The 115,405-nt window shown below is 48.4% G+C and overlaps 4 protein-coding genes across 13 annotated transcripts; 1 reads left to right on the top strand and 3 right to left on the bottom strand.

Moving 5' to 3' along the window:
- Positions 1-7,348: 7,348 nt before the first annotated feature.
- LOC113011624 (ovarian cancer G-protein coupled receptor 1-like) lies at positions 7,349-27,885 on the bottom strand. 3 transcript variants are annotated; one of them, XM_026151184.1, is made up of 8 exons: positions 26,021-26,041; positions 24,827-24,905; positions 12,730-12,954; positions 12,474-12,623; positions 11,222-11,355; positions 10,901-11,123; positions 9,385-9,565; positions 7,349-9,303 (listed from the first exon to the last, which is right to left on the bottom strand). In XM_026151184.1, the coding sequence occupies exons 3-8, from the start codon at positions 12,829-12,831 to the stop codon at positions 8,876-8,878; spliced, it is 1,218 nt and encodes a 405-aa protein (XP_026006969.1). In that variant the 5' UTR covers positions 12,832-12,954; positions 24,827-24,905; positions 26,021-26,041; the 3' UTR covers positions 7,349-8,875. The 3 variants fall into 3 exon arrangements, with proteins under 3 accessions (XP_026006969.1, XP_026006971.1, XP_026006970.1); XM_026151186.1 differs by lacking the exons at positions 24,827-24,905; positions 26,021-26,041 and adding an exon at positions 27,831-27,885; XM_026151185.1 differs by lacking the exons at positions 24,827-24,905; positions 26,021-26,041 and adding an exon at positions 14,951-15,261.
- Positions 27,886-38,361: 10,476 nt separating this feature from the next.
- Positions 38,362-56,190, bottom strand: gpr68 (G protein-coupled receptor 68). Of its 5 annotated transcripts, XM_026151179.1 has the most exons (8): positions 55,941-56,190; positions 54,817-54,895; positions 42,845-43,069; positions 42,589-42,738; positions 41,362-41,495; positions 41,041-41,263; positions 40,407-40,587; positions 38,362-40,325 (listed from the first exon to the last, which is right to left on the bottom strand). In XM_026151179.1, exons 3-8 carry the CDS (start codon positions 42,944-42,946, stop codon positions 39,898-39,900), a joined length of 1,218 nt encoding a protein of 405 aa, XP_026006964.1. In that variant the 5' UTR covers positions 42,947-43,069; positions 54,817-54,895; positions 55,941-56,190; the 3' UTR covers positions 38,362-39,897. The 5 variants fall into 5 exon arrangements, with proteins under 5 accessions (XP_026006964.1, XP_026006965.1, XP_026006963.1 ...); XM_026151180.1 differs by lacking the exon at positions 54,817-54,895; XM_026151178.1 differs by lacking the exons at positions 54,817-54,895; positions 55,941-56,190 and adding an exon at positions 45,066-47,507.
- Positions 56,191-58,414: 2,224 nt separating this feature from the next.
- ccdc88c (coiled-coil domain containing 88C) lies at positions 58,415-111,021 on the bottom strand. Of its 4 annotated transcripts, none has more exons than XM_026151172.1 (31): positions 110,405-111,021; positions 108,140-108,252; positions 106,099-106,207; positions 96,059-96,128; positions 89,533-89,591; positions 88,262-88,345; positions 87,514-87,657; positions 86,903-87,129; positions 86,313-86,394; positions 85,229-85,387; positions 84,042-84,188; positions 83,399-83,543; positions 83,134-83,315; positions 82,426-82,563; positions 82,063-82,347; positions 81,193-81,990; positions 79,107-79,234; positions 78,888-79,026; positions 78,671-78,808; positions 78,328-78,489; positions 77,971-78,248; positions 70,718-70,861; positions 70,276-70,462; positions 70,054-70,199; positions 68,648-68,737; positions 68,046-68,293; positions 63,374-63,463; positions 62,968-63,081; positions 62,767-62,886; positions 62,066-62,304; positions 58,415-61,109 (listed from the first exon to the last, which is right to left on the bottom strand). In XM_026151172.1, exons 1-31 carry the CDS (start codon positions 110,462-110,464, stop codon positions 60,360-60,362), a joined length of 5,775 nt encoding a protein of 1,924 aa, XP_026006957.1. In that variant the 5' UTR covers positions 110,465-111,021; the 3' UTR covers positions 58,415-60,359. The 4 variants fall into 4 exon arrangements, with proteins under 4 accessions (XP_026006957.1, XP_026006956.1, XP_026006959.1 ...); XM_026151171.1 differs by having other exon boundaries at positions 78,888-79,029; positions 110,405-111,020; XM_026151174.1 differs by lacking the exons at positions 106,099-106,207; positions 108,140-108,252; positions 110,405-111,021 and adding an exon at positions 98,883-98,966 and having other exon boundaries at positions 78,888-79,029.
- On the top strand, positions 71,478-75,921 carry LOC113011627 (endonuclease domain-containing 1 protein-like). The gene is made up of 5 exons (XM_026151194.1): positions 71,478-72,337; positions 74,431-74,541; positions 74,625-74,710; positions 74,849-74,957; positions 75,226-75,921. Exons 2-5 carry the CDS (start codon positions 74,467-74,469, stop codon positions 75,595-75,597), a joined length of 642 nt encoding a protein of 213 aa, XP_026006979.1. The 5' UTR covers positions 71,478-72,337; positions 74,431-74,466; the 3' UTR covers positions 75,598-75,921.
- Positions 111,022-115,405: the final 4,384 nt, after the last annotated feature.

Here is a 115,405-nt window from a genome sequence, read left to right as displayed (position 1 = left end):
AAAAGAAAAGCATTTTTGTTTGATGTTCTGCTTATCCAACGGAGGGACATGTATGACGCCCCAGAGAGCAGACATGCTGACATCTACATACCTGCTGTTTGTGAGGGGCAGCCAATCAGAAGGTTTTCTCAAAGGGGGTGGAGATGGGCGGAGCAGCCTGTTGTCTGTGTCAGCACTGTCGTGTAATGATCCAAACACCGTCACACCTCTATCCTACAGCTTCACGACTGAGCCGTGCTGCAGGTACACTCAGGACTAAACGTGACAGAATAGCACAGACCTTTATCAAACAGTTACTGCCTGTTTACCTCAGCGCACTGTAAGCAAAGCACTAATAAATGTGCATGAAAACAGTTTATTCAAAATAAAATCATTTGTTTTTCGCTATTTGTTTTACTTTTCCAAATATAAAAACTACATATCAGAATTTTATTGTGTCAGATTTGCTACATCTGCAGTTTTTTCCTTAAAATGTAATTTTTCTGTTTCTTTAGGTTTTCGAGGGAAACAGAATCACTCTGATGATGTAGACAGAAACTGTCTGTTTCTAATATGATGCACGAGGCGTTCAGCGGTTAACACCTGGCGATTCACCTCTGCTTTTATTGTGTTTTTATTTTCAGGCCTGTAGAAAGTACATTTCATGTGACGCATCAGAGCAAAGCTCAGATATGATCGTTTCCACTGATGTCCTGATTGAATGTTGGATTCTGTAAATGTGCAGAAAGCTGCAGGCGAGGCGCGCTGACGTGATTGAGTTGGAGGGGAAATGGTATCGAGGAAGGTGGAGGAGGATGGAGCGCTGCGCTGCGTGATTACAGAAGTCACCTTTAAACACGCTCAGAGGAAAATGTGCTGCCCGGGTCACACAAGTCCGACACATCCTGGTGCCTGCATCAGAACGCCGGCAGCGCTGCGTCCTTTGGGTCCACGTGTTATTAATACTCACGTGTCCACGCCGCGGCCTGTTCGTGCTGCTGGCTCTGAAATGAAAACAACAACTGCTTCACAGGGAAAAAACAGGTCATTTTATTCCGTTGCTAGGCAACATGATGACATCACTATATCTGATGTAGGTAAAAACCTTTTGGGGCCTGTGACGTACCTGTGTGGCAGCTGTGTTTCACCTGTTGGGTAAGAACAGTTGTAATCACCACTGCGGAGGCCTCTGCAGCCGGGACGAGCACACGGGGATATGTCCGGGCCTGCAGTGATGGTGATGGCTGAGCGGCCTCGTGGTTGTGTTTAGTGTTCGAGCAGCTGCATTTCTGCAGCCACTTGCTGAATGTACAACTCACCACAACACAGGAGGAGAGGCGGCCCTCAAAGCCAGATAATGACGAGTGTGGTGAGGCGTTTTCAGTGGCTGCACCTGAGTCGATGCGGGCTGATGAGAAGATAAGGTAAAGAAGGAATCAGCAGAAATCAGACCTGTAAGCAAGCTGACTGACACATCTTAATGAGGTCAACAAGTGCTTTAATCAGCTTACAGAGATAAGCTTGGATCATTAATGCTCCCCAGGGAGCGCAGGAGCTGCAGACGCCTGTGAAAAGCAGGGATCCTCTTACTGTCCATGCACCGAGCAGACAAGATTTTCCATGAGAGGTCACGCCACACATCACAGAGCTGATTAGTCAGACTGCAGGCTGAAGAAAGGCTTCTTACCTGCATTCTCTCTAATGTCCAGCAGGGGGCGACTCCTCTGACGTCTGATTAGATAGAAGTCTGAGAGAAATGAGCCCAGTGGGCCGATTCCTGATGAGTTTATGGGCTCAGTCGCTGCTCTCAGGTCTGACTGAATAAAATAGGAAGTTCCCTTTGGACATGATGGTCCTGTTGGAGTCAGAATGGGGGGATTAGGGCAGGGCTAGTTTGTGATTGACAAGTCTGTCAATCACTGAGATTAACTACGGAGTTCCACAGGGTTCAGTGTTAGGACCAGTTCTATAATAACAACAACAATAATAATAATACATGTTATTTATAGGCGCCATTAAGACCCTCAAGGTCACCTTACGATAGCACAAGAACAATAGCAGCAATAAAATATAATAAACATTGCAAAATAAGATTTAGACATAAGGTAAAACAAAACAAAACACAAGCATCAAAGCATCAAAGCTGAGCAAGGTAAAAATGGACTAAGACAGTCTAAGACAGTATGCAATCCTAAATAAATGGTTTTGAGACAGGATTTAAAAGTAGAGAGTTTGTGGTCCGGAGATCTGGTGGAAGTGCATCCAAAGTCTCGGGCAGAACAACTAAAGGCTCTGAGTCCCAGGATAGTCAGGCGAGCAGGTGGAACAGACAGAACGAGGGGGCGAGTACGTATGGAGGCGATCAGATAAATATGGAGGAGCGAGGTTATGAAGCGCTTTGATAGTAAGAAGCAGGTTGGGTATCAGACGGCACCTCCCTGGGGACATCTCAGGCCCTCCAAGGTTTGGAGGTCTATCTCCCCCCACCACCACTTCCCCTGCCAGTGGCGGACTCCCTCAGGTGTCGGTGGGTTGGTGGTTCTTTGTGTCTGGGGATGGGCGTCCAGGTACACACCGGCTCACTCCTTGGCGGCCGCTTATCGGGGCCTGGAGCCTGGGGCTCGCTCGGGCCACTCCGGAGGTGGGGTGCCCCCGGCCTCTCGGCCTGGGGCTCGGTCACTCAGGCACAGCTGGCTGCCGGCGGAGCTCACGGGCGCGTCACTGCAACTCCCCCTGGCTTCTGCTCCGCAGCTGCTGGGTGAGCCCTCATCTGGGACTCTCCTCAGCTCTTTCTGGGACAGTGGCGCGGCTGCCCCTCTGTTGGTCTTCCTTGGTCTCTTGTGTTCTGAGGGCCTCCGGATGTCTGGAGTCTTGATCTCCTCCATACCTGCTTCATGCCCTGGAGGACGGAGCTGTGGCCCCCCCACACCCTCTAGCAGATTATTACATGAAGGAACCTTTTAAAAAAAACAAGCGCGTCCATGCTCACAGGTGTACACACGGGTGATCACACCCACAAACTACACCCTTTTTGGCTCCTACCTCAAAGCACACTGTGTTCTGTTGATCTTACGTGCTGCACAATAATGTTTAATATTTAGTATTTACTGTCATATTCCCATATATCATTGTGATGTTGTTTATTCTATTACTCTTGTTCTCTTCTGCTTGTTTTCTTTTTTCTTTCTCAGCAGGTGATCCAGGTGATCGATATATGCATTTTTTTTTCTTTTTTTTCCCTGCCCGTTCTGTTGGTTTTGTGAGCAGCTGATCAGCGTGCTCGACAGCCAGTTTAGATAAACCTGTAAACAAAGATGGGTTTGAGGCCGACTTCAGCTGGATCTGTCTGAACGAAGGAGGAGCTGCATCTCACAAACAAGCCCTTTATCCTTCAAAGAGTCCATCTGCAGCTTCATCACAGCAGAACACCACCCACCTTCACATGATGAAGCAGGCCAGCACCGGGCTCTTCCTCACCTTGGACAGTGAGGCCAAAGAAACCACAGAGAGGCAGGAAGGAGCTGTTATCATCACCACAGTGGGTCAGTCTCCTCATATTTAAACGTTTCTAACTGAATGTTTACTTTCAGTCAGAGACACAAAACCAACACTGTGCCAAGTCAGACCTGCTGTGGCGCCCCCTTGTGGCAGTGAAGAGCCTGAAAGCAGCTTTTTCTTTGGATGATCCTCAGCATTAATTATTTCAATTTACTTATACAGCACCAAACTACAACAACAGTCACCTAAGGCACTTTATATTGTCAGATAAAGACCTACTGCCCCCTATGAGCAAGCACTGCAGTGACAGTGGGAAGGAAAAGCTCCCCTTCAACAGGAAGAAACTCCAAACAGAATCAGGCTCAGGAAGGGGCGGGGCCATCTGCCGAGACCGGCTGGGATATGAGGACAGGGACATGCTAATTAGCAGGTATGTGACCTTCTCTGTGTAATGGTCTCTGTGTTTTGTCGTTTTCAATCCTTAGTTTATAATCTTAATGTGTGAGGTAGAGTCTGAGGTTAGCACCAAGTCAGTTCAGTTCTTGATGTTTTGAAATCCTAGTTTCTCTGCAGAGTCGCAGCTTCATAGTTTGATGTTTTAGCTAGTGATGTGACGTTCTGTATCGAGGCTTCGAAGCTTGTGTCGAGTAATGGAGGGGGCGTTTCCGCGATGCGCGTATCGAGGCTTGCTTCATTTATGGGAGGAGCTGAAAATGATGACGTCCGAAGCCTCGCTGCCCGGCTGTACCACGTGACTGGTTCATGAAGCGGTTCGAACTTTGCCGCGAGCTATGACAGCGATACAAACCCCTCAGACTTCAGTCAAAATGTAGGTGTTTGATGGAGAGTTGCGGTTAGTGAGAGTTTGGAGGTTTATGAGAGTGAGGAGAGAAAGTCAGGAGAGAATGGAGCCAGCTAAGAAGAGGAGGATGTCCTCCCCTGTGTGGGAACATTTTGATTTTATTCCTCCCAACAAGGTATGTAAATTTCTACAGAAGATGTATTTTCATAATACTGATGGTGCAATACAATTTATGTTAAGCGGCTTTACTTTTGTACAAGGTGAAGTGTTTGCTATGTGCCAGGGAGCTGGGATATAACAACAACACCTCATCCATGCTTAGGCACTACAGAGCTTTGCATGAGAATAGGGGGAACAGCGATTGTGGAGCAAGACCAGGTGAGCCATCAAATGCCATGATAATATAGCATGCAGTAATGTTACTAAATGATATAACAATATTATACAGCTGTAATAAGTTACGTTTGTGATATTTATATCTGTGCTTTGTCTTTATTGTCTTTCCTCAGGAGAACAATCTCCAATAGATGAAGACCTGGTTAGCATGGTGATTGAGGACTCACAGCCATTTAGCATTGTGGAGGACAAAGGATTCAAAAGATTTGTTAAATCATTAAATCCTAGCTATGTTCTCCCCACTAAAAAGGCCATAAAAGCAGTGAAAATTTAGTTTTTACTGAATAAAATATTGGCAGGACTGACGCCTCAGTGTGTAGCTGTCCATACCTCAACGTTACAAAAGCACAACCATTGTCCACACCCCAACCACACCTCACCTCACAGTAAATGATCATTTTCCATACTGCCAGTATAAATATACAAAGTATGCTGCCATCACTACAATATACATGTTTTACACACTCCTTTTGTTGTTGACATTTACAGGCTGTGTGCAAAAGGCCACACTTCAAATTCATGCCAACTAATATTTTTACGTCCAGTAGGTGTCCTACTAGAGCAAATGAAGCTTCAAGACGCTTTGTGCTGGGGTGAACCAATTGGATGAAAAGCTTCAGTGCTTCATGAAGCTTCATCTGCCCATCACTAGTTTTAGCTGAACTCTCCGTGTCTTTTAGTTTTGCTCCCCATGTCTTGTTTTTCATGCTTCGTTTCACCTGTCTATGGTTACCCAGGTGTTTCCCCTCGGGTCTACTTTTTGTCTTCACCTCGTTACCTGTGAGTCCTGCTCGTGTTTCCTGCCTCAGAGCTCCGAGCTGATCACAGATTTCAGATGGGATTAGGATTAACGGAGTTTTCTGAGGTTTTCCATTAAAGTGTGATAAAGTGAATCACTTGGTTTTCATTCTGGCCTCCGTTTCTCTGTCATGCCGGAAAATGCTGGGAGCGTTTGCAGACTGCTCCTGGGTGAAGTTTCTGTTTATTGTGGAACAAAGTGAACCTTCACGTCAGGATCTCTCCAACATTACAGTCTTACCAGGCGGCTCCTTGATGTCCGGCTGGCCACAAAGAGCTGCAGCAATGAAGAAGCAGAGACTGTAGATCCTGACTCTGTATTTACTATCACACAAACACATCTCCAGCATCTTTACGGGCATCTCATATCACTGCTGCAGATGATGTCCTGTGGTACTGATGCCAAAAACATCTGGATGGCTGCTAATCATCTCTCACTTGTCAGAAATGTAGGTGTTGCATTTACAACGACGTCCAAGCTGGAAAGAGAAGTGCTTTTTGATGCCTTTGTTTCGTGCTGTGGCCTCGGTAAGTCGTCTTCAGATGGCCTGTGAACGCTCCAAAATGCTGCTGCGAGGCTGCTGATGATGTCCTGTCACTGGCCTCGTGACCTGTTTCTCCGTCTGTGCATGAGCTCTCAGGCTCGAGTTGTGCAGGTCACCGACGGCTTCTGACACAGACCCGTTGGCGGTTCCTCGTTCTAGACTGAAAACTAAACAGAGGCTGCAGTTTCTAAACTATGGAAGGACCTTTGAGTGCGTCTGTGGACTCGTTTGGCCTGAGCCGTGCTGTATATGTCAGTGCTGTGTTTTAATATTTGAGGTTTATTACTTGCTCATCGCTGTTGAGCAACAAACTGTTCCAACTTCTGCAATCAGGTAGAAGGTTCCTCATCATCCAGGCAAGGACGGGGAGACTCAGGGGGAGCTGCTATCCCCCCCCCCACACACACACACACCATCCATCGTGGCTCAAGAGTTAGGAGTTCGCCTTGTAATCGGAAGGTTGCCGGTTCGAGCCCCGGCTTGGACAGTCTCGGTCGTTGTGTCCTTGGGCAAGACACTTCACCTGTTGCCTACTGGTGGTGGTCAGAGGGCCCGGTGGCGCCAGTGTCCGGCAGCCTCGCCTCTGTCAGTGCGCCCCAGGGTGGCTGTGGCTACAATGTAGCTTGCCATCACCAGTGTGTGAATGGGTGGATGACTGGATATGTAAAGCGCTTTGGGGTCCTTAGGGACTAGTAAAGCGCTATATAAATACAGACCATTTACCATCCATAAGTGACTGAGACAGGACTCTCTTCCAGACTGTGTGTCTAACATGAGTACATTTCAAATTCCTTTAATGTTAAATATGTTCAGATTGTTTATTCTTATTTATTCACTTGATGTACAGAATTCACCTGCTCGCTGCATAAATGCTACTACTGCACATTCACCTAATGTATATATTATATATAATGTTCTATCCCCCCCCCCCTTTTTTTTTTTTGCAAACATAACTGACATATCTACATGTGTGTGTGGGGGGGTGGGGTTTGGTTTTAGGAGGGTGATTGGCGTCATGATAACTGATGTGAAAGGCAAAAGACTCAAACTGAGAAAACGGGGGATTCTGTTTGTGATTGGTTATTTATTGTGAGGTGAAACATTTCACTGAGATGTGTTCATATATTAAACAGTGTAACAAGTTAATGTTTACATCGTTTCCATATCTGCTCAGAGTCAGGAAGGTGCATCACTCACCACAGGCCTGAAAACACACACACAGACACACACACACACGCACACACACAGACACACACACACGCACACACACAGACACACGCACACACACAGACACACACACACGCACACACACAGACACAGACACACACAGACACACACAGACACACACAGACACACGCAGACACACACCGTTTCTGTTTAGTGGTCAGTTTAAAGCTTTATAAAAATATTCTGTCACTTTCATGTTACGTGCAGGTTACAGCACACAGATCTATAGACACACAGAGTCAACACACAGATTCTTACTATGTACGTATTCAGACTTGGAGGCATTTCCATGCATGCAGAGAGCAACATCCAGACCCCAGAGTGAGTCTCTTTCCTCAGCGTTAAAGTGCTGAAATGGGCTCAAAGGGAGGCTATGAAGACATGCTGTGACCGGTGTGTGTGCGTCTGTGTGTGTGTAAACTAACAGTTTTCTTTTTAAAAGTAAAATGAAGAGAACACTGTGAGTCGTGTTTTTCACAGATGGGAGGCGGTCTGACTGCCGCACGTCGGCCAAACGCTTCCAGAATAAAAGTTACCTGACTGAAATTTGGCTAATCGCCCGCTCACGGTCACCTTCTCGTGGACCTCGTCCCAAATCCCGCCCCCTGACCTTTCATTGTCAATAAGGTGGGTGCAGCCATGTTGGTCCTACATGTTTCTAATACTGACCCGTGATCAGTGCAATGCGATGTCATAGTTTGGTCGGCAGACTGTGTCAGGTCGTGCAGCACGTGGATCGACATGCAAACAGCTGTTGTTTCAGAGAAGCACCGCGGACAGGCGCTGCATCGTCTGAAGCTCCTCATGCTAACATAAACCCTGCTGCCTTTAAACATGAAGGAATCTGTGAGGTTCACATTATCAATAACTGAAGTCTACTGATGCCAACGATGAGGTTTGTTATCAGCTCTGCTTCAAGTAGAGACAGATTTGTCCTGAATCTGAATCCTCTGCACTTTATCTGACAGCGAGGAAGATCGGTGTGACTCAGCGTCATAATAAACTACGTTTTATTAGGATAACAAGAACTCTGGAAACACTTTCTAACAGGTCACCAAAGGTTAGGGGTCACAAAGTCTCAACTTGTTTTAAAGAATTTGCTTCGATAAGTCAAAATCGTCCTGGAGCCAATCGATGGGTCAAATCTGATCACTGATCAATAACCGTTTCTAATGTTCTGTCGGGTCTTCCTGCGTCCCTTCATGTTACGTGTGGTTCTTTAAATCAAAGTGCAGGAAGTCCTGTTGTTTGTTCCGGCGCTGCGGTGAAAGCGTTCGGTTTATTTCTTCCACAGCTGCTTCCTGTTTGACAGGAACCTCATCGCTGCCACACGGAGCCTTTCAGGCGAGTTATTAGACGCGAATGTGTGTCTAACATGATGAAGTCTTATTAGACGTGATGCCGTGACACTCTGCAGTATTTCAGAACTCCTCGTGTGCGTTTTGTCAGCCATGTTGCGCCGTGTCAGACGCCACAGAGGGGTAACGGGGGCTTTCAGTCTGCAGACCTCAGATCCACCCTGACCTCCCTCAGGCTGGGCTGTTGCATCAGCACAGACACGCCCCCACGGAGTACAGCCCGCCCTCATCGTGCAGGCGGGTCATTGGTACCCAGAGGCGTGCTGATCATTTCATTTCTGCCCACGTCCCTCCGTCCTGTCGGGGTTTTGTTTCTGCTTCTCTGTCACACACATTTCCAAGGTGTTATTCTCTGTGACTCGTGGTTTGATGCTTTCTTCGTGCATCCGTGTGATTAAACTCGTGTTTCTGCAGGCGGCGTCCATTTGGCCGTTGTTCAGCGTATTGCTGTGCGTGAGCAGCGTCACGTTCGGCTGGCCATTGTTCTCGTCCGTGGCAACCTCGTGGGAGTCGTTAGCCGGACTGGCGGGACTGGCATTGCCACGGCGACGGCAGCAGCAGAGTATCCTGGCGACAGGTCTGAAGACAACTCTGTAGAGGCCGCGGCGGGCGCTTTCGCTGACGAAACAGTAGAGGACTGGGTCGGCCACGCAGTTCAGGGTGGTCAGCAGCAGGGACAGGTGGTAGTAGTTAAATATGGCTGAAAAACAAGAACCGTGTCACCACAGTATTACGGCACCATCTTTATTTATCGGACTGCTTCCTGCGAGTGAAACGGTACCTTCGATGAAGCTGCATTCCTCCTCCAGCAGCGTGCGCACCAGCAGGAAGACGTGGTAGGGCGAGAAGCAGACGAGGAAGATGAGGATGGTGCTGCTGACTAACTGCCTGATCCTCATCTTCTGATCCGGCTGCGTTCCCGCGCTCCGGCCCACTGCTCGCAGGACCCACAGGTAGCTAATCTAACCGAGACAAAACAAGGCGCCGGGGTTACAGGAGAATCAGGTACTCGTCTACATTTACTGTGTTTGACTCCAGTTTTCAGGGATTTATACTTTAAACCAGCGCCGTGGATAGATTCATCAGAAAAACATGAACAACATTTATTCTCAACAGTGAAGCGAAGAGTTAAAAAACCGTGACATCGAGAAAAGGAAGCGTTTGAATAACCAAATAAGGTCATCGTATATGGTGAGCAGCTGAAAATGTTGAACAACAAATTAACTACAAATATGAAATAACTGAGAACATCGTGAAGATGTGGGATTAACCCAGAGCGGCGGACTCATGGCTGTGGCACCGAGCCAGGAGACGCGTGGCTTCCTGATGTGGGGATGAACAGAAAAGTATTTGACCAGCATAATATAATCTGCAGTATGATCATTGTTTTAACAATGTAACAGATAGCTTTAAGATGGCCTTAAGATGTTTATGATGATGTTAACTTTGTATTTCAGGTGCAGTTATAACTATTTTATACATATTGCATATCTGTGCTTATTTGAGTTGATGTTCAGGTTCTTTAAAGGTCGTAAGCCTCACTGACGTGACTGTTCAGGTGATACATGCTGAGGGAAAACTAGAACATAGAAGGAATTGCAATACATGCTTACAAAAACACTTATATCAGGTCATTTTATATTAAGGTTTTAGTAGAGGTTCTTGGTTAAAACATTTATTTAGTAGAAGACATACACATAGTCTCAGTGAGCTTCTGGTCTAGTGAGAGGTCAGAGGTGCAACAGGTGAATTGAGAAAGAGCATTTGAGGACGAGACACAGACAGTAGGAGGTGAAGAGGTGACACAAAGAGCACGTGAGGTCAACACGTACACACACATTAGTTAAGATTTATTTAGAGGAGAGATTAGTTAGGTCTAGACAAGAAAGAGGAACAATTCATTTTAAGATAAGAACGGAAAGTACAAGCCATGAAAATAGAAGATGATTTTCTGGGTGAAAAGTCATGATGATGTTGATCTGATCTATGTATAAAATGTACCGGTGACGCATGAAGGGGCGTCAGTAAACAAACCCTGATGTTATAAAATAATTGTTTGTGCCTTAGTAAGTCGAAGATCAATTGCTGTTTTCAGTGATCTTCCCACGTGTGAATTAAAATCTTCGTTTGACTTCACCCGGCCGGACCAGTGTGGTTATTTTTCGATCACCTCTTGTACCCTTTCTCAATTCTTGAATCTTAACACTGACCATAACCAGCTCTCGTTCTCTACACTTCTTTAAGACCAACGCAGAAATCCTGAAACATACAAAGAACGTGTAAAGCCGTTACCGTACCAACAGAATGGCCAGCGGGAACATGAAGCCGATGCTGATGCGGTAGTAGTTGATTGGACGTTCCCACGACTTCATGGGGTAGTGCTCGAAGCACAGCGAGTGGTTACTGGGATCTTTGCTGAGCTCCTTATGGTGAAAGAAAAACACGCCCACCGCGATCTCCTTCAGCCAGATGATGGCGCTGATGACGGACGCTGCTTTCATGGAGCGCAGAGCCGTGAACCTGCGGGCAGAACGCGTCGTGGTGATTTTACTTCTTCATAAACCCAAAGACGTCCTGATCTCAGCCACGAAGGACGAAACGACGGGAGACCGTCTTACCTCAAAGGATGGACCACAGCCAGATAGCGATCCAGACTGATGCAGCACAGAAAGCCGATACTGATGTAGATGTTCTCGTAGAGCAGGAAACCACACATCTGACACAGCCATTCTCGGTGACGCCAATCATCGTCCTGAAACAGCAACAGCAGACTGAAGGTGGATCAAATAGGACAGGCAGGTGGAGGAACTCCACCCGCGCACGCTGTCAGGGCAGGAGACTGCTAATAATGGCCCAGTTCACCTCCACCTAACACCAACTTAATCCAAGCAGAGCTTTAACACGGCCACAGGTCACATGACTCTGTTAGCGGGACGACGTTAGAGAGATCTGTTAGCACAGTGACATCACAGCAGCCATGTTTTTGGTCACATGATGTCATGGCTGTAGCTCAGGTGGCAGAGCAGGTCAGCCACTAATCAGAAGGTCGGTGGTTTGATCCCAGGCTGCATCCTGGCTGCATGCCAAATGTCCTTGGGCAAGATACTAACCCCGTGTTTGCCTACTGGTGGTGGTCAGAGGGCCCGGTGGCGCCTGTGTCTGGCAGCCTCGCCTCTGTCAGTGCGCCCCAGGGCAGCTGTGGCTACAATGTAGCTTGCCATCGCCAGTGTGTGAATGTGTGTGTGAATGGGTGAATGACTGAATGTAGTGTAAAGCGCTTTGGGGTCCTATGGACTAGAAAAGCGCTATACAAATGCAGGCCATTTACCATTTTACCATTTACCATTAAAAGGGACCAAAAGGCTCCAACAGCACAAACACGGTCCGGTTCAGGTGAAGCTAGCAGGCAGCTAGCAGCTACAGCCACCTGTGTCAGCATCCACCTGTCACTCAGAGAGGCCACGCCCCTAAAATGCAAACTTTAAGCCTTAATGTGAGTGACAAACACATCCTCCCTCGTACAGCTGTTATAAAGGAGGAAATGATCTACAGAGACCAAACAGTTTGTGCATCAGGATGTAAACATGTTTATTTCTGCAGGAACGTTTAACTGTGGGAGTCTGTGGGACTGACTCACTGCTGGAGCCCCCGGTGGATCCTAGAGGAACTGCAGCTTGTGGCACTTTTAATGGCACTGAACCTGAAGTCGAGCTCCAACCACAGCCTTCCACTGTGGTGGGCGGACGACACCACGGTGCTGTGCTAACTGTCTGTGATGACACCGACACTTTGACTGAAACCAGAGCGCCTCAGACGCACCGTGAAGAACCGCCGAGGGAAGAGCGAGCGGAGAGGACGTCTCTATGTTACCTGAAAGAAGTACTGGAGCCAGAAAGGCAGAGACGCCAGGTATAGTAGGTCAGACACAGTGAGGTTCATCAGGTAAACGCCCAGCTCGTTCCTCTGCTTCAGCTGAAGGGCAGCGTGGTATAGCGAGTACACGTTGGCAGGAACACCAACCTACAAACACAAGATCATTCACCATCCAGCACATGGAGATCCTGGAGCACCGTTTATCAGCACTCGGGAAATACTTCCGAAAAGCTAAGATACTTCCATCACTCACCATGAGCACCAGGATATAGACGCAGGAGAACACGTGCTGGTGGATCCCATGGTTGATGCTGCAGTTGCTCATGTCTTCTTCAGACTTGTTGATCACCATCATACTGCCGCTCACACTGTTTCACCCTGACTCGTTCATCTGTCCAGAGCACGCGTGCTGCTCGGCGCTCTGTGCGGTGGATTAACCCGCTCTTGTCTCATCGGGTCTCTGATTGGACGGTTTGCTCTGTGGAAGAGGAGACAGTGTAGCTTAGTCCAGATTAGACACACCCCCCTGCAGGTGAGCAGAGAGAGGTTAAAGAAGTAAATATGATCTCGTTTCTGTCTTTAAATTGAATGTGTGATGTTAATCCCACAGACATTTTCTCAGGTCATCCACACGCACACTAACCCTCTGAGGTGCAGCCCTCAGGCTGAAATAGATTGTGATGTGCGGTTGGAACGCGCAGACTTCCTGTCCAAACCTGACAGCTAGCTTGGTTACAGGCTGAGCTCAGGTTTGAAATCCAGCAGGTGGAGACACTGAGCAGCTCTACAGTCCTCAGTTTGCACCCAGAGCGCCGCGCTGATGCGCTCCTGTAGGGTACCTGGAAATGTGCAACATGTAGCCAATAATTTAAAACGCCAGCCCGTGCTGACCCACGAGACTTTCTGAAGCATTTCTGTGAGCGCACTCAGTGCTGCTCCTCTGACAAGAGTCATGAGAGCATCGGACGACGAGCACGTTGCTCTGGGAACTTCCTGTTTGTATCTTTTGCTGTTTTCCCTTATCTAATGCTGAAATGATGAGTAATCTGTGCACAGATATGAAGACATGGTTCTGCGTCACATCATCTCAAACCAACATTTTCTCATTTTTAAAGTTGCATCCTCTGTTTTTCTGCAGCTGTTTGAAATGAATATGTGAGAAACTTGAAGCCCAGCGTCTGAAACGTTCCCTTCCTCGGCCTGAATCAGCATCTGTAATTTGGGACAGAGACGTTAAAACTGTCCTCCAGCAGCGACTTCCTGTTGTGGTGTGGCACGTCGCACAGTAAAAACAGCCTGTTTCTCTGCGGTTAGCGCTGACATCTCACAGTGACGTGGTTCCTAGTTTGAATCCCCCGGCCTCTCTCTCTGTGTCTGCGTGGGTTCTCAGACTTAATCCCACTCATGACATGAGGTTGGCGGGGGACTGCCTGCAGGTGTGGGCTGGTGTTAAATCTAAAAACACACTGATGCTGTTTCACATGTATTATTATTATTTAAAGCTTGTGTGGTGCTGGAAAAACGTTTCTCAGCATGTTGTCTCTGTCCTGGGTTCGTACACAGAAGCTAACGTGAACACAGGCCTCAGCTTCATTGGAACGACCGCAGTCAGAAAATCGTAACAAGGATTTTTGACTGTCTTAAAGAAAGAGACGAGTTCACTGAGACAAACACCTGAACTGCTCGGTCGTCCTCTCAGATCACTGCACGTCCTCACACCACAGATTTAAAATCCTTTTACAAAGCAGCGATGAGATGAAATCTGTGCCCCCACAGCTCAGACAACACACAGCGACCCAGCTTTCAGTTTTTAGGCTCCTCACCTGTGGAGCAAACGTCCTGAATACCTGAGATCAGCCCAAACTGCCCAAAATCCTTTGTGCTTCACATCGTGACACCTGTGAGATGTGTCGCTGTGTCTGCTGTGCTGCTGGCTGGAGTCTGAAACATCAGCAGAGACATCAGCCCCGAGTCACCGCTGACAAACGACCGCCAACAGAGCCGCGCAGCATCACAACAACCATGATATGCTTTATTCTTACAGACGACGAACTCTCTCTCTCTCTCCCTCACACACACACACACTCCTCTTGCCTATGGTACGACAACTTTTCTCTGTGCATCTGGTACACTGCGCAGGAGCACTTTGCCCCACACACACACACACACACACACACACACACACACACACACACACACACACACACACACACAGACACACACACGGAGCAGGAGCCACTCGTTGTGACACGCGGCAGAAAAATGACTGCATTGAGAAACTACTTCCTCTGGTCAGTTTCTTTGGCTGCTGTCTGCAATGATAACACGGGTACTCTTACACTGACTCTACTATAACAAAGCTTTTACAAACGCTGATCACAGCCTCACAGTAACCTGCAGACATTCACACACCCACGGCTGGTGTCTTTCGTCACACTAAAAGCGCACCACCACCCCTCTGTCGTCGGTCTCACCCTCGGCAGCCGTGCTACATCCTCTCCATCCTGCAGTCTCAGTAATAACCGCGGCACCGGGTGCTCAGATATTTGTGAGCGTGCGTATCAGCCGGCAGGAGGAAGTGGACTCGAAGGGAGACTCCTCCCATCCTCAGACATAAACAGAGGGGGTGAGAAGAGGCTGCAGTCAAAGACAGGTCCCCTTTATTAACACGCAGTAAAGCCAGTCAAACACAAATATGATCGCTGACTCCAGAGGCCCAGGATGTGATGGCGATGGCTGCAGCGTTTCAGGCCATCCGGGTGCTGAGGCCCCTTAAAGTCTCCTCTCTCACCTCGTCAGGCACGTCCTGAAACCTCCGCCCGACCCCCACCTCTCAAATCTGAATTTCTCCATATCGGGAAACATGAGCAACACCGGGTTTCCCCTGCACGCCGCAGGGCTTTGTGCCAAACGTCAACTTTTCTTCTGTAACTGTGATGGGACAGCGTTTCCATGTTTCATATCCACCCACGACGCAGATGTGTCAAAATACTAAGAAACCAACGGCCCACGTGTTAATGCAGCTGTGGGACTTTTCTGTCCAAACGAGTTCAATAAAAAGCTCAGCGACACTGACTCAAGAGCTCCTCATTAAAGGCTCATCGTCTACTGAAACACCTGTTTAAACACTGATAGATCTACTGACTGAGCACGCCGCGGTCACGGCGAGGTCACGCCGCAGTCACGCCGAGCATATTTTTATTCCAGAACCCGTTAAACTGAGTGTCCAGTGAGGTTACTGCCAGACTCTGAGAAAAGAAGAAAGAAACGAGCTTCATTGGTCACGTACACAATCATACAGAGCACAACATGCAGTGAAATGTGTCGTGTCCGAGCTGCAGACAGGCCGCAGATGTAGCCGCGCCATGTCAGGGCTTGGTGGGCCTAGCCAGGACCCTTACTGGATACTGGGAGGGAATCAAACTTGCGACTTCCACTCCAAAGCTGTGTGGTCTTACCACTACGCTAAGAAGGGCGACGTGTTTCGATACGTTTCTGCGAATGTTTGATGAAATCTGATTGGTGAGCTAATCCAGGTGCTCCGTGTGGCCGCTCATACTTCCTCAGTTCTCAGGCTCTGTCACTGTGTGAAATCTCTAATGGTTGAGAAACGCACGTCAGTCCTGCTTCATGCTATGATGACATGAACGGCACACAGATGAAAGTAAACCTGTGAAGTTCTCCCTGGTTAACGTGTTGCAGTTCGAGTGACGTACTCTTTGGAAAACAGAGCTCAGGTTGATTTGAACCCAGAACAGAAGCTGGTTCAGAAAAAGAGGAAAAAGGTGTTTGTGCGAGCAGAGGCGAGACAGCGTTTCCAGGGTGGTAGAAATGCTCCACTGCCTTCAGGACTGAGAACAGATGCAGCTTCCTGTCGTGAAGCCCGGATTCAGATGGAATCAACACAAACTTCCTGTTCAACAAACGTCTTGTCTGCACTGGACTCGCTGTGGTTCTGCCTCGGCCCGTCCTTTGCGAGCCGCTCTTTAAACTACAGAAACCAGCAAAGAGTCCTGACTTCTTCGTCTCTGATGTTCTAGATGGAAAGTTGCTTCATTGTCCTGGTGGATTCGACTGCTGTTCTTCAGCCAGCATAATCCTGCTCTCAGCAGCGCTCCACTTTATGCCAGTTTGTTTGTCAGAGTCGTGACAGAGTTGGTCACCTCAGTCAGCGACCGTCACTCAAGTCGGTCTGCCTTCAGCTTTTGTTGCTCGTCGAGTTCCTCTGCTTATTGTTGTTTTTAGGAGTACAGATATTCCAGTCCTCCAGTGTGGGTGACTTTGACACAGCTCACTGTGTTGTGTCTAGCGGAGGTTTTACGTACAGACCCTCCAAACCTGCAGAGATGGGCTGCTGTGCCCCAATGCACCGCAGTGACAGCAAACCTCAGTCAAGCACAGCATCAGTGAAAACAAAGGGTCAGTGTGACTCAGTCCTTTCAAATAATGCCATGAAACACGTGTGCACATCCGCCTATGTGTGCAGGAGCTGTAGGCGTGCAGCTTGTTGTCAGCCTCCATGTCTCAGGTTTATCCCTCCATATGAAGTGGTGTTTTTATGTCTCGTGTGCAGCAGAGGCCGGGTTTCCTCGCCGAGCTGAAGGTCACATCGTGTGAAGGAAGACTTGTTTTTGTGCTGGTCGGAGCGAGCGTCTAAATGGAGCGATGGTGACAGTCAGCGTAACCTCTAACTATATCTGTTAGCTTTGGCATGGCGGCGTCTTTGCAGCGACTCCTTAATAACACGCTGCAAAGCGTTTAGAGCCGCAGCAGGCCGCACTCTGAAACCACGGCTATCATCTCGCTACATCCGTCCTCTCCGGTTTAAATCAGTCAGATTAAGGAACAGCCGGATGTGCACAACATTCCCGGAGAGTCGAGCCGAGCCGAGCTTTGAGACACACGCAGCTATCCTGCATGCTCCATCCGAACACTGAGAAGGCCGTCTGATACGCGAGCGGCACCTGCACGGGTCACCTTTTTCCTCTCAGCTCACAGACAGCTGACGGTTTCCCGCCACACACACTGCTCTGATTGGTCACCAACTCAAATTCAAACCCTCGCCAGCAGGCTCAGCGTGTCAGAGACGAACCATTTGACCAGAGAGCTTCACCGAGCACCGACTCGGGGTTAAAACTGCAGGAACACATGCACGCCGAGATCACCATGGTAACAGATGACTCTGTGATCAGTCACCTGATGGTGGTAACCATGGCGGCAGCAGGAAGTGGTAAATTAGACCCCGCGAGCGTCCTGTCAGTGTTTGCTTCATCCTCAGAGTGCTGTGCCACAGAGCTCATCCTCGTCATCGTCGGCTCTGATTGGCTGAGACGGGTTTGTAAAATAAGCACGTTAACGATGCATAATAAACAGGACGGCTAATAACTGTGACATAAACACATTTCCTCCAAATCACAGGATGTTTGTGTTTGCTTTAGCCCATCGTGAGAAGTTCTGTCAGCGCACAGCGGCGTGTGAGCTCACATCGATGCGCCTGCAGTGCTGCTCGCTTCACGGGGCAGATTCATGTGAAGCTGCTGTGACACGACTGCTCGCCACGAAGCACAGCTGTTCCCATGCCGGACGTCGGTCTGCACATGAACTATTAAAAATGAGGTTAAATGGTTAAAGTGGACTCTGAGCTAGTTTAAAGAGTTAATCTCGAGTTAAACACATTAAAGTCTCACAGAAATCCAGAAGATGGTGAAGTCAGACTCATCAGGCGTAAAATCATCCTGGTTATGTGATGGTTTCAATTACTTCTATCGTTGTAAGTATTCTTCCCTTATGACTTGGATGTAAATTAAAATACTATTTCAGTATTTAAGGCAGATAACCTAAGTATGAAGAATGCTTACATGATGTACATACTGTGAATGCCTGCTTTTGAAACCTTAATAAAAATATGAATTAAAAAAAAAAAAAAAAAAAATCATCCCGGTTAATCTTACTCAGAAACCACAGACTGTATACAGAAGAGGGAGGATGTGGAGCTTCAGTATCAGAGATGTTTAAAGCTTTTTACTCACACTCTGAGCTCATTGTTATAAACATGTTTGATATTATTAAGCTGTGATGTAACATCAGCAGGGGGCAGGAAGTATCCAGTCAAAACCTTCTCATTGTGTTTCCTGTGGATGAACGTATGAGCTGTACCTGTACGTGCAGAGTTTCACAATAAAAGACCGTTTGCACTGACACTTAAAACCTCTGTCCCAGTGTCAGCCACGCCCAGTCACTGGAACCAGGTAGAACCACAGGGAGCATGTGCAGCTGATCAGGAGATTTGAACCACGAACCTTGATGTGAGGTGACAGTGCTGAGTTAGCGTGTCAGGACGATGCTCCTCCCTCTCTGATGCATTCACCTGGCGGTCACGACTGCTTGCGTTTTCCTCCAAATTCAGAATGTCGTACAGTCTGAAAACGTTGCGTGCAGTCAAACCGTGACTGCTGTCGCAGCACAGTCTGTGTTCATCATTAAAAGTTAACGATTTCAAGCGCGTGCGGCGTCACTGTGGTCCCGTCTCTCTGCCGTATCTCACGGCGAGCTCAGGACTTTGGGTCAGAGAGACAAAAAAAAGTCCAGAGACTGCAAAATGTGGCCAGATGCAGTCGGACGTCGTGATATTTTTGGCTGTTTCTGACATACTATTTGGGACATACTAAATCTTTTTCTGGGTTAGTGGAATGCAGCCTTCGCGAGGAAACACAAACTCAGCTGGTTGCGGCTCAAAAACCCTGCTGTGCTTCAGTGCGTCGACAGATACAACAGCCTCAGGTACAGTAACCCCACTGGCTTCTCACTGGGAACAAATCTCATTTTTCTCCACGAGTCACCAGGGTTGTGTAAGCCACCAAAGCTGAAACACTTCAAAATAAAAGGTTTGAAATTTCAAAATAAAAGTTTTTTTGTTCAGCTGCGGTGGAAATGAGTTTCCTCCGGAGGGTGGCTGGCCTCTCTCTTAGAGATAGGGTGAGTAGTTCAGCCATCTGGGAGGGGCTCAGAGTAGAGCTGCTGCTCCTCCACATCGAAAGGAGCCAGCTGAGGTGGTTTGGGCAGCTGACAAGGATGCCTCCTTGGCGTGTTCCTGGGTGAGGTGTTCCGCCTTGGTGTTCCCCCGGATAAGCTGGAGGAGGTGGCTGGGGAGAGGGAGGTCTGGGCTTCTCTGCTTAGGCTGCTGCCCCCGCGACCCGGCCTCGGATAAAGCAGAAGAAGATGGATGGATATTGGTTTTTTTGTTCCAAGTTTTCATGAAGCTCAGAGGAGGAGCAGCCCCACATGAGCTGAAGGCTCAGCCACACATCCTGTTAGAAACACTCAGAACTCATTCTAGTAAAACTGCTTCAGTCCACCCACAGCTGCAAGCTGCTTTGCAACCCACCTGCTCCTCTCCTGCTGTTTCTGAATCAGACGGTTCAGACTCGAATCACAAAACTCACAGAACCAAACCTAATAAGGATGACCGCCGTGATCCTGCCTGAGTTTGAATATAACAGCAGCATCATTAATCATAAACTGATCACTGATTAAACCATTACCTGTTTCATTAACGATCAAAAGGAATTCATTCTGTGATGTTATTTCCTGTTTTATTTTGGTGATTGGACTTCCTCGCACTTCTTGTCTTTATCAGCTTTCCTCCTCTGTTATTGGCTGCCCCTCGCTGATATTTTTCCTCCTCTCCTCCTCAGTCCACTATGAAGCGGGGGCTGGGCTGCCACCCTCTGACCAATCACAAACATGGATAAATGTCCCGACAGCAGAGTTTATAAAGGACAGAGTGCGACTGTGCAGATGTTAAACCCAGACTGGACGTGCGACAGCAGAGGGAGTGTGTGTGTTAGCCGCGCTGAGTGAAAATCACATGAAGTTCCTGTTACGGCAGCAGGAAGGAGAATCTGATGGAGCAGGTGAGGGCGACACCATCAGTTACCATGGTGATACACCTTCGTGGTACAGGAAACTCAGAGTTAACCCTCACGTTACCCAGCTCGTAGTGCAGACTCTGAGACGGTTACCGTGATAACAGACTGTGTGACTCCCACCCATTCTGACCCTCAGCTTCACTTCCTCACTCACACCGGAAACCTTCTGATAAACACGGCGGCTGTGAACGAATCAGCGCGAGGATGGAGACAGCGATCGATGTGGACTCTGCGGTCTCCATGGAGACGCTTTAAGTATTAATGCTGATCAGGACCAGCAATCAATTTGTCCCACTGATGGATAAATGTCTGCCATAGCTGCAGCTGCTGGGTCTGAGTGACATCACAGGTCAGAGCAGCTGTGATCTGATTGGTCCAGATTTGTATCTTCAGCTGCTTCGACCCGTCAGGTTAAAGCTGAACATTTAAACATCACAAATGACGAGTGTTCATTTCCCCACGCTCATGCTCGAGTCCCCGATGCGCTCGGAGCTTCTCAGAGCTCGCTCTGCTGCCCGGAGCAGGCCTCGGGCTCGTTCATTCTCCTCTCTCTGCAAACACAACAGCAGTTACGTAAAAGCAGCCTCTGAGGCCGCCGTCCAAGGAAGCACTGCGAGCAGCGTGAACGAGCACCATGAGAAGTTCGAACACAGCCGCACCAGCTGACTCTGCTCATTCCTTAAAAAACGTTTCCAGGACTAAAAATTCCACACGGTATTAGTGGAAAACAAACACACATCATGATTCATAACCAAACAAAAGCACTTAATAAGCTGCAGCAGATATGAAATCTATGGCCTCCTCCCTCCGGGGAAATCAGCTCCATCCAGCGGGAAATAAATCAGCTGTTTTGATTTGCTGTCCTCTCGGCAGATCGGCGTGCACGTACGAGCATCCCTACGTGCGCTCTGGTCTCCATCGGTAGGCTTGTTTCAGAATCAGCTGATTCATCACTCGTTCATCACAGAGCTGTCGGCAAAGTAATCAGATTCCTTCATCCTTCACGTGAACTCAAAGCTAAGTCAGGCGCCTGAAGCGTTCGCCCTGCAGAGCATCTGAGGGGAAGGATTTGACGCGTGCTGTGATGTCACTGCTGTCGATGAGTGCTTCCACTCGAGTGTCCGTGGGGCGCAGACGCCATCGGTCTGAATCTCATCAGCGCTGCTCGCAGCCGACAGCTCGGCACGCCGCAATGCTGTCTGGTACTTGGTGTGGAAGGAGCCAGCAGACCAATGTGATGCCACAGTGACACATCGACCCACAGGACCACTTAAGTCCTCCGTGGAACATCTTTATCCCAGATCCTAGATCAAATTGGGATGTGAGGAATGTGGAGGTCAGGTGAAACACGGCGTTCAGTCTGAGTTATGAGTTTAAACTTTGATCTAGATAAAAGCTTTTCCTTTGTGTCAACTGAAGCTCACCATTTAGTTCACTTTGAGCCAAGATGATCGACAGACGGTCTTTGGTTGACATGCTGAACCTGGAAGCAGCAGAAGCAGATGTCATGGAAACCAGTGGAGCGATCATTAACCCCTTGGAGGTGGCAGCTGGCCGTTGCCAGTGCGCGGCGTCCTGAGACGCTGCTGCTGTGATTTGTTCCACCTAGGCTCCTCCCCCAGTCTCCAGCAGACTGAGCCATTTTTAGACCTGTTTCCTGTCTTTGTGCCACGACGCAGGTGTGCAGGTGTGTCCTGCCTCCCCCCCACCATGACCTGGGATAAGCAGTTAGAGAGCTGATGGCGCTCGCTGTGTGGCACCGGCCATGAACAGCGCAGTTCGCTAACGCTTTAACCCTGAGGTCTGATCCGGTGATGCCGGACAGGAAGGGTGGCGTGGCAGAGGCGGCGCTGCCGGACTTTTTCTTAGCATTCTCGAGCATTCTTAGAGATAAACAGGAGAGGGTGGGGGCGTCTGTATTTATCAGCAGCTGATTGGCTGCTGCAGCTCGTCATGACAACGTGTCTCTGAGCAGTTTGCACCTCGCAGAGTTCAACCCCGGTTCCTGTTCACGCTGTACACGAATGGGACGTGTTTGAGGAACAGGCGGCAACAGGAATACAGGAATCTGATTGGAGGTGAAGAACTTCACAGTGAAGATGAGGAGGTGATTTCCTCAGGTCAGAGGTCATTCTTCAGACTGTCAGCATTCATGTGGAGGTCGCTGAGGAGCAGCAGGCCTCAGACAGCCTGGACTCCCTCTACAGGAAGAGGCGGAGCTCTTCTTTAAGTCAGACTGAGCTCAGGGTCAAATGTTTCTGCAGGTGTAGGCGAGCGGTGGTCAGCATTTCTGCCTCACAGGGAGAAGGTCCTGGGTTTGAATCTAGCAGCTGGCCGTGTTAGCTGCTGATGGGTGGAGCAGATTTTTCCAGGAGACGGAGATCATCTGTGTTCACGAAAGGACTGCAGGTGGAGCTTCTCAGATTACAGGACGTGTTAGTTTGCAGCAGCTGCAGCTGAAGTCTGCAGGGCCGTCCCCACCTCCACCTCCGTCGGGCAGCTCTTAGTGTCGGTGGATGCCCGTGTTATGAATAACGCACACGCGAGCGGTGTGAATGTGCTAATGTGCAGTTTATGTAATGTCAACAAAAGCACCGACATCAGCACCACGATAAAACACAGGCCACGCCCCCAAGAACACAATGCAGATACATAATGTAGGCAGAGGTTATCTGTGCGCCCAGCGCAGTGTCAGCCTCTCACATGTTTGTGCTGTCCCTGCTGGACACCAGAGGAACTGCAGCTCCTGACTGCCCTCGCGTGTAATTTGGCGTGTGACGCATGGCTGCTTCAGCCTGCCAGAAAGTTCCAGTGGGATTCTTCCCAGAGACACGACCAGCACGTGGGCGGCTCGCTGCCTCAGGGCACGGACACAGTCGGAGCCAGAAAGAAACCCAAATAAATCCAGTGTGGACGAAGCTGGACAGCAGTGTTAGTCCCAGCGTCCGTCTCCGTCCTCACCGCCGAGCACCTCCCTGAGACTCCCCTGCTCTGAACCGCTCCCCGCTATTCGTATGATGGTATCTCAGCTGTGTCCGTCAGCCACAGGTGTGGCATCAGCCGTGGGCTATCAGGGTCAGTCGATCTGTCCCACCTGTGTGACTCCCACAGAGACTGACTGAGGGGCTTTCAATGCTTTGACTCATTGATGTACGATTAGTTTAAGGAGCTCTGAAAGTTTCCATGAAGACGTTTCAGTTCTAACAGACCGGAGTGTCCCCAAGAGGGCTGTGGACCCACTATTGATCCTCTACCTATCACACGAGCCAAGGTGTGAAGATGGGTGTGGGTCACAATCAGGTGAACCCACTGTGAGATGTTGCTCCACCGTATCATGTGACTTACTGAGATGTGAGTGGGTGTAATCCAGCTCTGAGATCCTTCCCAGACGCCTTAACGGGCTCTCACAACTCTCCACGATGACCTGGATGGCCGAGAACCTTCACAGACCTTCGGTTAGCTAAACTGATCAGAGTGGGGTGGGCCCACTCAGAGCCAAGTGTCATGTCCACACCGCCTGCCTGTAATTGAATCCACAGCGAGCAGGTTCCCACTGTGAGCTCGAAGCTTTCAGGCCCCGGGGGTCTGCAACAAATACATTATTAATGTGCATCATGGCCTCACGTCCTGCACGCTGCTTTAATAACGCTCCACACCTGAGCTCAGCCTCTGCAGCTGAACGCTCTTCAGGCCTGCTGCTGCCCCCGCGGGACCCCGACGCCCCCCGAATACTAACTCAGCCTCTGATCGAGCAGCTGAAAGGACACAGGCTCTGAGTGGGAGAGAGAAGCCGCCCTGCGTGCCAGATTTCCTGCGAGCCTACCCGAAACCACCACAGACTGAACCCATGCATCATTTACCGCACATCCTGACTACAGCCGGGAAGCTCCCAGGATAACCCGGCACCACCAACATCGGGACTCCTGATTCAGACCCCAGCAGGACTATATGTGAACTGTAAACTAATCCTGCTGTGGGCACCTGCCTGCTGCGTCACTCACACCTGAGAGTCAGCTGTGCTGAGCGGTGGAGGTGGCGATCCTCCAACACCTCACTGCTCATTAGGAACGACAGCGGTGCCTTCAGGTGTTGTGGGACATCACAGTGACGTGACTGAGACCCAGGTATTCCCTCCACAGGTGATGTGACGTAGTCTGTGCCTTTATGGCGCTCCAGCTGGAAACGACCCACGTGCTCACCGCTGTTAATCATCCTGCACGCACGTGCTCTCTGAATATTACATGAACGAGCTCCACGCTCCATCCAGCAGGAAGAATAACACACGCCAAAACCAATTAATAACTGATCAATAATTAATAACTCACAGCTTCAGACCAGCCAGAGAAATGATCTGCATCCAACAGCACGAGCCCGCTCACACACAAACACACTTTCAGGGTTTCAGTAAGGACACGGTCTTACCGGCTCTGCAGCTCCGCTCTGAATGTCTCTGCAAGCGCTGCTGCTCTGCCTCCTGCCTGCCCACACACACAATCTCACTCTGACACACACACACACACACACACACACACACACACACACACACACACACACACACACACACACACACGGTCTTTATGATATCCGAGTGGGAACATATGAAAGTGTCCACACAGTCCACAGCTCTGCTGCACACAGTCGGCATCAGCAGACCTCAGGGGAGTCGGCCCCTCCTGGCGGAGATTCATGAAATGAAATTAATTAATAAATAAATAAAGTGCTGGGAAGTGGGGCTTGGGGGGGGGGGGGGGGGACGGACTATAGAATAACACATTTTCAGAGGGAAGAAAGAAAAGGAACAATTCTTAAGAAAAAAAACAATAGAATAAAATAGAAATGTTTACATTTTATCGTGTTAGCTGAGTTTATTCTGTTTTGGAGTTCAGACCAAGGAAACATGAACAAAGGCAAATCCAATGAAGACAAAGTGAGCGCCATCCTGAGCACGACTTCTGATATCATCTGATATCATTGGAGCTCCTCCCCTGCAGAAGGACAGATATTTTTCTTCTGGAAGTTTTCATCGTGGCTTCGATGAGGACCTCCACCGGTCAGATCTCCACACACACACTATGCTCGAGGAAAAAGGAAACAGGAAGTGATTCAGGCGTCTGATGGTGGCCTCAAACCTGAGGCGGTTAGTTTCAGCCACAAACACGTTTGCGTTCTCAAACGTTTCAGCGTTCTGGTCCCAGTCCACCTTGTTGAGTTCCAGTTCACCATTTTAGTTTGATCTCAGCTGAAGTTTAAAGACACAGCTGAAGTTTAAAGACAGGCCGTGCGTTCAGCTCCCTGCCCTCCAGCAGGCTCACGCTGCTGAAGGCGGAGCTTCCAGAGTGAGCCGTGAAGGCTGGTGTTGGTGGGTTTGCGGCGTCCTCAGGACGTCTGCCGGCATGGTGTCAGCTCCTCCTGATCGATCATTACGGCGAAAAGCTGAGGAGATGTCCACAGGGGCTTCCGTGTGGGGACAGTCTTCACATGATTCCTCTGTGATGCTGAAGACTCAAGCTGCAGCAGGGTCAAAGGTCAAGATACCAGGCAGGCTCACAGTGACAGTGATCCTTGTAGGGAGTATTTACTGAGCGGAAGCAAGAGCTTACGAGGACATGAACCTACCTGAGCCGTATGATGGTGCAGGTGGTGAAGCAGCTCATTCAGCAGGTGGATGAGCAGCGGTTACACTGAAGGTCCAGGTGAGAGCGCCACCCTGAGGCGCAGTCTGACAGCTTGTGCCGCACGCTCCCATGCTTTTCACCCTGAACACCACATTTAGCATCCCAGTCTTTCTCCAAGGAACGCCTCAGTGTCGTTTAGGGAGCTCAGACAAATGAGGAGGACCACAGCTACAAATGTTCTGGCACAGGCGAAGGTCAGAGGTCACTGTTTCCATTACAGTCCACTGTCCTCTGAATAATCACCAATCACCTGCTGCTGCAGTCTGAGGCTGTTCCAGCTGTTAGAAATAAGTTTAACACGGGAGACTCACTGCTGCCTCCGCTGGACGGTCAAGGAACTGCAGCGCTCTGTTTTTATCACACCTGAAGCACAAACACCTGAATAACAGTGACACAAACGCTGGGCTCATGGTGCGTTCAGGTGCTGCAGGGCAGAAGCAAAAACAACTGTTTCCTCTGCAGGGTTTCACACACTCACACAGCGGCGGACTCACACACACTGTGACCCCCAACAACCCCCAACATCATTGTGAAGTTGCGGGACGGACCACGTACCAGTGGTGGGTCTATCACCAACGGTGATGAGACGGCCTTAACAGGGAGGAGGTCAACGCCCTGACCCACTGGTGTCAAGACAACCATCCACCCTCACGTCGCAAAGACAAAGGAGTTGATAGTGGACTTCCGGAGGTGCAGAGAAGTACACACCCCCATCACCATCAACGGCGCTGCTGTGGAGAGAGTGAGCAGCTTCCGGTTCCTTGTGTACATCTGGCTGAGGATCTTACGTGGTCAGTACACACAAACAAAACAGTGAAGAAGGCGCAGCAGCGCCTCTTCTTTCTCAGGAGACTGAAAAGATTCGGCATGAGCCCCCGCATCCTCAGGACCTTCTATCACTGTGCCATTGAGAGCATCCTCACTGGATGCATCACCACCTGGTATGGCAACAGCACCGCCTACAACTGCAAAGCTCTCCAGCGAGTAGTGCGGTGCTCTGAACGGATAATTGGAGGTGAGCTTCCCTCCTCCAAGACATCTACAGGAAGCGCTGCCTGAGGAAAGCGGGGAGGATCATCAAGGACTCCAGTCACCCCAGCCATAAACTGTTCAGACTGCTTCCATCAGGAAGGAGGTTCTGCAGCATCCGGTCCCGTACCAGCAGACTGAGAGACAGCTTTTTCCATCAGGCCATCAGACTGCTGAACACGTCATAGACACCTCAGCTTCACTACTGGAACTTCAACATTATGCACTCAACACTGTATATAAATGCCACTTGTTTTGCACATATTCAACTCTGTATATTTTATATATTTTATTATTATTATTATTATTATTATTTTATTTATTTATTTATATATTTTTTTTTACTATTTAATTTGTAAAAATGTGTATACACACACACACACACACACACGTAGGAAAATATTTAGTATACACATCCAGAAATGCATACACTATTATATATTGTACATATATTTATTAGTTTCAGGTTGGCCATTCTTGTATTTTGCTCGTTTGTGTTGTTGTGTTTGCACATCTCTGTTGCTTGTGGGGCTCGCACACAAGAATTTCACTCGCATGTGCTGTGCCAGTGTGCCTGCACATGTGATGTGACAATAAAAGTGATTTGATTTGATGTCACAGCCTCATTTTTATTTTTTAACTTCTGAATCTTTGAACAAACGCTCACAGACGTCTGAAACACAAGCAGCACGCAGAGTCGAAGTAGATCTGCACACGCTCACCTGTTTGCGTGTCCGGAGACGACCATGGAGTCTCTCACACCAATTGCATTTCAGCGTTCTGAAGGCGACTCTGACGCTGTGATGCAGGTTTGGTGGTGTGGTCACTGATGGGTCAGGTCAAAGGTCACAGTTTGAATTTAACCTGGCGATGCCTGGTGTAGGAAAGCAGCTGTCTGAACACATCTGGCGAGTCATCTGAAACGTTCCCACGACATGAAAAGAGCCCGTCACGGTTACCCGTCTGCAGCCGTGACTCATCTCGCCGTCAGAGAAAGAGGAAATGTGTTAAAATGAAAGTGTCTTGATTCGAGGAACTCAGAGGTCATCAGCCACAGGCGCACTCTACAGGGGGGAGGAGCCTCCTCTGCACACCTGTCCACTCAGACGATCTCACAGCTTTAATTAGCGTTGAGCAGCAAGAGCTCAGGTGGAAGAACGGGTGGTGTTCCCATCAGGTGGTGAGTGGATCGATCCCAGCTCGTCCAACAGCGTCTACGAGTGCGTGGCTGATGAGACGACTACCTGTTACCTCACGCTCCTGACGCAACCTCAACCGTCAGGCTCTACCTTTAAGAGGGAAAACGTCAGGAAGCAAACTTTCCTGAGCGCTGTGTTGCCAATGATGCTGTGTGTGTCTGTTCAGGTGTGACGCGAGAAGAAGATCGATTCACCTCTGCTTTTATTGTGTTTTTATTTTCAGGCCTGTAGAAAGTACATTTCATGTGACGCATCAGAGCAAAGCTCAGATATGATCGTTTCCACTGGAGGGGGAATGATGTCCTGATTGAATGTTGGATTCTGTAAATGTGCAGAAAGCTGCAGGCGAGGCGCGCTGACGTGATTGAGTTGGAGGGGAAATGGTATCGAGGAAGGTGGAGGAGGATGGAGCGCTGCGCTGCGTGATTACAGAAGTCACCTTTAAACACGCTCAGAGGAAAATGTGCTGCCCGGGTCACACAAGTCCGACACATCCTGGTGCCTGCATCAGAACGCCGGCAGCGCTGCGTCCTTTGGGTCCACGTGTTATTAATACTCACGTGTCCACGCCGCGGCCTGTTCGTGCTGCTGGCTCTGAAATGAAAACAACAACTGCTTCACAGGGAAAAAACAGGTCATTTTATTCCGTTGCTAGGCAACATGATGACATCACTATATCTGATGTAGGTAAAAACCTTTTGGGGCCTGTGACGTACCTGTGTGGCAGCTGTGTTTCACCTGTTGGGTAAGAACAGTTGTAATCACCACTGCGGAGGCCTCTGCAGCCGGGACGAGCACACGGGGATATGTCCGGGCCTGCAGTGATGGTGACGGCTGAGCGGCCTCGTGGTTGTGTTTAGTGTTCGAGCAGCTGCATTTCTGCAGCCACTTGCTGAATGTACAACTCACCACAACACAGGAGGAGAGGCGGCCCTCAAAGCCAGATAATGACGAGTGTGGTGAGGCGTTTTCAGTGGCTGCACCTGAGTCGATGCGGGCTGATGAGAAGATAAGGTAAAGAAGGAATCAGCAGAAATCAGACCTGTAAGCAAGCTGACTGACACATCTTAATGAGGTCAACAAGTGCTTTAATCAGCTTACAGAGATAAGCTTGGATCATTAATGCTCCCCAGGGAGCGCAGGAGCTGCAGACGCCTGTGAAAAGCAGGGATCCTCTTACTGTCCATGCACCGAGCAGACAAGATTTTCCATGAGAGGTCACGCCACACATCACAGAGCTGATTAGTCAGACTGCAGGCTGAAGAAAGGCTTCTTACCTGCATTCTCTCTAATGTCCAGCAGGGGGCGACTCCTCTGACGTCTGATTAGATAGAAGTCTGAGAGAAATGAGCCCAGTGGGCCGATTCCTGATGAGTTTATGGGCTCATTCGCTGCTCTCAGGTCTGACTGAATAAAACAGGAAGTTCCCTTTGGACATGATGGTACTGTTGGAGTCAGAATGGGGGGATTAGGGCGGGGCTAGCTTGTGATTGACAAGTCTGTCAATCACTGAGATTAACTACGGAGTTCCACAGGGTTCAGTGTTAGGACCAGTTCTATAATAACAACAACAATAATAATAATACATGTTATTTATAGGCGCCATTAAGACCCTCAAGGTCACCTTACGATAGCACAAGAACAATAGCAGCAATAAAATATAATAAACATTGCAAAATAAGATTTAGACATAAGGTAAAACAAAACAAAACACAAGCATGAAAGCATCAAAGCTGAGCAAGGTAAAAATGGACTAAGACAGTCTAAGACAGTATGCAATCCTAAATAAATGGTTTTGAGACAGGATTTAAAAATAGAGAGTTTGTGGTCCGGAGATCTGGTGGAAGTGCATCCAAAGTCTCGGGCAGAACAACTAAAGGCTCTGAGTCCCAGGATAGTCAGGCGAGCAGGTGGAACAGACAGAATGAGGGGGCGAGTACGTATGGAGGCGATCAGATAAATATGGAGGAGCGAGGTTATGAAGCGCTTTGATAGTAAGAAGCAGGTTGGGTATCAGACGCCACCTCCCTGGGGACATCTCAGACCCTCCAAGGTTTGGAGGTCTATCTCCCCCCACCACCACTTCCCCTGCCAGTGGCGGACTCCCTCAGGTGTCGGTGGGTTGGTGGTTCTTTGTGTCTGGGGATGGGCATCCAGGTACACACCGGCTCACTCCTTGGCGGCCGCTTATCGGGGCCTGGAGCCTGGGGCTCGCTCGGGCCACTTCGGAGGTGGGGTGCCCCTCTGTTGGTCTTCCTTGGTCTCTTGTGTTCTGAGGGCCTCCGGATGTCTGGAGTTTTGATCTCCTCCATACCTGCTTCATGCCCTAGAGGACGGAGCTGTGGCCCCCCCACACCCTCTAGCAGATTATTACATGAAGGAACCTTTTAAAAAAAACAAGCGCGTCCATGCTCACAGGTGTACACACGGGTGATCACACCCACAAACTACACCCTTTTTGGCTCCTACCTCAAAGCACACTGTGTTCTGTTGATCTTATGTGCTGCACAATAATGTTTAATATTTAGTATTTACTGTCATATTCCCATATATCATTGTGATGTTGTTTATTCTATTACTCTTGTTCTCTTCTGCTTGTTTTCTTTTTTCTTTCTCAGCAGGTGATCCAGGTGATCGATATATGCATTTTTTTTCTTTTTTTTCTTTTTTTTCCCTGCCCGTTCTGTTGGTTTTGTGAGCAGCTGATCAGCGTGCTCGACAGCCAGTTTAGATAAACCTGTAAACAAAGATGGGTTTGAGGCCGACTTCAGCTGGATCTGTCTGAACGAAGGAGGAGCTGCATCTCACAAACAAGCCCTTTATCCTTCAAAGAGTCCATCTGCAGCTTCATCACAGCAGAACACCACCCACCTTCACATGATGAAGCAGGCCAGCACCGGGCTCTTCCTCACCTTGGACAGTGAGGCCAAAGAAACCACAGAGAGGCAGGAAGGAGCTGTTATCATCACCACAGTGGGTCAGTCTCCTCATATTTAAACGTTTCTAACTGAATGTTTACTTTCAGTCAGAGACACAAAACCAACACTGTGCCAAGTCAGACCTGCTGTGGCGCCCCCTTGTGGCAGTGAAGAGCCTGAAAGCAGCTTTTTCTTTGGATGATCCTCAGCATTAATTATTTCTGTTGCCCTATCATATATGTATGTGCTCTTAACCTGAAAGGTATAAATACGGAAGTGTGTGTGCAATAAATGATGGCGCAGAGGAAGGTGTGTCCCTCTGATGTAAAACTCTAAACAACGTGTGTATGGTTTATTCCTCCGTGAGATATGCGAGTAACCCCGGTATTTCTGCCCTAAAAAATGGAACCTCCAACAGGTTATGGGCCCAGAAGGGATGTGGGAAGCCGGTGGAACCGTCTATGCTTCGACGGAGACGAGAGAAACTATGAACTGTGGGAAACAAAGTTCCTGGGATACCTGCGGCTACTTGGGCTAAAGGCTGCCATTCTGAACGAGCCCGGCGAGTCGGAGGAAGAAGACAAGGACTTGGATGAAAAGAATGAAGTAGCTTATGCAGAGCTAATCCAAGTATTGGATGATAGAAGTCTTTCACTCGTGATGAGAGATGCCAAGGATGACGGATGAAAAGCGTTGGAGATTCTGAGAGAGCACTACGCCGGTAAGGGGACACCACGTGTGATTAGCCTGTACACGGAGCTAACGTCGCTACAGAAAACTCCCAGTGAGAGCGTCACAGACTATATGATAAGGGCTGAGACTGCCATTACAGCTCTGAGGAATGCAGAAGAGACATTAAGTGATGGACTGCTTATTGCAATGGTGCTAAAAGGGTTGCCTGAATCTTTCAAGCCGTTTGCCATACATGTAACCCACAGTGACAAAGCAATGACATCAGCGCCGTATTCACCTCATCAGAATGGGACTGCCGAGAGACAATGGCGAACACTTTTTGAAATGGCACGGTGTATGTTGATCGAAAGTAACCTGCCAAAAAGATTATGGACTTATGCTGTTATGACTGCCGCAGTAATTCGTAATAGGTGTTACAACAGACGCACAAAGCAAACCCCTTATTACATGCTGACAGGAAAGAAGCCAGACATATCGAGGATGGGGATTTTTGGATCAGTTTGCTATGGTTACGGGCACAACAAAAAAAAGTTAGACGCAAGATGTGACGAAGGAGTTTTTGTGGGTTACGATAAAAACAGTCCGTCGTATCTAATCTACTACCCTAAAACAGGACGAGTTCTTAGACATAGGTTGGTCAAGTTCCTCACTAAAAGTGTAGTTGAGCACCAAACCCAGACCACTCAGGTTGATGACAATGGAGATGATGATTTGACTCCAGGGGACATCTTGAAGTACCCCGCTAGAAAGGACAAAACAGGGAATGACCAGAGATCAGATGAAAGTATGATCCTGGAACCTGAAAGTGACATTCAGGACAATGGCATAAATGATGCACAAAACTCAGACAAACAGAGTGATAGAACAGAGTCTGAACGATATCCCAAACGAAACAGGAGAAGGCCAGATTACCTGAAAGACTATGTCCAAACTGCAGAAGACGACCAAACATCACTGACTGTAGATTACTGTTACAGGGTGATGTACGACATACCAAAGACTTTTGAAGAAGCTATGCAGTCATCGAACTCTAAGTGTTGGTCAGATGCTATGGAAGATGAAATAAGATCCTTGAAAGACAATAATACGTTTACTTTAACCACGCTGCCAGAAGGTAAAAATGCAGTGGGGGGGAGATGGGTGTATGTGATAAAAGAGAACCCAAATCAGACTAAAACATTTAAAGCAAGATATGTTGCTAAAGGCTATAGCCAAGTTCAAGGCATTGATTACAAAGAAACCTTTTCGCCGACTGCAGATATGACGTCAGTGCGTACGCTGATGCAATTAGCAGTACAGCACAACTTTAAACTCCATCAAATGGACGTGAAGACTGCTTATTTGCACGCCCCAATCGATTGTGAGGTGTATATGCAGCAACCAGAAGGTTTTGAAGTAAAGTCAGACACAGGTGAAAAACTGGTCTGTAAACTAAACAAATCACTATATGGTTTGAAACAATCTGGCAGGAACTGGAATAAGATGTTACATGACCATTTATGTGAAAAAGGTTACAAACAAAATCCTGTAGACCATTGTGTATATTCCAGACAGACAGCGAGTGAGACAGTGATTTTTATCATCTGGGTTGATGATGTAATCATAGCTGCCAACGGTGAGGACGCTATCAGAAACGTGAAACAAATGTTGGATGAGAAATTTAAAATGAAGGATCTTGGTGAGCTCAAACATTTCTTGGGTATTGACTGTATACAAGAGAACCATGAGATAAGACTAAATCAGACACGGTACATCACAAAAATCCTGGAAAAGTTCAAAATGTCTGACTGTAAGCCACGTTCTACTCCTTGTGAACTCAAAAATGATTTTGGTGCACATGGTGAATCAGTTGATTCAGGAAAATATAGAGAATTAGTGGGCAGTTTGATTTACTTAATGACATGTACAAGACCAGATTTGAGTTGGATAGTGAGCAAACTGTCACAATACCTGTCTGAGCCAAAAGAGCATCATTGGACAGCAGCAAAACATGTATTACGTTACCTTAAGGGGACACTAAACAAAGAGCTGTGCTATAAAAGGATAGAAGGAAACCTAAATCTTATAGCATACAGCGATGCAGATTGGGCCACAGACTTGAGTGACAGGAGAAGTACAACGGGTTATTGTTTTGTACTATCCAAAAATGGGCCAGTGATCTGCTGGAAAACCAGGAAGCAAGCTACAGTAGCTTTGTCAACGTGCGAGGCAGAGTACATGGCGATGGCCGCCACAGTACAAGAAAGCTTATACCTCTCACAGCTACTTAATGGCATGGACATTAAAAGGCAATATTCACCAGTTACCATTCTTGCAGACAATCAAGGTGCAATTGCATTGTCCAAAAATCCTATAAACCGTCAAAGATGTAAACACATCGATATCAAGTATCACTTTATTAGGTCTGCTATAACTGAGAAGGAAGTACAAGTTAAGTATTGTGCAACAGAAGACATGGTAGCAGACATCATGACTAAGTCTGTAAGTAAAGTGAAAATAGATAAATTTACGCATATTTTGTTTGGAACATAAAACGTTGATATGTGAATATCATGTAAATATGTATATCATGTAAATGTGTAATGTATAGTGTTAAGAGCAAGTGGGGGTGTTGCCCTATCATATATGTATGTGCTCTTAACCTGAAAGGTATAAATACGGAAGTGTGTGTGCAATAAATGATGGCGCAGAGGAAGGTGTGTCCCTCTGATGTAAAACTCTAAACAACGTGTGTATGGTTTATTCCTCCGTGAGATATGCGAGTAACCCCGGTATTTCTGCCCTAAAAAATGGAACCTCCAACAATTTCAATTTACTTATACAGCACCAAACTACAACAACAGTCACCTAAGGCACTTTATATTGTCAGATAAAGACCTACTGCCCTCTATGAGCAAGCACTGCAGTGACAGTGGGAAGGAAAAGCTCCCCTTCAACAGGAAGAAACTCCAAACAGAATCAGGCTCAGGAAGGGGCGGGGCCATCTGCCGAGACCGGCTGGGATATGAGGACAGGGACATGCTAATTAGCAGGTATGTGACCTTCTCTGTGTAATGGTCTCTGTGTTTTGTCGTTTTCAATCCTTAGTTTATAATCTTAATGTGTGAGGTAGAGTCTGAGGTTAGCACCAAGTCAGTTCAGTTCTTGATGTTTTGAAATCCTAGTTTCTCTGCAGAGTCGCAGCTTCATAGTTTGATGTTTTAGCTAGTGATGTGACGTTCTTCTGTATCGAGGCTTCGAAGCTTGTGTCAAGTAATGGAGGGGGCGTTTCCGCGATGCGCGTATCGAGGCTTGCTTCATTTATGGGAGGAGCTGAAAATGATGACGTCCGAAGCCTCGCTGCCCGGCTGTACCACGTGACTGGTTCATGAAGCGGTTCGAACTTTGCCGCGAGATATGACAGATATAAACCCCTCAGACTTCAGTCAAAATGTGGGTGTTTGATGGAGAGTTGCGGTTAGTGAGAGTTTGGAGGTTTATGAGAGTGAGGAGAGAAAGTCAGGAGAGAATGGAGCCAGCTAAGAAGAGGAGGATGTCCTCCCCTGTGTGGGAACATTGTGATCTTATTACTCCCAACAAGGTATGTAAATTTCTACAGAAGATGTATTTTCATAATACTGATGGTGCAATACAATTTATGTTAAGCGGCTTTACTTTTGTACAAGGTGAAGTGTTTGCTATGTGCCAGGGAGCTGGGATATAACAGCAACACCTCATCCATGCTTAGGCACTACAGAGCTTTGCATGAGAATAAGGGGAACAGCGATTGTGGAGCAAGACCAGGTGAGCCATCAAATGCCATGATAATATAGCATGCAGTAATGTTACTAAATGATATAACAATATTATACAGCTGTAATAAGTTACGTTTGTGATATTTATATCTGTGCTTTGTCTTTATTGTCTTTCCTCAGGAGAACAATCTCAAATAGATGAAGACCTGGTTAGCATGGTGATTGAGGACTCCCAGCCATTTAGCATTGTGGAGGACAAAGGATGTAAAAGATTTGTTAAATTATTAAATCCTAGCTATGTTCTCCCCACTAAAAAGGCCATAAAAGCAGTGAAAATTTAGTTTTTACTGAATAAAATATGGGCAGGACTGACGCCTCAGTGTGTAGCTGTCCATACCTCAACGTTACAAAAGCACAACCATTGTCCACACCCCAACCACACCTCACCTCACAGTAAATGATCATTTTCCATACTGCCAGTATAAATATACAAAGTATGCTGCCATCACTACAATATAGATGTTTTACACACTCCTTTTGTTGTTGACATTTACAGGCTGTGTGCAAAAGGCCACACTTCAAATTCATGCCAACTAATATTTTTACGTCCAGTAGGTGTCCTACTAGAGCAAATGAAGCTTCAAGAAGCTTTGTGCTGGGATGAACCAATTGGATGAAAAGCTTCAGTGCTTCATGAAGCTTCATCTGCCCATCACTAGTTTTAGCTGAACTCTCCGTGTCTTTTAGTTTTGCTCCCCATGTCTTGTTTTTCATGCTTCGTTTCACCTGTCTATGGTTACCCAGGTGTTTCCCCTCGGGTCTACTTTTTGTCTTCACCTCGTTACCTGTGAGTCCTGCTCGTGTTTCCTGCCTCAGAGCTCCGAGCTGATCACAGATTTCAGATGGGATTAGGATTAACGGAGTTTTCTGAGGTTTTCCATTAAAGTGTGATAAAGTGAATCACTTGGTTTTCATTCTGGCCTCCGTTTCTCTGTCATGCCGGAAAATGCTGGGAGCGTTTGCAGACTGCTCCTGGGTGAAGTTTCTGTTTATTGTGGAACAAAGTGAACCTTCACGTCAGGATCTCTCCAACATTACAGTCTTACCAGGCGGCTCCTCGATGTCCGGCTGGCCACAAAGAGCTGCAGCAATGAAGAAGCAGAGACTGTAGATCCTGACTCTGTATTTACTATCACACAAACACATCTCCAGCATCTTTACGGGCATCTCATATCACTGCTGCAGATGATGTCCTGTGGTACTGATGCCAAAAACATCTGGATGGCTGCTAATCATCTCTCACTTGTCAGAAATGTAGGTGTTGCATTTACAACGACGTCCAAGCTGGAAAGAGAAGTGCTTTTTGATGCCTTTGTTTCGTGCTGTGGCCTCGGTAAGTCGTCTTCAGATGGCCTGTGAACGCTCCAAAATGCTGCTGCGAGGCTGCTGATGATGTCCTGTCACTGGCCTCGTGACCTGTTTCTCCGTCTGTGCATGAGCTCTCAGGCTCGAGTCGTGCAGGTCACCGACGGCTTCTGACACAGACCCGTTCGCGGTTCCTCGTTCTAGACTGAAAACTAAACAGAGGCTGCAGTTTCTAAACTATGGAAGGACCTTTGAGTGCGTCTGTGGACTCGTTTGGCCTGAGCCGTGCTGTATATGTCAGTGCTGTGTTTTAATATTTGAGGTTTATTACTTGCTCATCGCTGTTGAGCAACAAACTGTTCCAACTTCTGCAATCAGGTAGAAGGTTCCTCATCATCCAGGCAAGGACGGGGAGACTCAGGGGGAGCTGCTATCCCCCCCCACACACACACACACACCATCCATCGTGGCTCAAGAGTTAGGAGTTCGCCTTGTAATCGGAAGGTTGCCGGTTCGAGCCCCGGCTTGGACAGTCTCGGTCGTTGTGTCCTTGGGCAAGACACTTCACCTGTTGCCTACTGGTGGTGGTCAGAGGGCCCGGTGGCGCCAGTGTCCGGCAGCCTCGCCTCTGTCAGTGCGCCCCAGGGTGGCTGTGGCTACAATGTAGCTTGCCATCACCAGTGTGTGAATGGGTGGATGACTGGATATGTAAAGCGCTTTGGGGTCCTTAGGGACTAGTAAAGCGCTATATAAATACAGGCCATTTACCATTTACCATCCATAAGTGACTGAGACAGGACTCTCTTCCAGACTGTGTGTCTAACATGAGTACATTTCAAATTCCTTTAATGTTAAATATGTTCAGATTGTTTATTCTTATTTATTCACTTGATGTACAGAATTCACCTGCTCGCTGCATAAATGCTACTACTGCACATTCACCTAATGTATATATTATATATAATGTTCTATCCCCCCCCCCTTTTTTTTTTTTGCAAACATAACTGACATATCTACATGTGTGTGTGTGGGGGGGGGGGGGGGTTGGTTTCAGGAGGGTGATTGGCGTCATGATAACTGATGTGAAAGGCAAAAGACTCAAACTGAGAAAACGGGGGATTCTGTTTGTGATTGGTTATTTATTGTGAGGTGAAACATTTCACTGAGATGTGTTCATATATTAAACAGTGTAACAAGTTAATGTTTACATCGTTTCCATATCTGCTCAGAGTCAGGAAGCTGCATCACTCACCACAGGCCTGAAAACACACACACAGACACACACACACGCACACACACAGACACACACACACGCACACACACAGACACACGCACACACACAGACACACACACACGCACACACACAGACACAGACACACACAGACACACACCGTTTCTGTTTAGTGGTCAGTTTAAAGCTTTATAAAAATATTCTGTCACTTTCATGTTACGTGCAGGTTACAGCACACAGATCTATAGACACACAGAGTCAACACACAGATTCTTACTATGTACGTATTCAGACTTGGAGGCATTTCCATGCATGCAGAGAGCAACATCCAGACCCCAGAGTGAGTCTCTTTCCTCAGCGTTAAAGTGCTGAAATGGGCTCAAAGGGAGGCTATGAAGACATGCTGTGACCGGTGTGTGTGCGTCTGTGTGTGTGTAAACTAACAGTTTTCTTTTTAAAAGTAAAATGAAGAGAACACTGTGAGTCGTGTTTTTCACAGATGGGAGGCGGTCTGACTGCCGCACGTCGGCCAAACGCTTCCAGAATAAAAGTTACCTGACTGAAATTTGGCTAATCGCCCGCTCACGGTCACCTTCTCGTGGACCTCGTCCCAAATCCCGCCCCCTGACCTTTCATTGTCAATAAGGTGGGTGCAGCCATGTTGGTCCTACATGTTTCTAATACTGACCCGTGATCAGTGCAATGCGATGTCATAGTTTGGTCGGCAGACTGTGTCAGGTCGTGCAGCACGTGGATCGACATGCAAACAGCTGTTGTTTCAGAGAAGCACCGCGGACAGGCGCTGCATCGTCTGAAGCTCCTCATGCTAACATAAACCCTGCTGCCTTTAAACATGAAGGAATCTGTGAGGTTCACATTATCAATAACTGAAGTCTACTGATGCCAACGATGAGGTTTGTTATCAGCTCTGCTTCAAGTAGAGACAGATTTGTCCTGAATCTGAATCCTCTGCACTTTATCTGACAGCGAGGAACATCGGTGTGACTCAGCGTCATAATAAACTACGTTTTATTAGGATAACAAGAACTCGAGAAACACTTTCTAACAGGTCACCAAAGGTTAGGGGTCACAAAGTCTCAACTTGTTTTAAAGAATTTGCTTCGATAAGTCAAAATCGTCCTGGAGCCAATCGATGGGTCAAATCTGATCACTGATCAATAACCGTTTCTAATGTTCTGTCGGGTCTTCCTGCGTCCCTTCATGTTACGTGTGGTTCTTTAAATCAAAGTGCAGGAAGTCCTGTTGTTTGTTCCGGCGCTGCGGTGAAAGCGTTCGGTTTATTTCTTCCACAGCTGCTTCCTGTTTGACAGGAACCTCATCGCTGCCACACGGAGCCTTTCAGGCGAGTTATTAGACGCGAATGTGTGTCTAACATGATGAAGTCTTATTAGACGTGATGCCGGGACACACTGCAGTATTTCAGAACTCCTCGTGTGCGTTTTGTCAGCCATGTTGCGCCGTGTCAGACGCCACAGAGGGGTAACGGGGGCTTTCAGTCTGCAGACCTCAGATCCACCCTGACCTCCCTCAGGCTGGGCTGTTGCATCAGCACAGACACGCCCCCACGGAGTACAGCCCGCCCTCATCGTGCAGGCGGGTCATTGGTACCCAGAGGCGTGCTGATCATTTCATTTCTGCCCACGTCGCTCCGTCCTGTCAGGGTTTTGTTTCTGCTTCTCTGTCACACACATTTCCAAGGTGTTATTCTCTGTGACTCGTGCTTTGACGCTTTCTTCGTGCATCCGTGTGATTAAACTCGTGTTTCTGCAGGCGGCGTCCATTTGGCCGTTGTTCAGCGTATTGCTGTGCGTGAGCAGCGTCACGTTCGGCTGGCCATTGTTCTCGTCCGTGGCAACCTCGTGGGAGTCGTTAGCCGGACTGGCGGGACTGGCATTGCCACGGCGACGGCAGCAGCAGAGTATCCTGGCGACAGGTCTGAAGACAACTCTGTAGAGGCCGCGGCGGGCGCTTTCGCTGACGAAACAGTAGAGGACTGGGTCGGCCACGCAGTTCAGGGTGGTCAGCAGCAGGGACAGGTGGTAGTAGTTAAATATGGCTGAAAAACAAGAACCGTGTCACCACAGTATTACGGCACCATCTTTATTTATCGGACGGCTTCCTGCGAGTGAAACGGTACCTTCGATGAAGCTGCATTCCTCCTCCAGCAGCGTGCGCACCAGCAGGAAGACGTGGTAGGGCGAGAAGCAGACGAGGAAGATGAGGATGGTGCTGCTGACTAACTGCCTGATCCTCATCTTCTGATCCGGCTGCGTTCCCGCGCTCCGGCCCACTGCTCGCAGGACCCACAGGTAGCTAATCTAACCGAGACAAAACAAGGCGCCGGGGTTACAGGAGAATCAGGTACTCGTCTACATTTACTGTGTTTGACTCCAGTTTTCAGGGATTTATACTTTAAACCAGCGCCGTGGATAGATTCATCAGAAAAACATGAACAACATTTATTCTCAACAGTGAAGCGAAGAGTTAAAAAACCGTGACATCGAGAAAAGGAAGCGTTTGAATAACCAAATAAGGTCATCGTATATGGTGAGCAGCTGAAAATGTTGAACAACAAATTAACTACAAATATGAAATAACTGAGAACATCGTGAAGATGTGGGATTAACCCAGAGCGGCGGACTCATGGCTGTGGCACCGAGCCAGGAGACGCGTGGCTTCCTGACCATAACCAGCTCTCGTTCTCTACACTTCTTTAAGACCAACGCAGAAATCCTGAAACATACAAAGAACGTGTAAAGCCGTTACCGTACCAACAGAATGGCCAGCGGGAACATGAAGCCGATGCTGATGCGGTAGTAGTTGATTGGACGTTCCCACGACTTCATGGGGTAGTGCTCGAAGCACAGCGAGTGGTTACTGGGATCTTTGCTGAGCTCCTTATGGTGAAAGAAAAACACGCCCACCGCGATCTCCTTCAGCCAGATGATGGCGCTGATGACGGACGCTGCTTTCATGGAGCGCAGAGCCGTGAACCTGCGGGCAGAACGCGTCGTGGTGATTTTACTTCTTCATAAACCCAAAGACGTCCTGATCTCAGCCACGAAGGACGAAACGACGGGAGACCGTCTTACCTCAAAGGATGGACCACAGCCAGATAGCGATCCAGACTGATGCAGCACAGAAAGCCGATACTGATGTAGATGTTCTCGTAGAGCAGGAAACCACACATCTGACACAGCCATTCTCGGTGACGCCAATCATCGTCCTGAAACAGCAACAGCAGACTGAAGGTGGATCAAATAGGACAGGCAGGTGGAGGAACTCCACCCGCGCACGCTGTCAGGGCAGGAGACTGCTAATAATGGCCCAGTTCACCTCCACCTAACACCAACTTAATCCAAGCAGAGCTTTAACACGGCCACAGGTCACATGACTCTGTTAGCGGGATGAGGTTAGAGAGATCTGTTAGCACAGTGACATCACAGCAGCCATGTTTTTGGTCACATGATGTCATGGCTGTAGCTCAGGTGGCAGAGCAGGTCAGCCACTAATCAGAAGGTCGGTGGTTCGATCCCAGGCTGCATCCTGGCTGCATGCCAAATATCCTTGGGCAAGATACTAACCCCGTGTTTGCCTACTGGTGGTGGTCAGAGGGCCCGGTGGCGCCTGTGTCCGGCAGCCTCGCCTCTGTCAGTGCGCCCCAGGCCATCGCCAGTGTGTGAATGTGTGTGTGAATGGGTGAATGACTGAATGTAGTGTAAAGCGCTTTGGCGTCCTATGGACTAGAAAAGCGCTATACAAATGCAGGCCATTTACCATTTTACCATTTACCATTAAAAGGGACCAAAAGGCTCCAACAGCACAAACACGGTCCGGTTCAGGTGAAGCTAGCAGGCAGCTAGCAGCTACAGCCACCTGTGTCAGCATCCACCTGTCACTCAGAGAGGCCACGCCCCTAAAATGCAAACTTTAAGCCTTAATGTGAGTGACAAACACATCCTCCCTCGTACAGCTGTTATAAAGGAGGAAATGATCTACAGAGACCAAACAGTTTGTGCATCAGGATGTAAACATGTTTATTTCTGCAGGAACGTTTAACTGTGGGAGTCTGTGGGACTGACTCACTGCTGGAGCCCCCGGTGGATCCTAGAGGAACTGCAGCTTGTGGCACTTTTAATGGCACTGAACCTGAAGTCGAGCTCCAACCACAGCCTTCCACTGTGGTGGGCGGACGACACCACGGTGCTGTGCTAACTGTCTGTGATGACACCGACACTTTGACTGAAACCAGAGCGCCTCAGACGCACCGTGAAGAACCGCCGAGGGAAGAGCGAGCGGAGAGGACGTCTCTATGTTACCTGAAAGAAGTACTGGAGCCAGAAAGGCAGAGACGCCAGGTATAGTAGGTCAGACACAGTGAGGTTCATCAGGTAAACGCCCAGCTCGTTCCTCTGCTTCAGCTGAAGGGCAGCGTGGTATAGCGAGTACACGTTGGCAGGAACACCAACCTACAAACACAAGATCATTCACCATCCAGCACATGGAGATCCTGGAGCACCGTTTATCAGCACTCGGGAAATACTTCCGAAAAGCTAAGATACTTCCATCACTCACCATGAGCACCAGGATATAGACGCAGGAGAACACGTGCTGGTGGATCCCATGGTTGATGCTGCAGTTGCTCATGTCTTCTTCAGACTTGTTGATCACCATCATACTGCCGCTCACACTGTTTCACCCTGACTCGTTCATCTGTCCAGAGCACGCGTGCTGCTTGGCGCTCTGTGCGGTGGATTAACCCGCTCTTGTCTCATCGGGCCTCTGATTGGACGGTTTGCTCTGTGGAAGAGGAGACAGTGTAGCTTAGTCCAGATTAGACACACCCCCCTGCAGGTGAGCAGAGAGAGGTTAAAGAAGTAAATATGATCTTGTTTCTGTCTTTAAATTGAATGTGTGATGTTAATCCCACAGACATTTTCTCAGGTCATCCACACGCACGCTAACCCTCTGAGGTGCAGCCCTCAGGCTGAAATAGATTGTGATGTGCGGTTGGAACGCGCAGACTTCCTGTCCAAACCTGACAGCTAGCTTGGTTACAGGCTGAGCTCAGGTTTGAAATCCAGCAGGTGGAGACACTGAGCAGCTCTACAGTCCTCAGTTTGCACCCAGAGCGCCGCGCTGATGCGCTCCTGTAGGGTACCTGGAAATGTGCAACATGTAGCCAATAATTTAAAACGCCAGCCCGTGCTGACCCACGAGACTTTCTGAAGCATTTCTGTGAGCGCACTCAGTGCTGCTCCTCTGACAAGAGTCATGAGAGCATCGGACGACGAGCACGTTGCTCTGGGAACTTCCTGTTTGTATCTTTTGCTGTTTTCCCTTATCTAATGCTGAAATGATGAGTAATCTGTGCACAGATATGAAGACATGGTTCTGCGTCACATCATCTCAAACCAACATTTTCTCATTTTTAAAGTTGCATCCTCTGTTTTTCTGCAGCTGTTTGAAATGAATATGTGAGAAACTTGAAGCCCAGCGTCTGAAACGTTCCCTTCCTCGGCCTGAATCAGCATCTGTAATTTGGGACAGAGACGTTAAAACTGTCCTCCAGCAGCGACTTCCTGTTGTGGTGTGGCACGTCGCACAGTAAAAACAGCCTGTTTCTCTGCGGTTAGCGCTGACATCTCACAGTGACGTGGTTCCTAGTTTGAATCCCCCGGCCTCTCTCTCTGTGTCTGCGTGGGTTCTCAGACTTAATCCCACTCATGACATGAGGTTGGCGGGGGACTGCCTGCAGGTGTGGGCTGGTGTTAAATCTAAAAACACACTGATGCTGTTTCACATGTATTATTATTATTTAAAGCTTGTGTGGTGCTGGAAAAACGTTTCTCAGCATGTTGTCTCTGTCCTGGGTTCGTACACAGAAGCTAACGTGAACACAGGCCTCAGCTTCATTGGAACGACCGCAGTCAGAAAATCGTAACAATGATTTTTGACTGTCTTAAAGAAAGAGACGAGTTCACTGAGACAAACACCTGAACTGCTCGGTCGTCCTCTCAGATCACTGCACGTCCTCACACCACAGATTTAAAATCCTTTTACAAAGCAGCGATGAGATGAAATCTGTGCCCCCACAGCTCAGACAACACACAGTGACCCAGCTTTCAGTTTTTAGGCTCCTCACCTGTGGAGCAAACGTCCTGAACACCTGAGATCAGCCCAAACTGCCCAAAATCCTTTGTGCTTCACATCGTGACACCTGTGAGATGTGTCGCTGTGTCTGCTGTGCTGCTGGCTGGAGTCTGAAACATCAGCAGAGACATCAGCCCCGAGTCACCGCTGACAAACGACCGCCAACAGAGCCGCGCAGCATCACAACAACCACGATATGCTTTATTCTTACAGACGACGAACTCTCTCTCTCTCTCCCTCACACACACACACACTCCTCTTGCCTATGGTACGACAACTTTTCTCTGTGCATCTGGTACACTGCGCAGGAGCACTTTGCCCCACACACACACACACACACACACACACACACACACACACACACACACACACACACACACACAGACACACACACGGAGCAGGAGCCACTCGTTGTGACACGCGGCAGAAAAATGACTGCATTGAGAAACTACTTCCTCTGGTCAGTTTCTTTGGCTGCTGTCTGCAATGATAACACGGGTACTCTTACACTGACTCTACTATAACAAAGCTTTTACAAACGCTGATCACAGCCTCACAGTAACCTGCAGACATCCACACACCCACGGCTGGTGTCTTTTGTCACACTAAAAGCGCACCACCACCCCTCTGTCGTCGGTCTCACCCTCGGCAGCCGTGCTACATCCTCTCCATCCTGCAGTCTCAGTAATAACCGCGGCACCGGGTGCTCAGATATTTGTGAGCGTGCGTATCAGCCGGCAGGAGGAAGTGGACTCGAAGGGAGACTCCTCCCATCCTCAGACATAAACAGAGGGGGTGAGAAGAGGCTGCAGTCAAAGACAGGTCCCCTTTATTAACACGCAGTAAAGCAAGTCAAACACAAATATGATCGCTGACTCCAGAGGCCCAGGATGTGATGGCGATGGCTGCAGCGTTTCAGGCCATCCGGGTGCTGAGGCCCCTTAAAGTCTCCTCTCTCACCTCGTCAGGCACGTCCTGAAACCTCCGCCCGACCCCCACCTCTCAAATCTGAATTTCTCCATATTGGGAAACATGAGCAACACCGGGTTTCCCCTGCACGCCGCAGGGCTTTGTGCCAAACGTCAACTTTTCTTCTGTAACTGTGATGGGACAGCGTTTCCATGTTTCATATCCACCCACGACGCAGATGTGTCAAAATACTAAGAAACCAACGGCCCATGTGTTAATGCAGATGTGGGACTTTTCTGTCCAAACGAGTTCAATAAAAAGCTCAGCGACACTGACTCAAGAGCTCCTCATTAAAGGCTCATCGTCTACTGAAACACCTGTTTAAACACTGATAGATCTACTGACTGAGCACGCCGCGGTCACGGCGAGGTCACGCCGCAGTCACGCCGAGCATATTTTTATTCCAGAACCCGTTAAACTGAGTGTCCAGTGAGGTTACTGCCAGACTCTGAGAAAAGAAGAAAGAAACGAGCTTCATTGGTCACGTACACAATCATACAGAGCACAACATGCAGTGAAATGTGTCGTGTCCGAGCTGCAGACAGGCCGCAGATGTAGCCGCGCCATGTCAGGGCTTGGTGGGCCTAGCCAGGACCCTTACTGGATACTGGGAGGGAATCAAACTTGCGACTTCCACTCCAAAGCTGTGTGGTCTTACCACTACGCTAAGAAGGGCGACGTGTTTCGATACGTTTCTGCGAATGTTTGATGAAATCTGATTGGTGAGCTAATCCAGGTGCTCCGTGTGGCCGCTCATACTTCCTCAGTTCTCAGGCTCTGTCACTGTGTGAAATCTCTAATGGTTGAGAAACGCACGTCAGTCCTGCTTCATGCTATGATGACATGAACGGCACACAGATGAAAGTAAACCTGTGAAGTTCTCCCTGGTTAACGTGTTGCAGTTCGAGTGACGTACTCTTTGGAAAACAGAGCTCAGGTTGATTTGAACCCAGAACAGAAGCTGGTTCAGAAAAAGAGGAAAAAGGTGTTTGTGCGAGCAGAGGCGAGACAGCGTTTCCAGGGTGGTAGAAATGCTCCACTGCCTTCAGGACTGAGAACAGATGCAGCTTCCTGTCGTGAAGCCCGGATTCAGATGGAATCAACACAAACTTCCTGTTCAACAAACGTCTTGTCTGCACTGGACTCGCTGTGGTTCTGCCTCGGCCCGTCCTTTGCGAGCCGCTCTTTAAACTACAGAAACCAGCAAAGAGTCCTGACTTCTTCGTCTCTGATGTTCTAGATGGAAAGTTGCTTCATTGTCCTGGTGGATTCGACTGCTGTTCTTCAGCCAGCATAATCCTGCTCTCAGCAGCGCTCCACTTTATGCCAGTTTGTTTGTCAGAGTCGTGACAGAGTTGGTCACCTCAGTCAGCGACCGTCACTCAAGTCGGTCTGCCTTCAGCTTTTGTTGCTCGTCGAGTTCCTCTGCTTATTGTTGTTTTTAGGAGTACAGATATTCCAGTCCTCCAGTGTGGGTGACTTTGACACAGCTCACTGTGTTGTGTCTAGCGGAGGTTTTACGTACAGACCCTCCAAACCTGCAGAGATGGGCTGCTGTGCCCCAATGCACCGCAGTGACAGCAAACCTCAGTCAAGCACAGCATCAGTGAAAACAAAGGGTCAGTGTGACTCAGTCCTTTCAAATAATGCCATGAAACACGTGTGCACATCCGCCTATGTGTGCAGGAGCTGTAGGCGTGCAGCTTGTTGTCAGCCTCCATGTCTCAGGTTTATCCCTCCATATGAAGTGGTGTTTTTATGTCTCGTGTGCAGCAGAGGCCGGGTTTCCTCGCCGAGCTGAAGGTCACATCGTGTGAAGGAAGACTTGTTTTTGTGCTGGTCGGAGCGAGCGTCTAAATGGAGCGATGGTGACAGTCAGCGTAACCTCTAACTATATCTGTTAGCTTTGGCATGGCGGCGTCTTTGCAGCGACTCCTTAATAACACGCTGCAAAGCGTTTAGAGCCGCAGCAGGCCGCACTCTGAAACCACGGCTATCATCTCGCTACATCCGTCCTCTCCGGTTTAAATCAGTCAGATTAAGGAACAGCCGGATGTGCACAACATTCCCGGAGAGTCGAGCCGAGCCGAGCTTTGAGACACACGCAGCTATCCTGCATGCTCCATCCGAACACTGAGAAGGCCGTCTGATACGCGAGCGGCACCTGCACGGGTCACCTTTTTCCTCTCAGCTCACAGACAGCTGACGGTTTCCCGCCACACACACTGCTCTGATTGGTCACCAACTCAAATTCAAACCCTCGCCAGCAGGCTCAGCGTGTCAGAGACGAACCATTTGACCAGAGAGCTTCACCGAGCACCGACTCGGGGTTAAAACTGCAGGAACACATCCACGCCGAGATCACCATGGTAACAGATGACTCTGTGATCAGTCACCTGATGGTGGTAACCATGGCGGCAGCAGGAAGTGGTAAATTAGACCCCGCGAGCGTCCTGTCAGTGTTTGCTTCATCCTCTGAGCTCTGTGGCACAGAGCTCATCCTCGTCATCGTCGGCTCTGATTGGCTGAGACGGGTTTGTAAAATAAGCACGTTAACGATGCATAATAAACAGGACGGCTAATAACTGTGACATAAACACATTTCCTCCAAATCACAGGATGTTTGTGTTTGCTTTAGCCCATCGTGAGAAGTTCTGTCAGCGCACAGCGGCGTGTGAGCTCACATCGATGCGCCTGCAGTGCTGCTCGCTTCACGGGGCAGATTCATGTGAAGCTGCTGTGACACGACTGCTCGCCACGAAGCACAGCTGTTCCCATGCCGGACGTCGGTCTGCACATGAACTATTAAAAATGAGGTTAAATGGTTAAAGTGGACTCTGAGCTAGTTTAAAGAGTTAATCTCGAGTTAAACACATTAAAGTCTCACAGAAATCCAGAAGACGGTGAAGTCAGACTCATCAGGCGTAAAATCATCCTGGTTAATCTTACTCAGAAACCACAGACTGTATACAGAAGAGGGAGGATGTGGAGCTTCAGTATCAGAGATGTTTAAAGCTTTTTACTCACACTCTGAGCTCATTGTTATAAACATGTTTGATATTATTAAGCTGTGATGTAACATCAGCAGGGGGCAGGAAGTATCCAGTCAAAACCTTCTCATTGTGTTTCCTGTGGATGAACGTATGAGCTGTACCTGTACGTGCAGAGTTTCACAATAAAAGACCGTTTGCACTGACACTTAAAACCTCCGTCCCAGTGTCAGCCACGCCCAGTCACTGGAACCAGGTAGAACCACAGGGAGCATGTGCAGCTGATCAGGAGATTTGAACCACGAACCTTGATGTGAGGTGACAGTGCTGAGTTAGCGTGTCAGGACGATGCTCCTCCCTCTCTGATGCATTCACCTGGCGGTCACGACTGCTTGCGTTTTCCTCCAAATTCAGAATGTCGTACAGTCTGAAAACGTTGCGTGCAGTCAAACCGTGACTGCTGTCGCAGCACAGTCTGTGTTCATCATTAAAAGTTAACGATTTCAAGCGCGTGCGGCGTCACTGTGGTCCCGTCTCTCTGCCGTATCTCACGGCGAGCTAAGGACTTTGGGTCAGAGAGACAAAAAAAAGTCCAGAGACTGCAAAATGTGGCCAGATGCAGTCGGACGTCGTGATATTTTTGGCTGTTTCTGACATACTATTTGGGACATACTAAATCTTTTTCTGGGTTAGTGGAATGCAGCCTTCGCGAGGAAACACAAACTCAGCTGGTTGCGGCTCAAAAACCCTGCTGTGCTTCAGTGCGTCGACAGATACAACAGCCTCAGGTACAGTAACCCCACTGGCTTCTCACTGGGAACAAATCTCATTTTTCTCCACGAGTCACCAGGGTTGTGTAAGCCACCAAAGCTGAAACACTTCAAAATAAAAGGTTTGAAATTTCAAAATAAAAGTTTTTTTGTTCAGCTGCGGTGGAAATGAGTTTCCTCCGGAGGGTGGCTGGCCTCTCTCTTAGAGATAGGGTGAGTAGTTCAGCCATCCGGGAGGGGCTCAGAGTAGAGCTGCTGCTCCTCCACATCGAAAGGAGCCAGCTGAGGTGGTTTGGGCAGCTGACAAGGATGCCTCCTTGGCGTGTTCCTGGGTGAGGTGTTCCGGGCATGTCCCACCGGGAGGAGGCCCCGGGGCAGACCCAGGACACGCTGGAGAGATTACATCTCTCGGCTGGCCTGGGAACGCCTTGGTATTCCCCCGGATAAGCTGGAGGAGGTGGCTGGGGAGAGGGAGGGCTGGGCTTCTCTGCTTAGGCTGCTGCCCCCGCGACCCGGCCTCGGATAAAGCAGAAGAAGATGGATGGATATTGGTTTTTTTGTTCCAAGTTTTCATGAAGCTCAGAGGAGGAGCAGCCCCACATGAGCTGAAGGCTCAGCCACACATCCTGTTAGAAACACTCAGAACTCATTCTAGTAAAACTGCTTCAGTCCACCCACAGCTGCAAGCTGCTTTGCAACCCACCTGCTCCTCTCCTGCTGTTTCTGAATCAGACGGTTCAGACTCGAATCACAAAACTCACAGAACCAAACCTAATAAGGATGACCGCCGTGATCCTGCCTGAGTTTGAATATAACAGCAGCATCATTAATCATAAACTGATCACTGATTAAACCATTACCTGTTTCATTAACGATCAAAAGGAATTCATTCTGTGATGTTATTTCCTGTTTTATTTTGGTGATTGGACTTCCTCGCACTTCTTGTCTTTATCAGCTTTCCTCCTCTGTTATTGGCTGCCCCTCGCTGATATTTTTCCTCCTCTCCTCCTCAGTCCACTATGAAGCGGGGGCTGGGCTGCCACCCTCTGACCAATCACAAACATGGATAAATGTCCCGACAGCAGAGTTTATAAAGGACAGAGTGCGACTGTGCAGATGTTAAACCCAGACTGGACGTGCAACAGCAGAGGGAGTGTGTGTGTTAGCCGTGCTGAGTGAAAATCACATGAAGTTCCTGTTACGGCGGCAGGAAGGAGAATCTGATGGAGCAGGTGAGGGCGACACCATCAGTTACCATGGTGATACACCTTCGTGGTACAGGAAACTCAGAGTTAACCCTCACGTTACCCAGCTCGTAGTGCAGACTCTGAGACGGTTACCGTGATAACAGACTGTGTGATTCCCACCCATTCTGACCCTCAGCTTCACTTCCTCACTCACACCGGAAACCTTCTGATAAACACGGCGGCTGTGAACGAATCAGCGCGAGGATGGAGACAGCGATCGATGTGGACTCTGCGGTCTCCATGGAGACGCTTTAAGTATTAATGCTGATCAGGACCAGCAATCAATTTGTCCCACTGATGGATAAATGTCTGCCATAGCTGCAGCTGCTGGGTCTGAGTGACATCACAGGTCAGAGCAGCTGTGATCTGATTGGTCCAGATTTGTATCTTCAGCTGCTTCGACCCGTCAAGTTAAAGCTGAACATTTAAACATCACAAATGACGAGTGTTCATTTCCCCACGCTCATGCTCGAGTCCCCGAGGCGCTCGGAGCTTTTCAGAGCTCGCTCTGCTGCCCGGAGCAGGCCTCGGGCTCGTTCATTCTCCTCTCTCTGCAAACACAACAGCAGTTACGTAAAAGCAGCCTCTGAGGCTGCCGTCCAAGGAAGCACTGCGAGCAGCGTGAACGAGCACCATGAGAAGTTCGAACACAGCCGCACCAGCTGACTCTGCTCATTCCTTAAAAAACGTTTCCAGGACTAAAAATTCCACACGGTATTAGTGGAAAACAAACACACATCATGATTCATAACCAAACAAAAGCACTTAATAAGCTGCAGCAGATATGAAATCTATGGCCTCCTCCCTCCGGGGAAATCAGCTCCATCCAGCGGGAAATAAATCAGCTGTTTTGATTTGCTGTCCTCTCGGCAGATCGGCGTGCACGTACGAGCATCCCTACGTGCGCTCTGGTCTCCATCGGTAGGCTTGTTTCAGAATCAGCTGATTCATCACTCGTTCATCACAGAGCTGTCGATAAAGTAATCAGATTCCTTCATCCTTCACGTGAACTCAAAGATAAGTCAGGCGCCTGAAGCGTTCGCCCTGCAGAGCATCTGAGGGGAAGGATTTGACGCGTGCTGTGATGTCACTGCCGTCGATGAGTGCTTCCACTCGAGTGTCCGTGGGGCGCAGACGCCGTCGGTCTGAATCTCATCAGCGCTGCTCGCAGCCGACAGCTCGGCACGCCGCAATGCTGTCTGGTACTTGGTGTGGAAGGAGCCAGCAGACCAATGTGATGCCACAGTGACACATCGACCCACAGGACCACTTAAGTCCTCTGTGGAACATCTTTATCCCAGATCCTAGATCAAATTGGGATGTGAGGAATGTGGAGGTCAGGTGAAACACGGCGTTCAGTCTGAGTTATAGTTTAAACTTTGATCTAGATAAAAGCTTTTCCTTTGTGTCAACTGAAGCTCACCATTTAGTTCACTTTGAGCCAAGATGATCGACAGACGGTCTTTGGTTGACATGCTGAACCTGGAAGCAGCAGAAGCAGATGTCATGGAAACCAGTGGAGCGATCATTAACCCCTTGGAGGTGGCAGCTGGCCGTTGCCAGTGCGCGGCGTCCTGAGACGCTGCTGCTGTGATTTGTTCCACCTAGGCTCCTCCCCCAGTCTCCAGCAGACTGAGCCATTTTTAGACCTGTTTCCTGTCTTTGTGCCACGACGCAGGTGTGCAGGTGTGTCCTGCCTCCCCCCCACCATGACCTGGGATAAGCAGTTAGAGAGCTGATGGCGCTCGCTGTGTGGCACCGGCCATGAACAGCGCAGTTCGCTAACGCTTTAACCCTGAGGTCTGATCCGGTGATGCCGGACAGGAAGGGTGGCGTGGCAGAGGCGGCGCTGCCGGACTTTTTCTTACTGCTCGAGCATTCTTAGAGATAAACAGGAGAGGGTGAGGGCGTCTGTATTTATCAGCAGCTGATTGGCTGCTGCAGCTCGTCATGACAACGTGTCTCTGAGCAGTTTGCACCTCGCAGAGTTCAACCCCGGTTCCTGTTCACGCTGTACACAAATGGGACGTGTTTGAGGAACAGGCGGCAACAGGAATACAGGAATCTGATTGGAGGTGAAGAACTTCACAGTGAAGATGAGGAGGTGATTTCCTCAGGTCAGAGGTCATTCTTCAGACTGTCAGCATTCATGTGGAGGTCGCTGAGGAGCAGCAGGCCTCAGACAGCCTGGACTCCCTCTACAGGAAGAGGCGGAGCTCTTCTTTAAGTCAGACTGAGCTCAGGGTCAAATGTTTCTGCAGGTGTAGGCGAGCGGTGGTCAGCATTTCTGCCTCACAGGGAGAAGGTCCTGGGTTTGAATCTAGCAGCTGGCCGTGTTAGCTGCTGATGGGTGGAGCAGATTTTTCCAGGAGACGGAGATCATCTGTGTTCACGAAAGGACTGCAGGTGGAGCTTCTCAGATTACAGGACGTATTAGTTTGCAGCAGCTGCAGCTGAAGTCTGCAGGGCCGTCCCCACCTCCACCTCCGTCGGGCAGCTCTTAGTGTCGGTGGATGCCCGTGTTATGAATAACGCACACGCGAGCGGTGTGAATGTGCTAATGTGCAGTTTATGTAATGTCAACAAAAGCACCGACATCAGCACCACGATAAAACACAGGCCACGCCCCCAAGAACACAATGCAGATACATAATGTAGGCAGAGGTTATCTGTGCGCCCAGCGCAGTGTCAGCCTCTCACATGTTTGTGCTGTCCCTGCTGGACACCAGAGGAACTGCAGCTCCTGACTGCCCTCGCGTGTAATTTGGCGTGTGACGCATGGCTGCTTCAGCCTGCCAGAAAGTTCCAGTGGGATTCTTCCCAGAGACACGACCAGCACGTGGGCGGCTCGCTGCCTCAGGGCACGGACACAGTCGGAGCCAGAAAGAAACCCAAATAAATCCAGTGTGGACGAAGCTGGACAGCAGTGTTAGTCCCAGCGTCCGTCTCCGTCCTCACCGCCGAGCACCTCCCTGAGACTCCCCTGCTCTGAACCGCTCCCCGCTATTCGTATGATGGTATCTCAGCTGTGTCCGTCAGCCACAGGTGTGGCATCAGCCGTGGGCTATCAGGGTCAGTCGATCTGTCCCACCTGTGTGACTCCCACAGAGACTGACTGAGGGGCTTTCAATGCTTTGACTCATTGATGTACGATTAGTTTAAGGAGCTCTGAAAGTTTCCATGAAGACGTTTCAGTTCTAACAGACCGGAGTGTCCCCAAGAGGGCTGTGGACCCACTATTGATCCTCTACCTATCACACGAGCCAAGGTGTGAAGATGGGTGTGGGTCACAATCAGGTGAACCCACTGTGAGATGTTGCTCCACCGTATCATGTGACTTACTGAGATGTGAGTGGGTGTAATCCAGCTCTGAGATCCTTCCCAGACGCCTTAACGGGCTCTCACAACTCTCCACGATGACCTGGATGGCCGAGAACCTTCACAGACCTTCGGTTAGCTAAACTGATCAGAGTGGGGTGGGCCCACTCAGAGCCAAGTGTCATGTCCACACCGCCTGCCTGTAATTGAATCCACAGCGAGCAGGTTCCCACTGTGAGCTCGAAGCTTTCAGGCCCCGGGGGTCTGCAACAAATACATTATTAATGTGCATCATGGCCTCACGTCCTGCACGCTGCTTTAATAACGCTCCACACCTGAGCTCAGCCTCTGCAGCTGAACGCTCTTCAGGCCTGCTGCTGCCCCCGCGGGACCCCGACGCCCCCGAATACTAACTCAGCCTCTGATCGAGCAGCTGAAAGGACACAGGCTCTGAGTGGGAGAGAGAAGCCGCCCTGCGTGCCAGATTTCCTGCGAGCCTACCCGAAACCACCACAGACTGAACCCATGCATCATTTACCGCACATCCTGACTACAGCCGGGAAGCTCCCAGGATAACCCGGCACCACCAACATCGGGACTCCTGATTCAGACCCCAGCAGGACTATATGTGAACTGTAAACTAATCCTGCTGTGGGCACCTGCCTGCTGCGTCACTCACACCTGAGAGTCAGCTGTGCTGAGCGGTGGAGGTGGCGATCCTCCAACACCTCACTGCTCATTAGGAACGACAGCGGTGCCTTCAGGTGTTGTGGGACATCACAGTGACGTGACTGAGACCCAGGTATTCCCTCCACAGGTGATGTGACGTAGTCTGTGCCTTTATGGCACTCCAGCTGGAAACGACCCGCGTGCTCACCGCTGTTAATCATCCTGCACGCACGTGCTCTCTGAATATTACATGAACGAGCTCCACGCTCCATCCAGCAGGAAGAATAACACACGCCAAAACCAATTAATAACTGATCAATAATTAATAACTCACAGCTTCAGACCAGCCAGAGAAATGATCTGCATCCAACAGCACGAGCCCGCTCACACACAAACACACTTTCAGGGTTTCAGTAAGGACACGGTCTTACCGGCTCTGCAGCTCCGCTCTGAATGTCTCTGCAAGCGCTGCTGCTCTGCCTCCTGCCTGCCCACACACACAATCTCACTCTGACACACACACACACACACACACGGTCTTTATGATATCCGAGTGGGAACATATGAAAGTGTCCACACAGTCCACAGCTCTGCTGCACACAGTCGGCATCAGCAGACCTCAGGGGAGTCGGCCCCTCCTGGCGGAGATTCATGAAATGAAATTAATTAATAAATAAATAAAGTGCTGGGAAGTGGGGCTGGGGGGGGGGGGGGACTATAGAATAACACATTTTCAGAGGGAAGAAAGAAAAGGAACAATTCTTAAGAAAAAAAACAATAGAATAAAATAGAAATGTTTACATTTTATCGTGTTAGCTGAGTTTATTCTGTTTTGGAGTTCAGACCAAGGAAACATGAACAAAGGCAAATCCAATGAAGACAAAGTGAGCGCCATCCTGAGCACGACTTCTGATATCATCTGATATCATTGGAGCTCCTCCCCTGCAGAAGGACAGATATTTTTCTTCTGGAAGTTTTCATCGTGGCTTCGATGAGGACCTCCACCGGTCAGATCTCCACACACACACTATGCTCGAGGAAAAAGGAAACAGGAAGTGATTCAGGCGTCTGATGGTGGCCTCAAACCTGAGGCGGTTAGTTTCAGCCACAAACACGTTTGCGTTCTCAAACGTTTCAGCGTTCTGGTCCCAGTCCACCTTGTTGAGTTCCAGTTCACCATTTTAGTTTGATCTCAGCTGAAGTTTAAAGACAGGCCGTGCGTTCAGCTCCCTGCCCTCCAGCAGGCTCACGCTGCTGAAGGCGGAGCTTCCAGAGTGAGCCGTGAAGGCTGGTGTTGGTGGGTTTGCGGCGTCCTCAGGACGTCTGCCGGCATGGTGTCAGCTCCTCCTGATCCGATCATTACGGCGAAAAGCTGAGAGATGTCCACAGGGGCTTCCGTGTGGGGACAGTCTTCACATGATGTCCTCTGTTGATGCTGAAGACTCAAGCTGCAGCAGGTCAAAGGTCAAAGATACCAGGCAGGCTCACAGTGACAGTGATCCTTGTAGGGAGTATTTACCTGAGCGGAAGCAGAGCTACGAGGACATGAACCTACCTGAGCCGTATGATGGTGCAGGTGTGAAGCAGCTCATTCAGCAGGTGGATGAGCAGCGGTTACACTGAAGGTCCAGGTGAGAGCGCCACCCTGAGGCGCAGTCTGACAGCTTGTGCCGCACGCTCCCTGCTTTTCACCCTGAACACCACATTTAGCATCCCAGTCTTTCTCCAAGGAACGCCTCAGTGTCGTTTAGGGAGCTCAGACAAATGAGAGGACCACAGCTACAAATGTTCTGGCACAGGGCGAAGGTCAGAGGTCACTGTTTCCATTACAGTCACCTGTCCTCTGAATAATCAGCCAATCACCTGCTGCTGCAGTCTGAGGCTGTTCCAGCTGTTAGAAATAAGTTTAACACGGGAGACTCACTGCTGCCTCCGCTGGACGTCAGAGGAACTGCAGCGCTCTGTTTTTATCACACCTGAAGCACAAACACCTGAATAACAGTGACACAACGCTGGGCTCATGGTGCGTTCAGGTGCTGCAGGGCAGAAGCAAAACAACTGTTTCCTCTGCAGGTTTCACACACTCACACACGCGGACTCACACACACTGTGACCCCCAACAACCCCAACATCATTGTGAAGTTTGCGGACGACACTACAGTGGTGGGTCTTATCACCAACGGTGATGAGACGGCTTACAGGGAGGAGGTCAACGCCCTGACCCACTGGTGTCAAGACAACCATCTCACCCTCAACGTCGCAAAGACAAAGGAGTTGATAGTGGACTTCCGGAGGTGCAGAGAAGTACACACCCCCATCACCATCAACGGCGCTGCTGTGGAGAGAGTGAGCAGCTTCCGGTTCCTTAGTGTACATCTGGCTGAGGATCTTACGTGGTCAGTACACACAAACAAAACAGTGAAGAAGGCGCAGCAGCGCCTCTTCTTTCTCAGGAGACTGAAAAGATTCGGCATGAGCCCCCGCATCCTCAGGACCTTCTATCACTGTGCCATTGAGAGCATCCTCACTGGATGCATCACCACCTGGTATGGCAACAGCACCGCCTACAACTGCAAAGCTCTCCAGCGAGTAGTGCGGTGCTCTGAACGGATAATTGGAGGTGAGCTTCCCTCCCTCCAAGACATCTACAGGAAGCGCTGCCTGAGGAAAGCGGGGAGGATCATCAAGGACTCCAGTCACCCCAGCCATAAACTGTTCAGACTGCTTCCATCAGGAAGGAGGTTCTGCAGCATCCGGTCCCGTACCAGCAGACTGAGAGACAGCTTTTTCCACCAGGCCATCAGACTGCTGAACACGTCATAGACACCTCAGCTTCACTACTGGAACTTCAACATTATGCACTCAACACTGTATATAAATGCCACTTGTTTTGCACATATTCAACTCTGTATATTTTATATTTTTATTATTATTATTATTAGTATTATTATTTTATTTATTTATTTATTTATATTTTTTTTTACTATTTAATTTGTAAAAATGTGTATACACACACACACACACACACACACGTAGGAAAATATTTAGTATACACATCCAGAAATGCATACACTATTATATATTGTACATATATTTATTAGTTTCAGGTTGGCCATTCTTGTATTTTGCTCGTTTGTGTTGTTGTGTTTGCACATCTCTGTTGCTTGTGGGGCTCGCACACAAGAATTTCACTCGCATGTGCTGTGCCAGTGTGCCTGCACATGTGATGTGACAATAAAAGTGATTTGATTTGATGTCACAGCCTCATTTTTATTTTTTAACTTCTGAATCTTTGAACAAACGCTCACAGACGTCTGAAACACAAGCAGCACGCAGAGTCGAAGTAGATCTGCACACGCTCACCTGTTTGCGTGTCCGGAGACGACCGTGGAGTCTCTCACACCAATTGCATTTCAGCGTTCTGAAGGCGACTCTGACGCTGTGATGCAGGTTTGGTGGTGTGGTCACTGATGGGTCAGGTCAAAGGTCACAGTTTGAATTTAACCTGGCGATGCCTGGTGTAGGAAAGCAGCTGTCTGAACACATCTGGCGAGTCATCTGAAACGTTCCCACGACATGAAAAGAGCCCGTCACGGTTACCCGTCTGCAGCCGTGACTCATCTCGCCGTCAGAGAAAGAGGAAATGTGTTAAAATGAAAGTGTCTTGATTCGAGGAACTCAGAGGTCATCAGCCACAGGCGCACTCTACAGGGGGGAGGAGCCTCCTCTGCACACCTGTCCACTCAGACGATCTCACAGCTTTAATTAGCGTTGAGCAGCAAGAGCTCAGGTGGAAGAACGGGTGGTGTTCCCATCAGGTGGTGAGTGGATCGATCCCAGCTCGTCCAACAGCGTCTACGAGTGCGTGGCTGATGAGACGACTACCTGTTACCTCACGCTCCTGACGCAACCTCAACCGTCAGGCTCTACCTTTAAGAGGGAAAACGTCACAGGAAGCAAACTTTCCTGAGCGCTGTGTTGCCAATGATGCTGTGTGTGTCTGTTCAGGTGTGACGAGTGTGACAGAGGTCAAAGGTTAAAAATCTTTATTAGCAAAAAGCTTTGACGTGTTTCTGCTCTCAGCCTCTGAGCGCGTCTGCAGCGACCGCAGCAGAAATCGTCTTAAAGTGAACTACAGCAAATCCAGTTACAGCAGGAACGTCATTGACGCCGCCACTTCCTCTTTCACTTCCTCCTCCTAATGAAAGATGACGCTTCGCGGCGAGCACACAGGAAGTCAGGAAGAAGTAAGAGACCGTAAAGTCGAACTGTTCTTTACGTCGCCCACCTGCTGCATGCACAAGTGATCTAAGTGATGTCACAAAGGTGTCACAGAGGCCCCACCCACCTGCATTAAAACTGTTTATGAGGGGCAGCCAATCAGAATAAAGTTTTCTAACAGCCAGCTCGCTCGCTCTCAGATATTCTTATAATGTGATCTGATTGGCTCGTGATGAAGCCGGAGGATTTAATTGGCTGCTGAGAAATGAGCATGATGTGTATGTATGAATCCTCCCTTGCAGAGGGAGGAGCTAAAGCAGCCTGATTCAGACAGAGCTCAGACACAGAAGCATTATTCTGAGCTGAGACTTATGCTCAGCCACTCTCATAGGTGCAGCAGTAACCAGCAGAACAGGTCGACTTTACAGCAAACACAAACAGAGCAAACGCACAGGTAACATGACATCATCGACCTGCAGCGCCGCCACACACACAGGAAGTCATTTGGTATTTTCAAAGTAAAGTAAAAAAAAAAAAAATCATCAAACACATACAAATTCCAGGAGGAATAATTTAACTCATATCAGCTCAGTCTTCATTTCATAACTCCAGTGTTACATCTTCATCTCTACCATCATCATCATCGTTAATGTAGTGCTTTGAAACAGCAGGTCAAAGGTCAGTCATTAAATATCATCAGCTGTGTGTGAGACACACCTTCAGTCATTGTGCCTCCTCTTCCTCTCCGAAGTGTCTGTGAGCTCAGCCAGAGGGAAAAACACTAAAATCATTCACGTGACCTCTGAGACAAACAGACAATCACCAATTAAGCAAACGAGCGTGAATCCGGGAATGAGGTGTGTGTGAGTTTCTGTGTGTGTGTGTGTGTGTGTGTTCCATCTATAATTCACACAAACACCAAACAGTGGCTTTTACAGCTCAGAGGAAACACGTAAATGATTTTACTGTCAGCCACAGGCTCCAAACCTCAGTGTGTGTCTGTGTGTGTGAGTGTTTGAATTAAACCCAGCTGAGCAGGCAGAGAAGCCACAGAAACCCCCCCGAAGACAAAGCCTGTGTCTCTATCATTATATCTATCTGTGTGTGTGTGTGTGTGTGTGTGTGTGTGTGTGTGTGTGTGTGTGTGTGTCTAGTGTCGGCTTGGGTTGAGCAACATTTCCAGTAAAGTGTCAGAGCGTTGCATGCTGGGATAGAATCTAAAGATGGATGGAGCAGGGCTGTAATTTAAAAGGGAGGAGGCTCTCCGCCTGTCCTGTTTATCCCCCCCACCACCCTTCCTGTGTCTTTTCCAGTGTATGGCGTGATGTTGGAGGCGGGGAATGTGGCGTCCCGTACATTCAGGCGGCGGTCCTGCAGAGTCCAGCAGTTAGACAGGGTCGCTCGTAGTGTTGTGTTTTGGTGGCTGCAGGGTGGAGGTGAGCAGCGTCTTCTCTGTGTGTTAGAGACGGAGCGTCAGCTTGGCATCACTATAGATTCCAAAAAAGATGTTTTCAGGAAACGTCCCGCTCCGGTAAGCCCCGCCCCGGTAAGCCCCGCCCCCTGTGGGGAGCGCTGGTAGTGTCATGGCATCAGCAAAATCTCGGCTCCATCCAGTCCTGCATCCACCGCAGAGAGATGATCATGTGACTGCCTCACCTGTCCACTTATTTACTAACAGGAAGTGAAAGGGCGGCGTTGCTTCAGTCTCACTTCCTGTCTCTGAGGCTGGATGCAGGGCGTGGTGCTCCGGTATTTAGACGCAGCCGTACTCGTACCACACCGTCTGCGGGTCGTTGTTGGGGTCAGGTGACGCCGGCGTACTCTTTGGGCGTTCCACAGAGCCACACCTCCCACTCTCGCCATCCTTCTTCGTGTGGGCGGAGTCGCCCAACCGCCCCTCCCTCGGGACCTCTGCGTACTCGGGGGTGTCGTCAGGCTGCGCGGCAGGCGTCGCTCTCACTGGGGTTACCATGGCAATTTCTCCACGGTGAGGGCCGTTTCGGGAGGTGGCGCTCCACCCTCGGTCCCGCTCTCGCTCCGCGTAGCGCTCCGCCTGCAGGTTCAGGGAGGCGGAGTGGTGGATGGGCGGGTTCAGGAAGCTGCCATCTGCGTGCTGGTTGGACAGAGCGGTAAAACGAGCCGACAGCGGCCGCTCTCTCCCAGTGGTCCCACCTCCTTGACGGCGCATCACGGCGTCGGCCTGGCCGGGGGAGACGTCGTGCCCTCTGAAGCTGTCCGGCCCGTTGGAGCGCAGCAGGTCGGCCGAGGCCAGGCTGAAGGTCCTGCTCAGTGATTGGCTGCTTCTCTGAGCCGAGGCCGGCGACTGGCCCACGGGCTGACGGGGCGAGGGCTTCACACTCTGTCCCGGCCTCTGATTGGACGACTGCACGGTGGGCGTGACGTAGTTGGTGGGCGTCGCCTGATCGCTGCAGGCAACAGCTGAGGGGGCGGGGCTTCTAGCAAAATAGTCCGTCACCAGGTCCTCTCTGCTTCCTGTGGACACCTGAAACCCAGAGAAGCAGTCAGGGCGGGGCTGACAAAGGGCAAAGGTCAAACACACCTGAGCTGTGACTGAGAAGCCGGGAAAAACAACGGGTCGCTTTTATAAACAATGACCTCTGAAGCGGTTGATAACGGCGTGATCAGAGCGCGTGCAGCAAACCGAAACACGGCGAATATAAATGCTTCAGTTAGAAACCGCCGCCGTGCCTGCCTCCACCCATCAGCTGCACCTGAACATATCAACCACACCGTCAGTGTTTTTCACGCACCGTCCTGCACGAAACACCGAGCTTCAACGAGAAACATCTGACCTGCTGAAGCAGCAGAGCTTCCTGTTTTACTGCCGCTCTGCTCTCGGACGCTCGAGGCGCCGACTCACTAAAACACCGAGGGCAGCAAATATGTGAGTGCAGCGCTCACAGCAGCAGCAGGGGATCTTCAGGCTATTTATCAGACGTTATCATCATCGAGCTGCACACCACACAATCGTGACATCGCTGCTCCGAACACTTTGATCTGCTAGAAACAGGAAGTGTGCTGACACCGCTGTGACGTCACGAGTTCATCTCTCAGGCTAAAGCTTCTCACAGTGTTACTCAGATTCACTGAATCATCACGTTTCAGTCTCACCTTTTGCTGCTTCTAATAAAAGTATGTGTGTTATCTGGTTGCTAGGTTACTCTATCCTCACTGAAGGTCATATTGAAACTCAGGCTCAACAGGAAGTAACGCAGGACGTCCTCGCTCTGACTCCTCAGGCTGGTCTAAACTGACGTGCACTAAAACACAAAGCTCCTGGTGTGAGACTGAATGTCACGTCTGCTCTGTGGGCAGGTCTGAGGTCAGGGGTTCAAAGGTCAGAACGTCTTCAGCGTGAGTCTCCCCGACCGAAAGCTCGCCTCGTGTGATCAGCGGCGACGGCGGCGTGTGTGCAGAAATATGTGCCTCATGTCTCACCACAGGAGGAGACTGCAGGTTGCTCTCCTGCAGGAACTCTTCCAGCGTCACCATCTCACTCCCAGGAGAAGCAGGGCGGGTCTTGCTTCTGACCCCGCCTCCACGCTGTGGCTGGGCCCTCTGGGGTGCGTGGTCATATGGAAGGGTGGAGCTTCGCGACAGGGTCAGCTGTGATTGGCTGAGACCTGTGACGTCGTCACTGGAGAGGCTGGCAGAGCGGCCCTGGCGTTCTGAGAAATCTGAAAAGAAAGTACAGCTGAGTGCGGCGAAAGTGGGAAAGGTGACATTTGTGCCTGTAAACTAGCCCCGCCTCCACAGATCACCTAGTCCCACCTCCAAAGTTTAGCTAGCACAGATTTGACCTGAAGTTCTTTAATTTCATTTCTCAGAGACTCTGTTGCAACACACCTGAATACCCTGAGTCCTTCTTTAGTAAGACGAAGCTGAGGCAGCGAGCTCTAACTCTGTTTGAGTAAACGTTTGGAAAACTGCACTTCTACAGCACTTTTATTTCACCATGTTCATTCACTCATGAGCTGCTGTAACATGAATCAAATGGCTGAATTCAGCACGTAGTCAGGTTCGTCAGTCTTGCTGACGACCTACTAAACGTGACCATGTGTGTTGCAGCAGAGACACGCAGCCCTCGAGGAGATCGAGACTCCTGCTCTGTGCAGATTTAACCAGGTGTGTGTCTGTACCTCTGCAGCTCACAGGTGAGTTGGAGCTGGACGTGTTGTGGCTGAAGTCGGCCGACCCCGGGCGACCTCTGAACGCCGGGTCCGAGGCGTTGTGGCGCGAGTCTTCGTCCAGTAACGGGCCTGTAAATATGACCGCAGCGTCACACGTGCAGTGTTTCAGACTTCTACAGCTGCTCTGAGTAAAACAAAAAGCCGGCCTACCTCTGGGCCTGCGCACGGCGATCTGGCCCAGCCTGGAGGCGGAGCTGCCGGTGAAGCCCAGCGAAGACGACGGATGGCTCGGAGTGGAGCTCAGATGGATTTTATGGGTCTGACCTGGAATTAAAACAGACAATCAGGAAGTTCTTGTATGTGCAGTTCCTCAAACCCCAGGAACCATTTTTGTTACAGCGTCGACTCGGCTCGACGTCTGAGCTCAGCTACACCAGCAAGGCTCAGTTTTACTGTTTTAATGGGCGCTTTTACTCTTTTAGTCAGGACCCACAGACTGCCACAGAGTGGGCGGAGCTCCCACTCTGTGGGGCAGGAACACCTCAGAGCCCGAGCTGGAAGCCTTCCTCAGGAAGCTGACCTGCAGCCTGTGAAAGCACTGTGAGGGCTACGGTACCTGGTCCCTGTGCATCTTCTCCGTTCACGCTTTCGCTGCTTCCTTCTGGCGTGCTGCTGTGATAAACGCCCCGGCTCCTGTCCGCCAAACCTGTGGACCAATTAGAATGCAGTGAGGAGGGATTCACAGCGGCAGGGTTAATATCACTGGAAGCACAGCGGCGTGAGTGGGCGGGCCGTGAGCGTGAGGTCAGCGTCACAAAGAGCAAAGCAGGACACGGCGGCACGCACACACTCACTATGTGACCTGATGACATCACAGCGTGATCAGAGATGGCAGCTCCTGACCTGCATTCGAGGGACAGGACGCAGCTGAAGCAGTGAGAGTGCAAACACACCTGCTGCGTCCCACCTGACAGCGGACACGGTTCGTCAAAACTAAGGACACTGTGCTGTGATCTGACCAATCAGAAGCTGGGGGAGGGCCATTAGCGATAACTGTGACATCTGTGAAGTTTCCATTAAAGCACATCTGCAGGTTCAGGAACATCGCTGTCCAGACATCCTGTCTGATGATGACTTTAAAGACGCTGGTTTTTACTTTCGTGATAAAACTAATCAAACGATGAAACATGACAGCTGCAGCGAGCTGTGCTTGTCTGAGACATGTGACCCTGAGAGCACAGGTGAGCGTACAGGTGAGCGCACAGGTGCAGCAGTTGTGATTCTGTGAGTGTTTCATTGGGCGAAGCCTGCAGGTCTGCGTTAAAGCGGCGTCTGAAGCTTTCTGCTGCAGGAAGTGATGAGAGCGAGTGCCATCGCTACAAATCCACTTAGGACTGAAAACCTTCATGACTTTAAAGACTCACAGCTCAGAACAGACTGCAAGCTACACACAAACGCACACACACACACATACACACACACTCACACAGACACACGCGCACACACACTACTTACTAATAACACTGTCCAGAAACACGGGGCTGCTCGAGGTTGTCTTTAATGTTTTAGTGTCAGAGGTGTGTGTGTGTGTGTGTGTGTGTGTGCGCGCGTGTGTCACACTGATGACTGTGATGATGAGGATGGTGTCAGTGGGCACAAAGGATGAGGATGATGATGAGGATGTTAGAAATCTCCGTTGGCTAGGATTGGCTGGCTAGCGATGAGGTCGGCTGTGAGGTCGGCGGAGGACCAAAATCGCAGTCGTCTGGTGAGAGAGAGAGAGGGGCGGCGGGTGATGGGGGAGGATGAGGTCGGCGACAGGGAGGAGGAGGAAGAGGGGAGGATCTTGTCTTGACTTTTACTGCGGAGAAATTTGAAGCGTTTTGGAGGAGGAGCTGAGGAGACGGGAGGAAAAGGAAAGGTGAGTAAACGAAAGAAAACACCGACGTGAGAACTTGTTATGGATGAACAGCAGAGATCGTGCAGAGAACCCAGAACCTACCAATCAGAGAGCTCGTCAGAGCTGAGCTCGGCTCACACTCAGGCTAACCTGAAGCTCGGCGCCGCCGCTGCTGCGCAACATTCTCAGTAACGACTCAGGCCTAACGCCTGTAATTACACTGTAATTACCTACACATACTCAAAGGTCATGAGGCTGTACAGCAAACAGAAAAGTAATTGTACTGAAAGTACATTAAAGTACTGCAGTACTGGCAGTAGCTGCCCGAAATCTGGAGTGGATCAACCTTTAACCTTTAGCATCATGCACATCAAAGCAAGTGCGGATATAAATATAATCCACTCCATAATAATCCATAACACACGTCACAGCGTACGCAGATGTGGAAATACTCGACTAAATACACTGAAAGTATCTGTATGTAAATATAACAGATTACACTGAAACCTTTAGTTACAGGGGAACTACGTCCTCACAGGCTGCATTAAAGTGTTCCCAGCTTCAGTGACCTTTAAAAACACCTGACACTGATGAAGGAGAGCAGGGAGGTGAGGAAGACTAGGATGTAACGTCCTGTGTTAAACAGGCTTTTAGCCGAGCTCAGCCCGAGTTCAGAGAGAACCCACAGATGTTAGGAGCATGCACCACAGAGCGAGGAAGAGGACGACGCAGGAGCCGCTGTCTGTGACGACTCATCACATTTTGCACTTGTTGGATCACAAACGTTTCAGTGCCGACCTTCTTACTGTTTATAAATGTGGGCGGAGCCTAAACGATGTCAGTATGTGACGGTTAAAAAACCCGACGCACCCCTCTGTGTCAGTGTGAGGAAGTATAAGTGCACGTTCAACCCCGGACAAGTCCTGATGTAAGACGTTTCCACAGCACGTCTCTGTTCCTGTGGACAAGGAGTCCACGCCGTCCTGCAGCCATCACACACAAAGGTTTGTTTTCACTTCCATCCAACAGTTTGCTTCACAAAAAACATCTTCTCAAACACATGATCTGTCCTGTTTTGTCCAAATGTGCTGAATAGCTGGAGGACACTGTGGTGCTGCTCATCGTGGACACAGACGTGGACACACGTTCCTGCTCTCAGCGACGGTCCGTGAGTGATTTTAACCCTTTATGACCCACCACAGAACCAAGTCCTCCAGAGTTTATCTTTATATCTTGTTGTTAATGACAAGTAGTTAAACATATGCCAATTTTATGACCAGTAGTCAAGGTAGTAAATTAGCTTAACAGCTGCAGGCCATATATTATCCTTTAGTTCTAATGGTGTGCTATGTATGTATTTAGTCTCTATTATACTCTTGAATAAAAGAAACATAATCATTTGTAGTTTATTAGACAAAATGTGCATTACTCTGTATCCTTGATCAGCTGTGAATGTCTGACACTGTCTTCTTGAGAATGTTTTACTGCTGAATCATGTGAAGAAGCCATAAGAGGGAGACTAGGTGTCTGGGCAGAAGAGATAAAACCACATTCTTTACCCCCTTCCACTTTCACACAGAAAGACAGGGAGGCAAGGTCGGAGCCAGGCTCACTAAGATTAGAAAAACATGTGAAGATGCAGCTTTTATGACAAAGAGGGGGCTGGGATTAGCTATAAAGTCTGTGAAAGTTGCCACCATTTTGAGAACATGCTGTCGAACCTCTGCAGGCATCTCTCCCGTCCGGACGTTGTAATGCTCTTATTGTGAATTGTACCGAAATAAATGATTGTTGATTGAGCATATATACACCGAGTATTGTCCTTCCTTCAGCCCAAGATTCAAAGAACTGCTTGTTTTCAACAATCTTTACATGCTGTGGAGCCATTTGTGGGAGCATTTCAAGCTGCTATACATCAATACAACCATTACAGCCCAAATTTTAATAATATGTTTGCATTAAGTGCACAGTAATTACATCAATTGCAAAAAAGTGCAATAAACTACAAAAAAAAATTTAAAATCTTTTTTTTTTTTGGAATATATTTGTAGTTAGAGAAATTTAAGAGGCTTATCACTCAAAACTGTAAATACAAAAAAGTTGCACAGAATAGTTTCCAACCACAGGAAATTTATTTTGAGTGTCTTCATAGTTTTATTTTTGAGATACACCAATTTTTATAAACTGCAGGAAAAACGAAGATAAATATTATAATGCAGATTTGCTAAAAAACAGCATCTGTATCAAAATAAACTATTTCCAGCAGTGCAGTTTGAGTTCCAAGCATCCCAGAAATAATAAAGAAAAGCATGAAGTCAAACATGACTTTTAAAAACTCCAGTACAGGCTTATAAGGTGAAGATAAAGATAAAAAACTACATTTTCCGCGAAAATGACGTCACTTACGGTTTCGGGCAGGTAATGGCGGACATGCGATCGTTCGCGCTGACGTCTATTCCAACATAGGAAGTGTTGATCAGCTGATCGGATCGGCAAAGCGTGTTTCTGGAATATTATGTTTTTGCTGCTGCAAGTGGTTTTTATGCAATTTTTGCAAAGCTATATGTGGAAGGAAACCGTGACCGAGGACAAGCTGATGGCATAACAAGTAAGTACAACTCCTCCGGTTTCATATGCAAAAAAATTTATTGCGCTAGCTTACGTGGTTCGGGTTCTACAGGGATTTAAAAATAGTTACACAAAACGGAGCGTGCCCGTTCCGACCGGTCTTAAAGGGTTGAAGGCGTGCCAGCATTCCCGACGGTCCCAAACTAAGAATGTGACATCTGGAACATCACGCCGGCCAAAAAGCACAAAGACAGTTTTTGTTGTTCTTTCCTGTTTCACTTTGTTCTCATTTAGGCTCCAAAGAAACAAACAGAGGTTTCTGTGAGAGGGCTGCTCGCTCCACGTGTCCTCCACAGGTGAGGAGTAACACGCCAACAACACGCCTGCAGAAAACTCCTGTTCAGACTAAAAGTGCACAAGCAGCTGTGCAGTCGAGGACCTGTCACTGCATGTCTGAATTTAAATGAGCTGCGTCTGTGGAGCGATGACTGACAGGTAACGAGTCAAAGAACGGATCGAATCTGATAAAAACCCTGAAAATCTGCAGTAAAAATATCAGACGTGTGCACGGCTGGATCAGCTGCTCAGGAAGGTTCCAGATGTGAACTTACTGTCAGTCATGTGAAAGCCAACGGCGCCCTCTACAGGACAGAGAGAGCAGCTCCCCCACATGTGCTCTGAGCCTCTGATCAGAAGTCCCCAAACTTCACAGTGAGCGAGTCCCCGAGAGAAAACGAAACACTCTGCAGGCATGTTTAATGAGTTTCTGTGTGTGTGTGTGCGCGCGTGTGTGTGTGTGTGTGTGTGTGTGTGTGTGTACCTCGGCTGATGGGGGTCACAGCTGGACTCTGGGGGCCCGGGCTGTTATGGCCGCCGTCCTGCGAGTCACTGAGGGTCCTCTGGGGTGGAGGGGGCGGGGTGGAGGGGGGCAGGAGGGGGGGCGTGGCTGGTAGGGGGATGTCCGGGGCGCTCTTAGTCCGCTCCCTCTCGGCCCCCCTCTCCCGGCTGCTCTCCTTTCGGGGTTTGATGAGTTTGACTAAAGCTTTGGCTCCGGCCCACTGACTCCTCCTGCAACACACGGCAGCACGCTTAATCGATAATCAAGACCTGCAACACAGTTTTAAACACAATCAGGGCTCTGATTGCACAATAAAGCAGGAAACGGCGTCACTCTTTCAATTTGTATAGCGCCAAATCAAAGCGCTTTAACCGACTAGACCTGGAAAAATCAAACCTCCACGAGCATGTTGGGCTCTTTCATGTTTCCGGCCTCTGCGCTGAAACCTGCAGCCGCTCACCTGTTTGTCACAGGTGTGACAAACAACCTGGCAGCACGCGTGAGCGCTGAGTAGGATTCTGGGATTTGGTCTGTAGATGCGTATGGATACCCAACAGCTGATGCTGTGAAGTGTGGACTCTTACTTTTTAGGCGTGGGGTCGTAGAACTTGTACTGGTCCATGATCTTCTCCTCCAGTTTCTCCTTCTGACGACGGAGAGCGTTCAGCTTATCACTGACGAGACAGACAGACATCGGTCACAGTCGGCCGTTTGTGATCCCTGACGGCACCACGGTGCCGGGTGGAGTTTAGATCAGCGGTGTCAAACTCACTTTATGTCTGGCGGCCCACGCACCAGTGCAACTTCCTGTCAGACGTTACAGATTCAACTGTTTTTCTGTCAGCTCGACTCGACTGTCAGAACAAAGATGACAGAAAAGTTCTGCTCGCTCAGACTCTCCACTTTATTTCACTGGACTCACAGAAAAACTGATATTTCTCTTTAATTGTTTGCTGTGGCAGCTGTTTGGGTTGGTTGCTGAAATTGTTTTGAGCTTTTCGCTGAGACTCTGGCGTTTCCGTGGAAACCACACGTGTCTACATTTAAATAAGAGATGTGACAGTACGTCTTTTAAACCCCGGTACGGGGCCTCAGGTTAGTGACTGTGTGTGAATGGCCATGAGGAGGTTTGAGTAGGAAAGTCCAAAACGTCTGCGTGTGCTTGTCTGTGATGAGCAGCAGAAGTATAATAATTATAAACAGCTTCACTTCAGACCTGTGAGACTCTATCAGACACTGAGCCGTGACTCTGAGCTGCACGCACACATTTCTGCATCTGACATTCAAACACACGTTTATCTAATATTCATCACTGAACTGTACGTTTTCTTTTAAGGAGCTGATTTTTATTCAGTGTTTTCATAAAAGTCTTATTTTACGGATTTTTTGCTACCAGCGAGAACACGTGAGGTTTAAGGACAATCCTCATAATTTCTGTCCTCAGATTTTCACTCAAACACAGACAAACGCTCATTTTAGGTTTTCACGCTTTCTTCGCGGTCCCCCGACACGCTTGTATTTAAATCCAGCTCCCGTCTCTCTGTGTACCTGGCCTGTACCACTACACTCGCCTGCCCCCTTCCTTCTTTCACATAATGGTATGATCCCAGTCTGTCTTTGCATGTCATTGGCCGCATGATGTGCCTGTCAAAATAATGTCCCACCCCTCCCTGCGAGGATTCTCAGCAGGGCTGACGATTCAACTCCCCCACACTGACGGCCATCATTAACTGACATGAAATTATCTCACCGCCAGATGTGGCCCACGGGTTTGACACCCCTGATTTAGATGGTCCAACCTGCTGATGAGATGGCAGGTGTGTGCCTGCAGGTGTGTGCCTGCAGGTGTGTGCAGCAGCCACGTAAAAGCTAAACACAGATGTGAGGACTGCACCGACTGACAGCTGAGGATAAACCGCGTTCGTCAGCGATCAGCTCGTCCTGCAGGACGTCGCCTGTCTGAACCTCGCGGCGGCTGACGAGCACTCACATGTAGAGCTTCTGCTCCTGGTGGTACAGCTCCTTGCTCTCCATGCTCCTCTCCAGCAGCGCGTGGTTCTGCTGACTCAGCAGGTTGATCTGGCTCAGCAGGTGGTGGTTCTCCTCCTCCAGGTTCCCTTTGAGGCGACTCAGGAGCTGGGCGCACACACAGAGGAGGCGGTGACCACGCTGCAGCCCGTCAATCAGCCGTTTCAGAAAAACGTGCGCTTACCTCACAGTGGTTGTCTAGTTTAGTCATGGTGAGATCTAGCGTCTGGTGCTGCTCCATCAGCGAATCGTATTGCGCCATACACTGACTCACTTCCAGCTGGGAGGAGCTTAAAGAGCTCTTGAGTTCGTTCAGTCGCTGCTGGAGCCCCTTGCTCTGCTCCGCCTGCTGTGATTGGCTCTCGGAGAGTCTGAAGATGGAAGCAGAAGGTGAACAGTTTAAAGTCTGTGCTCACTGGCTGCTGTCAAGGGTTTTCATTGGCTGTTACTGAGCTCTGATGAGCAGCATCAGCTGGTAGCTCCGCCCTCTCATCCAAACATGGTCACTTCTGGAACCAACATGGAGGAGAAAACGCTAACACAGAGGCTTCAAAACATCAGAACCTAATGCGTGATGTCATGATTGTCCATCTTTGCTATACAGTCTGTGTGTGAAAACACATCACCTGTCCACATCTGTTTTCAGCTGGAGGTTTTCCTGCTGCAGGAGGCGGTTCTTCTGGATCTCCAGGTTTAGCTCCTCCTTCTCTTTCAGGCCACGCCCCTCATGCTCCTCCCATTTCTCCTTTTGCTGCAGCAGTGCACAGTACCTGCAGACGTGCAGAGCAAAATGATTAGCCACGTCACATCACACACTTTAAATGAATTTAATTTTTTATCACTACAATGTTTCTAATCGACTCTCTGAACCACCAGCTACCGCTTCTCCACCCTGTACGACACTGCCAGTCACATTATGTCGTTAATTACAACAAGGAGAAACCTCTGCATGAAAAGTGGATGGTGGAACCTCAGGAATACAACAGCTTAATATCACCGTAACACACCAGAATGAGTCGTTTTCCTGTAAACAAAGTAAATTTTACTGTGTGCATGTAGATCAGCTGACCTATAACATGTTTACATCACATCATGTCAATCTTCTACCTTCAGCTGGTGAATGAGGAGTTTGAAAAGGACATGATGAGAGAGGATTCACTGAAACTAAACTCTAATGAAATAGGAACGAGGCAGGCAACATGTAAGTGCTACAAACAACAACCTGCAGGACACAGCCGAGGTCACTTCAACCCAACGATTAGACGTCCTGCTCTTTATCGCCATTGTGCTGCGAACATCATTAAAACTCACACATCATCAATGCAGCTGCAGTTTCAGAGTAAAACTATATTTAACTGTGAAAAGAGGAAGTCTCAATGTGTCAGAGTTTGGCTGTCTCGAAGTGTCTCTCTGTGTCTGAGAGTGGTTTAAATTCATGTACAAATATCAGCCCCACTCAAAGGGTCAAAGGTGAGAATACTTCAGCACAGGTGAGGCTGACAGAGACAGGAAGTGGAGCATGGTGGAGCTTTAGGAGGGGAGATGTGGATAGGAATGATACAAACTGCATCCAGGACAGAACTGCAGCCTCAGGTTTCTGTCGTTCTGACACCGTTACAGGTACATGATGTAACAGATTACTTTCTATAGCAGCTACAGACTCCATTACTTGTAATAAAAGACTAATGTGTAATAGATTACTTTTTGTGAGTAATAATCCAACACTGCCTGTATCACATCTTTCATTGTTCTGGTTTCTTGTCCAGAACCAGACGATGGGGGGCGCTTATCGCGGGGTGGGTGGGGCTGTAAAGTGGTATTTTTGGAAAGGTATATATAGTTAAGTTGAGCAAATATAAGCAGAGTTCGGCAGGAAGAATAAGAGTTCCCGTTCTGAAGCCAGCAGCAGTCAGCTGTGTTCCAGCTGTTCTCTCAGGTGAGTAAATGCGTCACACTGCCTGCACATCAAAGCCTTCAGAGCGAACAGCGGTGTGACTGACACGGTGTGTAAACGCAGGTAAACGGAACTTTATTCTGTTTCCGGTCTGTCCGCGTGTCTGCTCGCACTGAAACACGCGGACCGGGGACGTTGCTGCGCGGTGTTTGAAGTGTGAAGGCGGAAGTTGGAAACCGGGAGTTCCGGGTCGGATTTCTACTTTAAAGCCGTAGAAGCCTGGAAACACTGACAATGGAAGCCGCTTCCGGATGTTGGAGAAGGGTCTGGGGGATGATGCGCTAGAGCGGAAGTGAGTGGACCTCTGACTTTGACCACGTGACCGAAGAACTCGCGACTCCGCGCTCATTTCGATACAAATTCCGTAAATGTTTATCGTATTATTTGACATAAATAAGGTTTATAAGGACTGCGCTCATTGGCTAACAGCGGGTCCGCCGCTAGCCAATGAGCGACCACAGTCAGAGCCCCGCCCCCACCCTTAAGAACTCCTCCGAAATCAGTCCGTGACGTCACGGCGGCTACAGCAATTATCGTTCGTGACGTTTCACAGAGCAGCTTTCCCTCTGACCCGTCACCTCAGGTGTGTCATACACGAGTCTGCGGACGCCTCTCCGTCATCGGTGCCATTTTTTTCTCTTGGAAAAACCGAAATAAACGTGGTGGATGTAGCATACAAATTAAAACTCAGATATGCAAACGGATATTTATTTGAGGTTTTTAATTTGTCACAAGGTCCAACAATCAGGACAATCACAGAACCTGCTTATTGAAACAATGAAACTGTGATCCTGAGCAAACTCACTGAGAGCTTCTGTCGGGTACAAATGTCCAGACACTTGTCCTCACACTCAGGCATCACAGCTGCATTCAGAGCACTGCATCTGTTTAGTGGGCCCTGGAGCAGGTTCAGAGATGTGACTGAGAACAGCACCAGCCCCACCTGTGAGCCTCCTCTGCTCTTCACCACACTCCGAGTCACACCGAGGCAGCAGCTTTGACTTAAGTTCAGACAGAGTCAGAAGGAGCCGATCAAAGTGAAGAGTTACTGTTAGTGATGCTGTTAGCTTCCAGGACTGTGGGCGTTTAACCTGCCACAGGTAACGTGAGGACTGCAGAAGAATAAAACTCATAAATCTGGAATCAAGTTCTCAGTCATCCAGATCATCGTAGTCAAAGGAGCTTGCAAAGAAAAGCGTCTGGACTTCTTTAAGTTGCTTGAAGACGTTTCACCTCTCATCCAAGAAGCTTCTTCAGTTCTAAGGTCAAATGGTGGAGAGTCCCAGATTTAAACCTAGTGGGAGTTTCCCCCGCAGAGGGACAAAAGGACCCCGTGAAGATCCTCTAATCGCCTGAGCCAAGGTGTGAAACTGGGTGTGGGTCCCAATCAGCCAGGGTTTCGGGTGAGCTCATTGTGAAATCTGGCCTTGATAAGGTGGAGCGGGTGGAGGGAGGTTTGGAGTCTTCACACCCCCCCGTTCTCTGCTGCCTGTTGGAGCGGGTGGCTGGGGCTGGAGGAGGAGTTGGCCGTCCGATTGGGGCTTGGATTGCTGGTCTGCTTCTCTCCACCCCAGGGAAGAGGGTAACACCACCTGGGTCTGGGTGCAGTTTCCCTCTCCAGGGGCAAGGGTACCTAGACCTGGGGAGCACTGGGCTGTGGCCCCCCCACACCCTCTAGCAGATCATTACATGAAGGAACCTTTTAAAAACAAGCACGTCCATGCTCACAGGTGTGCACACGGGTGCTCACACACACAAACTACACCCTTTTTGGCTCCTACCTCAAAGCACACTGTGCGCTGTCGATCTTACGTGCTGCACAATAATGTTTAATATTTAGTATTTACTGTTATATTCACATAGATCATCATGATGTTGTTTATTATATTGCTCTTTTTTTTGCTTGTTTTCTCTTTTCTCTTTCTCAACAGGTGATCCAGGTGATTGATAGATGGATTTTTGTCTGTTTGTTTTGTTGGTTTTTGTTTTTTGCCCTTTATCACCGTAAAAATACATTGATGGGTTTTTTTGCACTAATAAAGTTAGTCAATTATATCGTCAGCTATATCATTATCGCAAATTTTCAAATATAGATCATGATAAAACTTTTGGCCATATTGCCCTGCCCTAATAACAGCTTATCCAGAGCAGATAACTTTCCGCCTGAATCAGAGGAGAATGAGAACATTATTGTGTTTTCTAAAGGGTGCATTTAGTTTTAGAATATTCTGATTTGAATCATCGCGTAAATTAAAACAGAATATATTCATCATGTTTGCGCTCTGGAGCATTGATGGGACGTTAGTGAGATTCTGGCTCTTTCGTTGCGTGCAGCTGCCTCCTTCCAGCACAGTGATGAAAATCTCGGGTCATTTCTTGTGTTAGGTGTTACTCACATAGAGGATCTCAGACTTATCCAGCATGCAGAGCTCGGTGACCGTGTGCCTCCTCCTCCTCGTCTTTCCCGTCAACGCACACTTTGTGGAAAACTTTGAGGTTTGTGTGTCAGTGTGTTCATAAATATGATAAGATGGTTTCTGTGTGTGTTTAAACCTGGTTTCTGCTGCTCTGTTGTGTAGGACTGCATGGAATACTTTTACAAGGGGCATGTGCCAGAGTGGACTCCCAATGATCACGTCCACATCTGCCAGAAGTTTAAGAACTGGTAATGATCATATTAAATAAAAGTATTTTTTTATTCTGTTAAACTGCAGAGCTGGACTTGAACTTTCTGATCTGTCGTTGCTATTGTGAACTTTACTTTTAAGATTCAATCTTTTTAATTGACTCTGTGAACCACCAGCTACCACTTTGCCACCCTGTACGACACCACCAACCGCATTCCCGTCTACTCGGCTTACATAGTTGAGGACGGCAAAAGCTCCGACCACGATTGGATGGTGGAGCCTCAGGTATACGACAGTTTTGTAAATGAGACCCACTCAGGTTTCTTCCACAGACAGCTGATCCCAGACTTCCTGACAGATGCTAAAGCTTCATCACACATTTAACATTTCAATGAAGACTGTAAAAAGTGATGGCATTTGAGAACTTTCTGTATTTAATATTCCAGTAATACACCAGAATGAGTCGTTTTAATGTAAACAAAGTACTGTGTGTATGTAGATCAGCTGATCTATAACATGTTTACATCACTTCATGTCGATCTTCTACCTTTAGCTGGTAAATAAGAAGTTTGAAAAGAAGATGATGACACAGGATTCACTGATTTACAAACATCCTACACTAGACCCTATAGACCCTAAGGACATAGGAAAGATGCAGGCAACAGATGACGACTACAAACAACTTACAAAACAATACAAGGATCAATACAATCACGGTCACCTGAATCCCAGCTCACATCATGCAGGTAAGAGAGGTCGAGCTGTTCTGAGGGGTTTGTCGTGTGTCTTATGCACAGTAAGATTTACACGCGTGTTCTCACATGTGGGAGACAGAACACGGTCCCAGGAACATGAACCAGAGAACACAGGAAAGAAGAAGACTTTAAACACAAGACCTTTAAAAATAATTACGTTCTGTTTATGAGGGAAATGTATTCTACACAGCACTTTATCATAACCTGCTACGTTCTCATCCACCCACCAATCACATCTTTCTTCTGTCTCTACATCATTTTCCACAGGTGATGCTTCCAAAGCCACTATGACCCTGACTAATATAGTTCCCCAAAAACAAAAGCTGAATGAAAAAAGGTGGAGTCGACATGAGGCCAAACTCAAAGGTTGGGCCAAAAATTACTCCGTCTACGTTCTGGTCGGTGCGATTCCATCAAAAGGAAAAGATAACTGGATCACAAGAGATAACCAGCCTCGTGTCAACATCCCTGAGTACATGTGGGTCGCCTACTGCTACTGTGACAAGACATCACAGTCTTGTAAGAGTGGAGGTGCCACAGCTGAAAACACTGAGAACAAGATTGAGGACAAGTACACCCTGTCACAGCTTCAAGCCTTTCTTGAAAAACACAACCAAACAGTTAAAGGTCAGCTGTTTGACAACGACTGCTATGTGGAGCAGGCTGCAGGTGCGTCTGCAGCAGCAGGAAATCCTTGAGACATGTAATCCAGAAATACTGACGAGATCACTGATCTCTGCAGAGTCACGCAGCTCATTCTTTCCTCAGCACTGCACACATGAACTCATGTAAACAGTTACTATGATCTTAACTGTGTCACACAAATGTCAGCACGTTTATGGTGCAGGTGAACACATGCTGTCATGCTTACAGGCTGCTTTACTCTGAGAGCAGCTTCACTGCAGCTTGTTGCTTATTAAAATCTGATGAAATGCTCAGTGTCACGTGTTTGTGTGTTCAGTCAAAATCAGCAAGTGTGACAAACTTCACTAGGGATGGGTATTGATAAGATTTTCACGATTCAGATTCCATTTTCGATTCTGTTTAACGATTCGATTCTTTATCGATTCTCTTTAAAAAAGGAGAACACTAAGGTCGATTAGCTTAGAACTTTGTTTTATATCTTTTATATCTTCTCTTTGAACAAGATAGAAATTTAGGAGTAACATGGCCTTACAAACCCAACAGTGAGATCTTAAGAGATCCACAGCCTACGGCTCTTCAATGGGGTGTCACAGGGTCCCCAGGAAAAAAAATTGTAAATGTAAAATAATAATAATTAAATATTCTTCTGTAGCAATAACAAAGTATAACAGAAATTCTTCTGTAGCAATTACACAAGAATATCCAGTAATGTCCCTGCCTACAATTAAACACATTCACTTACTGAAAATCATCTGCTGTGGCAAATGGGTGCAAGGCTTTGACCACAAACTTAGTCACTGCTCGCTGACATTCGTCTATCCTGGCCTGAAAGGAGACGCTACTGGTAGACTGCAGCGAGAGCTGCCAGCATCTGAGCCAGACTCTGTCTCTCTCATCATGGTCACCTAAATGCACAGCAATGGCAGGTTTTGTAATAAGGCAGATCGCGCTAACATAATATGCACTGTTAGTTGATTATTTACCTGCCGCATTAACGGGAGAGGACGTGCAAACGTTACCGCTGCTGCTGGGTTGAGATTCACGAGTCCGGAGCGGAATTAAAAACACGACATTCATTTAAGGTCATCGCGTGTTTTGTGAGCAAATGCTTTTGCATATTCGTAGTGTTTCCTCCCTTAAATGAAATATCTACTTTGCAAGTATTGCAAGTTGCCCTGCTGTCATCCGTTCTCGTAAAGTATAACCAAAGTTTTGAGCGTTTGAGCCGCTTAGGCGCCGTGTTTCCTGCCAGGTAAATGATGCTCTGCAACGTGGTGACGTCATTCGGGGCGACTGGAATCGATAAGGGAATCGTTTGCAAAAATGGCAAACGATTCCAAGGAATTGAAACAGTGGGAACCGGTTCTCAACAAGAACCGGTTTTCAATACTCATCCCTAAACTTCACTGAGCCAATGGAGGCTCTGACCTCAGAGTGCAGACGCCTGAGCCTGATGTTTCTCAGCTGGAACAAACACATTTAACCCCAGAGAGCGAGCAGCAGAGCGAGCAGCGGCACTCCGTGCTCATCAGACCATCTGCTCTTCATCGCCATCGTGACTGCAGCTGCAGTTTCAGAGCAAACCTCTATTTAACTGTGAAAGGAGGAAGTGTCATTGGGTCAAAGGTCGGCCGTCTCGAAGCGTCTCTCTGAGAGTGGTTCAAATTCTTGCACACTTCGCAGGTATTAGCCTGATTTAAGGGGTCAAAGGTGAAACTGACAGAACAAGTGAAAGAGACCGGAAGTGACACAGATGGGTAGATCAGCTAAAATGAAACTAGCGGCTCAGGAGCCATCAGGAGCCGTTTCCATGGTTACACTCGGCGCCCTTTCTCACACCTGTGCTGCTTCCTGTTACCTGAATCATTCCAGCGCTTCACGCCGACGCGTCCACTTACTTGCCGTGCAGCGTCCTGTGCTCGCTCTCCAGCGCCCTCTGTTTGCCCTTCAGCGCTGCGTGCTGACTGATCAGCTGCTCGTACTCGTGAGCCTGCCTCTCGTGAACGCTCAGCAGGCGCTCGTGATCGCTGAGCACGCCCTCTCTGGCTCGCCACGCCTCCTCGCGCTGCCGCTGCCACGACTCCACCTCCGTCTCCAGGGCGGTCACCTGGCCTTGCAGCACGGCATTCTGGGCCATAAGAGAGGCGCTCTGAGAGGAGAGGGTGGAGTTCTCCACCTGAGAGGACAAAGAGATGAAGCGTGAGCGCGATGGCCTGAGTGTAAACTGGGTCGAAGTTACACGTGCGTGAGCGTGCCTGCAGCTTCGCCGTCTGCGTGTGCAATGCCGAGTTCTGCTCCTGCAGCGTGGTGGTGTGCCGCTGCAGCGCCGCCATCTGGTTGTTGAGGGAAGTGTTCTGGTTCTCCAGCTGCTTCAGCTGCTCCTTCAGCAGACTGCTCTCCGTCTGCAGGGAGGCGTTCTGGACCAAACAAACACAGTTTCACAGCAGTCACACAAACTCATCCATCAAATTAGCACAAAGCGTTTTTCACGTGTGAGAACATTTCTGAGGTGCTGAACAGGAAACGTTCCTGTGCTGCTATAATCATTAACAGTGATAACATCATTATTAATGATGATGATCAGAAACAGCGGCTCACGTTCTTCTCCACGTCGATCAGGTGATCTTTGATTCGCAGCAGTTCGGCCGTGGCGCTGCGGTCAGCCGCCGGGTGCTGCTGGGAGTTGTGGTTTACTTCCTCGTGCTGCTGATGTGAGCCGGACGCCGTTTGACGAGCCTGCAGCGGGAAAGAAAAATGTCAGACTGTCGCACAGCTTCAACTTTACAGAGGCGAAGGCGAGGGCGCGTTTCCTCACAGCTTCCAGTGCCGCGTGAAGCGTCTTGTTGAGGGCACCGCTTTCTTCCAGCTTCTTTTCCAGGCTGGAGATTTTCTCCTCCTTGACCTTCATGGTCTGCTGGACGGTTTCCTCCAGCCGAGACTCCAGCAGCCTGTACCTGCTGACATTCAAACACATCCGTGAGTCCCTCGTCAGAGATCCGTTTTAAAGTGAACAGGTGAGGTCGCAGGGTCGTACCTGTCCTCCAGCGTGTGCTCCTGCTGCAGCAGCTTCTCCCGGTTCAGTCCGATCTTCTCCAGCTCTTCGTTCAGTCGCTCCAGCTCGACCTTCTGCTGCTGAACGCTCAGCTTCTCCGACACCAGCTCCTGCAAAACCGCAACACAAACACCGCTGAAGGTCACGGGCGCTCGGCATCAGGCTCAGAGCGGCCGACGTCGCCGAGCGTCTGCAATACAGCTGGGACATATTATACCTTTCACGGTAACACCGGTGTAATTTTAGGCAACGATAAGAAAATGAAACATTGCGATAGAACATGGGTAAAACACGCATGTGCGGTGCCTTTGTTTTCATACAAACATGGCGTAAAAAAGCACGGCGGTGGAGAACGAGAAGGCAAACAGACGAACCAGAACTGGTTTGTAAAAGTGGAGCAACCGCAGTGATGTGGAACTGGTTTGGTTTTCGTCAGAAAGCCACCAAAGCACAATGTTTTGTAGAACATACCAGTGGGCCATCGTGGTGAAGGGAGGAAACACCACAAACCTATTTCATCATCTGAAGCAGAAGCGCTTCGAGTACAACACAGCTGTCAACGAAGAGGCTTCAAGCTGACAAGCTGACTCAACAAACAGTCGGCTTTAAATAGCTGCAGGCCTTAGCCAACGCTGGGGGTAACGAACTAACGCAGAGACGCATCGTTTAGGATATGATGCCCACTCAGAGTGTGGAGGAGGTTTCACACAGGTGCATTTGCTCTGTCACATGTTTGTAGCTTTAATGCAGATAAAACACAGCTGCTTGTTCAAGTGGAAATAAACTGATGATTTTTTTGCACTAATAAAGTTGAGTTGTAAAGTATTTAGTCTCGCATCAGTTACATGGTGAGTTACATCGTTTGGCCACACTGCCCCGCCCCACTCTGCAGGTTTCCAAAGAGCCGAGAATGAACAGCTGACGCAAGTTACAGTCTGTAACATGTGCGTTTTCAGACTTGCTGATTGGTTGTTCAGGACTCGATGTGGCGCTCACAGGAACCTTCCACGCTGATGCTGTAAAGAACACCCCAGTGTTCAGTACCTAGCAGTGCAGCGCCCCCTGCTGGCCTTCTGGTGTATATGTCGGTAAAGCTGACCGAGCGCCTCATCTTTGATTGAGATTCAGATTTTGATACATTGTTTTCATTTTACTGCTTTTTTTGCAGTTCTGAGAGCAAAGAAACTGATGAACCCTTTAAAGCCCACCACAGAACCAAGTCCACCAGAGCTGACCTTCATATTTTTACCTGCTGTCGTTCCATCTTTCAAGCTGCTACACATCAATACAAGTTTTAATAACATGCATGCATTAAGCCGTAGTAACTATATACCCTCACCTTTGTTGTGAGGTGTTTTATGTACTTGCGTTTTATTGTATTTTATATTTGTATTTTATTGTACAGCACTTTGGTCAGCCTTGGTTGTTTTTAAATGTGCTTTATAAATAAACTTGACTTGACTTGACTTGTTTTTACACATATTTCCAAACAGCAAACTGACTGAGTGTCTCTGTAGTTTTATTTTTGAGCTACACTCACTTTTATAAACTTCAGGAGAAACTCAAACTTAAACAGTGCAGTTTAAGTTCAAGTCAAACACGCTCCTCTGAAAGGCCCTGTAGGAAAAACTATGTTTCCCACAAGAAAAAAATGACGTCACTTCCTGACATGCCATAGTAGGAAGTGCAATGAACAGCTGATCGGATCTGCAAAGCGTGTTTCTGGATTATGACGTTTTTTACGTGCCTTCTGCAAAGGACGAGCTGAATGCATGTTATGGAAGTGCGGCTCCTCCGGTCTCACATGCAAAAACATTCCTGCGACAGCTTATGCAGCTGCAATTCTCCCGGGATTTAAAAGTAGTTACTCGGAGCGTGTGCGCTCTGATGGCAGCCTCGCGGTCTCACAGGCGTCAGCAGCAACGAGGAGACCGACACAGACCCACGAGTGACGGTTCTACAGCTCACCTGCTCAGATCCAAACTCTGAACTAGAATCTAAATAACCCGCCCAGCGGCACCACGGACACCTGCTTAAACGAAGCTCCTCCCCCTGCCCCTTCTCTCACCTCTCTGAGCGTGGCCAGCGTCCTCTTGTCGATCGTCGCTTGTTTCTGAAGCTCCTTGTTCTCTCGCTCCACCTCCTTTGCTTTCACCGCCGCCTCCTTCATTCGCTCCACCTCCTTTTTGAGAGCTCCTCCCTCCTTCGTGACCTCGGTGAGCCTCCTGGTTTTCTCCTCCAGCTCCGTCTCCTTCCCCTCCAGGAGCGTCCTCATCCTCCAGCTCTCCTTCTCCAGCTGCTTCCGGCCCTTCTCCGACTGCTCCAGGTCCAGCTGGAGCTTCTTCCTCTCCTCGTCTCCTTCCACTCGCCTCCTCCGCTCCTCCTTCAGCTCCTCCACCTCCCTCTTCAGGTCCTCCTCTCTGCTTTCTGCCTCCTGCCGCCTCCTCTCTTCCTCCACCCTGTCCTCTTTGCTCTTCTCCATCTCCTCCTCTATGTGATGCTTCTCCTGGTTCAGAGCTGTCAGGTTCACCTCCAGCCTCTCCACTCTCTTCCTCTCTCCCTGCGCCTCCTCCCCAGCTTGATCCAGCCTCCTCTGCAGCTCCTGCATCTCCCTCTGCGCCTCCTGGAGCTCCTCTTGCACAGTGGTGAGGCGGGTGGATGAGGAGCGCAGGCTCTCCAGGGAGCAGCGGAGCTCCAGGTTCTCCTTGGACAGCAGTCCGTTTTCAGCCTCCTGCTTCGTCAGCCGCTGCAGCTCCCGCTGGCTCTCCTCTGCCTCCCGCTTCAGCCTGTGCACCTCCTGCTCCAAGGAGGTCACCTGTTTCTCCAGAGCCTCGGAGCGCTCGCTGCACGCCCGCAGAGACGCCACCTGGAAGCGACACGGGCACGTTACACTTATGCTGCAGTGAGACTCGTCAGAGAGGAGGAAGCGTTTACGTACCTCTCTGCTGAGCGCCTCCCGGCTCCTCTCCAGCCGCGCCACCTCTCGCTCCGCCTCCTCACACCGCCCCGCCCGCTCCCTCAGCCTCTCTGCCTCCTCATTGGATACTTTGAGCTGTGTTTCCAGGCTGGCCAATCGGGAGCTGGTGTCGGTGATGCTCTGGTGCAGCAGGCGGTTCTCTGATTCCACCTCGCGGACCCTCGCCACGCTGTTAGACTGAGCGCGCTCCTGAAGGGACGCCACTGCCTCCGACAGGTGCTGCTTCTCGCTCTCCAGCTCTGAGATCTGATTGGACAAACAGAAGTCAGCCGGTCTCCTCTGCGACTGACAGTGAAGGAGATGTTACCTGAGCGTGCCACACACCTGTCGGTCCTTCTCCGCCTTCAGAGCGTGCATGTCGCGCTCCAGACTCTGTTTCTCCTTCAGTAGCTCCTCCCCCAGAGCCTCCATGTCCTGATTGGTTATTTTCTCCTGGTCCAGTAAACCCTGCAGACGCTCCAGCTGAAACAAACACAGGTGTTGCTTTTAGAGACAGGGGAGTGTTTCAAAGCTCACTGAGCTTGAATGATGCTGCAGGACGTTAAAACTGGACAAAAACAGTTAAAACTGTGCCGTTAAAAGACGAGACGAGTTTGTTATCAGGGTTTCACGTCGTCATGTTTACTCTCTGAAAGTTCCCCTGCAGCACAGACGGAAACACAAATACTGGACGAATGAAGGTTTACTGAGTGATGTTCATGTTTGCGTGCACGACTGGTGCACCTGGAGTCAGGTGGAGACACCGGCTTGTGTGTATGAGTTTTACTGTAAACCTTAACCGATGAGATCCATGTTTCTTTATTGATCAGCTGTGTTATCAATCAGTAAAAGTTACATGTATGTGTCTCATATCAGCATCTAGACTAAACGCTGCACGCCTGCAGGACTGAGACGCGATGCATCACTGTTACTGTAAAATCAAATCACCGCTCAGATGGCAGAAATCAAAGTTTATTAAACTTTAATTAAAAAACAGAATCCCCACAGCAGCGCCTCGAGCCAGTGAACAGCAGGAGTGACTGTGAGTCCCACCTTGTTGCTGAGACTCTGGTTCTCCCGGTCCAGCTCCTGCGTGTGGAGCTGCTTCTCCTGCAGGAGGTGGTTCTCCTCCTTCAGCCTCTCTATGGACGCCTGCAGCTCCCGGTTCTCCTTCTCCAGCTTCAGCATGCGGCTGGAGACGCACTCGTTCAGCTCGTCGACCAGAGACTTACGGGCTGGGCGGAGAGAAGAGAGCCGGTTACCAGTGTACAGACGGGTGGAGGACAGACAGGCTGAGGACAGACAGGTGGAGGCTCACTCTCGGTATTGTCGTGGTTCTTGGTGAGCTGCTCCAGCTCCCAGCCCAGGTGAGCCGACTCGTTCATGCTCTGCTTCTGTCCGATCTCCAGCAGCATGTTCTCCTCCACCAGCTCCTCCAGCCGTCGCCGCTCGCTGTCCCGCTCCTGCAGACAGGTGGAGGGACAGACAGGTGGATGATGATTTTTACAGAGACCAGCGTTCTTCTGGTTTCTGCCCACTCTATTAATTGTTTATGCTTTTCAGGGTCCCAGGGGGCGGAGCCTATCCCAGAGGTCACAGGGGGAGGGGCGGTGTATAGACTGGGCAGGTGGCCAGCCCATCACAGACGTGTGTGCTGTTACACTGCATTTTATTATAGTTTGTTTATCACCTGAGCACGCTGATGCCATGTGACCGTTTGTCACAGGAAGTGGGGATTTTTTACAGGTAAAGGGGGCGTGATCGTAAACGATGATGATGAGAACTTCAGAGGCTGACCCTGACAGTAAGGGGAGGTGCTCTCATCCTACGTGTGTTAATATACGTCACACACCACCCAGCCACCATCTCGTCACAGAGAGAAAGCTTTGTGTCAAGAACATCTGGAAACATCTGGCGCGGTCACTGTGTGAACCATGTGACGGCGTGGGTCTGGGTCGTACCATCTCCAGGTCGTGGATCTTCGCCCGCAGTAGCAGGTTGTCTTTCTCCAGCGTGTGCAGTTTGTCACAGCGCCCCCGTGAGGCCGACAGCTGCTCCTCCAACAAAACCTTCGTCTCCAGCAGGGTCAGGTTGTCTTCGCGGAGCTCCTGGAGCGCGCACGCAAGCACACACACGCACGCACACACACACACACACACACACGCACGCACACGCACGCACACGCACACACACACACACACGGTCAGATTAAGTGCAGAAATGTGTTCGGTGTGAGGACATAAACAGAAACATGAAAATATTAAAACCATGAAAATAATCGTTCACCCCTTTGTCTTTTTTTTCTGTCAGCAACGACATTAAAACCACCTGACATCACCAGGCCCCTCCCCCGAGTGGAGGTGGTGTGGATGCCACACACCTCTGCAGGTGTCCTGGAAGCTGTGCGGTGAGGTCTGTGTACATCACTCTCAGTCAGGCATTAACCGCCTGACAGAGGGCGCCGCCACGGAGGCGTGTGCAGGTCTGTGGTTAGGGAGGGGATCAAACATGAAAGCAGGACCCAGGTGTCCCAGCTGAACACCACCCGGAGCACCACCCGGTCTGCACACACTGTTGTTCTTATGCTCATCTGTTTACAGCGTTCAATTGTCGCTCCTTACACAGACTGTATGCAGAAGATGGAAATAGCCAGGTATTTGTCTGTGAAGGTTCTCAGTCATCCAGGTCATCGTAGTCTAAGGAGCTTGGAAAGAAAAGCGTCTGGACTTCAAGTTGCTCTCATCCAAGAAGCTTCTTCAGTTCTAAGGTCAAATGGTGGAGAGTCCCAGATTTAAACCCAGTGGGAGTTTCCCTCCACAGAGGGACAAAGGACCCCTGATGATCCTCTAATCACATGAGCCAAGGTGTGAAAGCGGGTGTGGGTCTGGGACTCTCCAGCATTTGACCTTAGAACTGAAGAAGCTTCTCGGATCAGAGGTGAAACATCTTCAAGCAACTTGAAGTCCAGACGCTTTTCTTTCCAAGCTCCTTAGACTAGCCCTGTATTTGACTCCCTTTTGGAGCCAGCCTGAAGCGGACGCCAGAGGACCCACAGCTTCCTGTTTCAGGCGGCGTGCGGAGGTGATGGTGGTGTTTGTCGGTGGCTTTAATGTGGAGGCTGCTCTGTGGTGAGACGCTCTGGTTTTACCTCCACTCGGGTTTTGTAGAAGTGAACGTCATTGAGCTTCTCTTTGCATCTGCTCAGTTCGGTCTCCAGGCGGTCGACGCGAGCGGCTCGTTCCCGCATGGAGTCCACCTCGTCCCGGTACACCCGGGCGGAGCGCGCCTCGACGGACAGAGACTGGTTCTGAAAAATAAAACAGGAACACGTTATCGTCACTTCCTTCCTGTTATTAATCCAAACCTCACGATAAAAGCGCCGCCACCATCCAACCACTCTGTACGAACCCAGAGCAGCAGCCTGCTTAAACTTCTTCTATACAAACGCTCTGATCTCCTGATGCTCTGTAATCTGTTGGTAATTTAAATGCTGAAGCCGTGCAGGATTACACGTCATCCTGTTGTACACTTATTAATCTCTGCTGCGTGCTCAAAACCAGTTCATCAAACTGGGACAAAGTGACTGAGACCACTGCAGAGGGGGATGACCCTCCATCAGATTACAGTCTAATCCCAGCTCTGTGAGAGGACCGTGTTAGAAATAATCCATCGTGCAAACCATGTTCAGCTGGACAGAGCCGTCCTCCAATCACAGCCCACAGAGAGCAGGTCAAAGGTCAAACTGATCAATCCTTTTATGTAGAATATGGGCTCATCTTCAACCTGATGCAGCGTCGTTCCTGCTGAGGAGCGGTTCCAGCTGCTCCAGATGTTTCCAGCCTGTATTCAGTCACCGTCCGCCCTCACAGGCCGCCACAGAGCTCCGCCCCGAACACCTTCGCCTCATCAGCCGTCAGATGTTTCCACAGCTCCGACTTCTCCATCTTTCTGTTGCTCCTGGAACAACTTCATGGCAGATCCAAAGTGAGCAGATAAGAAATGCTCAGGTTGAACATTGGATGCTCTCTGTGGACCATCTTTAAATAATTACAGGCTCTGTTTTTGCTTCCTTTTAGGAAGCATCCCCTGCAGACGAGGATTCTCCCAAAAGCTGAGCACGACTCACACCGGGACGCAGGAAAACGAGCTTCCACAGAAACGCTCCTCACGGACACATGACCGCCTACTGTGGCTCAGCGCGTCAGTGATGTGTGACTCGTCCTGTTTCTCACCTCCTGTTTTAGTCTCTGCAGCTCCTGATCCAAACGCTCAGCTTCATGCCTCGAATCCATCAGCTGCTCCGTCTTCTCCTCCCTGCACACAGACACACACACACACACAGACACACGCACGCACACACACACACACACACGCACGCACGCACCGTTAGTTATCTGACGCCAGCAGCACGCTCGCTCTGAGAGCACCCTGCTATTTCAGTGGTTAACGTGGTCGAGGTCGTGTGTTAGATTTCGTGGCTCCGTTTGTCTCTAAACTGTTTCCTGTCGGTCACCAGTTAAACACACACGTCCTGTCAGCGTCGTTATGGAAACACCATCGGCGCTCTGACCTTCATGTAAAAAACAAAAACAAAAACGTGTGAGTGTGTTCAGCAGAGAGCTGCCTGGGTCAGTGAGTAACGCAGGCGTGCCTGCTGTTAACCTCCAGTCACGTGTCTCCGCCCTGTGATTACAGCGGCGTGGTCGTGTACACACGGCCTGTGAGATGTGCTGGAGCCTCGTTAGCGTTAGTGTGAGGTAAACATTACAGCTCGGGCTCGTCAGACTTTATTGGACGGGCGTGTTTGAAGGCGGAGACTCACAGCTCCTGTCTGTATCTGCGGAGCTTGGCTTTGGTGTCGGCGAGCTCCACGGACAGATGTTGCTTCTCTTCCTTGGAAAGCGCCGCCCCGGCCGAGCCGCCATTATTCACTCCCGCCCCCACGGAGCTCCGCCCGTGCTCTGGGCCGATCGTGCCCAGGACCCTGCACCCGTCCTGGGGCTGCTGACTGGACAGGTAGTCCCTCTCCTGGGTCAGGTCCACAATCACCTGTAAGGCAGGTGTCAGAGTGGGAAACGTGAACACTTCAGGTGAAATATGTTGAATCTCGTGTCAACAACAACAACGGACGTGAGATCGATGCGATCGGTCCAATCAAAGCTTCACACGTGACCTGCAGTCCTTTAAAGCTTAACCAGACAAACGTTCTGACCACACACTGAATATGAGCTACTGTGACCTCCCGTCAACAACACATCACAGAACGTCACATGGATCATTGAAGGCGACCAATCACGTTATTCTGAGACGTTACAGTTTTATCATCTCTCCTTCAGTTAAACACGACCTTCAGACTCAGCGCCTTGTTCACAGACATCACGGCGTCTGCGTCACGCTGACGACATGTGTATAAAGCTGCGTCTGCGAACGTACCTCGCTGGCTTTGTCTCGCTGGTCGATGAGCTGCCGCAGGGACGCCGCCATGTTGCGGGACAGAGGCTCGAGCTCCTCGTGGATGATCTCTGCTCCTTCCTCCAGCCAGGACAGGTCCAGAACATTCAGCTGGTTATGGGTCACCTGACACACACACACACACACACACACACACACACACACACACACAATGCAGCTGAAATTTAGATTTTAAAGTTTCTAAACAGTTTCCTGCTCATGATGATGTCACAGTGAGTGTTACACCTGCTCTCTGGTTCAAGCCTGGTGCTGATAAGCCTAAACCAGAGGAGGGGTGTGGCCTCTCCTCAGGTGGTTGAGCGGTTTAGTTGGCTAATAAACAGCGACGGTGATCGTCCCGTGCTGGTTTCTGAGGGGTCCCTCCCCTTCAGCCTCTGCTATTGATACAAAATGATTTCTAAAGACTCAAGTTCAAAGACGTTTTAGCGTCACAGTCGACACAGACGCCAGCAGAAGGCCACGTCTCTGCTCAATGCAGGTGGCGTCCTCCTGGAGGCGCCAGAGGACAGTCTGCAGGTTAACCTGAACGCTGTGAGGCTGACGTGGGTCAGCACCTCCAGATGAAAACAGGCAGCAGGTACACACTAACGTGAGGGTGCTGCTGCTGCAGCGGCTCCACCTGGGGCAAACTTTCCCGGGTGGAGACGCTGCAGCAGCACCATGTGATCAGTGATCAGCAGTGAAGCTGCTCTCAGCAGGTTTCAGTCACCTCCTGGATGTGAGACACGATGGCAGCCTGAGTCTGGATGTCCAGCAGCTTGATCTTCTCGATCATCTCCTCCTTACGCTCACACTGAGGAGACACACACACAGACAGACACACACAGACACACACAGAAAATGAAGGATTAAAATCAAATAGCAGCTGTTGCTTCTCTTGTTTGTTTGGTGGGTTATTAGTTATTTAGTTATTCAGCATCTTTAAAAACAAGATGACAGACGTCAGAAAACTTAAGTTAAAAATGAAAGTGTGTGTTACACATTAACAGCACAAAGAGTAAATAAAAAAACGACGTCACATAAAAGTCGAGATGGTAAATACGTCAGTAACAGGTGGACTCGGAGGTGAGGGGCTGTGCAGTTTATATCCACGACCCAATAAACACTGATGATGTAACTGCATGAGCACACGTCTGCTTTCTTACATTCAAAGCACAAAAATGAATCTTTGGATTCTGCTCTAAACTCACGTCTGTCTGGCCCACACATCGCAGACTAACTGCAGTTTTTAAAATCCAGCGTGCTCGACACGTCCGGGCTGATGATGTCAGACGTACAGCAGCAAAGCTCAGAGAAATCAAAGCATAAAGGTTCAGGTAGGAGGAGGCAGGTGTGCAGGTGAACGTTAGCAGGTAGAGGGCTGAGGGCAGCGTCATCCTCACTGATGTGCTTCTACCGTTAGTTGTCAGGTGTGTGTCTGAGGGCGGGGTCACAGCTATTTAATGGAACAACAACATCATTTCCCTGTGGTTTATCCTCCCTCCCTGTTCCCCTCATGGCCTTCCTCTTCCCGGGAACCAGTCGAGCAAGTGCAGGGAGGGAGGGAGACAAAGGGGGAGAGGGAGGGAGACAAAGGGGGAGGGAAATTAGGAAGCTGGGAGAAACAAACAAAGAGAGGTGAGAAGAAGACGAGGTCGCTGCATTCAGAGGGATGGGAGAGCTGAACAGACCGAGCCCACCTGTCAGCACAGGTAAACTCAGCTCGATACATCTGGATAAATCACTTCCAGGGAGGAGCAGCTTCCAGCAACACGCTAAATAACCTGACTGTGATCAGGATCCACGGGGTTAACAGAAAAACAATTGACTGGTGTTTAAAAGAGCGAGAAGCCCCGCCCACATCCAGTCCAGCCCTCGTCAGCAGGAACACGAAGAGACGGCTGTGCTCAGACATGCAAAACGACACACACACAAACACGATTCCTGGGAGAGGCAGTGTGTGTGTGTGTGTGTGTGTGTGTGTGTGTGTGTGTGTGTTACCTGCACAGCACAGCCCAGAATCAGCAACAAAAGCCTCTTCAGTTCCTCCATGCTCTTTGCTGAGGGAACAAAACAGAGAAACTCGTGGTTACAGTCACGCCGTCCGACCTCTGAGAACATCTGAGAAATAAATACAAACCACTTTTCAATCACACACACTGGTTTAAATCCTGCATCTTCAGCAGAGCGAAGGGCTGATAAAGTCTGTAAAGACGAGGCTTAAAGCATGAAAGCTACACAACTCTGTCACACACACACACACACCCGTTTTCCCAGGAAACCTCCAGAATTTGGGACCCCTGGACTTGATGAGTGTGTCTAATGAAACCGTCTGCACCTGTCACCTGTCAGCACAGCCTGACCTCAGGTGTGTGATCAGCTGATCTCTGTGCACAGACGCTCAGTGCGTTCGAGCGTCTCAGCTCTCCTCACTGCGAGGACACCGTACGGGTGGCGCGTATGGACGAGCCGCCCCGGAGCAGCGGGCGGTCTCGTTCTAACAGCTGGGACAAAGTTTGAAGGGATGAGCACCGCCTGCTAGGGCTGCTCAATTAATCGAATTTTAATCACGATTACGATCTGGGCTTTCAACGATCATTAAAAATGACTGAGCCGATTATTAGCCCCTCCCTAATTTATCCGCGACACCTTAAAGGCCGGTCCGTGAAAATATTGTCGGGCATAAACCGTCCGTGGCGCAAAAAAGGTTGGAGACCGCTGATTAAGAGGACCTGAGGGAAGCTCGGAAAGCTAAGCAGAAGTTATTTGGAGAGTGACTGCCGTTGGTTGAAAAGAGAGTTTAAAAGAAAAAAACTTCAGTGGTGTTGCACACTATTTTATATTATTTTTTTAAAGTCATTGTTAACCCTTTAAAGCCGGTCAGAGCAGCATGCTCCGTTTTGCGTAACTATTTTTAAATCCCTGTAGAATCTGAACCGTGTAAGCTAGCGCAATAATTTGTTTTGCATATGAAACCGGAGGAGTTGTACTTACATCTGATGCCATCAGCTTGTCCTCGGTCACGGTTTCGTTCCACATATAGCTTTGCAAAAATTGCATAAAAAGCGCTTGCAGGAACAAAAACATAATATTCCAGAAACACGCTTTGCCGTTCCTATCAGCTGTTCGTAACACTTCCCACAGTGAAATGATGCACATGCTGTTTTCTTTGCAAATTTGCATCATAGGATTGTTTTTTGTTTTTCCTGCAGTAGTCGTGTGCTGCAGTGTGCATGTGCTGCTGAACTTGGGGAGCCGCTACAACGAGTCTTCAACCTCAGTCTGCGACTGGGGAGAGTGCCCGCCCTATGGAAGACATCCTGCATCGTCCCGGTCCCCAAAAAGAACCGGCCCAATGAGCTGAATGACTTCCGACCGGTGGCACTGACGTCACATCTTATGAAGACTCTAGAGCGGCTCTTCCTCAACCTCCTCCGACCACAGGTACAACATGCCCAGGACCCACTACAGTTTGCATACAAGGTGGGTGTCGGAGTGGAGGATGCCATCCTGTACCTCCTACACAGAGCCCACTCACACCTGGATGGGGGAAAAGGCACGGTCAGGATCCTGTTTCTTGACTTTTCCAGTGCCTTTAATACCATCCGGCCCTGTATGCTTCAAGAAAAACTGAACAGGATGGAGGTGGACCCCTGCCTGGTGGCTTGGATCTCCGACTACCTCACCGACAGACCACAGTACGTCAGGCTGAAGGACATCACGTCTGACACTGTGGTCAGCAGCACAGGAGCACCACAGGGAACTGTGCTGTCCCCTCTTCTCTTCACCCTGTACACCTCTGACTTCTGCTACAACTCTGAATTATGCCACATTCAGAAGTTTGCAGACGACACAGCCATCATGGGGTGTATCTGGGATGATCAGGAAGAGGAGTACAGAAGTCTGGTGAGGAACTTTGTCGCATGGAGTCACACAAACCACCTGCAACTCAACACCTCAAAGACTAAGGAACTGGTTGTGGACTTCGGGAGGTCTAGAGCAGGTCCACTGCCGGTTCAGATAGAGGAAGAGGAGGTGGAGGTGGTCAACAAGTACAAGTACCTCGGGCTGTGGGTGGACAATAAACTGGACTGGTCATGCAACACAGAGCACCTGTATAAAAAAATCCCAAAGCCGACTGTACTTCCTCAGGAGGCTGAGGTCTTTTAACATCTGCAGGAAGCTCCTGAGGATGTTTTACCAGTCGGTGGTTGCTGGAGTACTTTTCTATGCTGTGGTGTGCTGGGGGAGCAGCACAGCAAAGGAGGACTCATCCAGGCTGGAGAAACTGATCAGGAGGGCTAGCTCTGTGGTCGGCATGAAGCTGGACACTCTGGTGACAGTGGCAGAGAAAAGGACATTAAAGAAACTGATGGACATTATGAACAATGCTGGGCATCCTCTGCACACGGCCATTAACAACCAGAAGAGTCTGTTCAGTGACAGGTTGCTTCTCCCAAAGACAAGAACTAACAGACTTAAAAACTCCTTTGTCCCACACGCCATCAGACTGTTTAACTCCTCCCTGGAGGGGAGAGGGAGGGGAAACAGGAGGACAAAGGAGGGGGGAACAACTAAGCTGTAGTGCCTCTTCACCTCACTGTGCAATACCTTTAGTGCAATACTTTTGTAAATAGTCAACGGTGCAATAGACTCAATACTTGAAATGTGCAATTCACTTGTATTTTTATTTTTATTCCTATTTATTATATTTATCCCCTTCGTATATTTTATTTATATTGTCTCTGTATTTATATATATATATATATATATATATAATATTCTGTAACTCTGTAACTTCTGTCGGTGCTGTGCTTTTTTGGAAATTGAATTTCCCAGAGGAACCCACCCGAGGGATTAATAAAGTTCTATCTAATCTAATCTAATCAGTATATAAAAATTGCTGTATCTCCAAAATAAAACTATGAAGACACTAAAAATAAATTTCCTGTTGTTGTAAACTATTTTTTGCAACTTTATTGTATTTAAAGTTTTGAGGGATAAGCCTCTTAAATTTCTCCAAGTAGAAATATATGTAAACAAAACAAAAGCGATTTTCAATTTTTTTTGTAGTTTATTGCACTTTTTTGCAATTTATGTAATTACTATGGACTTAATACATACATATTAGTAAAATATGGGCTATAACAGTTGTATTGATGTATAGCAACTTGAAATGCTCCCACAAATGGCACTACAGCATGTAAAAAAAATAATATAAGCTCTGGTGGACTTGGTTCTATAGTAGGTCTTAAAGGGTTAAATATAGGGCTGGGCCATATTATACCGTTCACGGTAATACCGGTATAATGTTAGGCAACGATAGGAAAATGAAATATCGCGATAGAATGGGAGTAAAACGCGCATGCGCAGTGCCTTTGTTTTCATACGCACATGGCCGATTGTTGAGTGAAACAGATGAACCAGAATTGGTTTGTAAAAATGGTGCAACTTCCGTGATGTGGAACTGGTTTGGTGTTTGTCCGTCAGATACACAACAAAGCACATTTTTTTGCAGAACATGCAAGCGGCCGTCGTTATTGTCGTATTTGTCGGACTAAGATGCTCTTAAATCTGGGAGTAATCTGGGTCCTAAACTCCGTATGCTTCAGGTCAAACAACACTGCAGCATCACTGAGAGTTAAAAACTGTCTAAATTCTTTCATCTTTAATAAAACGATCAGCATTGCTGCTTTACCAGGTCTAACTATAAAGTTTAACTTCCAGGCATCCATGAAAACAAAAGTTATTACATTTAACGGAGTTAGAAGTTAGCAGGAAGCTAGCGGAAGTTAGCTCGCTAGTTTTGCTAGTTACCTAAGCATGATATTGCATGTTCTGACTGAGATTTCTGAAAAAAATCAAACGTACAGCTCTGCTATCACTTCCAACATAAATGAAGACAGGAAACTAAACAGCAGTGACGTTTGTAGGGTTACTGAAGTTGGGCTAGCTGGTATATAATGATGTGCTACGTGATCGCTAGCGACACAGCTATGTTAGCATAACATAAACAGTGAAGCTGGAGGACGAACACTAACACTTTTCCACTTATAAAAGTTAACGTGAAGGTTCTTCATGGTTAGAGACAAATGCAATCGCATGGCAGGATGCTGTAAACGTACCAAACCTCAGTCAGGAGAACAACTGAGATAATCCATCCACAATACGAGGTTAGTCATTAATATACTGCAACAACATGGGAATAGAGCAGCTGCCAGAGAATTCAACATTAATGAATCAATGGTACAGAAGTGGAGGAAGCAAGAAGAATGAGTTTAATCAAGTTTGATTTATCTGACTGCTTTGTTTCGCTTAATGTGCCTTATAATCCCGTGCACCTTATGGTCCGAAAAATGCGTACTGCACACTGCAGTTTAATGTTGCAAAGCACCTCTTTTTAACTTCAGTGGACATTATACATGGTTATGCTCAGGATATGTCAGCCCATTTCTACTGGAAATGCCTTTTGGTTAAACTTTCAGCAAGGAATTTGCATTTGCACTGTTACATTTTTATAAAGCTTTAATGTACATAAAAACCAGCTTCTTGTTTAAGTGAAAATAAATGGAAGGTTGTCTTTTTGCGCTAGTAATGTTGTGGAGTTGTATTTTGTCTCGCATCAATTATATCGTCAGTTATATCGTTATCGCAAATTTTCAAATATATATCGTGATAAATATTTTTGGCCATATCGCCCTGCTCTAGTTAAATAAATATCGTCAAATAATCGTGATCTCAATTTCAGTGAAAATAATCGTGATTATCATTTTTGCCATAATCGAGCAGCCCTACCGCCTGCTGCACCTGCGCAGATGAGATGGACTCGCGTGTTTTCTGATCCTAACTGGACTGACTGCAGTTTATCTTCACTGCGCTGGTCGGGCGCTTTGATCAGCGTGTGGAGTAGAGCTGGGCGATATAAGATTTTTTCATATCACGATATGTTTTTTTCATTTCAGGCGATAACGATATCTATCACGATATAAGCCAAATAACTATATTTGTAAGATTTAAATGTGCCGTTGCTCACAAGTAAAATGTGAAATAATCAGCAGCTTGTTTTGATTTAAATATTTATTTCCCATAATAAGTTCAACAGGGTAGATGTACTTAAGGAACATGAGACTTTTTCAGATAAATAAAGGCAAATATTGCAAACTACACAAAAGGCAGCCGCTAAAGCGTTTAAGTTTCAAAATAGAACAAACAAAACAGACTAAATTGTCAATTCCACTTAGAAATTATTAATTATAAAAATAAATCTTGGTTTGTTTTACAGAAGAACAGACAAAACTGACTAACTTTTGTCAATATCAAATAAACTGAGAACTAAAAGGAAATTCTCAATCTCTCCTTGTTGTATAGCTTAGCTTTTCAAACAGTTTTAACAGTTACTTTAGTCTGACAAAAGCCGAATGACGAATTAGCGCTTCCAGTCAGAGACTGAGGCTACGTCCACACGTACACGGGTATTTTTGAAAACGGAGATTTTCCGTTTTCATTTTAAAAAATAATCCCGTCCACACATAAAGACAGAAATGAAGGAAAACGCTGCTATGAACATGCCAAAGCAGCAGGTGGCGCTAGATTCCTAACCGTGCAGAAATGTTGGCCAATCAGAAATCTAGAAGCCTCGGTGGGAAAAAGTAAACAAAGCTGGGGCATAGAAGCAGAACCGAGTCGTATGTGTGGAGGGACAGTAACTGTGTGTATATATGTAAGCATTTAAACACTGCAGAGAGTAGAATTAACAGTATTGTAGAAATTCATTTCACCGAAACAACGTGGCGCACAGTGTGACGTCAAAATATGCGCACACCTTTGACGCTGTGTTTTCTCCGTTTTTCTAGTCCACACGTAAATGCAAAACGGAGTTTTCAAAAATCTTCGTTTTCAGTGACCAAAAACGCCGTTTACGTGTGGAAGAAAGGTGCAAACGCATAGAAAAATCTGCGTTTTCAAAAATACCCGGGTACGTGTGGACGTAGCGCATGCACCAGTTTATTGTATTTCCAGACTTGCTTTCGGCACAATTTACAGTGCAAGCTACTCTGTTTTTTGTCAGACTTGAAATAGCCGAAATACCTTCACACTACGGAACTTCTATGGCTCTTCCGTTCGACAATCTCTCCGGCATTGGAACCATCATCTGTTTTCTCTTCGGTAACCTTCGGTCACGCTCGGTTGATTTTTCTAGCCGCCACACTCGTGTCCTCCATTACCCGGGCGGCACGGTGGCTGGCTGCTTCCCAAACAAATACACATGTGCGGCTTGGCACTTGTGCTGTACGTAACAAGTCACGTGACGTGACGCTGCAGCTGTGATTGGTTCAGCTCTGCACTACGTAATTTGGATTGGCTGTTTTTTTTTTTTAAAGAGGACAAGAGCGGCGAGGTCTATCGCGATAGTTTAATTTTTCTATCGAGAAAAAGTTATATCGCGATACATATCGTTATCGTTCTATCGCCCAGCTCTAGTGTGGAGGTACATTCACCTGTGGAGGTGTGTCGACATAAGCGTTACCTGATATCGGGTCCTTGGCGATGCAGAGGATGTTGGGCAGCGGCATGACGATCAGCTGCTGCAGCGTGTCCTGTGACCGAGCGAAGAAGGAAAAGTGTCATTACAGTGACGATGATGACATCACATCAGGAAACAAAGCGTGCTTAGCAATGAGGCGTTCAATGATCCACGTTCAGACCTTTCACATGTTCCCACCGCCAAAATAAAGGTGTTAATATTTCTGCGTTTTATAAATATTAACATGTCAGTGAGTCCTGCAGAGGCTAATGTGTGATCCAGTGTGCCTAAGAGGACCAGCTTCATTCACAGGTACAAGCTTCAGTCACTCGGTTTGTGCTTCATGAAATCAGAAGAAACACACACCTGTGTGTGTGTGTGTGTGTGTGTGTGTGTGTGTGTGTAGTCAGCCAACAGGAAACACCCTGCTGCTGACAAAGTGTGTGTCAGGAAATAAAAAGCCCACGAGGAGGGAATGCTTTCCATTCCAGAACACTATCCCACACACACACACAGATTTAATATGAACACTTTTCAAAGCAGAGCAGAGGAGGTGGGCCTTCATCAGGTCAGAGGAGGGCTGAGAGGGAAACGTCCTGATCGGAGTGTTTACAGGAGGAGGGAAGTGGCTGTCAGCAGCAATCCATCCAAACCTGCCCGGTGTCTCACACACACACACACACACACACACACACACACACTCGTATTTATCCACAGCCTGGCACTGATGGCACAAAGCAGACCCCACCCTGCCATGTGACCCCAGCTCAGCGTGTGCGGGAACGTGTCAGAGCTGAGCCTAAAATCCACCAACGTTTCAGGAAAAGTGGAAAATTAAAGCCAAGTTTACAAAGTTTGAATCGTTTATCTCGATGCTCTGAGCCGTTTTCACGCCTGCAGCTCTGAAAGAAGGAACTGAGCATTTCCATGTTCACACGTCGGCCTGCAGCTGATACGTTGGTCCTGGTTCTGGTCCACAGATCCTAGACCAGAACCAGAACCTGCAGCTGTTGCAGAAGCACATGGAGGAGATGAAGTGCACGGGAAATTCAGAAAGGTTCCCGTGCCCCTGCAATCAGCTCCAACTTTGGTTTCAGTAAAGGAGACGATCGAGATGGTCTGCAGGTGGAGTCTGTCGATGCGCGGTGTGACGGGACAGCAGGCAGCTACAACAGAAGAAGAAGAAAACATGGCTGCCAGGGGCTCGACAGTACAGCGTGGAGAGAGACAACATTTCCAGGAAGAAACCTCTTTAAAACAAATAAACAGCAGGTCACATGACTCCACATCTGTGGCAGAGACAGTCTGAGGTGTCTCTGAGCTTCCAGAGAAAAGTTCGTTCTTGTACTTTTGGTCAGGAATGTGCATCACTGATTAACGACATCATCACATGTAGCGTCGCTCGGGGTCGAGTTATGTTTGTTATCAGTGACCGGCCTGGTCAACGTCTGTGGCGAGACGGCACAGTACAGACAGGAAGTGTCTCAGTGACCTCCAAATTTAAGATCACTGTTTAAATCAACAGCTAGGACTTTGGGGTCACCAGGGGTCAGGGGGAGGTTTATCTGAGTTTGACGCACACCACAGGTAAGCTGAGCTGATAATGACCAGAGGTACAGTAGGTGTCTGCAGGACTGCATTTTACCATGAACACACACACACACACACACAGTCAGCTGTGCTATAGCGTTGAGGTGCCTGCAGGTAATGTTACACTGGTCTGTACAGGTAACATGAGAGCCAACCAGGCTGCCTGCTCTCTCTCACACACACTCTACAGCATGAATAAAACATGTGTCCTGGCCACCATCTGTCTGTCAGCAGCGTGAGCTTCTGTCTTTATCCTGAATGTGACAGACTCACCGACTCTCACACACACACACACACACACACACACACACACACACACACACACACACACACAAGTTTTCCTTTTGTCTGTTTTCATGAAGCTCAAGCTTACAAGTTACACCAGGAACAAATCTGCAAGTTAGTCGTGCTGGCTGATCCTACATCCAGCTCAAAGCATCGTCGCCGTTAAATACACAAATGAATAAAAACACAAACACAGCTTGGCTGCAGTCTGATTGAAGCGTTTCAGCCGTGAGAGTTTTAACTCGAATCACGATCTCGTCCCCAGCAGGATCTCTGAGATGAGATCGATGCTGCCGGCAGCACTGACCCATTTAACAGGCCTCAATCCTCGGCCCGCTGACACACTGGGCTCACGTTTCTAATCCCAGATCAATGAAACTGTGGCTGCCAATGAGAGAGCCGACTTCTCCCGGGCCGCCGGCGTCTGCGTTCCAACAAATTCTCACCAATTTAAAATGCGAAGTGCAGACCAGACTTCAATGAAACGTGCCAGCAGAGTCCGCGGGCTGACGTCAGGCCACAGACCTCAGCAGGACGGAAAAAGTGCTCGATGCAGCGGAAAATAAAAGCTCCACAAAGTGTCAGTGCTGCTGGAGCTGCAGAACAAGTTTACTACAGAAACTGAAGAAAGAAAACCACCATCAGACGCTGCAGCGCGACCGCAAAGACTGGGCGAAGCTCAGCGGAGCGTGAAGTTTAACCTCGAGGACAAAGGAGACCTCCTCAAACAAAACTCTGAGAGCGACAGTCGGTTTACAACAGTAACACAGCATCACAGCTCATTTCTAACGACGACCCGAAACTGTCTGCACACTCCTGTGAAGCTCAGAAGTCCGTTTCCTCAGGCTGTCATTTAAACGCAGCGTCACTATAAAATACTAAAATTAATCTGATTAATCTGACAGGAGAAAAAGAGGTAAAAATTAGTCTGATTAATTCGCTTGTTTCTCACCAGGAACAAATTAAATGCTTCAGCTTACGTCACTGAAACACTTTATGGCAGGGTTACTGTACGGAGGACCAAAACATACAGTTAAAAATAAATAATCAGCCCAAAAAACCTAAAATGCAGCCATTTAATACATCATCCATTATTTTATTTATATATATATATATATATATATACATACATACATACATACATACATACATACATACATACATACACACACACACACAAATTATTTATTTCATTAAATTTAACATTTTTTCTTTTTCCATTTAAATGTAGTTTTCTTTTATTTATAAGTTTATTCTTTGAGCTCATGACACGCTTCGAGTGACGCCCATCATTTGCATAGTGAAACAGAAAAATAACGAGCAAATGTAAAAAGGAAACACAGTGAGAAGACACACACACACACACACACACACACTCCGTGTCCTCGTTCAGCCACTGCTGCTCTGACACAGGTAAACCTCACCTGAGACAAACGCACAAACACAAGATAGATAAAAGCAATAGAAAAAACTGTTGAAAAAAGTTTATACATAATAAAAAACGAGTAAAAAAATAACAAGTTTCATAAAGAACCTTAAAATATTAGTAATAATATTTCTTATATTTGATAGATTTATTCAAAAACAAGTTTTTCAAAATTAAATTAAAAATACTGCATAAATGATTAAATTTAACATAAATATCATTTTAAAATAAAATATTTACATTTTTTTATATTTACTGGAATCTTTGTTCACTTACTGAGTTTTTAACTTTTAGCATTTTTGTTTAATTTTAAACTGATGATTTTTAAGTTGGCAGTTTTGGTCCTCCATACTCGCTGGAGGTAAACAAAGAAAAAAGCGACTTTTGTTTGTTTTCACACGTTAACGTGAGCAGTGTCTCTCACCAGATGACAGTCTGAGAAAACACAAACACACAAATTACCAAAACACATACAGCGCGCACACAAAAGTAGACAACAATCAGAAACTGCCCTCTGGTTACCCTGCAGCCTGACCTTACACACACACACACACACACACACAGACACACACACACACACACCCAGCATGCTCAGACACTTTGTCAGTGTTTTATTGTTACTGTCAGGAAAAGCTGTGTGTGTGTGTGTGTGTGTATAAAGTAGGGCAGAGGATATGGAGTTCCAAACATGCCAGACTGTAGGCTGAGGCCTTTGTTCTGGAGTTCCCACGGTAACCGAGGAGGGTAAAGTGAGAGAGGAGGAGGGGGAGGAGGGGGAGGAGGGCTGCTTGCGTTACTGCAGAAGAATTAAAACTTCTGCCACCGCAGCCTCACACTTCAGAGGCGTCACGCTCTGCCACCGGCTGTTTACAGGTCGTGACCTTTGAAACTAGGCTGAGGGCCAAACTTAGGATGGACTCTGACCTCAGACCACGTAAAACATTAATAAAGCCGATGTGATCACATCGCACACAGGAAACTCCACAGCAGCACAAACACAGTCCAGAGGTTCAGTTAGCAGCTACCTGTCAGAGGCCACGCCCCTAACAACGCAGGTGAGTTATAGAAACGCGCTCTCCTGTACATAATAAACAGTCTGTGTACATGTTTCTCATAAAAACAGAGCAGAGCTGATTCAGCTCCTGATCAGGTGATTGATCCCTGTGATCGGTTCCTCCTTTTCACAGACACTAGCTGCATTCACAGTGTTGATTCTGATGCTGGAAATTATTTTGAGCCAGAAGGAGATGAAGATGATCCTGGTCTGTGGATGCAGGTAAAAGGAGACCTTTCATGTGCTCCCACTCGCTCTGAGCACACACCTCTCCCACAGGCTGATACGAGGCTTTAAACTTTACCCAGAATGCACTTTGTGAGGTTTCCTGTAGCGAATGATCAGAAACAGATCAAAGATCAGGGAGCAGCTGTTTTCTACTCTACGTCACAGACATCAAACTGCTGCAGGTGACCCAGACGACCCAGGCTCTGGGACAGACGAGCCGGCCTTTAGTCTGCATGTTTCAGCCCTGAGAAACTCAGAGATCTGCTGAACACACAAGGCCTCGTGAAATGAAGTTAGAGCACATTATATAGATCAGCTGACTGCGAGGAGGTCACCTGTACATAAATGACCTCTCAGGAGGAGAGGACCTTTAACCTTTGAACCAGTTTCAGACACAAAGAGTCGTCTTTGTAATTTCACTGATTCATTTTTTATTGATAAACAGATCAATAACTGTGGACACAGTCAGGCAGAGAACCAGCAAAGACACAACAGAGCTCCAGATATCAGCTTACTGAGTCACACACACACACACACACACACACACACACACACACACACACACGACTCAGCAGGCCAGTCTGCATCTGCTGGGACTTCATCTAATTAGGACAAAGCCGACGCCCAGCTCCGCACGAACAGCTGGAGGTGTGTGCGCGTGTGTTTGTGTGTCCGTGTGCTGCAGCTGATCCTGCTCTCTAAAGCTTGTTGACTTCATATTATCATCCGAGGAGTGTTTGTGCTCAGATTTTTAAAAGATGTTTGAAAAGACAGCAGATTAACTCTGTCCTGCCCAAAGACACACACACAGACACACACAGACACAGACATGCACACACGCACGCACAGACACACACGCACAAGCACACACACCAAACTGTTTTTATAGGATTGGATTCATTCATCATTATTTTGTCATGTTTTTGTGGGTTTCGTTTCATTTACTCAGTAAATGTTCTGTTTTTCTTCCTTCAGCTGTTTAAAGGGAACAGAAATCGTATGACAGCTTTGAAGTGTCTCAGGCCTCGTTTATTAGCCTGGACCCAAAGACCAGCAGATGACCGTGGCCACACCTCCATCGCTGTTTTCTCCTTACAGGAAGTAGAACTGCTGAGGTCACAAAGAGCGCACAGATCCAGACACAACTTCATAAACGGTCCAATTAGCACAAAGTTAAAAATGAAATCCATCTCAGAATAAAAGTAAAGTGTCTGTCGGGGGTGTGGCCTCTTCGTGGTCATTCCCTATTCAAACACCAAAACTTTATTAAAACTCATTAAAGTCCATTGACCTCCATCTGAAACACTTCCTGTGGACAGATAGAGGTCGCACAGCACGATCACTGCAAACATCAGCTCATCCTAAACACCCATTAGCATCTAAGACCGGCCAGAGACCCAGACCGGACCCAGACCCTTCAAACAGCACCTGCAGCCGCTGCAGGAGGGCATCATCGATGGGACACTTCACTGTATGTGGAGCCTCCCATACCTCCGTGTGTGTCACACAGAACGATGGAAGCTGATCCTCAGTAAGCTTGGCTGTATGAAAACGAGGAGCTCTGATCGCTCAGTCGCAGCTGTAAATGGTAAATGGCCATATATAGCGCTTTACTAGTCCCCAAGGACCCCAAAGCGCTTCACATATCCAGTCATCCACCCATTCACTCACATCCACACACTGGTTATGGCAGCTACATTGTAGCCACAGCCACCCTGACAGAGGCGAGGCTGCCGGACACTGGCGCCACCGGGCCCTCTGACCACCACCAGTAGGCAACGGGTGAAGTGTCTTGCCCAAGGACACAACGACTGAGACTGTCCAAGCCGGGGCTCGAACCAGCAACCTTCTGATTACAAGACGAACTCCCAACTCTTGAGCCACGATCGCAGCTGTTTCACAAACCGCCTTTTTGTGTTCAGCCAGCTGCTAAAGATAGACCAACAGTAACGTTTCCATCAGCAGCTTCAGTCTGAAAAAGGACAAACAGGGGCGCCGTCACCCGCAGACCTGCAGGTCACAGCCGGAGACATCAGCGTATGCAGATGATGCATGTGTGCTCATGACAAACTCCCAACAATCAGTTCCAGCTGTATTATATTTAACACTGGAGGACCTGAAACCTGACTGTTACCTAGCAGTAGGGCTGAACGATATATCGCATTTGCGATAATATCGCGACATGATCAAGTGCAATTTCTAACCGCAAAGGCTGCGATTATACTGCGATTATAAGGCTGTCCAAATTACTACCATATCCCAGAATTCATAGCGCGGCCCAGCCAAACTCCAGTTTCCAGCAATGGCGGCCGCTACTAAGTTTTAAAATTACTCATACTAATCTTTCTGGGTCACAAAATAAACTTTTAACATATTTTCAGGCGAGAAAGTAGTTGTGTAAACATCAAATATCTGCTCGGTTTATCAAGATATCCCATATTTGCAAAAGTGCTTCGACGTTTTCAGAGGCGTCTGCTACCCACCAGCTCGACAGCTAGCCGGGAGCTCGAGGATTACTGATGCGGCCGAGAACGGCACAACTCCCGGCACATCATTTTCAGATCACCGCGGAGTTTCGCTGCTCGGGTTAAACGTAATATATAAGTCACTTAGACAACCTAAAAATGTTATTGTTGGGCTTTTTTCAGTGTTTTGTTTGTTCGTGAGTAAATCGGTTTGGCTGAGATTAAAGTTATTAGATTAGATAAAATAAAACTTTATTAATCCCCCGGGTGGGTTCCTCCTTGGTTTTCACACAGCTGACTAAACGTCAAACAGAAAACTTATTAAACAGAAGTATGAGACAGTCGAGAATTTACACCAGTGTCTGGTTATATTTTATATAGCAAGAAGCAGACGGCCGAGTTTATTAAACTCCACCGAGACAGCGGTGACGCTAATCAGAACTAGCCTTCTGATTAGCTAATCAGAAGGCTAGACCGTCCAATTTCACGCCTTTAAATTTTAAAGGCGTGTTTGTGTGTGTGTTTATACAATTGCTATTATGTTTGCACTTTATGTGTAATGTTACTGACTGCAGAGATCAGTAAGATGTGTGTATTTTTTATTTATTAGTTTTATTTATTTAATATTATTTTTTAATTGAATGACTGTCTAGTAGTTCACAGATGTCGAAAAACTGAGTGTGGTAAAGCCACTGATTTTTTTTTATGTATATTTCTGCAATCTGCACATTGTACTGACTTTCATTTTAATGTTTACACCAGGGTTCCTTGTCAGCACTTTATGCTCAGATGTTTGTAAGCTAAAAATAAACTATTGTGTATGTTCAAATATACTGTTGTGATTGAAGAAGTTAAATAAAAATGTCAGTCATCAATTCATGCATCACCTCATGTCATCATAACAGAGGTCTGTCTTCCAGGAAAGAACAGTTTAAAATTAATGTAATATAGTATTGGCCATACTATATGATGTATTGCTTGTCTTTGTTTAATAATACAGAAGACAAAGACCTTAAAAAATAATCGCATATCGCATCGCAATCGCAATATTGGGGCAAAAAAAATCGCAATTAGATTATTTTCCATAATCGTTCAGCCCTACCTAGCAGAGGCTTTCTGGCTCAGAGCTTTCAGGACCTGACAGCACTTCCTGCTCCTTTCTTTAGGATGCCCCGGGGCAGACCCTGGGTCAGCTGGAGAGATCTCTCTGCTGGTTTGGGAACACTGTGGTCCCTCCACAGGAGCCAAAAGAGGTTTGGAGCCTGTAGGATGCAAACGTGTCTGCTGCTTCCTGGCAGAAGTTATTTTAGCAGGTCTGCAGTCACACAGGTGCTTCCACTTCCTGTGATGAGCCACGGGATGAACGAGCCACGAAGGCCAGGAATCAAATCATTACAGACCTGCTGCAGTCGCTTATTCTGCATTGTTTTCATAGGCGAGCAACTGAAGGCCTCATGCACACACAGACACACACAGACAACAATCCTCTGTAATAAAAGCAGAAACTCAAAAATTAGGGATGGGTACCGGTGTCCGGTGCCATGATGGCACCGGTTCTGACATAAACGGTAGTAACCAGTCCGAAAAGCAGCGCACATTTCGGTGCTTTATTTCGGTGCTTTTTTTTTCCTGAGCTGTGATACACTTCTAGCCAATCATTTTACGTTTCCGAGGATAGTAGGCGGGTCCAGGTACGTACGTTCTTTTAGAGCAGAGCTACAGATTAAAAATGCCCAAGGCGAAGCGGTCAAAAGTCTGGCTGTACTTCACAGCAAAATATGCAAACTCAGCAGCCTGCAACAAGTGCTTTAAGCTGATACTGTGATACTGTCAAAGGAGGTAACACCTCAAATCCGATGAAACACCTGGCGACGCATAGCATTTTTTTAAAAAGCCGAGAAATGCACCGTATTTGATAGCTTGCTGCGAGACCTCACACCGAGCGCATCTACTGCGGGTGGGTTGCCTCTTATCGGACCCGGAGTTAGCAACATCCCCCAAAAACACAAAGAGGAGAGTCCTGGCTCCTAGCCCTGCCAGTGTAGTGATGTAGTGATGACGGATGATGATGGCAGCAGCAGCAGCCGTTCTTCTCTGCGCGAGTAGCTTAATGTTGTTCGTGTGTAATTTACGTTGAATAGGCTAACCACGTTATTACATTAATGCATGTAAGGTGAACTAGCAAACATCATCATAGCTACATGCAGCTGTCTTCTTGTTTGATGGCAGATGCTCCCTTCACCCTGGCCAAAAAGGCTAAAATGACCAAAGAAAAAGTGGAAAACAGTTAAACATGAGAGGTTTAGGACAAAGTTTGTGTTTTTTCCATTGTTTAAGCACTGCTTCCAGCCAAGAGTGATACCATAAATCCCCTATAGCTGCAGAAAAGGCTAACATTGTTATCTTTTTACAAAAAACCAGCTGAACGTGAGAGGTTTTTGGACCAATTTTGTGTTCTCCATTCTTTAAGCACCGTTTCAAAAGTACCGATTTGGCACCGGTATCGGATAAAACCTAAACGATACCCATCCCTATCAAAAATAAACTTCAGTTTCAACAATGTTAACAGCTCTCGGAAAAAATACAGTCACATAATCCAGATGACACACAGGAAGTGTGTGTGCGTGTGAGTGTGTGTGTGTGCAAGAATGCATGCAGGATGTGAAGCTGTTCAGCCAAATCAGCTCCATCTGAGCTGCTTATCTCTGATTTATAGAAAACACACAAACATGCACGCAGGGCTGTACTTCACACACACACACACACACACACACACACACACACACACACACACACACACACACACACACACACACACACACACACACACACACACCGTGTACTCGTTCAGCCACTGCTGCTCTGACACAGGTAAACCTCACCTGTCAGTCTCCCACAGCATGCACACCGATGAAGCAGTGCTGAAAGGTCAACACTCTAAACGCACTTCCTGCATCACTTCCTGCTGGGACTGTGTGTGTGTGTGTGTGTGTACCTGGTAGTACGTCCTGATATGTCTGGTGAGGACTGTCAGGTTGTGAAGGCGCAGCGACACATCATTGTTCACGTTCTTGTTCAGCCTCTGATTGGTGGGGCTCGGGTCGCTATGGAGACAAATAAACACACCAGAGGAGCGCTGAGGCTGACGTTTGTGGCTGTTTGGGACAAAGATCATCTCACACACACACACAAGTTTCGGGTAACCATGGCGCAGGCATTTCCCTGCACGGAGCCTGATTAGCATGTGAATAGGGGGCGTGTCCCGCTGTCCATCCGTCTGACCTCCTGTCGCTGTCATCGTGTCAGTGTGACGCGTGAAGATGGCCGGTCTCACAGCGCAGCGAGGACTTCACATGTGATTATTCATTAAACCCCTCACAGAGAATCAGGTGTAACTGATTAAACGCAGATTTAAATGTCGTGTTTCAGTCACTCAGACGGAGCGTTCTGCAGGGGTCTCTGTCCCACCCACTGTCTCTCTCTCTGTCAGGTGGCAGACACCTTAAAAGAAGTTTAAGGTCACATTTCACTCAGCCGTCCAATCAGAGTGCAGCAGAGGGGGGACAAACACTTCTCCGACCAACTGTCACATGAGGAGGTGGCTCTCTGCAGAATGCTCCAAACATGCTGTTTATCACAGCTTTTACACTCTTAGATCTGGATGATGTCACAAGGAGGGCCTAACTGCCCCACCCACCTGCTGGCAGCTAATCAGAAGAACATGTTGTTAAAGAGGGAGGGGCTAAAAGAGCTTGATTCTGACAGAGGATGTGGTGAGAGGCTGTGAGGGCCACTATCAGATAAAGGAGGATTATTCTGAGCGGTGAGTCATGCAAAGCTGCTCTGACAGAGTCAGAGAATAAAAACGAGGAGCTGGAAGCGAGCAGCGCCGATCCACGCTGACACGTTCGGGGTATAAACGAAGAGGGGAACGAGCTTCTTTCATAACTGAAGCTCCGACCTCACTGACTCCGGCGTCTCTCAGCAGCTCGCTCTGAACCGTGAGCTCATTTTTTCCACGACATTAAACCATCTCCACTTCGACTCTCAGCCGGCTCCGCAGAACTCGTTAAACTAGCTGCAGGTTTCTGTGGAGAACTCAGTGATTTAACAGCCGACGGCTCCTCCGACTCTCTAACGTCTCCTTTCATACTCCTCACTGCTCCTCTGTAACCCAGTTTCCCATGAAGCCCCGACCGCCCCCCCTCGGCCCAGCCGACCCTCGCCGTGGAGAACAATAGTGCGATTATCGTTATTCCTGAGGACAATAACTGACAACAATAACTAACATTAACATGTGGTGTGATCGGGTCAGGGGGGCGTCCCACACAGAGGATTATCAGCACATGAAGGATGAGTCTGCTGCTGTTTTCTTTTTAATTTCAATAAATCCCAGAAACACAAACCAGTAAACCCAGTAACCAGCCCCACAAACAGAAGTGTCAGAAGTGAGCTGGGCTCGTCTGAAAGAGTGTGTGCAGCCGTGCTGTCTCTCCTTCCAGTCACGGCTGCAATCAGCTCCTGCAGCTGCTGTCAATAAGCGAACTTTAACCACGACTTCAGCCTGTCAGGGTTTTCTAACGAGTGGATCAGCCTGCATGAGCGCCTCGGCTGGTGACGGCTGCAGTGACAGTACGAGTCACTGAGGCGTGCTGAGGCGCTGCACCTGCTCTCTGATCGATGCTTCTACTCTTCCTCCTGAATGCCCACAGCCTACAAGCCTCTGCCCATCACACACGGCTCGGTCTAATTCCTGGACCTCAGTCTAGTTAACCTGATCTGTGCTCTGAGGCTGCAGACGACGACAACTCTGTGAAGCGCTTCAGCGGCGAGCAGCACATCTGGCTGTGAAGTCTGAACCTGAAACTCAGGATGTGGTTGCACAAATACACTCGCACAGACACACACAGGAAACACAGGATTACCTCTCTTACCCCCTTATGTACTCACACACACGCACGCACAGGCAAAAACCACCAGAAACACTCGGCAGTTTTGACTGACTCATGCAAATGAACGCGCTCGCTGCCACCTACATGTGTGTCATGATCTTGTGCAGGAAGACGCCGTCCACCAGCTCCATGAACATGCTGAGTCGCTCGTCTGAGCCGGCGCCGTCACCTGACCCCAGCGGGCCCAGCGTCCGCACCTGAGGACAGAATCAGAACATCAACTGTCTGCAGCTTTAAAAGATCTCACATTTAAAAACCAAACTATGAGAAACACAGAGGTGAGTTTGAAATAAACTCAACACCTGTCTGAGTTTAAGAGCTCAAACTTTGCTCCCTTTTATGCTTTTCTGGCTCATTTAAAGGAGCCGTTCCACCAGCACCAAAACAAGTCAAGTAACAAGGAATAAAAAATAAAATATTTCCCATTTTCCATGTTTGAACCACCTGGGCACATCTGGGCAGGCAGCTTCCCGAGTGCTGCCGCTGCTCTCAGGCTGCCTGTCATCTTTACATCATCATCATCATCCTCAGCTGTAATCTAAACACCGGGCTGAAGGACGGCAGTTTGGCATCTCTGCTCCTCTGTGAATCTCCACCTTTCTGTGGTGGAGATGTGGGGTATGTGTGTGGGGGGAGGGGCCTCTGAAACCAGCTCCATGGTCATAAAAGCCTCTGACTGTGAGGAAATCGTTTCACTTTTAATGAGGAGAACAGCTCGGACACGGAGAATGAAAAACACAAATGTCATAATTAGACTCGTTATTGGATGTGACCATGTGACTCAGTGAGCAGGAAGTGGAGGCTGGCGGGGTTTAGGTCATATCTACAGAGCCGAGCTCTCCGCCTGGGCCCGAGGAGATGCCTGGTGATTCGGGCGTCCCGAGCAGGTGACGTGCGCTTTGTTCTCCTGGAGTCTCTTATGATCACGTTGGTACTAAACAGCAGTTTGTTCTCTTCTTCTCCAGTTTGAGACATTCTTATGCCTGCAGCCAGGCTGAGCAGGGTCAAAGGTCACGGTGCTGTGACACATTAAACAGTGGCTCTAATGTCACAGACCTCAGCTGCAGAGGCGGCTCAGGGTCTAAAGGACAGCGTGCAGACTCACAGAGACAAGCCGGCGTGAATGAGTGGATTCCATGTTTTTTTAAGCATTACTCACTCGAGTAATGGCGAGGAACGCCCTGCACGCGCTCACTGAGGCTCTGCTGGAAGCCAAACCACAGTCCCACCGTGTCACCTCCTGATCAGAGTTTCCGCCCACGGGACAATGGTTGGCTGAGCCGACAGCTCAACAGGAAGCGTCACAGATAGTAGCGGCTGACAGCTCCGCTGGCCGTCCCAGCCTCTGACCTGCCTCCAAAAAGCTTCAGAGATGATTCCAGTCCAAACATCTGGAGCCATCAGAGGAACATCATCACCACGGCGATAAAATCACCATGAACCGGGTTTTTTTTGGGACTACATTAAGTAGTCCAACTTAAATTTGCCTCTGCTTTAAGAATGTTCTGGGATAGCAGGAGCAAACGCTTTAGTGTTAACGACACCCCGCAGATTTCCGACAGTCAGTCTGGGTCCACCGGACTGTTCCTGCTTCCCTGTGACCTCATTTCCTGTTGACCCGCCGGCTCAGCCAACCATTGTGCCCGTCTGTGCTGGACAGAAACTCTGATCAGGAAGTGACACGGTGAGAAAGTGACACAGGGACACTTTCACCGACACATCCAAGGGTTCCTGCAGAGTCTGAATCCGCTGCTCATGCAGGGAAAACTGGCTGATGGGCCGACACCAGGCCAGCCAGCGGGCTTCTTCACATCCACGAACTGCAGCTGTACATCGATCCACCTGAACCCTGCAAGAACCCCTGGTCCAGGTCCAGCTCTGGGTCCTGTTCCTGGTCTCAACCCTGATCACGATCCTGGCTCTGTTCCTGGTTTCAATCCTGGTCCTGGTCCACGCGCACATCTGCTCCGTCTGTGCGGATTCTCAGAGATGCTGAGTGCTTGGCTTGTGCTCTGTGTGTTTCTGTTAAAGGTGTGATGAGGTGAGCTCAGGTGAAACATCCGGAAGCTTCTCCTGGTCTCTGCAGCTCCTTCAGGAACTCAAACCACCCCTGAAGCTCAGACTGACCGGAAGTCCTTCAAACTCTTTCTGATTAAAATGTGCTCTGGAAAACAGTGCGTGAACTTTTCTGTGTAACACCTGGAAAGTCCCACAATCACGAACCAGAAGCTCCGCCAACCGCTCACTCCCCAAAATCAATGTGTGTGTGTGTGTATGTGTGATACACCTGACGTGTGCAGCGCGTGGGCACCAAAACTCACAGCTGTGTGTGTGCGCGCGTGCACTCACCCACACCACCAGGGGGGACTCCATGAACGCGCCTAGCAGCTCGGAGAGGGTGACGTCCATGGCTCTGCTCGGTCATCAATACTCCGATCGATCGGCAGGTATCCGCGGCGGGCACGCGGGAGGTCTCCACAGCGGGCAGAACAAAGCGCCGCGAGGCATCGACCCTCCCCGCCACCAGCGCGAGCTCCCTCTCTCTTTCTTTTCCTCACTATTGTCTCGCGACGAAGAGCCGGTCCGAGCCACACGAACGGAAACGGAACCAAAAAAGTACTGGGAGAGCCTCTGCGCGCGCTCCCGTCGGTCCCGGCTCGGTTCTGTTAGCTCAGCGCGTGAACGAGCAGTTTTTTTCCGCTGAAGGTAAAAACACAGACCCTAACTTCGCAGGACAGTTGATCGTGTTGCCAGGGAGACACCACTGGGACCGTAAAGTGGAGAAACCGCCGTGAAGTTTGAAGAAAGAAAGTAAAGTGAGTGAAAAAGAGCCGAAAAAGGCGGGACGAAGGAAAAACGCGAAGCGGAGGCACACAGAAAAGTTTCCGCTGCTCGCAGCACCTTCACCGTGTTTCTCCTCCACAGCGCTCCATCAACCTGACCCACAGACGCCACACGCACGAGCACAGACCGACGGACCCGCCGGCCAATCAGCGCTCACTACAAACTCTGCTCCCGCCTCTTTTCAGGAAATCTGCCAATAACAGACCATCGTATTTACTCTTTGATTCGGTCTGTTGGTGACGTTAGACAAAGAGTTCAGACAGAACAAGATGGAGACCGCCCCGAGGAGGGAAATGTATGGAGGACACAAACTGCCAATAATGGACAAATTAAAATGCCTTAAAAATCAAATACAGACATCGTAATCAAATCACAACACGTGACATGAGCCCTGTTAATTTACCTATTTATTACAATTATAATTTACATTTACAAATCATTTTGTGTTTATTTGTGTGGGCCCGTCTATGAACTCTGAACTTCATTCTTTGTGTCAGGTGGATTCAAGTGAGCTGATTGGCTGGGCCATCCCAGCAGCTTTATTTTGTGTCTCTGAAAGCAGCTGAGAGTTTCAAGGCTGTGTTTGGTCATCGTCTCGTTTCTTCATCATCCCGGCAGACGGCAGCAGATTTAACGTCTCGAGCTTCCTTCGCTTACACGAAGCTTCACGGTGCCGTACACTGACAAACAGTGTATCACCCCAAAAACACCAACAGGGAGGTTTGGTGTCAAATGTCCCACCAGAGGAGAAAACGCTCTAGACCATGTTTACTCCAACATCAAGCATGCATATAGAGCCATATGGAAAAGATATATATAAATCTTATAAAGTTTGTATCTGTCTTGTATGAAACTTGTATGAAAAGCATACAAGAGTGAAAACACATATAAGATCCCTTGAAGAATTATATAATGAAACTTGTATGTTTTGGATACTTACTAAAACAATATATGAAAGTAATGAGAAAGTGGCCACTTTCATGAGTAAATCATATATGTTTTTACTATTTCTTTTCCATATGAGGAGCCATACCCCTCCCCCACCTCGGTCAGTCCGACCACCTCTCCTTCCTGCTCTCCCCAGCCTACACCCCCCTCATGCGCAGTGCCCACCACAAAGACGGTTACGACCTGGCCTGAAAAAGCTCTCTCCAAACTACAGGACTGCTTCACAGAGACAGACTGGGACATATTTGAACACCAGGACCTAGAAACTTTCACAGGATCAGTACTGGACTACATCAAGTTCTGTACTGCAAACGTGACTGTGGACAAAAGCATTCAGGTTTTCCCAAACCAAAAACCCTGGATGACCAGCGAGGTCCGCTCACTCCTCAAAGCCCGCGATGCCGCCTTCAGGTCAGGTGACAGAGCTCTGTACAGGGCTGCTCGAGCTGACCTGAAAAGGGGGATTAAAAAAGCCAAGACAGACCTCAAAAGAAACATCGAGTCCCAGCTGTCCAGCAACAACACACAGGAGGTGTGGCAGGGAATGCAAGACATCATCAACCACAGAGGGAGCACTGCAAAAACAGAAAACCAGAGTGGGCAGCTGGCAGAGGAAATAAACAGCTTCTTCGCCCGCTTTGAAACACCAAAACAGCAGCGCTCATCTGCCTCAGCCCTGCTCCCATCCTCACCCTCACCTGGTTCCTGCACCGCTCCACTCACTGTAACAGAGCACGATGTCAGACGTGTGCTTCTAGCAGTGAACCCCAGGAAGGCGGCCGGTCCAGACGGAGAAGGTGCTAAAAGCGTGTGGCCACCAGCTCACCGTCATCTTCACCAGAATCTTCAACCTCTCACTGGATCAGGCAGCCATCCCATCCTGTCTAAAATCAGCCACAATCATCCCAGTGCCAAAGACGTCTCCCATCTCCAGCCTGAATGATTACCGCCCTGTGGCCCTCATGAAATGCTTTGAGAGACTAGTCCTTCAGCACATCAAGGATTACCTCCCCCCAGAATTCGACCCCCGCCAGTTTGCATACCGCGCAAACAGATCCACAGAAGACGCCATCGCCACAGCCCTCCACGCTGTGCTGAGTCAGCTAGAGCAGCGGCAAAGCTATGTCCGAATGCTCTTCGTGGACTACAGCTCAGCCTTCAATCATCCTGGACATCCTCATCACCAAACTGGTCACTCTTGGCCTCCCTCCTCTCATATGTGCCTGGATAAAGGACTTTCTTACAAACCGGCCCCAGACTGTAAGACTCGGCCCTCATCTCTCCTCCACCCGCATACTGAGCTCCAGCTCCCCACAGAGCTGTGTGCTGAGCCCCCTCTTGTATTCTCTCTACACCCACGACTGCAGCTCAACCCACAACAACACTCTCATCATCAAGTTTGCTGATGACACCACGGTAGTCGGACTCATCTCAAAGGGAGACGAGGCAGACTACAGAGAGGAAGTCCTGAAGCTGGCAGCCTGGTGTTCAGAAAACAACCTGACACTGAACACTAAGAAAACCAAAGAGCTCATTGTTGACTTCAGGAGGCACAGCACCGACTTGGCCCCCCTTTACATCAAGGGGGAGTGTGTGGAGAGGGTCCACACCTTCCGGTTCCTTGGTGTCCTCAGGAGTAGGTGCATCAGCACAAAGACCCACAGACTCAAAAACAGTTTCTTCCCCAAAGCCACAACCACCCTGAACTCACACATGCACCGATAACACAGCCCCTCCCCACACACACACTTTTTTTTTTTAAACTGGCCTGTATATTTGTACATTTTATATATATATATATATCTTTTCCCTCTGTTAATACTATCCATGTAGTCCTGCAGAACTGTGCCCCCCAGCATGTTTTCACTGAGTAGGAGATGCTCTGTATCTCATTGTACAGCTGTATAGTGACAATAAAGGCATTCTATTCTATTCTATTCTATTCTATTCTGAGGAGCACCTGATGGTTTACAATGAAATGATGATGAACTGTGGCCCGACAGTCTCACTGGAAGCTTCAGCATGTTTTAAATAAAGTTTGAAGGTCTGGAGAGAGCTCACGGTTTCACCATCATGAGATGTTTCTGTGTCACACGCTGGTGATGAAGCACCTTTCTTAGGCCATCAGGTGGGACTGAACCAGCTGATGCTAATCTGCACCGAGCAGCAGGACTCATTCTAATCACTGATGTTGAGACTTTTCTGCACGTGCTCAGTGCTTATTTTACCCACTGCAGTGGACGGAGGAGGAGCTCAGAGGAGGTTCATGGATGAAGGATGCAGAGGGTTGGAGTGACAGAAGAGGAGGCTGCATTAGGAGCAGATGCAGGCAGGTGGCTGGTTGTGGCGCCCCCTAAAGGGAGGCAAGAGTGAGGACAGAATTTCTTCAGGATGATTTTTTTTTTTTATTGTTTTTTATTTAAATCGATTATTTTGTGATCTGAATGTTTGTGTTCATAATCAATGAAGATCCTGAGCTGCTGTTTGAAAGACTGATTTTATTTATTTAAAATTTGTAAATACTCACATGAGAGGGATGATTATTTCATACACAAGTCATAAAAGGAAGCAACGATTAACAAGGCAGTTAGAGATCGAGAATAATATCAAAAAGCTGGAGAAACAATACTATGTAACAAAATCAGCTGAAACATTAAGTGAGCTTAATATTGCCAGGACATCTTTGCGTAATTTGATAATGCGAAAGGCTGAAAGAGATGTCCTTCTTGCCAGACAACGGCTTTTTGAATCAGCTAGTAAGCCTAACCGCTTTCTGGCTCGTCTTGCAAGGAATACTCCATCAAGTTCCTTTATCACAGCTATTGTGGATGTGAATGGTGAAAGACAAGTAGGAAACCGTCAGATTAATGAGTGCTTCAGAGAATTCTATACAAACCTATATCGATCTGAGATGGACATAACAAGGCTTAACTCAGGCTTCTTCCTAAACAACTTAGTATTCCCTCAGCTTTCTGAAGATCAGGTAAGCCTGCTGGAGTCACCCATAACAATGATAGAGGTGGATAAAGCTATATCTGCACTCCAGTCAGGGAAATGTCCTGGGGCAGATGGTTTCCCAGTAGAATTTTTTAAGGTAATGAAAATGAAGTTAAATAGTTTATTATTAAGGGTTTTTAATAAAGCATTTGAAGAATCGAAACTCCCAGAATCTATGTACCAGGCTAATATAACATTGATAGCTAAAAAAGATAAAAATCCAGAGTCATGCTCATCTTACAGGCCTATTAGCCTTCTTGGTGCTGATAATAAGATACTTTCAAAGATACTGGCTCTTAGGCTAGAAAAAGTAATGTGCTCTATCGTGCATGCTGATCAGACAGGTTTTATTAAGGGGAGGAATTCTTATAATAATACTCGACGCCTATTTAATATTATTCATTTTTTAAATTTTCATCAGATCCCTGGGGTTGTTGTTTCTATGGATGCCGAAAAGGCATTCGATAGAATTGAATGGGAATATATGTTTGAAATAATGAGAAGATTTGGGTTTGGAAAAAAACTTTCTGGGGTGGATCAAAATCATATACAAATCGCCAA

This window comes from Astatotilapia calliptera, chromosome 19, assembly GCF_900246225.1.
Source record: "Astatotilapia calliptera chromosome 19, fAstCal1.2, whole genome shotgun sequence".
Lineage (NCBI taxonomy): Eukaryota > Metazoa > Chordata > Actinopteri > Cichliformes > Cichlidae > Astatotilapia > Astatotilapia calliptera.
This window is presented reverse-complemented; position numbering and strand designations above follow the sequence as displayed.

Bases quoted from the DNA above. Each gene is read 5' to 3' on its own strand.
- LOC113011624 (XM_026151186.1), bottom strand. From the start codon at position 12,831: ATGATGGTGATCAACAAGTCTGAAGAAGACATGAGCAACTGCAGCATC. The intron at 12,624-12,729 runs GTGAGTGATGGA...TTGTGTTTGTAG, and splicing joins TCTATATCCTGGTGCTCATG to GTTGGTGTTCCTGCCAACGT. The intron at 9,566-10,900 runs GTACGGTAACGG...TGTCTCGGTTAG, and splicing joins TCCCGCTGGCCATTCTGTTG to ATTAGCTACCTGTGGGTCCT.
- gpr68 (XM_026151179.1), bottom strand. From the start codon at position 42,946: ATGATGGTGATCAACAAGTCTGAAGAAGACATGAGCAACTGCAGCATC. The intron at 42,739-42,844 runs GTGAGTGATGGA...TTGTGTTTGTAG, and splicing joins TCTATATCCTGGTGCTCATG to GTTGGTGTTCCTGCCAACGT. The intron at 40,588-41,040 runs GTACGGTAACGG...TGTCTCGGTTAG, and splicing joins TCCCGCTGGCCATTCTGTTG to ATTAGCTACCTGTGGGTCCT.
- LOC113011627 (XM_026151194.1), top strand. From the start codon at position 74,467: ATGCAGAGCTCGGTGACCGTGTGCCTCCTCCTCCTCGTCTTTCCCGTC. The intron at 74,542-74,624 runs GTTTGTGTGTCA...TCTGTTGTGTAG, and splicing joins ACTTTGTGGAAAACTTTGAG to GACTGCATGGAATACTTTTA. The intron at 74,958-75,225 runs GTATACGACAGT...TTCTACCTTTAG, and splicing joins ATTGGATGGTGGAGCCTCAG to CTGGTAAATAAGAAGTTTGA.
- ccdc88c (XM_026151171.1), bottom strand. From the start codon at position 110,464: ATGGACGTCACCCTCTCCGAGCTGCTAGGCGCGTTCATGGAGTCCCCC. The intron at 78,809-78,887 runs GTGAGGAAACGC...TTCCCGCTGCAG, and splicing joins TTCACGCGGCACTGGAAGCT to GCTCGTCAAACGGCGTCCGG. The intron at 78,249-78,327 runs GCACGCTCACGC...TTGTCCTCTCAG, and splicing joins CGCAGACGGCGAAGCTGCAG to GTGGAGAACTCCACCCTCTC.